Raw genomic sequence first — 144,179 nt, forward strand, 5'->3', positions numbered from 1 at the left:
TTGTGCCTCAAGTGCTTGAGCGTCATGGAGTTGTTGTGCTTGACATTGAGCCTCGGCATCGTGTGCATTTTGGTGGAGACGCGCGCATTCTTCCTCTTCATGTTGGCGTTGTTATTGTCGTTCGCGAGCCAGCACAAAGGCTTCTTCTGCTTGACGTCGTCGGGGCTCTTGAGAGTCAGTATCCCGAAGCGGATTGAGGTTTGCTTGACGGTCGGTGCGCACGGCTCGACGAAGAGTATTCGATGTCGGTGTACTTGAGTCGGCATGGCGACTTGAACGACTCCTTCTTGAAGTGGAAGAAGAGCGGTTGAGCAACAAAGCAGGAATCTCGTCCATCCTTGCGTCATTCTTTTGCTTGTGATCATCGAGCTTGTGGTCGAAGTAGTCCCTTGTATGTTGCTCAGAAAGTCGCAAGTCGGCGGCAAGGTTGTCGATACGTTCACTCATAGCTTGTTGCTCTTGATGCAAAGCACGTTGTGCACCAAAGAGGTGACTCTTGGTGACGAAAGAGTTCATGTCATCATCTTGCTCCATCAAGAGTGGGTTTGTAGAAATACTTGGCCTATCCATCATTCCAAGACAGATGTGAGTGGTAGAAAGAGAGGAGCGAGTACCAAATGTACCTTGACCGAAGTTGAAAGTGGATCGAGGATCACTCCAACATAGGACAAGGAAATAGCACAATTGTTACGAGTTCTTGTCGGTTTCTCACACCTACACAAGTAAAAGCTTTTCGTTGAGCTTGGTTAGGATGGTGGCACAAAATTTGATGCAATTGTAAGTGAGCTTCAATAATGTTGGAAAAGATTCGCAAGATGCAATGTAACAAGTAGACCAAGCATATAAGGTACACGGAAACACACATGCAAAAAGATAAGTGGGGTTGTGCAACCAAGGGTGAGCCAAAATGTGGAATCCACAAAAATGCTCTTGTTGCACAACACTAGAGAGACGCTAGCACGATTGTACGATAGGCGGATACAAGAACTTCTGCACAACCTACTTAGCAAAAATGCAACGACTTCTATCCCAAATATTTTGAATACAAGGTGTTGCTATGGTTCTTGCTTAAAAGCTTGGTTGGCTCTTTGATGTTTGAGCTCTTTTCTCATGCAATGCTTGAGGAACCAAGATAGCAAGTGAGTATGCGATGACAACTTTATGACACAATAGATGATACCAATATAGGCAACAATGATGTATGTATGCTATGGGAATATGATCACTAATGTGCACAAGTCTCGTTGCCGGCAATACTCAATGGCTAGTCTCGATGGGTAAGCAACACAAAGGAGTAAGGCTATGATGGCTATCAATGTAGTGGCAAGAGTGATATGTCCAATACCAAGATGAGGTTACCGGTCTTGCTTCCGGTATGGTGTCAAAATGGTGGCACGAATACCAAGTCGTAGTCAAGGTGGTCGTTGTTGATGACGCGTCCGTGGCGAAGATGAGCGGCGGTGATGTTGATGTCGAACCGTACCTAGATAGCCGAAACACAAAAGGATACGGTACCGCAACTCAAATTCTCAAACCTCAAAGTGGCAATTGTGTCGGATAGCAAAACGGTCCAAAGATGGTGAGTTATGCGGAAGTGGTGGAGGTATGCGGAAGTATATATGGCATATGGTGAGCACTGGAACAAAAGCTGGTGGAATTTGGGTGGAGTTGTGGAAGTAGTGTGAACTTTCTGTCGAAGCCGGAAGTTCCGGGAAAGACGGAGGGTCCGGGGTCCGGAGGTTCCGGGGAAGGCCGGAAGGTCCGGGGGCCGGAATGTCCGGGCTGGACCGGAAGTTCCGGTGGTCGGGATTCTGCCAAGAACAGAGACTTGGAGAACGTGGATTTGGGCGGAAAAACTTGGGGAAAAGCCCAAATCCGAAGGGGAAAAAGAAGAAATTGGAGGACAAGAAGGGTGGTGAGGCTAGATCTACGAGCCACACACAAAATTCACGGATCAAAACCAACAAAATCTCAACACACAAAAAAATCACAAAAAAAATTTGGGGCTATATTTGGTGGAGATTTTCGGATTAGGACGAAAAATAACAAAATTAGGCTAGAACCACAACGGGGAGGCTCCGAAATCGTGATCAACCTTGCTCTAGATACCAAGATGATGTAGGGTAGAACCCTAATCGCCCGATCTTTCATGAAAGGAGCAGATCCCGCAAAGAACACGAGGAACACGAGGGGGGAACGAGGGAAACACAAGGGGAAACACAAGAGAATCACTCAACCAACAAGAACAAGTTACACATGCGCTATATCCTTGAATACATAGAACGATACATGAATCCACAGACAACTAAGGACGATACAAAAGGGTAGCCGGTTCTTCTCCATGAGGAGGTCTTGAATCCACGGGGGGATCTTCTCCGCGAGGAGATCTTGAATCCAAGTGGATCTTCTCCGAAGAGGGGCCACGGTCTCTCTCGTGGAGTAGATCCGGATGGATGAGCAAAGCTCTATCTCTACGTATTAGCGAAACCAACGCTAACCCTAGAAAGTTTTACGGGATAGAGTATATATAGTATAGGAGACGAAAGGGTACACGGGCATCGGCCCAAGTGGCTGCGCGCAGGGAGGGCCGGAAGTTCCGGGCTAGGCCGGATGTTCCGGGCGCCGGAGGTTCCGGGGAGGGTCCGGCCTAACCAGAGAGTTGGCGCGGAGGAGATTTGCTGGCATCCGGGGGCTGGAAGGCCTGGGCTGGCTAGAGGTTCCGGGCGCCGGAAGGTCCGGGACGGGGTCCGGGCTAACCCGAGAGTTGGCACGCCTGGGCTGGTCGAAGTCATCGGCGGCCGGAAGCTCCGGGTCGGCCGGAAGGTCCTGGGGCCAGAAGTTCCGGGCTCTGGCCGGAAGTTCCGGGCTGTCCAGAGTGTTGACGCCTATCTCTTCTTCTACAGTCCTCGGCTCCGTGTCTTGAGCGTTGTACCTGATGACACATAGTATCTCGGACTTAGGCAGTAGCCATGTCTCACATGAAGAGGGAGAAAACTCAAGTAGGAGCGATGTCACCTCGAATTGAATAGCACGTGCCCTAGCCCTTGTCATTGGTCCACTTGGAGCTTGGATAGTTGAGGTGGCGTCCAAGGGGATGGTCGTGGGATGCTCCGCATCATCTCCCCTCCCTTGGGGAAGATCCGTCCTCGGATCGAGTTCTTCATCACCATGGAAGGGAGAGAGATCTTTGATGTTGAAGATGTCGCTCATGTTGTATTTGTCGCGCGGGAGGTCGATCTTGTAAGCATTGTCGTTGTATCGTGCGAGCACCTTGAAGGGTCCATCTGCTCGAGGTCGAAGCTTAGACTTGCGTTCTTGTGGAAAGCGCTCCTTGCGAAGGTGTAGCCACACGAGATCACCAATGTTGAAGACCATAGGTTGCTTGTTGACGTTGAGCTTGGTCACAAGGCGTTGTACTTGGCGCTCGATGGTGTTTCTTGTATCTTCATGCACCTTCTTGATATGGGTCGCTCTTGCACTTGCATCCAAATTGATTCGCTCTTGGAGTGGTAGAGGTAGAATATCCAATGGTGACAAAGGGTTGAATCCGTAGACGACCTCGAAAGGGACTTGCCGGTTGTTGACTGTCTTGCTCAATTGTAGGCGAACTCGGCGATGGGTACACACTCCTCCCACTCCTTGATGTTCTTCTTGATGAGTACTCGAAGTAGAGCGGACAGTGTGCGGTTTTTCACCTCCGTTTGGCCGTCGGTTTGAGGATGGTAAGCCGTGGAGAACAGTAGCTTGATTCCGAGCTTGGCGCATAGGGTCTTCCCAAAGTAGCTAAGGAACTTGACGTCGCGGTCCGAGACGATGGTTTTTGGCACACCATGGAGACGCAAAATTTCCCTACAAAAGAGATTAGCAACATGTGAAGCATCGTCTATCTTGTGGCAAGGAACAAAATATGCCATTTTTGAGAAACGGTCCACAATGACAAGTACAGAATCTTTCCCATTTCGAGTTCTCGGCAAACCAAGGACAAAGTCGATGCTAATGTCTTCCCAAGGTTGGTACGGAATAGGTAAAGGCATATAGAGACCATGAGATTGAGCTTTGGACTTAGCTTTGCGACATGTAGAACACCGGTTGGTGAAACGATTGACATCCCGAAACATCTTAGGCCAAAAGTAGCTCTTCGAGAGCGTGGAGAACGTCTTGTCTTGTCCGAAGTGTCCCATTAAGCCTCCTCCATGAGATTCCTGCAAAAGCAACAAACAAAGCGAGGACTCGGGAATGCAAAGTTTGTTAGCTCTCATAAGGTAGCCATTTTTCATGTAATAGCGTTCCCAAGACGTATTCAAAAAACACTTAGCATAAGGAATGGCAAAAGTTGTATCATGCTCATATAAGTCTTTGATATGCTCGAAGCGAATGACATCTAACTCAAGTTGCGTGACGAGCATGCAAATGCGGGAAAGAGCATTCGCTACTATGTTTTCTTTACCCTTGATGTACTTGATGACATAGGGAAAAGACTCAATAAATTCACTCCATTTAGCATGACGCTTGTTCAACTTAGTTTGTCCCTTAAGATACTTGAGAGTCTCATGATCGGTATGAATGATAAACTCATGGGGATGAAGGTAGTGTTCCCATTCATGCAAAACGCGGACTAAAGCATATAGCTCTTTGTCATAGATGGGATAATTGAGTTGCGCTCCGGAAAGTTTCTCACTAAAGTAAGCTATGGGGCGCTTCTCTTGCATTAACACACCTCCTATGCCATTACCACTAGCATCGCAATGAATTTCAAAAGGCTTGTCGAAGTTGGGTAAAGCAAGCACGGGAGCATGAGTAAGCAAATTCTTAAGCTCATTGAATGCGGTATCTTGGGATGGTCCCCAAATAAACGACACATTCTTCTTGCTCAAAGCATGCAAAGGCGAAGCAATGGTGCTGAAATCCTTCACAAAGCGACGATAGAAACCCGCAAGACCAAGAAAACTACGAACTTGATGCAAGTTGGTTGGTTGCGGCCAAGTCTTAATAGCATTGATCTTGGACTCATCTACATGAACACCCTTAGAAGAGACCACAAAACCCAAGAAAACGAGCTTATCAACACCAAAAAGGCATTTCTCCATATTAGCATAGAGACACTCTTTCCTAAGAGTTTCCAAAATGGTGCGGACATGGGTGACATGCTCTTGGATAGATTTTCTAAACACAAGAATGTCATCAAAGTAAACCACAAGAAATATACCAATGTAAGGGCGAAAGACATGATTCATAAGGCGCATAAAAGTGCCCGGTGCTTCCGAGAGACCCATAGGCATGACTAACCACTCATACAAACCAAACTTGGTTTTGAAGGCGGTTTTCCGTTCATCACCCTCTTGTATGCGGATTTGATAGTAACCACTTTTAAGATCAATTTTAGAAAATATAGTGGCACCGCTAAGCTCATCAAGCATATCATCTAGGCGCGGAATGGGATACCTATAACGAACGGTGAAAGCATTGATAGGTCTACAATCGGAGCACATGCGAAAGGTACCGTCACGTTTTGGCACAAGAATGACCGGTACGGCACAAGGGCTCAAACTTTCACGCACATGTCCATGGTCTATGAGATGCTTTACTTGCCTTTGAATTTCTTTGGTTTCTTCGGGGTTGATGCGGTAGGGAGCTGTGTTTGGAAGTGGCGCTCCGGGGATGAGGTCGATGCGGTGCTCAATGCCTCGAAGTGGAGGTGGTCCTGGAGGTAGCTCATCGGGGAAAACATCTTGAAATTCCTGCAAAAGAGAAGACAACACTAGAGGAAGAGTGTGAGAAGTGTTAGTTTGTGGTGCATTGTCCTTGCACACGAGGACATAGTGTGGCACACTAGATGGGTTCTCACACACTTCTCTCATCTCACGTTTGGTGGAAAATAGAACTAGGTTCTTGTTTTCGCTCATCGTGGAGGCACTCGAATTTGGCTTGTGGCGCTCACTCTCTTTTTGGTGGCTCGCTCTCTCACTATGATCTCCACGATGGGTGGTATGCTTGTCGGAGATCACTTGACTTGGCGACATTGGACGGAGGACGTACTCCTTGCCCTTCATCTTGAAGATGTAGTGGTTCGTTCGGTCGTTGTGGACGACTCCTCTATCGAATTGCCATGGCCGTCCGAGGATAAGATGGCAAAGTCATTGGGATGACGTCGCATTCCAAGGTGTCTTCGTAGGCGCCGATTTTGAAGGAGACTTGTACTCGGTGCTCGACTTGGATAGTGCCAGAGTCACTAAGCCATTGCACTTTGTATGGATGTGGATGCTTCGTCTTGGGCAAACGGAGCTTGGAGCAAAGTTCTTCACTTGCAAGATTGTGACAACTCCCTCCATCGAAGATGACCTTGACGAATCGTCCATTGATGCCGGCCTTGGTGTGGAATATGGTGCATCTTTGGTCTTCATCTTGGTGATGTTGGAGAGTCAAGACTTTGGAGACAACAAGTGCGGGGCTTGAGTCTTCATCACAAAAGACTTGTTCTTCTTCATTGTTCACTTGGCGGTGCATGGCGACTTGCTCAAGGGCTTCCATTTCTCCTCCGCTCATGGAATCATAAGTGCCATCGTCGTTGAAGATCATGGTGCGCTTGTTGGTGCACTCATAGGACTTGTGGCCTCGTCCTCCGGAAGTGAAACACTTGAGGGAGCTCGTCTTGACGGTCTCATCGGTAGGGGTTGATGATGATGAAGCTCTCGGCTTGAAGTTGCTTGTAGTAGGCATAGCTTTCTTGGAAGTCGACTTGTCGATGTTGGATGTAGACGGTCTTGTAGTCGGTGTTGGAGTCATTGAAGCTTTGTTATTGGAGAAGCCGTAGGACTTGGATGAGAACTTGGCATACTTGAAATCATCTTGCACTTGGCGTTCCGCTTTGGTAGCTTGGTGTACGAGCTCGATGAGATTTGAGTATGGTAGGAAGTCGGTGATCTTCTCGATAGGATGATTGAGTCCATTCAAGAAACGTGCCATAGTTTTGTCATCATCTTCCATCAAATTGGCGCTTATCATTGCAATCTCCATCTCTTTGTAGTATTCTTCAACGCTCTTGGTTCCTTGCTTGAGTTGTTGGAGTTTCTTGAAGAGGTCGCGGTTGTAGTAGTTAGGCACGAAGCGTGCTCTCATGACATCCTTCATTTGTGCCCAAGTAGTGATGGGTGGATCACCTCTTTCCTCGCGGCGCTCAATGACTTGTTCCCACCAAATGAGGACGTAGTCTTGGAACTCAAGGGATGCCATCGCGATCTTCTTCTCTTCTTCATAATTGTGCAAATGAAAGATCTTGTCAACTTTCAATGCCCATGAAAGGTATTCTTCGGGATCGTTGCTTCCGTTGAACTTGGGCATGGTGAACTTGAGCTTGCCGTAGCGTTGCTCTTCCTTGTGTTGGGGTCAGGGATGATGACGCCCATGTTGAAGATGATTGTCCAACTCGTGGTGCTCTTGATGCGTAGGGTAGTCAACCTCGTGTTGCTCTTGTCGCGGAGGATTCCCTTTGTTTTCATGCTCTTGATGAACTTGATGGTCTTGGCGAGCTTTTGGAGGAACGCGTCGAGCTCGAGGGGGCACTAGATGATGCATGCGAGCTTGAAATCGTCGCTCGTGAATTTCTTCGCGATATGCTTCCTCTTCTTCACGGGCTTGTCGGCCTTGGTCGGCAACGGCTCGAATCGCATCGCGTAGAGCTTGTTGCGCCTCAAGTTCTTGAGCATCACGGAGTTGTTGTGCTTGACGTTGAGCCTCGGCATCGTGTGCATTTTGGTGTAGATGCGCGCGTTCTTCCTCTTCATGTTGGCGTTGTTGTCGTTGCCAGCGCAAAGGCTTCTTGTTCTTGACGTCGTCGACGCTCTTGAGAGTCGGTATCCCGAAGCGGATTGAGGTTTGCTTGACGGTCGGTGCGCGTGGCTCGACGAAGAGTGTTCGATGTCGGTGTACTTGAGTCGGAATGGCGACTTGAAGGACTCCTTCTTGAAGTGGAAGAAGAGTGATTGAGCAACAAAGCGCGATTCTCGTCCATCCTTGTGTCATTCTCTTGCTTGTGATTGTCGAGCTTGTGGTCGAAGTAGTCCCTTGTACGTTTCTCGGAAAGTCGCAAGTCGGCGGCAAGGTTGTCGATGCGTTCACTCATAGCTTGTTGCTCTTGATGCAAAGCACGTTGTGCACCAAAGAGGTGACTCTTGGTAGAAGTACTTGGCCTATCCATAATTCAAAGACAAATGTGAGTGGTAGAAAGAGAGGAACGAGTACCAAATGTACCTTGACCGAAGTTGAAAGTGGATCGAGGATCACTCCAATGTAGGACAAGGAAATAGCACAATTGGTATGAGTTCTTGTCGGTTTCTCACACCTACACAAGTAAAAGCTTTTGGTGGAGCTTGGTTAGGATGGTGGCACGAAATTTGATGCAATTGTAAGTGAGATTCAATAATGTTGGAAAAGATTCACAAGATGCAATGTAACAAGTAGACCAAGCATATAAGGTACACGGAAACACACATGCAAAAAGATAAGTGGGGTTGTGCAACCAAGGGTGAGCCAAAATGTGGAATCCACAAAAATGCTCTTGTTGCACAACACTAGAGAGGCGCTAGCATGATTGCACGATAGGCGGATACAAGAACTTGTGCACAACCTACTTAGCAAAAATGCAACGACTTATATCCCAAATATTTTGAATGCAAGGTGTTGCTATGGTTCTTGCTTAAAAGCTCATTGCTTATCTTTCCTCATTGCTTAAAAGCTTGGTTGGCTCTTTGATGTTTGAGCTCTTTTCTCATGCAATGCTTGACGAACCAAGATAGCAAGTGAGTATGCGATGACAACTTTGTGACACAAGAGATGATACCAATATAGGCAACAATGATGTATGTATGCTATGGGAAGTATGATCACTAATGTGCACAAGTCTCGTTGCCGGCAATACTCAATGGCTAGACTCAATGTGTATTGAACGCAAAGGAGTAAGGCTATGATGGCTATCATTGTAGTGGCAAGAGTGATATGTCCAATACCAAGATGAGGTTACTGGTCTTGCTTCCGGTATGGTGTCAAAATGGTGGCATGAATACCAAGTCGTAGTTGAGGTGGTCATTGTTGATGACGCGTCCGTGGCGAAGATGAGCGGCGGTGATGTTGATGTCGAACCGTACCTAGATAGCCGAAACACAAAAGGATACGGTACTGCACCTCAAATTCTCAAACCTCAAAGTGGCAATTGTGTCGGAGAGCAAAACAGTCCAAAGATGGTGAGTTATGCGGAAGTGGTGGAGGTAGGCAGAAGTATATATGGTATATGGTGATTACCGGAACAAAAGTTGGTGGAATTTGGGCGGAGTTGTGGAAGTAGTGCGAACTTTCTGCCGAAGCCGGAAGTTCCGGGCAAGACGGAGGGTCCGGGCTCCGGAGGTTCCGAGGAAGGCCGGAAGGTCCGGGGGCCGGAATGTTCGGGCTGGACCGGAAGTTCCGGTGGTCGGGATTCTGCCAAGAATAGAGACTTGGAGAACGTGGATTTGGGCAGAAAAACTTGGGGAAAAGCCCAAATCCAAAGGGGAAAAAGAAGAGATTGGTGGACAAGAAGAGTGGGGAGGCTAGATCTACGAGCCACACACAAAATTCACGGATCAAAACCAACAAAATCTCAACACACGAACAAATCACAAAAAAAATTGGGGCTATTTTTGGTGGGGATTTTCGGATTAGGATGAAAAACAACAAAATTAGGCTAGAAACACAATGGGGAGGCTCTGAAATCATGATCAACCTTGCTCTAGATACCAAGATGATGTAGGGTAGAACCCTAATCGCCCGATCTTTCACGAAAGGAGCAGATCCCGCGAAGAACACGAGGAACACGAGTGGGGAACGAGGGAAACACAAGGGGAAACACAAGAGAATCACTCAACCAACAAGAACAAGTTACACATGCGCTAGATCCTCGAATACATAGAACGATACACGAATCCACGGAAAACTAAGGACGATACAAAAGGGTAGCTGGTTCTTCTCCCTGAGGAGGTCTTGAATCCACGGGGGGATCTTCTCCGCGAGGAGGTGATGGGGACATTGATACCATTGTTACATCCACATCCCCTACTGTTACATATACTGGACCAATTACTAGAGCTCGCGCACGCCAATTAAATTACCAGGTACTTTCATTTCTTGGTAATGATTCTAATGTTCATGAGAATATGATGCTGCCTAAATTGGATACATTTGTTTTGCTTACAAATGAAGGGCCTAGCTTGGAGAAGGATGAACATTGGAGCAAGAATACGCATGGAGTTGATGGCATGCGCAAGGGGATCAAGAACAGAGTTACAAGTGATGATTTCAGGACTTTGAAGCCACCAGAAGGATTGCATGAAGCCTTGGACGAAATATACAAGATGCCACTTCATAATATTCGTCCATAGGCTATTCTAGGTGCTGCGTCACCTTATTATTAGGCCAGGCCCATGTAATTTCGAAATACTTAATTATAGGCTATTTTTAGAGTCCGTATGTGTGGGGAAACAAGAGTTAGGGTTGGTTTCAGACCCCACCCTCAAGGGCCACGAAATTCCCCCCCCCTCTTCCTCCATATATACATCCCTTAGGGTGTCATTTAGACTTTGGGTTTTGTTTAGATTAAAAGTTCGCCATAGCTGCAACTTCTCATACTTTGTTTGTGTCCAACGACCAGACCAAGACATCACAGAACCTCACCTTGATCAATAAAGCTTTCATCTTATATTCTCAATATCCAGATTGCAATCTCAGTTTCTTGCTTGTTCTTCGTTTGCTTGCAGGAAACAGACCCTCGTGGTCAGGTTGATCGTGCTCCGGCGTGGTCAATAACCCCTTGGAAGTTGGTTTAGCGATTGTTAAGGCGCGACGTCTCGCATGTCCGTAGTCGGATCGTCAAGGTCGACTCCCCCAGAAACGATAGCCACCATCTCATCGAAACATCGGGACACCTTTGCCTCTATCAGGAGGTCTTGAATGCAAGTGGATCTTCTCCGAAGAGGGGCCGCGGTCTCTCTCGTGGAGTAGATCCGGATGGATGAGCGAAGCTCTATCTCTACGTATGAGCTAAACCAACGCTAACCCTAGAAAGTTGTACGGGATAGAGTATATATAGTCTAGGTGACGAAAGGGTACATGGGCCTCGGCCCAAGTGGCTGCGCGCAGGCAGGGCCGGAACTTCCGGGCTAGGCCGGAAGTTCCGGGCGCCGGAGGTTCCAGGGAGGGTCCGAGTTGGCGCGGAGGAGATGTGCTGGCATCCGGGGGCCGGAAGGTCCGGGCCGGCCAGAGGTTCCGGGCGCCGGAAGGTCCGGGACGTGGTCCGGGCTAACCCAAGAGTTGGCACGCCTGGGCTGGTCGAAGTCATCGGCGGCCGGAAGCTCCGGTCGGCCGGAAGCTCCAGGGGCTAGAACTTCCGGGCTCTGGTTGGAAGTTCCGGGCTGTCCAGAGTGTTGACGCCTGTGTCTTCTTCTACAGTCCTCGGCTCCGAGTCTTGAGCGTTGTACCTGATGACACATAGTATCTCGGACTTAGGCAATAGCCATATCTCACTTGAAGAAGGAGAAAACTCAAGTAGGAGTGATGTCACCTCGGATTGAATAGCACGTGCCCTAGCCCTTGTCATTGGTCCACTTGGAGCTTGGATAGTTGAGGTGGCGTCCATGGGGATGGTCGTGGGATGCTCCGCATCAGACATCCTCCATATAAAACCATTCCGAAGGCCAGTCTTCGGACGTCTTCTTCGGAGTATCGGATAGGTATCCGGTTTCGGCGATGTGCCATATTTTGGCTCCGCCCACGGCGATGTGCGAGGGACGAGGCAAAATAACCTTTTCCAGAGCTCGAAATGAGCCTCGCAGCCCAGGAATAACTCACAGAGGGCAACATAGCCGGCGATGTGTAAAATGGAAGCAGGGGTGAAATTATGCAGTTGGAGGCCGTAAAACTCCAGGAGCCCGTGGAGGAACGGATGAATCGGAAATCCGAGTCCCCTCAATAAATAAGGGACAAGGCATACCCGCTCCCCCATAGAGGGGCTTGGGAAGCTCTCCGCTTGCTCCCCGCCATTGTAGGTGGCGAGCCTGGCTTGGACGGGCACCATATACGCCGGAGGGAGAAATCCCTTGGTCTGCAGTTCGACTAATCGACTGTGTGGGACTGAACACCTCTCCCAATCACCGGGCTTAGGGCTACGGGGCGGGAGGAGGTGCTGCGGAGGTCGGCCATGCTGGAGTGGATTTTTCCAAAGCACACTCCGATGGATTCTCGCTGGGGGAGGATGGTATGGATTGGATCTAAGAATCCCCATCCCTTTAATAGACAATTTATTTATCTGGCTAGGGGGGCAAATGTAAAAACGCCCTGGCGCCTCGCATTCATTCAACGCGTGGGAGATAGCCCTTATTGGGCGCAGAAGCCAAGAGGTTCAACATTTATGGGACCGGACACTGCTTAACAAACGTTCAAAATTTGGAGAAGAACCTGCCTTGCAATGCCGAAGACAACACTGCGTGCAGGACTCATCGTCATTGAAGCCTGGTTCGGGGGCTACTGAGGGAGTCCTGGATTAGGGGGTATCCGGACAGCCGGATTATATCCTTTGGCCGGACTGTTGGATTATGAAGATACAAGATTGAAGACTTCGTCCCATGTCCAGATGGGACTCTACTTGGCGTGGAAGGCAAGCTAGGCAATACGGATATGTATATCTCCTTGATGTAGGGTGGAACCCTAGATGTCCGATCTTTCACGAAAGGAGCGGATCCCTACAAAGAACGTGATGAACACGAGGGGAAACACGAGGAGAACACGAGAGAACTCACTCAACCAACAAGAATAGATCACACCTGTGCTAGATCGATGAACACAAAGGTAAGATACAAGATCCAAAGTCAACAACGGACGATACAAGAGGTAACTGGTTCTTCTCCGTGAGGAGGTCTTGAATCCACAAAGGGATCTTCCCGTGAGGGGTCTTGAATCCAAGGTGATCTTCTCCGTAGAGGGGCCACGGTCTCTCTCGTGGAGTAGATCCGTAATGGATGAGCAAAGCTCTATCTCACATATGAGCTAATCCTTTGCTAACCCTAAAACATAGGTGGAGGGGAGTATATATATTCTAAGGGGTGAAGGGGTACATGGGCCATGGCCCAGATGCGCTGCACGCAGGCAGGGGGGCGGATGTCCGGGCCTTCCGGAGACGCCGGATGTCCGGGCGCTGGGGCCGGATGTCCGGGCTGGCGGGGTCCAACCTTGTTGCTCTCTGGAATGGCGGGGTCCGCATTTCCGGGAAGGAGGCCGGATGTCCGGGGGCTCGGGACACGCCGGATGTCCGGGCTGGTCGCCGGATGTCCGGGGGCTCGGGAACGGCCGGATGTCCGGGCTGGCGAGGCTGGATGTCCGGGGCCTGGGAGCTTTTCTCCGTCTTCTTCCGTCATCGCTTCCATGCTTCCCTCGCGGATGGTGTAGTTGTTCCTTAGCGCTTGCACTCCTCCTCAACATCCGTGAAGCTCCGACAATACCTATGCATGCACACGGGAGAAGTGTCAAGTAGTATACCATCCTCGAAGGGGTCAAGTGAGCACGTGTAAAGGAGATGATTCACCTTTGCGTATGTGAAGTAGATGTCGCATGTGTTACTTGCCAAACGAACTCTTGACATGGTGATGTCCATAGGATGCTCCCCATCATCTCCCCTCCCTTGGGAAAGATCCGACCTCGGATCGAGAACCAAATCACCATGGGAAAGAGATGGCTTCGCCGTGAAGAAGTGGACGTTCACCAAGTACTTGTCATCTTGAAGCTCGAAATGGGCACTCTCGAATGTCGCACCGTCTTGTGATTCCTTCAAAAGGACTAAGGACAACAAACACTTGGAAAAACAAATGTGGTTAGCGTTAGTGCAAAACCAAGCATTCAAGAGGTTATTCACCAAACAAGTGTCGTCGTCATGCAAAGCATATGGTGTGACGAAGGATTGTGACATGGCATGTAAGTGTATCAATCGAGCACAAGCAAAGATATCATGGGGACAAGCATGTAAATGGGAGGTAGAGATGCAAATATGTGTGTCAAGAGAATAAGCATCTACCTCAAGTTCATAGCAAGCATTCACAAATTGCTCAATGAAAGGTCTATGGTAGGCATATGAATCATTCACAAGACCAAATAAAATGAAGTGTCTAAACACATGGGTCAAGTGCAAGACAATCCAAGCATAATGTGCATAGGGTGTAGTGAACATAGTGTGGCACTCAACACAAAGCAAGATCATAGTATCATCATAGGAATGGGGCACAAAGCAATCATGGCAATAACAAACAATATCTCCACCACGCTTGCAAATACACATACAAGTATGAGAATCAATCATCATGTGTAAAGCAAAGCATGGGTCACAAATGCATGGCAAAAGCATAGGAATAAGCATATCATGCAAAGTGAACATGGCAAGATGGGCATATGATATGTATTGGACAATAACCCATAACCATGTGAGAGACAAGTAGAAAAGATGCGCGTAGTCGTTGCGCGAAGAGAACGGTGGTAAGGATAGTCCACGGGATCCCAAATCGTCGTTGCTCTCAAGAGCTCGTTTCGTCAACTCGTGGGATTGAGAGGTTGACGAGTATACGTGAGTACCTACACAAAACAAAGACAAAGGGAAAATTGTGTGTGCGTTGTAGATGTACACATCATCCATCATGATGCATACGTGCTTGTGTTGGTTAGCACAAAATATCCAATGCTCAAATAAATGAGATGCGTGATATAGAAACATGTCATCCATCATGAGAGGTTTGTTATTATGTATAGCATAATGGAGACTCAAATTGTGTAATGCATCACAAGAAATATGTAGAGCATTGTTATTCATGGAATGCATATGGTGCAAGCAATTATGAGAATCATGCAATGTATGGAATGCATCAAAATCTCCTAATATGTATGAGGAAACTATGGGGGTCTCCTCATGAGCATTAATGGAAACATCACACGGAGAAGATTGACAACATCCCAAACAATGCATATTTGGAACAATGTGATCATGGCATGGCATAGTAGATGAATTGCGCAAATCATGTAAAGGAAGCATGGCAATGTCATCGCAAGAGAAACAAAAGCCAATGACCATCATCTCGTCATCTATGCCATAAGTGCAAATGGGATTTATTGTAACAGGGCATGCATAGTTACTGTGTTGAGATTGAAATGATGCAATATGGGATATCTCAGTCATAGCATATGACAAGGTTAATGGATTGTCAAACATGATGTGACCAAAAGAATTTTCACATGATATCCTATGGAGCATAACATCACAACTAGGCAACTCGACATGCTCGTCATCATATTCATCATAAATAGGTAAGTCATGACATGAAGAAGTCGCACTAGCATGAAGCATGGGTATAGGTGTGTCAACATCATGCAAGCAATCATTCGTAAAATAGTCCACTAGTGGGATAAGAGAAGCACCATCACCTATGTTACCTTGGGAGCATCGCTCATGTGTTGTAGGTGAGGTGTCGAAGACCAAGTCGTGGTCAACTTCATCTTGATGGAACCATGTGGGGGGTGCATCATCGTCCACCATGGCCATCGTCATCCCCATTGGAGGTATGGAATCGTCGAGGATAGGTGTGTCATCATGTAGGAGACCTGGCACCAAAGAAGAAAACACACTAGGAGTAGAGGTTAAGTCCTTAGATAGCAAAGTGGCCTCACATGCCGTGTCAACTACCTCACTCACTAAGTGTTGTGGCTCACTCACTCCCTCTCGGATGCTCTCACTCATATGGTTGGTGGAGTCACTCAAATGGCTCTCAACCTCACATAGGATGTGTGGCATGCTCTCAAGTGTGGGGCTAGTGGTGGTCACACTCATCCTCTCATAGGAAATGCTCTCAATGTCACGTATGGTGGAGTCACTCATGTCAGTCATGTGGTGGTGGCTCTCCTCGCATGGCAATCGGGGCATCTCGTCACATGTCGTTGTCAGAGAGATGTTGGTGCAAATGTCTCCATGCTCAATCATGTTGTGGTCGTAATCGTGGATGAAGGCCGAAGATGGCACATCATCACTCTCGCCTCCTAAGATGGAAGCATCATCCTTGCTCGCCACCTTGTCGCTCGCCTCCAAAGCTTGGTCCTGGAAGGTCTCCGTAGTCGTACTCGTCGCCGCACCATCTTGAAAAAGAGTCAAAGTAGACTCGGCATCATCAATGCCACAAAGAGGGATGGCGGTGAAGTCGAACTTGGGAGCATCGCCTTGGAGCTCGTCGGGCTTGGACATCTTGGTGGTACTATCCTCATGCTCGTTCTTATGGAGCTTGGTCGTCGCGAAGTGAGCTTGGGGTGGAGAAGCTTTGGCCTTCATGAGCTCTTGTTCCACCTTGAGAGCACCAATGTAGTTGTCGTCGAGGGACTTGTAGTTCTTTAGGAAGATTGTCTTGGAGATGTCGTTGTGTAATCCCATCATGAAGTGGAACTTCATCGAAATGGGGTCGTCCACGCCGGCTCGTCGCAAGGCTTTCTTCATCTCCTTGAAGTACTCGTCGATGGACTTGGATCCTTGGATGATGTTCTCCAATTGGCGTTGAAGTTGTTCCGTGTAGGTTGGGGGCACAAACTCTCGCCGCAAAGCTCTCTTCGTCTTGGGCCAACTCATGTCGTAGGTCTCCGAAGGTGCGTGAAGCCACCATGTGGACGCGTAGTCGTGGAAGTTCCTTGTGGTGCACTTCACTTGATCTTCGGGAGGAACTTGATGTAGCTTGAGGTAGTCGTCCATCAAACGTTCGCACTCGAGATACTCCTCGGGTTCTAGAGTCCCATAGAAAGGAATCTCCTGGTCGGTGTCGAGGTCGTAGTAGCTCGTGGAAGTCGCGGACTTGAGCTTGGGGAGCTTCTCTTGAGCGTAGTCTTGGGGTGCTTGTTGGCGAAGATGCCATATATCCGAAGGCGAAGATGCCTTGAAGTCGCTTGGCGAAGATGCCAAGGGAGATGGTGAAGTCGTTGAGCGGTTGTTGGTGTTGAGCTCTTGACCTTCACGTTCATGGTGGTGATGGTGTCGATGCTGATGTGACCTTGCCGAAGATGGTAGCTCGGAGGCTTGTGCTCCTGAGCGTCTTCTCGAAGATGAGGAAGACCGCTTGTAGGACTTGATGAGGGCTTTGATCTCCTCCATTTGAGCTTGCATCTTGGCGTTGTTGGAGTTGTGCGTGGCATCGAACTTGTCGTTGTTGTTGTAGACCGAAGATGAAATTCCTTGCCTATCCATCACTCCAAGAGAAAAATGTGAGTGGTAGAAAGAGAAGAACGAATACCAAATGTACCTTGACCGAAGTTGAAAGTGGATCAATGATCACTCCAATGTGGACAAGGAAATAGCACAATTGGTACCAATTCTTGTCGGTTTCTCACACCTACACAAGTAAGGCTTATGGTGGAGCTCGGTGAGGATAGTGGCACAAAAATTTAATGCAAAATGTTAGCAAGAGTCAATAATGTTGAAAGATATTCACAAATTCGCAAGTGAAACAAGTAGACCAAAAGCAATATGTGGCACACGGAAACAAACACACGGATAGATAAATGGGGTCGTGCAACCAAGGATGAGCACAAAATGTGGAATCCACGGAAAACGCTCGTGTTGCACAACTCAAGAGAGACGCTAGCATGATTGCTCTATAGGCGGATACGACACTTGTGCACAACCTATAAGATGCAAAATGGATAACTTTCTATCCCAAGTATGCTATGTGTATGATGTTCTGGTGGTATGATCATGATACAGAGATGATATAGAGGTTACCGTCCTTGGTGATGATGAGTGGCGGTGATCTTGATGGAGATACCAAGATGATGGAGACTCGTCCCTAAGTAGCCGAAACACCTTAGGAAACGGAAAAACCGTGAACTCAAAATCTCAAACATCAAATGTCAAAATGGTGGAAGCAGGAGCTCAATGGAATTGCGGAATGGCAATGATGTGTTGTGGAGTACGCAATTGCGGAGAAGGAGGGTAAGTTGGTGTACTATACACGGTGTCGGAGTTGGAAGCACGGTCCCTAAGTAGCCGAAACACCTTAGGAGACACAACTCACAACACAACAAAATTGGGTTAAGTTGGGGTGGTGGAAGTTTATGGTGGGCAAGCCTATGTGGGAGTTATGGTGGTGGTTCATGAAGAAGCAAACCGTCCCTAAGTAGCCTAGACACCTTAGGAGACTCAAATCACTCCTCAAGCAACCACTAATGCAATGGGGCATAAAATTGGTTAGGTTGCGGAAGTCGGTGGTGATTATGCGGAGGTTGTGGTGGAAGCCCTAGGCAAAGATGCCAAAGTTCCAAAAATTTGATGGAGTCAAATGGTAGTGTTAGTATTTTATTGGAAGGGGGATGTCAATAGCTTTTCAATGAGCTAAAGAACGCGAAAATCGGACTCCAGATGAATTAGTTATGCACAAAACGGTGAAATGGGAAAAGCTGAAATCCCAGGGGTCGGACATCCGGGGCTCGGGCCGGATATCCGGGACCTGATGTCCAGAACCGCGCGCAAAATGCGCTCTAGGAGCCCGATGTCCGGGCTAATGGCCGGATTTCCGGGGCGGCCGGATGTCCGGGGCTCGGGCCGGATGTCCGGGCTCCAAATCCGAGGATGAACTCGAGGAGCTCGATTTGGGGGCGGAAATTGATGATTTCAAGGTCAAAATTGGAGAGATTTCGTGGATGGAAAGTGGGAAAACTTGGGGAAATGCTAGATCCACTTGAAACCAAGCAAATCCATGGATCAAAATCAACAAAACATCATCAAACCAACAAATCACAAAAAAATTGGGGGCTATATTTGGTCGGGATTTTCGAAATTGGGGAAGAACACAACAAAATTAGGCTAGAAAACACAACGGGGAGGCTCCAAAATCGTGATCAATCTAAGCTCTGATACCAAGATGATGTAGGGTGGAACCCTAGATGGCCGATCTTTCACGAAAGGAGCGGATCCCTACGAAGAACGTGATGAACACGAGAGGAAACACGAGGGAAACACGAGGAGAACATGAGAGAACTCACTCAACCAACAAGAATAGATCACACATGCACTAGATCGATGAACACAAAGGTAAGATACAAGATCCAAAGTCAACAACGGACGATACAAGAGGTAACCGGTTCTTCTCCGTGAGGAGGTCTTGAATCCACAAAGGGATCTTCCCATGAGGGGTTTTGAATCCAAGGTGATCTTCTCCGTAGAGTGGCCGCGGTCTCTCTCGTGGAGTAGATCCGTAATGGATGAGTAAAGCTCTATCTCACATATGAGCTAATCCTTTGCTAACCCTAAAACATAGGTGGAGGGGGAGTATATATAGTCTAAGGGGTGAAGGGGTACATGGGCCACGGCCCAGATGCGCTGCACGCAGGTAGGGGGGCCGGATATCCGGCCATCGGGCCAGATGTCCGGGCCTTCCGGAGACGCCGGATGTCCGGGCACTTGGGCCGGATGTCCGGGCTGGCGGGGTCCAACCTTGTTGCTCTCTGGAATGGCGGGGTCCGGATTTCCAGGAAGGAGGCCGGATGTCCGGGGGCTCGGGACACGCCGGATGTCTGGGGTGGTCACCGGATGTCCGGGGGCTCAGGAACGGCCGGATGTCCGGGCTGGCGAGGCCGGATGTCCAGGGCCTGGTAACTTTTCTCCGTCTTCTTCCGTCGTCGCTTCCATGCTTCCCTCGCGGATGGTGTAGTTGTTCCTTGGCGCTTGCACTCCTCCTCAACATCCGTGAAGCTCCGACAATACCTATGCAAGCGCACGGGAGAAGTGTCAAGTAGTATACCATCCTCGAAGGGGTCAAGTGAGCACGTGTAAAGGAGATGATTCACCTTTGCGTATGTGAAGTAGATGTCACACGTATCACTTGCCGAACGAACTCTTGACATGGTGATGTCCATAGGATGCTCCGCATCACTCCTCCTTTGTAACCGACCTTGTGTAACCCTAGCCCCCTCCGGTGTCTATATAAACCAGAGGGTTTAGGTCCGTAGGACAACAGACAATCATACCATAGGCTAGCTTCTAGGGTTTAGCCTCTCCGATCTCGTGGTAGATCAACTCTTGTACTACTCATAATATCAAGAATAATTATGCAGGACGTAGGGTTTTACCTCCATCAAGAGGGCCCGAACCTGGGTAAAACATCGTGTCCCTTGCCTCCTGTTACCATCCTCCTTAGACGCACAGTTCGGGACCCCCTACCCAAGATCCGCCGGTTTTGACACCGACAATGATGATCCTTGGCAAGATTCTTGCCTAGGAAATCCACGAGACCCCCGACAAGATCCTTGCCGGGGACGACCGCGGTGCCACGGCAAGACCCTTGCCGGGCCCCTGGCAAGACCCTTGCCGAGGACATCTGCGGGGCCGCAGCCAGGCCCACGTTTGCAAAGACTCCACCGCCGCTCCCATGCAGTAGCTAGCTCAACCAGCTGGGTAGGCATCTGCGTGGCAGCGTGCGACCTCCACACCGACTCAGCAAGCACCTGCGTGGTGCCATGCAGATCTTCGTGAAGGCTCCCCAACCATGTCAGCCCAGCAGCCAGCCAACTTGGCGCTACAACACCTCGTCAGCTCGGACGCGCGTCGGAGCCAGGCGAGGCAGCGATAAGTAGGACGAGCTTCCTTGCCGTCCCCGATAAATCAAGAGGGGCACATCGGCAGCGCATTAAATGTGTTTGTCCGACGGTGCCAGAGGATAGACTCAGCCACTATACACCTTAACACCTCCTGTGTGCCACTGTGGCAACCCCTTTTGTCTATAAAAGGAGGCCCGAGGCGTACTAGAGGGGGATTCAGATCTTTGGAACTATACACACAAAGTAGCTAGTTCAAGAACTAAAGAACACTCAAATATACATCAAAGTAGGACTAGGGTATTACGCGTCTCCGTGGCCCGAACCTAGGTAAACGATCCTTGTGCTGACCGCCAGACCCGCTCTTTGCACAACCCTACGCCCACCAACCGTAGAAGGGATCCCAGTGATTCTATAGGTGTCGTTTCCACCATCATCTTTGGCATGCCAGGTAGGGGGCGCAGTTGTGAAAATCCGGTCTAGCAATTAGTTTTGCAGTTCTACATCGCCATGGCTCCCAAGAAGAAGACAATCACAGTGATCGGTTTGTCGGGGGCCGAACGGCCCGTACCAGTGCGGGCGAGTGGTGGGGCGGTCACGGACGGAAGCCGAGGCATGGCCCATCAACACTCGCATCGCTTTGGCAGCCAAAGCCTAGCGAGCGGCATCGTTCGTGCGCGAGACGACGGGCCGCACGCCACCAAATCCAAAGATGGGGTCGGGCCCCCCGCAGGCGTCGTGGGGCCCTCCAGGGGCGATGTCATGCCACCCACGGGCGGCGTGGAGACATCCGAGGCGCCTACACTGGCGCCCATGACGCACTCTTCCCAGGTTGTGCGCGACGAGCAGTGTCACCACGCTGGTGACCCTGGGCGCCGCCGTGTGAAGAGTCATGTGCGTCATTCGCGGGACGTAGAAGGCCAGCATGCCCACCGAGGCGCCGGCGAAAACGGCGCACAGCCACCGGGCCGTGATAGAGCTCCTTCTAACGTGGTTAGGAGTCGGAGCGCGTCACGGTCCATGCAGCTTTCGCCGCCACCCACGCCAGCAGAAGCTTTGGCACGCACGCAGTTGCGCCTCGACTTTCCCCTGTTGCGGAAAAGCTCGACGAGTGGAGAGCCACCATCTGAAGCCTCGTCGGTGTTGCCAACAAATATGAGCCACCACTGGCGGGGCCCTCAGGCCGACGCTCCGTCGAGCCGCCACATGCCAGTGGTGGAATGATCGGAGGTGCTGCGGCCACAGTGCACTGTCCTCCTCCACGCCAGCCACCGCGGTTGTCAATCCGTCGTGACGACGCTTGTGATAACATTTCCATAGCATCGTCCAACCCACGGATTCACCGCGATAAGCGCCAAGTTCTTCGGGAGCGAGCCCATGAAGACGCTCGAACCACCATCGAGCACCTGTGCGACGCACGCCACCAGTCATATAGGCGGGCGGGGCCTACTATGGACCAACCAGCACCGAGAGGCTCTGGCGGCCTACACTACGAGGTGGGTTGCCCAGCCTTCGCCCATGAGATGCGGTGGTTCCAATGGCCCTCCCACCGCACTTTCAATCCCGACGTTGGTGAGAAGTACAAAGGCAAGACCCACCCGTCAGAGTTCCTCAGCATCTACACCATCGTGATACAACCTGCTGGTGCCCGCGATGACAAAGTGCTTGCCAATTACTTCCCGTTGGCACTTAAACCCAATGTTACGTCATGGTTGATACACTTGCCGGCGGATTCCATTTCTTCTTGGTCGGACTTGTGCCATGAGTTCATTGGCGCCTTCACTGAAGGCCACCAAGCTCATGGCTAGGCAAGCGATTTGCATATCATCCCCCAGAAGGAAGGTGAAACCATGCGCAAGTACATACAGAGGTTCAGCCGGATGCAGTACAGCATCCCAGACGTTCATCCCGCCGCCGTGATCAGTGCATTTCATCAGAATGTGCGCAACCGCAAGATGCGTGAAGAGCTGGCGATGAACAAGGTCAAAGCTGTGGTCAAACTTTACATTCTGGCCGATAGGTGCGCTCGAGCTGAAGAGGGGAGGAAGTACCCCGGCGAGGACGCCGGCGGAGGAAACCGACTCCACACACGAAGGCACAGCCACCCCGACGAATAAGGGCCGGCGCGGCAACAGGAAGCACAAGGGCAAGACCTTGCTTGCCATCGAGGGATCCGAGGACACCGGCGCTGCCAAGAAGGCCAAGGCAGACGACCCTGACAAGGAAATTGCCGGGTGCGCCGCTTTCCAGGACTTGGCGGCTGCCCACAAGACAGGAGGCTCTGACAAGAAATACTGCAAGATCCACCGCACCAAGGGCCACGACTTCCAGAACAGCCGGCAAGTCGAGCTGCTTGCTAAGAAGCAAAAAAACTGAGTATGAGAGCCGGGACAACGAGAAGTGATGCGGAGCATCCCAAGGTCATCCCCATGGACCTACCATCGTCTCATCAAGTGCCTAGTGGACCCATGACTCAATCATGTACAAGAGCTCTTGAAACCGAGGTGAAATTTCTCCTCTCGCAATTCCACTTCGATGCACATGAAGCATGGCTACTACCTCATATGGACACTTTGTGCATACTCAGGTACCATGGAGAGGCTAAGGAGCAAGGACAAGAGGAAGAGGAAGATGGACGAGAAGACGGAGAAGAAGGAGGGCTGAAGGAAAAGTCCCAGCCACCGGACGACCAGCCGGGACCGGACGTCCAGCGCCTGAAGCATCAGCCGAGCCCCAGCGAGCGGACATTCGGTCCAGACTGGACGACCGGTGCCCCTGCACCCGAAGCAAACAAGCGGACATCCGGTCCGGACCGGACGACCGGTGCACCTGCATCCGAACCAACATCAGCGGAAGTCCGACGTTTCCGGACGTCTGGCACCCCCATCATAGAGCAGAACCAGCGGACGTCCGGAGGACACCAGACGACCGGCCGCTCCTGAGACACCGGACGACCGGCCACCAGCGGACATCCGGTACCTGGCTGCATCCAGATTCGGGCCCGAGGCCCATGTACCCCTACTTTCACCCCCATTTGCACTTAGACTATATATAGACCTCCTATTCCTTCTAGCTAGGGTTAGCAAATGTTAGCTCATATTTGTGAAAGAGCTTTGCTCATCCACTTGGTTACCTTCTCCTCGGAGATTCGAGCCTCCACTGGAGAAGATCCCCCAAGCGGATACAAGACCTCCTTGCGGATGATAGAGGCAAAGGTGTCCCGATGTTTAGATGAGATGGTGGCTATCGATTCTGTGGGAGTCGACCTTGATGATCCGACTACGAACGTGCAAGACGTCGCGCCTTAGCAATCGCTAAACCAACTTCCGAGGGGTTATTGACCACGCCAGAGCACGATCAACCTGACCACGGGGGTATGTTTCCTGCAAGCAAACGAAGAACAAGCAAGAAACTGAGATTGCAATCTGGATATTGCGAATATGGGATGAAAGCTTTATTGATCAAGGTGGGGTTCTGTGACGTCTTGGTCTGGTCTTTGTACACAAACGAAGTACGAGAAGATGCAGCTATGACGAACTTTTAATCTAAACAAAACCCAAAGTCAAAACGACACCCTAAGGGTTGTATATATGGAGGAAGAGGGGTGGAATTTCGTGGCCCTTGAGGGTGGGGTCCGAAACCAACCCTAACTCTTGTTTCTGCACACATACGGACTCTAAAAATAGCCTATACTTAAGTATTTCGAAATTACATGGGCCTGGCCCAATAATAAGGTGATGCAGCACCAAGAATAGCCTATGGAGGAATATTGTGAAGTGGCATCTTGTATATTTCGTCCAAGGCTTCATGCACTCCTTATGGTGTCTTCAAAGTCCTGAAATCATCACTTGTAACTCCGTTCTTGATCCCCTTGCGCATGTCATCAACTCCATGCGTGTTCTTGCTCCAATGTTCATCCTTCTCCAAGCTAGGCCCTTCATTTGTAAGCAAAACAAATGTATCTAATTTAGGCAGCATCATATTCTCATGAACATTAGAATCATTACCAAGAAACGAAAGTACCTGGTAATTTAATTGGGGTGCACGAGCTCTAGTAATTGGTCCAGTATATGTAACAGTAGGGGATGTGGATGTAACAATGGTATTGATGTCCTCATCAGCGGAGAAGAACATCAAGACCCCCTCTTGGGCGGCCCCATCAAGACCTCCTCACGAAGAAGACCTGTTACCGTGTATCGTCCATAGTTGTCCGTGGATTCGTGTATCTCTACCTATGTACTTGAGGATCTAGCCCATGTGTGACTTATTCATGTCGGTTTAGTGTTTCCCCTCGTGTTTCTTGTTGTGGTTTCTCTCCGTTCTTCCCCGTGTTCTTCGTGATTTCCACGGGATCCGCTCCTTTCATGAAAGATCGGGCGATTGGGGTCTCTACCCTACATCATCTTGGTATCTAGAGCAAGGTTGATCACGATTTCGGAGTACCCCTCTTCATTTTCTAGCTTGATTTTGTTGTTTTTCGTCCTAATCCGAAAAATCCCACAAAAATAGCCACAAAAATTTTTCTTGTGATTTGTGAGTTTTGATGATGTTTTGTTGGTTTTGATCCATGAATTTGTTGTGTTGCAAGTGGATCTAGCCTTCCCCCACCATCTCCACCTCAAAATCCATCCAAAATCCATGCAATACTATCAACTTTAACCTCGACCCACCGGACGACCAGAACTTACCGGACGTCCGGCGCCGCAGGAACCACCGGACATCCGACCTTACCGGACGGCCGGAACCTATAATTCGAGCTGAAATTAGCGGATTTCTGAACCGACCGGACGTCCAGCGACCGGACTTCTGTCTTTTGCCGGACGACCGCTACTCTAAAAACTAATTTCGCTCAAATTTTGTTTAAGCTTCCACCACATCATCCGCTACACCACCACCGACTTCCGCAAACCTTTCCAATACCCCAACCCACACCACCATTTACCCGATACCTAATCCAACGCTTTTTGTCGCACTTGGTTTCGAGAATTTGAGTTGCGGTACCGTATCCTTTTGTGTTTCGGCTATCTAGCTACGGTACATCATCGACATCACCGCCACTCATTTTCGCCACGGACGCGTCATCAACAACGACCACCTCGACTACGACTTGGTATTCGTGCCACCATTTTGACACCATACCGGAAGCAAGACTGGTACCCTCATCTTGGTATTGGACATATCACTCTTGCCATTACATTGATAGCCATCATAGCCTTACTCCTTTGGGTTGCTTACCCATCGAGACTAGCCATTGAGTATTGCCGGCAACGAAACTTGTGCACATTAGTGATCATACTTCCCATATCATACATACATCATTGTTTCCCATATTGGTATCATCTCTTGTGTCACAAAGTTGTTATCGCATACTCACTTACTATCTTGGTTCGTCATGCATTGCATGAGAAAAGAGCTCAAACATCAAACAACCAAACAAGCTTTTAAGCAAAGAGGAAAGATAAGCAAAGAACTTTCAAGCAAGAACCATAGCATCATACAACATTAAGATTGTCATACTCGATCATCTTGGATTATATCATAGCAACACCTTGCATAGAATATATTTGGGATAGAAGTCGTTCCATTTTTGCTAAGTAGGTTGTGCACAAGTTCTTGTATCCGCCTATTGTGCAATCGTGCTAGCGTCCCTCTAGTGTTGTGCAACACGATCATTTTTTGTGGATTTCACATTTTGGCTCACCCTTGGTTGCACAACCCCACTTATCTTTTTGCGTGTGTGTTTCCGTGTACCGTATATGCTTGGTCTACTTGTTACATTGCATCTTGCCAAACTTCTCCAACATTATTGAATCTTGCTTACATTCACATCGAAAATTGTGCCACCTTCCTAACCAAGCTCCACCATAAGCTTTTACTTGTGTAGGTGTGAGAAACCGGCGAGAATTCGTACCAATTGGGCTATTTCCTTGTCCTACATTGGAGTGATCATCGATTCACTTTCAACTTCGGTCAAGGTACATTTGGTACTCGTTCTTCTCTTTCTACCACTCACATTTGTCTTGGAATGATGGATAGGCCAAGTACTTCTACCAACCCACTATTCATGGAGCAAGACGACGACATGAACTCCTTCGTCACCAAGAGTCACCTCTTTGGTGCACAACGTGCTTTGCTTCAAGAGCAACAAGCTATGAGTGAACGCATCGACAACCTTGCCGCCGACTTACGACTTTCCGAGAAACGTACAAAGGACTACTTCGACCACAAGCTCGATGATCACAAGCAAGAGAATGACGCAAGGATGGATGAGATTCGCGCTTTGTTGCTCAACCGCTCTTCTTCCACTTCAAGAAGGAGCCGTTCAAGTCGCCATTCTGACTTTACCCTCTCCGGCTCAAGTACACCGTCTTCAAACACTCTTCGACATGCCGCGCGCAACGAGCGTCAAGCAAACCTCAATCCACTTCGAGACACCGACTCGCAAGAACATCAACGATGTCAAACCGAAGAAGCCTTTGCACTAGCTCGAGAACGGCAACAACAACGCCAACAGGAAGAGGAAGAACGTGCGTGTCTCCAGCAACTTGCACAAGATGCCGAGACACAACGTCAAGAACAATAACTCCGTGATGCTCAAGCTCTTGAGGCGCAACAAGATCTACGCGATTCAAGTCGAGCCATTGCCGACCGAGGCCGACAAGCCCATAACCAAGAGGAAGCACTTCGCGAAGAAATTCAAGAATGACGATTTCAAGCTCGTGTGCATCGTCAATTTCCGCCTCGAGCTCGCGAAGCTCCTCCACAAGCTCGCCAAGACCATCAAGTTCATCAAAGCATGAAGACAATGGGAATCCTCCGTGACAAGCGCAACACGAGGTTGACAACCCTCCGCGTCAAGAGCACCACGAATTGAATAATCATCTACAACATGGGTGTCATCATCCCCGACCCCAACACAATGAAGAGCAACGCTACGGCAAGCTCAAGTTCACCATTCCCAAGTTCAACAGAAGCAACGATCCCGAAGAATACCTTTCATGGGCATTGAAAGTTGACAAGATCTTCCGTTTGCACAATTATGAAGAAGATAAGAAGATCGCGATGGCGTCCCTTGAGTTCCATGACTATGTCCTCATTTGGTGGGAACAAATCATAGAGCGCCACGAGGCAAGAGGTGAACCACCCATCACTACTTGGCCACAAATGAAGGATGTCATGAGAGCACGCTTCGTGCCTAACTACTACAACCGCGACCTCTTCAAGAAACTCCAACAACTCAAACAAGGAACCAAGAGCGTTGAAGAATACTACAAGGAGATGGAGATTGCAATGATAAGAGCCAATGTGACGGAAGATGATGAGTAAACAATGGCACGTTTCTTGAATGGACTCAATCATCCTATCAAGAAGATCGCCGACTTCCAACCATACTCAAATCTCATCGAGCTAGTGCACCAAGCTACCAAAGCGGAACGCCAAGTGCAAGATGACTTCAAGTATGCCAAGTTCTCATCCAAGTCCTGTGGTTTCTCCAATAACCAAGCTTCAATGACTCCAACACCGACTACAAGACCCTCTACTTCCAACATCGACAAGTCGACTTCCAAGAAAGCTTCGCCAACTACAAGCAATCCTAATACAACCAACTTCAAGCCGAGAGCTTCATCATCATCAACCCCTACCGATGAGACCGTCAAGACGGGTTCCTTCAAGTGTTTCACTTGCGGAGGCCGAGGCCACAAGTCCTATGAGTGCACCAACAAGCGCACCATGATCTTCAACGACGATGGTACTTATGATTCCATGAGCGAAGGAGAAATGGAAGCCCTTGAGCAAGTCGCCATGCACCGCCAAGTGAACAATGAAGAAGAACAAGTCTCTTGTGATGAAGACTCAAGTCCCGTTATTGTTGTCTCCAAAGTCTTGACTCTCCAACATCACCAAGAAGAAGACCAACGATGCCACATATTCTACACCAAGGCCGGCATCAATGGATGATCCGTCAAGGTCATCATCGATGGAGGGAGTCGTCACAATCTTGCAAGTGAAGAACTTTGCTCCAAGCTCCAATTACCCAAGACGAAGCACCCACATCCGTACAAAGTGCAATGGCTTAGTGACTCCGGCACTATCCAAGTGGAGCATCGAGTGCAAGTCTCCTTCAAAATCGGCGCCTACCAAGACACCTTGGAGTGCGACATCATCCCAATGACCGTTTTTCATCTTCTCCTTGGACGGCCATGGAAATTCGATAGAGGAGTCATCCACAATGGGCGTACAAACCACTATAGCTTCAAGATGCAAGGAAAGGAGTTTGTGTTACACCCTATGTCTCCAAGCCAAGTGATCGCCGATAAGCAAGCCACCCATCCTGGAGAGAATGGTGAGAGAGTGAGCCACCAAAAAGAGAGTGAGCGCCACAAGCCCAAATTGAGTGCCTCCATGATGAGCGAGAACAAGAACCTAGTTCTATTTTCCACCAAACGTGAGATGAGAGAAGTGTGTGAGAACCCATCTAGTGTCCTACACTACGTCCTCATGTGCAAGGACAATGCACCACAAACTAACAATTCTCACACTCTTCCTCTAGTGTTGTCTTCTCTCTTGTAGGAATTTCAAGATGTTTTCCCCGATGAGCTACCTCCGAGACTACCTCCACTACGAGGCATTGAGCACCGCATCGACCTCATCCTCGGAGCACCACTTCCGAACAAAGCTCCCTACCGCGTCAACCCCGAAGAAACCAAAGAAATTCAAAGGCAAGTAAAGCATCTCATAGACCATGGACATGTGCGTGAAAGTTTGAGCCCTTGTGCCGTACCGGTCATTCTTGTGCCAAAACGTGACGGTAGTTTTCGCATGTGCTCCAATTGTAGACTTATCAATGCTATCACCGTTCATTATAGGTATCCCATTCCACGCCTAGATGATATGCTAGATGAGCTTAGTGGTGCCACTATATTTTCCAAAATTGATCTTAAGAGTGGTTACTATCAAATCCGCATACAAGAGGGCGATGAATGGAAAACCGCCTTCAAAAGCAAGTTTGGTTTGTATGAGTGGTTAGTCATGCCTATGGGTTTCTCGGAAGCACCTGGCACTTTTATGCGCCTTATGAATCATGTCTTTCGCCCTTACATTGGTATATTTGTTGTGGTTTACTTCGATGACATTGTTGTGTTTAGCAAACCTATCAAAGAGCATGTCACCCATGTCCGCACTGTTTTGCAAACTCTTAGGAAAGAGCGTCTCTATGCTAATATGGTGAAATGTCTTTTTGGGGTTGATAAGCTCATTTTCTTGGGTTTTGTTGTCTCCTCTATGGGTGTTCATGTAGATGAGTCCAAGATCAATGCTATTAAGACTTGGCCGCAACCAACCAACTTGCATCAAGTGTGTAGTTTCCTTGGTCTTGCGGGTTTCTATCGTCGCTTTGTGAAGGATTTTAGCACCATTGCTTCGCCTTTGCATGATTTGAGCAAGAAGAATGCACCGTTTGTTTGGGGACCATCCCAAGATACCGCATTCAATGAGCTTAAGAATTTGCTTACTCATGCTCCCGAGCTTGCTTTACCCAACTTCGACAAGCCTTTTGAGATCCATTGCGATGCTGGCGGTAATGGCATAGGAGGTGTGTTAACGCAAGAGAAGCGCCCCATAGCTTACTTTAGTGAGAAACTTTCCGGAGCGCAACTCAACTATCCCATCTATGACAAAGAGCTATATGCTTTAGTCGACGTTCTACATGAATGGGAACATTACCTTCGTCCCCATGAGTTTATCATTCATACCGATCATGAGACCCTCAAGTATCTTAAAGGGTCAAACTAAGTTCAACAAGCTTCATGCTAAATGGAGTGAATTCATTGAGTCTTTTCCCTATGTCATCAAGTACATTAAGGGTAAAGAAACACATCGTAGCGGATGCCCTTTCCCGCATTTGCATGCTTGTCACGCAACTTGAGTTAGATGTCATTGGCTTCGAGCATATCAAAGACATGTATGAGCATGATGAAACTTTTGCCACTCCTTATGCCAAGTGTTTGTCGAATACATCTTGGGAACGCTATTACATCAAAGACGGCTATCTTATGAGAGCTAACAAACTTTGCATCCCCAAGTTGTCCCTTCATTTGTTGCCTTTGCAGGTATCACATGGAGGAGGCTTAATGGGACATTTCGGACGTGACAAGACGTTCGCCACGCTCTCGAAGAGCTACTTTTGGCCAAAGATGTTTCGGGACGTCAATCGCTTCACCAACCGATGTTCGACATGCCGCAAAGCTAAGTCCAAAGCTCAATATCATGGCCTCTATATGCCTCTACCGATTCCATACCAACCATGGGAAGACATTAGCATGGACTTCATACTTGGTTTGCCTAGGACTCGCAATGGGAAAGATTCTATATTTGTCGTTGTGGACCGTTTCTCAAAAATGGCACATTTTATTCCTTGTAACAAGATAGACGATGCTTCACATGTTGCTAATCTATTTTGTAGGGAAATATTGCATCTACATGGTGTGCCAAAGACTATCATCTCGGACCGCGACGTCATGTTCTCGAGTTACTTCTGGAAGAACTTATGCGCCAAGCTCGGAATCAAGCTTCTATTCTCCACGGCCTATCATCCACAAACCGACGGCCAAATGGAGGTGACAAACCGCACGCCCTCCACCCTTCCTCGCGTGCTAACCAAGAAGAATATCAAGGAGTGGGAGGAGTGCTTACCCATCGCCGAGTACGCCTACAACCGCGCAAGACATACTTCTACCAACCCGCTCTTCATGGAGCAAGACGACGACATGAACTCCTTCGTCACCAAGAGTCACCTCTTTGATGCACAACGTGCTTTGCATCAAGAGCAACAAGCTATGAGTGAACGCATCGACATCCTTGCCGCCGACTTACGACTTTCTGAGCAACGTACAAGGGACTACTTTGACAACAAGCTCGACGATCACAAACAAGAGAATGACGCAAGGATGGATGAGATTCGCGCTTTGTTGCTCAACCGCTTGTCTTCCACTTCAAGAAGGAGCCGTTCAAGTCGACACTCCGACGACACCATCTCCGGTTCAAGTACACCGACATCGAACACTCTTCGACGAGCCGCGCGCAACGAGCGTCAAGCAAACCTCAATCCACTTCGAGACGCCGACTCACAAGAACATCGATGACGTCAAGCCGAACAAGCCTTTGCACTAGCTTGAGAGCGGCAACGCCAAGGTCACCACGAACAAGAGGAGCGAGCGCGACAACATCAAGATGCACAAGACGCCGAGGCGGAACGCCAAGAACAACAACTACATGAAGCTCGAGCAGTTGAAGCCCAACGTGCCCTTCATGAATCAAGTCGTGTCGTAGCCGAACGAGGCCGACAAGCTCGACTACATCAAGAAGCACTTCGCGATGAAGCTCAAGACAGAATTTATCAAAGACGTGGGCGTCAACAAGCTCCTCGTCCAGATAGACAAGCGCCTCGTCAAGATAGACAGGCTCCACCTCAAGCGAGACAAGAACATCAAGTCCATCGAGAACAAGAAGACAATGGACCCAATCCTCGCCAAGAGAAACATGAGGAAGACTTCCAACTTCGTCAAGAGCACCACGAGTTGGACAATCATCTAGAACATGGGCGTCATCATCCTCGACCCCAACACAATGAAGAGCAACGCTACGGCAAACTTAAGTTCACCATGCCCAAGTTCAACGGAAGCAACGATCCCGAAGAATACCTTTCATGGGCATTGAAAGTTGACAAGATCTTCCATTTGCACAATTTGAAGAAGAGAAGAAGATCGCGATGGCATCCCTTGAGTTCCAAGACTATGTCCTCATTTGGTGGGAACAAGTCATTGAGTGCCGCGAGGAAAGAGGTGAACCACCCATCACTACTTGGACAAAAATGAAGGATGTCATGAGAGCACGATTCGTGCCAAACTACTACAACCGCGACCTCTTCAAGAAACTTCAACAACTCAAGCAAGGCACCATGAGCGTTGAAGAGTACTACAAGGAAATTGAGATTTCCATGATACGAGCCAATGTCAAAGAAGATGATGAGCAAACTATGGCAAGGTTCTTGAATGGACTCAATCATCCTATCAAGAAGATCGCCGACTTCCAACCATACTCGAACCTCATCGAGCTAGTGCATCAAGCTACCAAAGCGGAATGGCAAGTACAAGACGACTTCAAGTATGCCAAGTTCTCGTCCAAGACCTACGGCTCCTCTTATCAAGATCCCGCAACTTCGGCAACTCCTACCTCAACTAGAGAATCACCAAGTATCGGCGACAAGTCAAGTTCCAAGAAAGCTTCGTCAACTACAAGCCATCCTCCTACGAGCAACTTCAAGCCGAGAGCTTCATCATCGTCTACCCCAACCGATGAGACCGTCAAAGCAAGTTCCTTTGAGTGTTTCACTTGCGGAGGCCGAGGCCACAAGTCCTACGAGTGCACCAACAAGCGAACCATGGTCTTCAACGACGATGGCACTTATGACTCCATGAGCGAAGGCGAAATGGAAGCCCTCGAGCAAGTCTCCATGCAACGCCAAGTGAACAATAAAGAAAAACAAGTCTTTTGTGATGAAGACTCAAGTCTCGCACTTGTTGTATCCAAAGTCTTGACCCCCCAACATCACCAAGAAGATGACCAAAGATGCAACATATTCCACACCAAGGCCGTCATCAATGGACGATCCATCAAGGTCATCATTGATGGAGGAAGTTGTCACAATCTCGCAAGTGAAGAACTTTGCTCCAAGCTCCAATTGCCCAAGACGAAGCATCCACATCCATACAAAGCGCAATGGCTTAGTGACTCCGGCACTATCCAAGTCGAGCAACCAGTACAAGTCTCCTTCAAGATCGGCGCCTACGAAGACACCTTGGAGTGCGATGTCGTTCCAATGACCGTTTGTCATCTTCTCCTTGGACGGCCATGGCAATTCGATAGAGGAGTCATACACAACAGCCTAATGAACCACTAGATCCTCAAGATGAAGGGCAAGGATTACGTTCTCCGTCCAATGTCGCCAAGTCAAGTGATCACCGACAAGCACGCCATCCATCATGGAGATCATAGTGAGAGAGCGAGCCACCAAAAAGAGAGTGAGCACCACAAGCCAAAATCGAGTGCCTCCACGATGAGAGAAAACAAGAACCTAGTTCTATTTGCCACCAAACGTGAGATGAGAGAAGTGTGTGAGAACCCGTCTAGTGTCCTACACTACGCCCTCGTGTGCAAGGACAATGCACAACAAAATAACACTTCTCACACTCTTGCTCTAGTATTGTCTTCTCTTTTGCAGGAATTTCAAGATGATTTCCCGGATGAGCTCCCTCCGGGACTACCTCCACTACGAGGCATTGAGCACCACATCGACCTCATCCCCGGAGCACCACTTCCGAACAACGCTCCCTACCGCGTCAAGTTCTTGCGTTTCTTTTGGAAGACCTTATGCGCCAAGCTCGGACTCAAGTTACTCTTCTCTAGGGCGTACCACCCTCAAACCGACGGCAAAACGGAGGTGACGAACAATACACTCTCCACTCTACTACGAGTCTTAATCAAGAAGAACATCAAGGAGTGGGAGGAGTGCTTACCCATCGCCAAGTACGCCTACAACCGGGCAAAACATTCGACTACCGGCAAGTCCCCCTTCGAGATTGTCTACGGTTTCAACCCATTGCCCCCATTGGACATCCTACCTCTACCACTCCACGAGCGCACAAACATGGATGCGAGTGACCGAGCCAACCACCTCAAGAAGATGCATGAAGATACAAGGCACACCATTGAGCTCCAAGTACAACGACTCGCGACCAAGCTCAACGTCAACAAGAATCACATGATATTCAACATTGGAGATCTTGTGTGGCTACACCTTCGCAAGGAACGTTTCCCCAACGAACACAAGTCCAAGCTACTACCACGAGCCGATGGACCATTCGAGGTGCTTGCCCGCTACAACAACAACGCATACAAGATCGACATCCCATGTGACAAGTACTCCGTGAGCGACATTGATGTAGGGTGGAACCCTAGATGGCCGATCTTTCACGAAAGGAGTGAATCCCAATGGTGAACACGAAGAACACTAGGGGGAAAACTAGGGGAAACACAAGAGAAACACTCAACCAACAAGAAATAGATCACACATGCGCTAGATCGATGAACACGAAGGAAGATACACGATGATCCAAGGTCAACAAAGGACGATACAAAGTAACCAGTTCTTCTCCTAGAAGGAGGTCTTGATGGGGCCACCCAAGAGGGGGCCTTGAATCCAAGAGGATCTTCTCCGTAGAGGAGCCACGGTCACTCTCGAAGAGACGATCCAGTATGGATGAGCGAAGCTCTATCTCACAAATGAGCTAAACCAACACTAACCCTAACTAGGAGGAGGGGTAGGAGTATATATAGTGCTAGTACAAGTTGGGGGCGAGTTGGAGGGGTACATGGGCCCTTTGCCCGTTCACTGTGCGCAGACAGGCGCCGGATGTCCGGGGCTTCGCGAGGTGCCGGATGTCCGGGGCTCGGGCCGGATGTCCGGGCTGAAGTGCAAAACTTCTGTTGTCTCTGGTTAGGCGAGGCCGGATTTCCGGGCGCAGGGGCCGGATGTCCGAGGCTTCGTGGGAGGCCGGATGTCCAGGCTTGGGGGCCGGATGTCCGGGCCCTGTAACTTTTTTGTGGCTGGTCTGCTGCTGTGTTGGCATGACTCCAGCGGCCGGATGTCCGGGGCTGGGGGCCGGATGTCCGGGCCCTGGAGCTGTCTTCGTCTCCTTCCGGTGGTTCTCTTCACCCATGGGCTTGGCGGCTTGTCCGTGTTCACGTGCATCTTCGGGAGGCTCCTCTTGACACCTGATCAGACATAGCATATCGGACTTAGGTAGTAGCCATGTCTTGAGTGGATCATATGTGATATCACTAAGGAAGGAAGCCACCTCGTTCTCGAGAGCTCTAGCTCTAGTTCGTGTCATGGGTCCTCTTGGCTCTTGATGCGACGATGGTAGGTCCATGGGGATGATCATGGGATGCTCCGCATCATCTCCCCTCCCTTGGGAAAGATCCGACCTCAGATCAAAATCCTCATCACCATGGTACGGGGAGAGATCTTTGATGTTGAAGATGTCGCTCACGGAGTACTTGTCGCGTGGGATGTCGATCTTGCATGCATTGTTGTTGTAGCGTGCAAGCACCTTGAAGGGTCGATCCGCTCGGGGTAGTAGCTTGGACTTGCGTTCATTGGGGAAGCGATCCTTGCGAAGGTGTAGCCACACAAGATCTCCAACATGGAACATCATGGGTTGCTTGTTGATGTTGAGCTTGGTCGCGAGTCGTTATACTTGGTGCTCGATGGTGTTCCTTGTATCTTCATGCATCTTCTTGAGGAAGTTGGCTTGGGCACTCGCGTCCAAGTTTGTGCGCTCTTGAAGCAGTAGAGGTAGAATGTCTAATGGGGACAATGGGTTGAAGCCATAGACGACCTCGAAGGGGGACTTGCCGGTAGTCGAATGTCTTTCTCGGTTGTAGGCGTACTCGGCGATGGGTAGGCACTCTTCCCACTCCTTGATGTTCTTCTTTATCAACACTCATAGGAGGGTGGAAAGTGTACGGTTGGTCACCTCCGTTTGGCCGTCGGTTTGTGGATGGTATGCCGAAGAGAACAAGAGCTAGATTCCGAGCTTGGCGCACAAGGTCTTCCAAAAGTAACTCAAGAACTTGACGTCGTGGTCCGAGACAATCGTCTTTGGCACTCCATGACGGCGCAAAATTTCCCCACAAAACAAATTTTCAATATGTGAAGCATCGTCTATCTTGTTGCAAGGAATGAAATGAGCCATTTTGGAGAAATGGTCCACAACAACAAAAACGGAATCCTTGCCATTTCGAGTTCTAGGCAAACCAAGCACAAAGTCCATGCTAATATCTTCCCATGGTTGATATGGAATTGGAAGTGGCATATAGAGGCCATGAGATTGGGCTTTGGACTTAGCTTTGCGACATGTAGAACACCGGTTGGTGAAGTGATTGACGTCGCGATGCATCTTGGGCCAAAAGTAATTCTTGGAGATTGTAGCAAATGTCTTGTCGCGTCCAAAGTGTCCCATGATTCCGCCACCATGAGATTCCTTCAAAAGTAACAAACACAAAGAGGACTCAGGGATGCAAAGTTTGTTAGCTCTCATAAGGTATCCATCTGTGATATAGTATCGATTCCAGGAAGTATGCATCAAACACTTGGCATAGGGTGTAGCAAATGTAGGATCATGTTCATGCAATTCTTTGATATGCTCAAAACCAATGACATTCAACTCAAGAGTAGTGACAAGCATGCATATACGGGAAAGCGCATCCGACACAACATTTTCTTTACCCTTAATGTACTTGATGACATAAGGAAAAGATTCAATAAATTCACTCCATTTAGCATGACGCTTGTTCAACTTAGTTTGACCCTTAAGGTATTTAAGTGTTTCATGGTCGGTATGGATGATGAACTCATGTGGACAAAGGTAATGTTCCCATTCATGCAAAACTCACACTAAAGCATATAGCTCTTTGTCATAGATGGGGTAATTGAGTTGCGCTCCGGATAGTTTCTCACTAAAATATGCAATGGGGCGCTTCTCTTGCGTTAACACGCCTCCTATTCCATTACCACTAGCATCGCAATGAATTTCGAAAGGTTTGTCAAAGTTGGGTAATGCAAGCATGGGGGCATGAGTAAGCAAATTCTTAAGCTTAGTGAAAGCAATATCTTGAGATGGTCCCCAAACAAAAGGTGCATTTTTCTTACTCAAAGCATGCAAAGGTGAAGCAATAGTGCTAAAATCCTTCACAAATCTACGGTAGAAACCGGCTAAACCAAGAAAACTATGCACTTGTTGCAAATTGGTTGGTTGGGGCCAAGTTTTAATAGTATTGATCTTAGTTTCATCAACATGAACACCCTTAGAAGAAACTACGAAACCCAAGAAAACAAGCTTATCAACACCAAATAGGCATTTTTCCATATTAGCGTAAAGTTGCTCTTTTCGAAGAGTTTCTAGCACGGTGCGAAGGTGGGTGACATGCTCTTTGAGAGATTTGCTAAACACAAGGATATCATCGAAGTAGACAACAACAAATTCACCAATGTAAGGGCGAAACACGTAATGCATAAGACGCATGGAAGTACCAGGTGCTTCCGATAAACCCATAGGCATGACTAACCACTCATATAGACCAAACTTTGTTTTGAAAGCGGTTTTCCATTCATCATCCTCTTGTATGCGGATTTGATAGTAACCACTTTTAAGATCAATTTTGGAAAACATAGTGGCACCACTAAGTTCATCAAGCATATCATCAAGGCGTGGAATGGGGTACCTATATCTAACAGTGATAGCATTGATAGGTCTACAATCGGAGCACATGCAAAAGCTACCGTCACGTTTTGGCACAAGAATGACCGGTACGGCACAAGGACTCAAACTTTCACGCACATGTCCATGGTCTATGAGATTTTTTACTTGCCTTTGTATTTCTTTGGTTTCGTCGGGGTTGACGCGGTATGTAGCTTTGTTGGGAAGCGGCGCTCCGGGGATGAGATCAATTCGGTGCTCAATGCCTCGTAGTGGAGGTAGACCCGGAGGTAGCTCATCGGGGAAAACATCTTGGAATTCCTGTAATAGAGAAGATAACACCAAAGGTAGATCGTGAGAGTTGTTAGTTCTTGTGACCTCGTCCTTGCACAATAGGACATAGTGTAGGACACTTGATGGGTTCTCACACACTTCTCTCATCTCACGTTTGCTGGCAAAGAGAACTAAGTTTTTCTTGTCACTCATCGTGGAGGCACTCAATTTGGGCTTGTGGCGCTCACTCTCTTTTTGGTGGTTCACTCTCTCACTATTTTCTCCATGATGGGTGGCTTGCTTGTCGGCGAGCACTTGGCTTGGAGACATAGGTTGTAGCACGAACTCTTTCCCTATCATCTTGAAGCTATAGTGATTTGTACGCCCATTGTGAATGACACCTCGGTCAAATTGCCATGGCCGTCCAAGGAGGAGGTGGCAAACGGTCATCGGAAGGACATCACATTCCAATGTGTCTTCATAGGCACCTATCTTGAAAGAGACTTGTACTCTATGCTCGACTTGTATGGTGCCGGTATCGCTTAGCCATTGAACCTTGTAGGGGTGAGGGTGCTTCATCTTGACCAATTGGAGCTTGGAGCAAATTTCTTCACTTGCTAGGTTGTGGCAACTACCTCCATCGATGATCACCTTGACGGAACGTCCATTGATGCCCGCCTTTGTGTGGAAGATATGGCATCTTTGATCTTCGTCTTGGTGATGTTGAAGAGTCAAGACCTTGGAGACAACAAGAGCGGGACTTGAATCTTCATCGCAAAAGACTTGGTCATCTTCATCTTCCTTGTTCACTTGTCGGTGCATGGCTACTTGCTCAAGAGCTTCCATTTCTCCTTCACTCATGGAGTCATAGGTTCCGTCGTCGTTCAGGATCATGGTGCGCTTGTTTGTGCACTCGAAGGACTTGTGGCATCGGCCTCCGCATGTGAAGCATTTGATAGAACTTGTCTTGATGGTATCATCGGGTGGAGTAGATGATGATGGAGCTTTCTTGAAGTTGCTTGTAGTAGGAGGACGACTTGAGCTTGTCAAAGCTTTCTTGTAACTTGACTTGTCGCCGTTGCTTGTAGAAGGCTTGGTTGAGGTAGAAGGTGTTGGAGTCATCGAAGCTTGATTGTTGGAGAGGCCATAGGACTTGGATGAGAACTTGGCATACTTGAAATCGTCTTCTACTTGCCGTTCCGCTTTTGTAGCTTGATGCACTAGCTCGATGAGGTTCGAGTATGGTTGGAAGTCGGCGATCTTCTTGATAGGATGATTGAGTCCATTCAAGAACCTTGCCATAGTTTGCTCATCATCTTCTTTGACATTGGCTCGTATCATGGCAATCTACATTTCCTTGTAGTACTCTTTTCAACGCTCTTGGTGCCTTTCTTGAGTTGTTGAAGTTTCTTGAAGAGGTCGCGGTTGTAGTAGTTTGGCATGAATCGTGCTCTCATGACATCCTTCATTTGTGTCCAAGTGGTGATGGGTGGTTCACCTCTTCCCGCTCAGCGCTCAATGATTTGTTCCCACCAAATGAGGACGTAGTCTTGGAATTCAAGGGATGCCATTGCGATCTTCTTCTCTTCTTCGTAGTTGTGCAAGCGGAAGATTTTGTCAACCTTCAATGCCCATGAGATGTACTCTTCGGGGTCATTGGTGCCATTGAACATGGGCATGGTGAACTTTAGCTTGCCGTAAGTTGCTCTTCATTGTGCTGGGGTCGGGGTTGAGGACGCACATGTCATTGAGGATTGACATTGTTAGCGTGCTCTTGGCGAAGTTGGATGTCTTCCTCATGTTGCTCTTGGCGAGGATTGGGTCCATTTTCTTCTTGCGCTCGATGGACTTGATGTTCTTGTCGCTCTTGAGGGGGAGCTTGTCTATCTTGACGAGGAGCTTGTCGATGCACACGTCTTTGGTAAATTCTTTCTTGAGCTTCATCGTGAAGTGCTTCTTGATGTAGTCGAGCTTGTCGGCCTCGATCGGCTACGGCATGACTTGATTCATGAAGGGCACGTTGCGCCTCAAGTGCTTGAGCTTCACAGAGTTGTTGTTGTTGGCGTTCCGCCTCGGTGTCTTGTGCATCTTGATGTTGTCGCGCTCGTTCCTCTTGTTCTTGTTGTCGTTGGCGTTGCCGTTCTTGTGCTTGTGCGAAAGCGGCTTGGTTTTGGCAATGTCGATGCTCTTGAGAGTCGGTGTCGTGTAGAGGATTGCGATTTGCTTGAAGATCTTGACGCGCAGCACGACGAAGAGTGTTCGATGTCGGTGTACTTGAACCAAAGATGGTGTCGTCGGAGTGTCAACTTGAGCGGCTTCGTCTTGATGATGACGAAGTAGAAGAGCGGACCTTCATGGTTCGGATATCTTCTTTGAGGGAACTCATAGATGTGTCGAAGTAGTCCCTTGTACGTTGCTCGAATTGTCGTAAGTTAGTGGCGAGGCTGCTGATGCGGTCGCCCAAAGCAAGTTGTTCTTGATACAAAGCCCGTCGTGCACCAAATGGTGATTCTTAGTGACGAAGGAAGACATGTCGTCGTCTTGTTCCAAGAAGAGTGGATTGGTAGAAGTACTTGGCCTATCCATCATTCCAAACAAAGATATGTGAGTGGGAGAAAGGGAAGAACCAATATCCAATGTTCCTTGACCGATGTTGATAATGGATCAAAGATGACTCCAATGTGTAGCAAGGAAATAGCACAATTAGTACCAATTCTTGTCGGTTCTCACACCTACACAAGTAAAAGATTATGGTGGAGCTCGGTTAGGAATGGTGGCACAAAATTTGATGCAATTGTAAGTGAGACTCAATAATGTTGGAAAAGATTCACAAATTTGCAAATGCAACAAGTACACCAATAGCAAGATATGGTACACGGAAACACACACGCAAATAGATAAGATGGGGTTATGCAACCAAGGATGAGCCAAAAATTGTAATTCACCAAGATGCTCGTGTTGCACAACACTAGACAGACGCTAGCACGATTGCACAATAGGCGGATACGAACTTGTGCACAACCTACTAAGCAAAAATGCAACGACTTCTATCCCAAGTATTCTATATGTATGATGTTCCTATGCTTTGATCCAAGATGATTGTGTATGACAATCTTAATGTTGTATGATGCTATGGTTCTTGCTTGCTCTTTGCTTATCTTTCCTCATTTTCTTAAAAGCTTGTTTGGCTCTTTGATGTTGGAGCTCTTTTCTCATGCACTGCTTCACGAACCAAGATAGCAATTGTGTATGCGACAAAACTTTGTGACACAAGTGATGATGCCGAGATATGCAACACGGTGATAGTATGTATGCTATGGGAAATATGAACACTAATGTGCACAAGTCACGTTGCCGGCAATACTCAAGGGCTAGTCTCGATGGGTAAGTGACGCAAAAGTAAGGCCATGGGGTTATCAATGCAATTGCAAAAGAGTAGGATGATATCACGATACCAAGTTGATTTCCAAGGTTAAGGTGATACCAAAGTGATGGTGATGTAGCCGTTCGTAGTAGTCCTTGGCGAAGATGAGCGGTGGTGATGTTGATGTTGAACCATACCTAGATAGCCGAAACACAAAAGGACACGGAAACCACAACTCAAATTCTCAAAGCAAAATTTGGCAAAATTGTCGGGGTTGGTAGCGGGAAGGGTTATGGTGGTGCTATGCGGAAGTGGTGGATGTATGCGGGAATGTATGTGGCACCGGGACAAAATTTGGCGAAAGTTAGGCGGGAATGGGTAGTGTTGCTGCCAGGGGCCGGATGTCCGGGGATGATGGCCGGATGTCCGGGGTGCCGGATGTCCGGGCTGTTCGGGCCGGATGTCCGGGCTCAGGATCCATGGACGAATTCGAAGAACACCGCGTGGAGAGGTCAAATCCGGGGTAAAATTCGGGCGATTTTGTGGATGGAAATTGGGGAAAAGGTGGGGGAATGCTAGATCTACCTGCAACACATGAAATCCACGGATCAAATCCGACAAAACTTCATCACACCAACAAATCACAAAAAAAATTTGGGGCTATTTTTGTGGGGCAATTTTCGGATTAGGACGAAAAACAACAAAATCAAAGAGAGGGGGCTCCAAAATCGTGATCAACATGGCTCATGATATCAAGATGATGTAGGGTGGAACCCTAGATGGCCGATCTTTCACGAAAGGAGCGGATCCCAATGATAAACACGAAGAACACTAGGGGGAAAACTAGGGGAAACACAAGAGAAACACTCAACCAACAAGAAATAGATCACACATGCACTAGATCGATGAACACAAAGGAAGATACACGATGATCCAAGGTCAACAAAGGACGATACAAAGTAACCGGTTCTTCTCCTAGAAGGAGGTCTTGATGGGGCCACCAAAGAGGGGGTCTTGAATCCAAGAGGATCTTCTCCGTAGAGGGGCCGCGGTCACTCTCGAAGAGACGATCCGGTATGGATGAGCGAAGCTCTATCTCAGAAATGAGCTAAACCAACGCTAACCCTAACTAGGAGGAGGGGTAGGAGTATATATAGTGCTAGTTAAAGTTGGGGGCGAGTTGGATGGGTACATGGGCCCTTGGCCCGTTCACTGTGTGCAGATAGGCGCTAGATGTCCGGGCTGGGGGCCGGATGTCTGGGGCTTCGCGAGGCGCCGGATGTCCGGGGCTTGGGCCGGATGTCCGGGCTGAAGTGCATAACTTCTGTAGTCTCTGGTTAGGTGAGGCCGGATTTCCGGGCTGGGGGGCCGGATGTCCGGGGCTTCGTGGGAGGCCAGATGTCCGGGCTTGGGGGCCGAATGTCTGGGCCCTGTAGCTTTTCTATGGCTGGTCTGCTGCTGTGTTGGCATGACTCCAGCGGCCGGATGTCCGGGGTGGGGGCCGGATGTCCGGGCCCTAGAGCTGTCTTCGTCTCCTTCCGGTGGTTCTCTTCACCCATGGACTTGGCGGCTTGTCCGTCTTCACGTGCATCTTCGGGAGGCTCCTCTTGACACCTGATCAGACATAGCATATCGGACTTAGGTAGTAGCCATGTCTCGAGTGGATCATATGTGATATCACTAATCAAGGAAGCCACCTCATTCTCGAGAGCTCTAGCTCTAGCTCGTGTCATGGGTCCTCTTGGCTCTTGATGCGACGATGGTAGGTCCATGGGGATGATCATGGGATGCTCCGCATCAGACATCTTCAATGTCAAAGATCTCTCCCCGTACCATGGTGATGAGGATTTCGATCCGAGGTCGGATCTTCCCCAAGGGAGGGGAGATGATGCGGAGCATCCCAAGGTCATCCCCATGGACCTACCATCGTCTCATCAAGTGCCTAGTGGACCCATGACTCGATCACGTGCAAGAGCTCTTGAAATCGAGGTGACATCTCTGCTCTCACAATTCCACTTCGATGCACATGAAGCATGGCTACTACCTCATATGGACACTTTGTGCATACTCAGGTACCATGGAGAAGCTAAGGAGCAAGGACAAGAAGAAGAGGAAGATGGACGAGAAGACGGAGAAGAGGGAGGGCTGAAGGAAAAGTCCCAGCCACCGGACGACCGGCCGGGACCGGACGTCCGGCGCCTAAAGCATCAGCCGAGCCCCAGCCAGCGGAAGTCCGGTCCAGACCGGACGACTGGTGCCCCGACACCCGAAGCAAACGAGTGGACGTCCGGTCCGGACCGGACGACCGGCGCACCTGCACCCGAACCAAAGTCAGCAGAAGACCGACGCCTTCGGACGTCCGACACCCCCATCACAGAACAGAACCAGCGGACGATCGGAGGACACCGGACGTCCGGCAGCTCCTCAGACACCGGACGACCGGTCCCCAGCGGACGTCCGGTACCTGTCTGCGCATAGTGTTCGGGCCCGAGGCCCATGTACTCTTTCACTCCGCCCCCATTTGCACTTAGACTATAAATAGACCTCCCCCACCTCCTTTCTAGGGTTAGCATTGGTTTAGCTCATATTTCGAGATAGAGCTTCGCTCATCCATACCGATCTCCTCCTCGAGAGAGACTGTGGCCCCTCTTCGGAGAAGATCAACTTGGATTCAAGACCCCCTCTTGGGAGGCCCCATCAAGACCTCCTTCTAGGAGAAGAACCGGTTACTTGTATCGTCCTTTGTTGACCTTGGATCATCGTGTATCTCTTTGTGTTTCGAGGATCTAGCGCATGTGTAATTGAATCTTGTTGGTTTGAGTGATTCTCTCATGTTTTCCCTCGTGAATCCCCCTCGTGTTCTTTGTGTTCTCTTTGGGATCCGCTCCTTTCGTGAAAGATCGTCCATCTAGGGTTTCACCCTACATCAATCAATGCCATGTTTAACTTGTTATGCTCATATCTTCTAGGCCGTAGCTCCGAATTAAATGAACTTTATATGTAACTTGACTAGAAAGACACGTAGATCATCTTGATGCACTTTAGCTTGCTGTTTAACAAATTTAACTTAATGTTTTGATCAGATCTGGACCAATTTCGAAATTCGCATATGAGTACTTATCAGAGTTGTTGTATGTTGATTCCGGCCTCATTTAAACTTGCTTTGATGTGTTGTTATTGCATGCATCATCTCTGTCCATGAGTAGCATCATGTAGCCTTGTCATGCATCATACTTGGATGAGCATCACGCCATGTTATGTGATGTGTGTTTACCGTATTGTTTTGTTCTTTCCGGTTGTGCTTCTCTCGATAGTTCATGTTTCGTTGCGATCGTGAGAATTCATTCGGCTATGTTGGTTCATCTTCTTCATGGACTCGTTTTTCTTCCTAGCGGGATTTCAGGCAAGATGACCATCACTCTTGATCTCACTACTATCTTTGCCATGCTAGTTGTCTCGATGCTATCGCTATGTCGCGCTACCTACCACCTGTTTCTCAAGCCTCCCAAATTGCCATGAAATCCTCTAACCTTTTCGCCATTCTAGCATATTGTTGTTTGGCTATGTTACCGCTTTGCTCAGCCCCTCTTATAGCGTTGCTAGTTTCAGATGTAGTTGTAGGTTGTTCCATGTTGGGACATGGATATCATGGGATATCAAAATATCTCTTATTTAATTAATGCATCTATATACTTGGTAAATGGTGGAAGGCTCGACCTTTTGCCTGGTGTTTTGTTCCACTCTTGGCGCCCTAGTTTTCGTCATACCGGTGTTATGTTCCTTGATTTTGCGTCCCGACCACAATGAGAGTTTATGGGCCCTTCTTGACAGTTCTCTTTGAATAAAACTCTTCCAGCAAGGCCCAACATTAGTTTTACCATTTTCCTAATAACAACTAAAACTTGCATAGGGGCACGCCGGCACCAGAGTTCTCTTAATCAACCCCCCGGGCCAGTGCTCCTCATGAGTGTTGGTCCACCTACCTAGCAGTCGGCGGTGCCACCTGGGGGCAACTCGAGGTATTTGGCTATCATCCACTTAGCATAGACGGTGTTGTCCCGAGAATGAGATACGCGCTGCTCCTATCGAGGTATCGACGCACCAGGTGGCCTTGCTGGTTTTGTTTTACCATTGTCAAAATGTTTTGTGCACCGAGATTCCGAGTCTGATCGGAGGGTCCCGAGATGGAGGATTGTCTTCATGGATCGTGAGCTTGTCATGGGCATAGTTTCTCATCTTATTCTTGTACTCGTAAGTTAGCCACCATACAATTCTTGGTGCTACTGCAACCCTCACCACTTATCCATTCCATACCCATTAAGCTTTGCTAGTCTTGATACCCATGGTAAGGGGATTGCTGAGTCCTTGTGGCTCACAGATTCCTACAACAACAGTTGCATGTACAGGTAATGCGATGATCATGACGCACGTGCGATGTTTACTTGTTTTAGAGTTCTTCTTCTACTGTTTCTTTGATTGAGGGTTAGGTTCCTGGTCGGCAGCCTGGGCTAGCAGGGTGGATATCATTTGAGCTTTTGTTTGTGTTTCATCCGTAGCTGGATCTTGTTCTTATGTATGCTATTTGATGTATTCATGTGGCATTTGTATGCCCTTTGTATGTATCCCCAGATATTATGTAATGGTATGATGCAATGATATCCACCTTGCCAAAGCGTTTCAATATGCGGTTCTATCCCTGGTAGGACCTTCGAGTTCCTCTCGGATAGGATCGCATATTGGGCGTGACAACAACACTCATGCTTCATGCGATTGCTACTTGTGAGTTACGGTCAGATTTCCCCAAAGAGGAGAGGATGATGTAGTACAGTAGAGATTAGTATTTCTGTCAATTAAGAACCAACGTTATCAATCCACTAGGAGAACCAAGCAACACCTTGTTAGCAGTACCTACACACAAAATAAAAAATACTTGCACCCAACACGAACAAGGGTTGTCAATCCCTTGGCTGTTAATTGCAAGGATCAAATCTCATAGCGATAGATAGATAAAACAAAATACGAAATAAAATAAAGTAAATCAAAATTGCAGCAATGTATTTTTGGATTTCAATATGTGATAAATATAGACCCGGGGGCCATAGTTTTCACTAGAGGCTTCTCTCTTGAAGATAGCGTGCAATGGGTAAACAAATTACTATTAGGAGATTGATATAAAATTGAATAATTGTGACGATGTCCAAGGCAATGATCATGTATATAGGCATCATGTCCAGGACAAGTAGACCGACTCCTGATTGCATCTACTACTATTACTCGACACATCGACTGCTATCCAGCATGCATCTAGAGAATTAAGTTAATAAAGAATAGAGTAACGCCTTAAGCAAGATGACATGATGTAGACAAAGTAAATCCAATCAATATGAATAAACCCTGTCATTTCACACTTAATGGAAACGGTACAAATATGTGTCATTTCCCCTTCTGTCACTGGGATTGAGAACCGCAAGATCGAACCCATCACAAAGCACCTCTCCCATTGCAAGATAAATCAATCTAGTTGGCCAAACCAAATCAATTGGTCAGAGAGAAATACAAAGCTATAACAATCATGCATAAAAGAGTTCAGAGAAGACTCAAATAATATTCATGGATAATCTGATCATAAACTCACAATTCATCGGATCCCAACAAACACACCGCCAAAATAATTACATCGAATAGATCTCCAAGAACATCGAGGAGAACATTGTATTCAAGATCAGAGAGAGAGAGAAGAAGAAGAAGCGTTCTAGCTACTAGCTATGGACCCGTAGGTCTGTGGTAAACTACTCACACGTCATCGGAGGGGCAGTAAGGTTGATGTAGAAGCCCTCCGTGATCGATTCCCCCTCTGGTAGAGTGCCGGAAAAGGCTTCCAGATGGGATCTCGCGAGAACATAAACTTGCGGTGGCGGAAAAACTGTTTTGGGTGTGATAGAGGCAAAGGTGTCCCGTCTTTCGATGAGATAGTGGCTATCGTTTTAGAGGAAGTTGACTTTGACAATCCGACTATGAACGTGCGAGGACGTCACGCCTTAGCAATTGCTAAACCAATTCCGAGGGGTCATTGACCACGCCGGAGCACGATCAACCTGACAACGAGGGCCTGTTTCCTGCGAGCAAACGAAGAACAAGCAAGAAACTGAGATTGCAATCTGGATATTGCGAATATAAGATGAAAGCTTTATTGATCAAGGTGGGGTTCTATGACGTCTTGGTTTGGTCGTTGGATACAAACAAAGTACACGAAGTTGCAGCTATGGCGAACTTCTAATCTAACCAAACCCAAAGTCTAAACGATGCCCTAAGGGCTGTATATATGGAGGAGAGAGGGGGAATTTCACGGCCCCTTGTGTTTAGACATTGGGTTTAATCCACCAAGGGCCACGAAATTCCCCCTCTCTCCTCCATATATACAGCCCTTAGGGCATCATTTAGACTTTGGGTTTTGTTTAGATTAAATGTTCGCCATAGCTGCAACTTCGCGTACTTCGTTTGTGTCGAACGACCAGACCAAGACGTCATAGAACTCCACCTTGATCAATAAAGCTTTCATCTTATATTCACAATATCTAGATTGCAATCTCAGGTTCTTGCTTGTTCTTCGTTTGCTCACAGGAAACAGGCCCTCGTGGTCAGGTTGATTGTGCTCTGGCATGGTCAGTAACCCCTCGGAGTTGGTTTAGCGATTGCTAAGGCACGACGTCCTCGCACGTTCGTAGTCGGATCGTAAAAGTCGACTTCCTCTAAAACGATAGCCACTATCTCATCGAAAGTCGGGACACCTTTGCCTCTATCAAGTGGTATCAGATTTCCAGGTTGCTCGGTGAGATTTTACAGTTTTTCGTAGTTTAGATCGAGTCTGTTCTTCGTACCTACAGTCCACGAAAAAGCCTAAAAAAAATTAGGGTTAGTTCATCATATCTGAACCAATCTGAGCCTTTGCATAATCTTTTTAGGGTTTTTGCTTTGTTGAATTTGCGGTTGCATCGTCGTGTCTAGTTGCTGGTCTTAGAGTCTAGTCTTTTAGAGTTTCGAGTTCTGGTCATAAATTTCGTCCAACGGCTATTCTAGGTGCTGCGTCACCTTATTATTGGGCCAGGCCTATGTATTTTCGAAGTACTTAAGTATAGGCTGTTTTAGAGTCCGTATGTGTGGGGAAACAAGAGTTAGGGTTGGTTTCGGACCCCTCCACCAAGGGCCACGAAATTCCCCCTCTCTCCTCCATATATACAGCCCTTAGGGCATCGTTTAGACTTTGGGTTTTGTTTAGATTAAAAGTTCGCCATAGCTACAACTTCGCGTACTTCGTTTGTGTTCAACGACCAGACCAAGGCGTCACAGAACCCCACCTTGATCAATAAAGCTTTCATCTTATATTCGCAATATCTAGATTGCAATCTCAGTTTCTTGCTTGTTCTTCGTTTGCTTGCAGGAAACAGACCCTCGTGGTCAGGTTGATCGTGCTCCGGCGTGGTCAGTAACCCCTCGGAGTTGGTTTAGCGATTGCTAAGGCACGACGTCCTCGCACGTTCGTAGTCGGATTGTCAAAGTCGACTTCCTCTAAAACGATAGCCACTATCTCATCGAAGGACGGGACACCTTTGCCTCTATCAAGTGGTATCAGATTTCCAGGTTACTCGGTGAGATTTTACAGTTTTTCGTAGTTTAGATCGAGTCTGTTCTTCGTACCTATAGTCCACGAAAAAGCCAAAAAAAATTACGGTTAGTTCATCCTATCCGAACCAATCTGAGCCTTTGCATAATCTTTTCTGTATTTGCTTTGTTGAATTTGCGGTTGCATCGTCGTGTCAAGTTGCTGGTCTTAGCGTCTAGTCCTTTAGAGTTTCGAGTTCTGTTCACAGGTTGTCACGTCGCCGATGCCATATATCACCACCGCATCATCATCATCGTTGCTGCCATATACCACCACCATACCAACTTCATTATCGCTGCCATATGCACCACCACATATTCACCATCAATCCAAGTCCATATACGCCACCACATATCCGCCGCCATCACGCCAATCCGAGTCCACCTACAACATATATCCGCCACCAGTCCGATTTCCACCAGATTCATCGCCGCCACCAGTCCGAGATTCCACCAGATTCATCTCCGCCACCAGTCCTAGTCCGAGTCCAGTAATTGTTGCATTGTTTTCGATTTCCGGATCACGCAATACTTTGAGTCGTGACAGAATAGGACTCCAGAGTTTCCCGCAGAAGAAAAATAGTTCCAAACTCAAAAAAAACTAAGTCTGTAAAATTCTGGCTAGGCAGTTTTTAGACCATTTGTAGACTTTCGAAAAAAAAATTGTTGCGGAGCAAAAAAAAGAGAGGAAAAAGTGCAAAAAAGTGAAAAAAAAGAAAAAAAATTCAGAGAGTGCTCCGCCCTTGTTTACATGTAGCGCCGTGATTTTGTTAGTGTTCTAGGCTCGTGTCTCTAGCACGGTCTAGCCTAGGACCAGCACATTACCATTGTTGAACGTTTATTCAACATTGCATCTCTGAATTGATTATTGCTGACCCTTTTTGCTACCATATTATAAGCCTTCCTAGCTACACATACATCTACGTCGTGCGTTTGACTCTCCCTGGTAATCGCTCTATCCAAGCTTTGAGAGTTTTGACTACGACGGTTGCTGGTCACCGCCTGCTGCTGGGTAAGAACTGGGAAGAATCTGAGATTTGCTTGACGGATTTGTGACATCCACCACCACCTCTTGTCTTGTGTGTTTCTATTGCTGCTAACCATGGCAGGATCACAAGCCGACGAGACTGACTGGGAGAACCTGACGAATAAGGAGTTGCATGATCAATGAATTCAACCCATTTAGCATGTCTACGCTTCAGTTTTGCTTGACTTTTAAAGTGTTTCAAAGATTCATGATCAGAATGTATAACAAATTCCTTGGGCCACAAATAATGTTGCCATGTTTCTAAGCTCCGAACAAGAGCATATAATTCTTTGTCATAAGTAGAATAGTTCAGACTAGGCCCACTCAATTTTTCAGAAAAGTATGCAACAGGTTTGCCATCTTGTAATAACACACCTCCTAATCCAATTCCACTAGCATCACATTCAAGCTCAAAAGTCTTATTAAAATCAGGAAGTTGGAGTAAAGGAGCATGTGTCAACTTATCTTTCAATACCATGAAGGCTTATTCCTATGTGGTACCCCAAACAAAAGGCACATCCTTCTTTGTAAGCTCGTTGAGAGGTGCAGCAATGGTGCTGAAATCTCTCACAAAACGCCTATAGAAACCAGCGAGGCCAAGGAAACTCCTCACTTGTGTGACCGTTTTGGGCTGCGGCCAACTCTCAATAGCTTCAATCTTGGTTTTATCAACTTCAATTCCCTTTGGAGTAACAACATAGCCAAGAAAAGATACTCGGTCGGTGAAAAAGGTGCACTTTCCAAGGTTACCAAACAAACGTGCATCACATAGAGCAGTAAAAACAGCACGTAAATGTTCCAAATGTTCCTCCAAAGATTTGCTATAAATTAATATGTCATCAAAGTAAACTACCACAAATCGTCCAATGAAAGCACGTAAAACTTCGTTCATTAACCTCATGAAAGTACTAGGTGCATTAGTTAACCCAAAAGGCATGACTAACCACTCATATAAACCAAACTTAGTTTTAAATGTTGTTTTCCATTCATCTCCCAATTTCATACGAATTTGATGGTATCCACTACGCAAATCAACTTTGGAGAATATTGTAGAGCCACTCAATTCATCAAGCATATCATCTAGCCTAGGAATAGGATGACGATAACGAATAGTAATATTATTAATGCCTCTACAATCAACGCACATACGCGACGTACCATCCTTTTTCGGCACTAAAATGATAGGAACAGCATAAGGACTAAGGGATTCACGTATATAACCTTTGTCGAGCAGTTCTTGTACTTAACGCATAATCTCCTTCGTCTCCACTGGATTGGTACGGTATGGTGCACGGTTGGGTAATGATGCACCGAGAATTAAGTCAATTTGATGCTCAATCCCTCGAATAGGTGGTAATCCCGGTGGCACGTCTTCTGGAAAGACGTCAGCGAACTCCTGCAAAATGTTAGTGACAGCAGGAGGCAAAGAGGAAGGCACGTCCTCGAATGAAAATAATGCCTCCTTGCACACAAAAGCATAGCAAACAAATTTGCTGAAATCCAGATCATCAATATCAGATTTTGTGGCAAGTAAACATGCACTTTTCAATTTAATTTCAGAAGCAACACTAGATGATTTATTATTAGGTTTCATTTGTTGCTCAAATTCTTTTGCCACAATCTGATTTTTGCTCTTATTTTTCTCCTGTTTTGCTTTATTAGATGATGAAGGGTGCAACCCTAGATGGCCGATCTTTCATGAAAGGAGTGGATCCCAAAGAGAAACACGAAGAACATGAGGGGTATTCACGAGGGAAAACACGAGAGAATCACTCAAACCAACAAGATTCGATTACACATGTGCTAGATCCTCGAAACACAAAGAGATACACGATGATCCAAGGTCAATAAAGGACGATACAAGTAACCGGTTCTTCTCCTAGAAGGAGGTCTTGATGGGGCCGCCCAAGAGGGGGTCTTGAATCCAAGTTGATCTTCTCCGAAGAGGGGCTGCAGTCTCTCTCGAGGAGGAGATCGGTATGGATGAGCGAAGCTCTATGTCGAAATATGAGCTAAACCAACGCTACCCTAACTAGGATGAATGGGGGGTCTATTTATAGTCTAAGTGAAAAAAGGGGGGCGAAGTGAAAGGGTACATGGGCCTCGGGCCCGAATCTGGACACAGCCAGGTACCGGACGTCCGCTGGGGACCGGTCGTCCGGTGTCTTAGGAGCTGCCGGACGTCCGGTGTCCTCCGGTCATCCGCTGGTTCTGCTCTGTGATGGGGGTGCCGGACGTCCGGTAGCTCCGAACTTTCGCTGATGTTGGCTCGGTCGTCCGGTCTGGGCCAGACGTCCGCTCGCTGGGGTTCGGCTGAGGCTTCAGGCGCCGGACGTCCGGTCCCGGCCGGTCATCCAGTGGCTGGGACTTTTCCTGCATCCCTTCTTCTTCTCCGTCTTCTCATCCATCTTCCTCTTCTTCTTGTCCTTGCTCCTTAGCTTCTCCATTGTACCTGAGTATGCACAAAGTATCCATATGAGGTCGTAGCCATGCTTCATGTGCCTCGAAGTGGAATTGTGAGAGGAGAGATGTCACCTCGGTTTCAAGGGCTCTTGCACGTGATCGATTCATGTGTCCGGTAGGCACTTGATGAGACGATGGTAGGTCCATGGGGATGACCTTCGGATGCTCCGCATCATCTCCCCTCCCTTGGGGAAGATCCGTCCTCGGATCAAAATCTTCATCACCATGGAAAGGAGAGAGATCTTTGACGTTGAAGATGTCGCTCATGTTGTACTTGTCGCGCGGGAGGTCGATCTTGTAAGCGTTGTCGTTGTAGCATGCAAGCACCTTGAAGGGTCCATCCGCTCGTGGACGAAGCTTGGATTTGCGTTCTTGTGGGAAGCGGTCCTTGCGAAGGTGTAGCCCCACTTGATCACCAATGTTGAAGACCATAGGTTGCTTGTTGAAGTTGAGCTTGGTCGCAAGGCGTTCAACTTGGTGCTCGATGGTGTTTCTTGTATCTTCATGCATCTTCTTGAGATGTGTCACATGCGCACTTGCGTCCAAATCGATGCGCTCTTGGAGTGGTAGAGGAAGAATATCCAATGGTGACAAAGGGTTGAATCCGTAGACGACCTCGAAAGGGGACTTGCCGGTTGTTGAGTGTCTTGCTCAGTTGTATGCGAACTCGGCGATGGGTAGAGACTCCTCCCACTCCTTGATGTTCTTCTTGATGAGTACTCGAAGTAGAGCAGAGAGTGTGCGGTTTGTCACCTCCGTTTGGCCGTCGGTTTGAGGATGGTATGCCGTGGAGAAGAGTAGCTTGATTCCGAGCTTGGCGCATAGAGTCTTCCAAAAGTAGCTAAGGAACTTGACGTCGCGGTCCGAGACGATAGTCCTTGGCACTCCATGAAGGCACAAGATTTCCCTACAAAACAAATTTGCAATATGTGAAGCATCGTCTATCTTGTTGCAAGGAATGAAATGAGCCATTTTGGAGAAATGGTCCATGACAACAAAAATAGAATCCTTGCCATTTTGAGTTCTAGGCAAACCAAGCACAAAGTCCATGCTAATATCTTCCCATGGTTGGTATGGAATCGGTAGAGGCATATAGAGGCCATGAGATTGAGCTTTAGACTTAGCTTTGCGGCATGTCGAACATCGGTTGGTGAAGCGATTGACTTCCCGAAACATGTTTGGCCAAAAGTAGCTCTTTGAGAGCGTGGCGAACATCTTATCGCGTCCAAAGTGTCCCATTAATCCTCCTCCCTGCGATTCCTGCAAAAGCAATAAATGAAGGGACGACTTGGGGACGCAAAGTTTGTTAGCTCGCATAAGGTAGCCGTCTTTGATGTAATAGCGTTCCCATGATATATGTGACAAACACTTGGCATAAGGATTGGCAAAAGTCTCATCATGCGCATACAATTCTTTGATATGCTTGAAGCCAATGACATCTAACTCAAGTTGCGTGACTAGCATGCATATGCGGGAAAGAGCATCCGCGACGATGTTTTCTTTACCCTTGATGTACTTGATGACATAGGGAAAAGACTCAATGAATTCACTCCATTTAGCATGACGCTTGTTCAACTTAGTTTGACCCTTGAGATACTTGAGGGTCTCATGATCGGCATGAATGATAAACTCGTGGGGACGAAGGTAATGTTCCCATTCATGTAAAACACGGACTAAAGCATATAGCTCTTTGTCATAGATGGGATAGTTGAGTTGCGCTCCGGAATGTTTCTCACTAAAGTAAGCTATGGGGCGCTTCTCTTGCGTTAACACACCTCCTATGCCATTACCGCTAGCATCTCAATGAATCTCAAAAGGCTTGTCGAAGTTGGGTAAAGCAAGCACGGGAGCATGAGTAAGCAAATTCTTAAGCTCATTGAATGCGATATTGATGCGGAGCATCCCACGTTCATCCCCATGTACACTCCGACTACTCTCCAAACCCCAAGTGGACATATGACGAGACCTCGAACATACGCCATTGGACACAAGGTGCACTCGCTCCTCTCCGAACCATCACTTTATACATGTGAGATATGGCTACTACCTCCAACGTGTGTTCTATGCATGATCAGGTACTTGGAGGAAAGCCACGAAGTCACCACATCCAACGGAACAGCTAGCGAGGATGCCAAGTACAAGGACCAAGAGAAGAAGCCGTGCGAAGCTATGGCCACCGGACGACCAGCCCAGCTCGGACGTCCGGCCCCTGAGGACCCGAGCCGAATCTACGGACGACCGGAGCCACCGGACGTCCGACGACTCCCAGCGCCCGGACGACCGCCAGACACCAGACGTCCGACACTCTCCAGCGCCCGGATGACCGACGCCGACCGGACGGCCGACACCACCTGTCCAGAACCAAAATGCCGGACGTCCGACATGAACTGGACGACCGGACCTTCGCGAGCCACCGGACGTCCGGTACCTGTTGGACATCCGACGCTTGTGCGCCTGCCCGTGTGTTGGGCCGAAGCCACTTACCCTTTCATTCGCCTAGACTATATATACTCCTCCACCTCCTCCTAGTTAGGGTTAGCGTTGTGATAGCTCATTTCAGAGATAGAGCTACGCTCATCCATTACGAATCTACTCCACGAGAGAGACCGCGGCCCCTCTACGGAGAAGATCCCCTTGGATTCAAGACCCCCTCTTGGGTGGTCCCATCAAGACCTCCTCACGGAGAAGAACCGGTTACCGTGTATCATCCGTTGTTGACCTTGGATCATCGTGTACCTATTTGTGTTTCGAGGATCTAGCACATGTGTGATCTATTTCTTGTTCGTTGAGTGTTTCTCTTATGTTTCCCCTCGTTTTCCCCCTCGTGTTCATCGTGTTCCTCGTAGGGATCCGCTCCTTTCGTGAAAGATCGGCCATCTAGGGTTCCACCCTACATCATCTTGGTATCATGAGCCACGTTGATCACGATTTCAGAGCCTCCCCCACCATTTTCTAGCCTTCTTTTGCTTGATTTCGTCCTAAATTCGAAAATCCCCACCAAAAATAGCCCCAATTTTTTTTGTGATTTGTTGGAATGATGAAGTTTTGTTGATTTTGATCCATGGATTTCCTTGGTTTCGAGTGGATCTAGCATTTCCCCAATTTTCCCCACTTTCCATCCACGAAACCTCATCAATTTTGACCCCAAATTCCCCAAATTCCGCCCAAAATCGCGTCCCGGATCTGAAATCTCGCCTTGACCCCGACCACCGGACGACCGTCACTTTATCGGACGTTCGGAGCCCCTGGAACGACCGGACATCCGTCATCCACCGGACGACCGGAACCCCTAACCCGGATGGAAATTAGCGGATTTCCGAGCTCACCGGACGTCCGGCCACCGGACATCCGTCCATTAGCGGACGTCCGCTACCTGTAAAAACTGACTTCGGCTGATTTTTGTTTCGGCCATAAGTAATTTATCCGAACTCCGATTTTGACGTTCTTTAGCTCGTTTTGAAGCTCTTGACATCCTCCTTCCCACAAAAATACCAACAACATCTTTTGACTCCGTCAAATTTTGACAATTTTGGCATCTTTGCCTAGGGCTTCCACCACATCATCCGCTATACCATCTTCGACTTCCGCAACCTAACCAATTTTGTTCCCCATCGCATTAGTGGTTGCTTGAGGAGTGATTTGAGTCTCCTAAGGTGTCTAGGCTAGTTAGGGATGGTTGCTTCTTCTTCAACCACCACCACCATTTCCGCATAGGCTTGACCACTATACACTTCCGCCACCCAACTTAACCCAATTTTGTTTGTGTTGTGAGTTGTGTCTCCAACGGTGTTTCGGCTACTTAGGGACCGTGCTTCCAACTCCGACACCGTGTATAGTACACCACCTTACCCTTCATTTCCGCATTGCCTACTCGCAAAACCCATCATTGCATTTCCTCAACCACCACCACATCCCGCTACCACCATTTGATGTTTGAGATTTTGAGTTCGCGTTTTTTCCATTTCCTAAGGTGTTTCGGCTACTTAGGGACGAGTCTCTATCATCTTGGTATCTCCATCAAGATCACCGCCACTCATCACCGCGGACGGTAACCTCCATATCATCTTGGTATCGTGGTATCCCTCCATTGTATATTCCCTTGCCATTGCATTGATAACCCCTATCCCATTTTGCGTTACTTGCCTATCGAGACTAGCCATTTGAGTATTGCCGGCAACATTACTTGTGCACATTAGTGATCTACACCATACATTGCATACATACCATATCATATTGGCATCATACCATCTCGTGTGCCTCAAGTTTGTTCCTGCATATACACAATAGCTATCTTGGTTTGTGCATTGTGCAAAAGTGGGCATACAAAAAAAAGAGAATAAAGCTTTTAAGCAAAGAAAAAGAGTGAACAAAGAGCTTGTAAGCAAGTGCCATAGCATCATACCACATTGTCATATCCGATCATCTTGGATCAAGCCCCGGGAACCATATATACATAGCATACTTGGCATAGAAGTCGTTGCATTTTTGTCCCCTATAGGTTGTCCACAAGTGTCTTATCCGCCTATTGAGCAATCGTGCCAGCGTCTCTCTAGAGTTGTGCAACAAGAGCATTTTCCATGGATTCCACATTTTGAGCTCATCCTTGGTTGCACGACCCCATTTATCTATCCGTGTGTGCGTTTCCGTGTGCCACCCATATTGCTATTGGTCTACTTGTTTCACTTGTGAATTTGTGAATCTCTTTCAACATTATTGACTCTTGCTAACATTTTGCATCAAATTTTTGTGCCACTATCCTCACCAAGCTCCACCATAAGCCTTACTTGTGTAGGTGTGAGAAACCGACAAGAATTGGTACCAATTGTGCTATTTCCTTGTCCACATTGGAGTGATCATTGATCCACTTTCAACTTGGTCAAGGTACATTTGGTATTCGTTCTTCTCTTTCTACCACTCACACTTTTCTCTTGGAGTGATGGATCGGCAAGGCATTTCATCTCCCGTCTTCCACAACAACGACGGCGTGAACAACTACATCACCAATGCGTCTATCTTCGATCTACAACCACAAATGCAAGGCACATAATCAAGATTGCGAGAGCGCATCGAGAACCTCTCCATTGACATTCGCCACTCCGAAGCGAGGAAAAGGGACTACATCGACAACAAGCTTTCCGCACAAAAGGATGAGCAAGATGCAAGGATGGAGGAGATTCGGGCCTTGATCAAGTCTACTTCCCCGTCTTCATCTTCAAGGCGGCGGCAAGCACATCGATCCTCTTCGGAGTTCCCAAGCGACACAAGCGCAAGTCGTCCACGTCCACAACTCCATGGCGACCACCATCACGTTTGTGATCCATCTCGTCATGAAGGGCATGTCACCTCCAAGCAACATGTGCACGACGACGATGAACGACATCTACTACGAGCTCAAGTGCGACAACGCCACCATCAACATGAAGATGCTCGAGATGCGCCTACCTACAAGTCCCAACAAGCCCTACTTCACGCCAAGTCCAAACTTCATGACCACAAGAGAAGACCGCGAGACAAGCACCACCACGAGCACGCTACGGCTACAACAACCACTTCGGCATCTTCTCCAAGTGCTATCAAGGCATCTTCGCCTTTGGATGTACGGCATCTTTGCCTACTTCCCACGAGTACGCCTACATTGACTTCATCAAGTCCAAGGCGACCACCTACAAGTGAGGGCGACACTTCCATCTTCGGAAGCCCCTCAAGGAAGATGGCCGAGCATGGGAATTTCCCTTCGGTCATGGAGACGAGCTATGAGGTGCCACATCATATGGACCTCCTACAACAAGACGGCGACAAGAAGGTCGACCTAGGGCCACCCCCTTCGACCACGGCAACGAGCACGAACCTCTTCAACAACATGAAGACGGCGCCCATATTGGACTCATACTCCGAGTCAAGCTACAAGACCGCTCATGAGACCTTATCTTTGGTCTTCGAGGAGAGTGATGATGTGCCATCTTCGTCCTTCATCCATGGCTACGACCACGACATGATTGAGCATGGAGACATTTGCACCAACATCTCTCCGACAACGACATGTGACGAGATGCCCCAATTGCCATGTGAGAAGAGCCACCACCACATGAGTGACATGAGTGACTCCAGCACACGTGACATTGAGAGCATTTCCTATGAGAGGATGAGTGTGACCACCACTAGCCCCACACTTGAGAGCATGCCACACATCCTATGTGAGGTTGACAGCCATTTGAGTGACTCCACCAACCATATGAGTGAGAGCATCCGAGAGGGAGTGAGTGAGCCACAACACTTAGTGAGCGAGGTAGTTGACACGGCATGTGAGGCCACTTTGATTTCTAACGACTTAACCTCTACTCCTAGTGTGTTTTCTTCTTTGGTGCTAGGTCTCCTACTTGACGACATGCCTACCCTCGACGACTCCATACCTACAATGGAGACAATGATGGCCATGGTGGACGATGATGCACCCCCCACATGGTTCCATCAAGATGAAGATGACAACGAGACGATTTTCGACACCTCACCTCCAACACATGAGCGATGCTCCAAAGGTAACATAGGTGATGGTGCTTCTCTTGTCTCACTAGTGGACTATTTTGCGAATGATTGCTTGCATGATGTTGACACACCTATTCACATGCTTCATGCTACTGCGACTTCTTCATGTCATGACTCACCTATTTATGATAAATATGATGATGAGCATGTTGATTTGCCTAGTTGTGATGCTATGCTCCATAGGATAACATGTGAAAAATCTTTTGGTCACATCATGTTTGACAATCCATTAACCTTGTCATATGCTATGAGTGAGATATCCCATATTGCATTATTTCAATCTCAACATAGTGACTATGCATGCCACGTTACAATAAATCCCATTTGCACTTATGGCATAGATGACGAGATGATGGTCATTGGATTTTGTTTTTCTTGTGATGATATTGACATGCTTCCTTTACATGATTTGCGCAATTCATCTACTATGCCATGCCATGATCACATTGTTCCAAATATGCATTGTTTTGGATGTTGTCAATATTCTCCGTGTGATGTTTCCACTAATGATCATGAGGAGACCCTCATAGTTTCCTCATGCGTATTAGGAGATTTTGATGCATTCCATACATTGCATGATTACCATAATTTCTTGCACCATATGCATTCCATGAACAACAATGCTCTACATATTTCTTGTGATGCATTACACAATTTGAGTCTCCATTATGCTATACATAATAACAAACCTCTCATGATGGATGACATGTTTCTATATCACGCATCTCATTTATTTGAGCATTGGATATTTTGTGCTAACCAACACAAGCACGTGCGCATCATGATGAATGATGTGTACATCAACCACGCACAAACAATTTTCCCTTTGTCTTGGTTTTGTGTAGGTACTCCCGTATACTCGTCAACCTCTCAATCCCAAGAGTTGACGAAACGAGCTCTTGAGAGCAAAGATGACTTGGGATCCCGTGAACTATCCTTCCCACCGTTCTCTTCGCGCAACGCCTATGCGCATCTCTCTCACTTGATGTAGGGTAGGAACCCTATGGGCCGATCTTTCACGAAAGGAGCGGATCCCAAAGAGAAACACGAAGAACACGAGGGGATTCACGAGGGAAAACACAAGAGAAAACACTCAAACCTCCAAGAACAAGTCACACATATGCTAGATCCTCGAATGCATAGAACGATACACGAATCCACGGACAACTAAGGACGATACAAAAGGGTAGCCGGTTCTTCTCCGTGATGAGGTCTTGAATCCACAAAGGGATCTTCCCGTAAAGGGGTCTTGAATCCAAAGTGGATCTTCTCCATAGAGGGGCCGCGGTCTCTCTCGTGGAGTAGATCCGATATGGATGAGCAATGCTCTATCTCTCAAATGAGCTAAAACCAATGCTAACCCTAGTACGGAGCTAAGGGACAAGTATATATAGTCCAAGGGGTAAGTTGGGGGATACAAGGGGTGAAACCCCTTTCACTGTGCACAAGCAGGGCGGTAGTACCGGTCATGGGGGCGGTTGTACCGCTGGACGCTCAGGTACGGGTTCCTGGAGGTGCTTCCGGATGTGCTCAGCGGTTGTACCAGTGCTTGGGGCGGTTGTACCGGTCAGGTGGTTGTTACGGGGATAAACCGGTGCTGCACCAGCCTTGCGCCGCTCGATCACAGAAACTTGGCCGGTTTTTGGGCGGTGGTCGAGCGGTTGCACCGCTTGTGGGCCTTCAGCGGTAGTACCGCTTGGTGTGGGCGGTAGTACCGCTCGGGCTATAGCAGTTGGCTCTCCTTCCCATGCTCCCGCGCACACTTGGCCTTGGTCCTTAGGCTCTCCATGGTCTCCTCGGATGGACCTGAGTATGCATAAGGTCCGCTCTTGAGGTAGCATCCATGTCTTACATGCGGAAATGGAAGATGCAGAAAGGAGCGAGTTCACCTTGTGTCCAATGGCGTATGCTTGAGGTCTCAACATGTGGGCACTAGGGGCCTTGGGGAGAAGTCGTAGTGTACATGGGGATGATCATAGGATGCTCCGCATCATCTCCCCTCCCTTGGGAAAGATCCGACCTCGGATTGAAATCCTCATCACCATGGGAACGGTTGTTGTGGACGGACTTGTAGTTGGATGGAGTGGAAGTCGTTGCGCAATCCAAGTACTCCAAGGTGTCGCCGGAGTGGTATACATGAAAAAAGAGAAAACACAAACAACACTAGGAAATACAATGGTTAGAGCACACAAAGTGTCCATCGTGTAAGAATGAGTCTGTGCAACAAGATTGAGCATGACAAGGTGCATGAAGCTTATCCACAAGAGATGGAATGGTATGCAAAGCATTCATGGGAGCAAAAGCATTCATTGCGCACACAAAGGTGTTGTGAATATGATCAATGCAACCACGGTGCAAAATGATGTCATAGAGGGACGATTTATCAATAGCATGAATAAGGCAATGGATGCTCAAGATGAGTATGTGATCATGCAATTGATGATGGGCAATATGATCATGATGTATGAATATGCCATCAAGAAAGATCACAAAAAAATTTCTAAGGAAATGCACAAGCTCATATATCATGGGTGACATGGGAATACAAGATGCAACAAGGCAATCGTAGTATGAGTCAACCCATGCATAAGATGCAAGTTTGTCATGTGTATGATATGTCCATCGAGCATGACATGTGTGGGTACAATCAACAAGTATGGAGGTGTTGGTGTACCAATGCTCAATGTCGTGGCATGAGTGGAGGTTCGAAGGTGCATCCAATAAGTTCGAGCACTCCTCAACTTGAAGGTCCATAGAGCCAATCTCCCATGTAGCTCCTCCATAAGCGAGATGTAACATGTACACAACAAGAAGGAGACAACAATGAAAGAGTGACCCATCCAATATGCGTAATTGAGGATGGCTCAAAGGTAATGAGTTCACCTTTATGATGACGTCAAAAATGTTGGTGTTGTGCATCATGTACGCCTTCACATGACCAAGGTGTTTCATGATGTTGCCACCTTGTGAATCCTTCAAAATTAAAGAACATGACAAACACTCGGAAAAACAAATGAGGTTAGTGCAAATGCAACACCTATCATTCGAATGGTGAGATACCCAACAAGTGTATGCATCATGCGCATCATAAGAAAGGACAAGGGAGCATTTCATAGTATGGAGGCATATGATGCGAGAACAACCAAATACAATAGGCTCAATCAAACAAGCATGCATCACAAGTAAGGTGTCCAAGTCTCCAAGATCAATAAGCACATATGCAACAATTGGAGGCAAGCGACAATGAACAAGAAGTATCATGTGAGAGGCATGAGCATATATGTCATCAACCTAAGAAAGCGAGCAAGAGTAGAAGATGGGTGATGCGACAAAGAAAGCAATCATGGTGATCAAGTCAAGCAAGCTAGTAGTGCGAGGATGCAACATACTAGAAGGAATCATGGCAAGCATGTCATGGGTGAAAATAGTGTGCATGAATAACTCACATGACATAGCACAAGCATGAAAGGAGGATATGAGCAAAATAGCATCAATAGCATGAGGCACATGATAAACATGGCAATAGCAACAAGGATCTCCACCAAGCATGCAAATACACATAGGAGTAGCATAATGGTGAATCATGGGTAGATGCAAGCAAGGGTTACAATTGCATGGCAAAGGCATAGAAGCAAGCATAGCATGCAAAGTGAACACGGTAAAATGAGCAAGAAGCGAGAAGCGGTATATAGCCCATAGCCGAGTGAGATCCAAGTAGAGAGATGCGCGTAGTTGTTGCGCAAAGAGAGCGGTGGGAAGGGTAGTTCATGGGATCCCAAGTCATCTATGCTCTCTAGAGCTCGTTTCATCAACTCTTGGGATTGAGAGGTTGACGAGTATACGTGAGTACCTACACAAAACAAAGACAAAGGGAAAATTGTGTGTGCGTGGTAGATGTACACATCATCCATCATGATGTGCACATGCTTGTGTTGGTTAGCACAAAATATCCAAAGCTCAAATAAATGAGATGTGTGATATAAAAACATGTCATCCATCATGATAGGGTTTATGTTATGTATAGCATAATGGAGACTCAAATTGTGTAATGCATCACAATAAATATGTATAGAATTGTTATTCATGGAATGCATATGGTGCACACAAGGGATGTAATCATGCGATACACAATAATTTTCATGGCATGGCATAGTAGATGAATTGTGCAAATCATGTAAAGGAAGCATAGCAATATCATCACATGAAAAACAAAAGCCAATGACCATCATCTCGCGATCTATGCCATAAGTGCAAATGGGATTTATGTGAATGGGGCATGCATAGTCACTATGTTGAGATTGAAATGATGCCATATGGGATATCTCACTCATAGCATATGACAAGGTTAATGGATTGTCAAACATGATGTGACCAAAAGAATTTTCACATGGTATCCTATGGAGCATAGCATCACAACCAGGAAAATCAACATGCTCGTCATCATATTTATCATAAATAGGTAAGTCATGACATGAAGAAGAGGCACTAGCATGAAGCATGGGTATAGGTGTGTCAACATCATGCAAGAAATCATTCGAAAAATAGTCCATTAGTGGGACAAGAGAAGCACCATCACCTATGTTACCTTTGGAGCATCGCCCATGTGTTGTAGGTGAGGTGTCGAGGACCAAGTCATGGTCATCTTCATCGTGATGGAACCATGTGGGGGTGTAGCATCGTCCACCATAGCCATCATCATCTCCATTGGATGTATGGGCTCGTCGAGGATAGGCGTGTCGTCATGTAGGAGACCTAGCACCAAAGAAGAAAACACACTAGGAGTAGAGGTTAAGTCGTTAGAAATCAAAGTGGCCTCACATGCCGTGTCAACTACCTCACTCACTAAGTGTTGTGGCTCACTCACTCCCTCTCGGATGCTCTCACTCATATGGTTGGTGGAGTCACTCAAATGGCTCTCAACCTCACATAGGATGTGTGGCATGCTCTCAAGTGTGGGGCTAGTGGTGGTCACACTCATCCTCTCATAGGAAATGCTCTCAATGTCACGTGTGGTGGAGTCACTCATGTCACTCATGTGGTGGTGGCTCTCCTCACATGGAAATTGGGGCATCTAGTCACATGTCGTTGTCGGAGGGATGTTGGTGCAAATGTCTCCATGCTTAATCATGTCGTGGTCGTAGCCATGGATGAAGACCGAAGATGGCACACCATCACTCTCCTCAAAGACCAAAGATAAGGTCTCATGAGCGGTCTCGTAGCTTGACTCAGAGTATGAGTACAATATGGGCGCCGTCTTCATGTCGTTGACGCGGTTCGTGCGCGTCGTCGTGGTCGAAGGGGATGGCCCTTGATCGACCTTCTTGTCACCGCCTTGTTGTAGGTGGCCCATATGATGTGGCACCTTGTAACTCGTCTCCATGACCGAAGGGAAATTCCCATGCTCGGCCATCTTCCTTGAGGGGCTTCCGAAGATGGAAGTGTCGCCCTCGCTCATAGGTGGTCGCTGTGTACTTGATGATGTCGATGTAGGCGAACTCACGGGAAGTAGGCGAAGATGCCATACGTCCAAAGGCGAAGATGCCTTGATAGCACTTGGCGAAGATGCCGAAGTGGTTGGTGTAGCCATAGCTCTGTCTTGGTGGTTCTTGTCTCGCGGTCTTCTCTTATGCTCATGAAGTTTGGACTTGGCGTGAAGTAGGTCTTGTTGGGACTTGTGCATTTGCGCTTGGTGAGCATCGTCATGATGATGTTGGCGTTGTCGCACTTGAGCTCGTAGTAGATGTCGTTCGTCGTCGTCGTGCCCATGTTGCTTGAAGGTGACTTGCCCTTCATGACGAGGTGGATCACGAATGTGATGTTGGTCGCCATGGAGATGTGGACGTGGACGACTTGCGCTTGTATCGCTTGGGCGCTCCGAAGAGGATCGATGTGATTGCCGCCGTCGTGAAGATGATGAAGGGGAAGTAGACTCGATCAAGGCCCGAATCTCCTCCATTCTTGCATCTTGCTCCTTCTTTTGTGCGGAAAGCTTGTTGTCAATGTAGTCCCTTTTCCTCGCTTCGGAGTGGCGAATGTCGATGGAGAGGTTCTCGATGAACTCTCACAATCTTGATTGTGCGCCTTGCATTTGTCGTTGTAGATCGAAGATTGACGCTTTGGTGATGTAGTTGTTCACGTCGTCGTTGTTGTCGAAGACCAGAGATGAAATGCCTTGCCTATCCATCACTCCAAGAGGAAAATGTGAGTGGTAGAAAGAGAAGAACGAATACCAAATGTATCTTGACCAAAGTTGAAAGTGGATCAATGATCACTCCAATGTGGACAAGGAAATAGCACAATTGGTACCAATTCTTGTCGGTTTCTCACACCTACACAAATAAGGCTTATGGTGGAGCTCGGTGAGGATAGTGGCACAAAATTTTGATGTAAAATGTTAGCAAGAGTCAATAATGTTGAAAGAGATTCACAAATTCGCAAGTGTAACAAGTAGACCAATAGCAATATGGGTGGCTCACGAAAACACACACACGGATAGATAAATGGGGTCGTGTAACCAAGGATGAGCACAAAATGTGGAATCCATGGAAAACACTCTTGTTGCACAACTCAAGAGAGACACTAGCACGATTGCTCAATAGGAGGATACGACACTTGTGCACAACCTATAACATGCAAAATGTATGAACTTCTATTCCAAGTATGCTATATATGTATGGCTCCCGGTGTTATGATCCAAGATGATCTTATATGACAATGTGGTATGATGCTATGGCACCTTCTTACAAGCTCTTTGTTCACTCTTTTGCTTAAAAGCTTATTCTCTTTTTTTTATATGTATGTCCACTTTGCGAAATGCACAAACCAAGATAGCTATTGTGTATATATGCGGGAACAAACTTGTGGCACAAAGGATGATATGATACCAAGATGATACCGATATGGTATGGTATGGTATGTATGTAATGGAAGGTGTAGACCACTAATGTGCACAAGTAACATTGCCGGCAATACTCAAAGGCTAGTCTCGATAGGCAAGTAACGCAAAATGGGCTAGGGGTTATCAATGCAATGGCAAGAGAATATACAATGGAGGGGTACCACAATACCAAGATGATATTCAGGTTACCGTCCGCGGTGATGTTGAGTGGCAGTGATCTTGATGACGATACCAAGATGATGGAGACTCGTCCCTAAGTAGCCGAAACACCTTAGGAAACAGAAAAACCGCGAACTCAAAATCTCAAAAATGGTGGCAGCGGGAATTCGGTGGTGATTTTGTGGAAGCTCAATGGAATTGCGGAATGGCAATGATGGGTTGTGGAGTACGCAATGCGGAAGTCGAGGGTAAGGTGGTGGACTATACATGGTGTCGGAGTTGGAAGCACGGTCCCTAAGTAGCCGAAACACCTTAGGAGACACAACTCACAACACAAGCAAAATTGGGTTAAGTTGGGTGGTCGGAGTGTATAGTGGTCAAGCCTATGCGGAAGTGGTGGTGGTTTTTGATGAAGAAGCGACCATCCCTAAGTAGCCTAGACACCTTAGGAGACTCAAATCACTCCTCAAGCAACCACTAATGCGATGGGGAACAAAATTGATTAGGTTGCGGAAGGCTATGGTGGTGTAGCGGATGATGTGGTGGAAGCCCTAGGCAAAGATGCCAAAGTTCCAAAAATTTGATGGAGTCAAATTGTGTTAAAACCTATGTATCTGGATGGGGGATGTCAATAGCTACTCAATGAGCTAAAGAACGCGAAAATTGGACTCCGGATGTGAAAGTTATGGCAAAAACTGTCAATCAGCCGAGGCTGAAACTGGGAGGGGCGGTTGTACCGCTTGGGTGGGCGGTTGTACCGCTCCTGGAGCGTCCTGGGGTTCCAGTTTTAGCTGGCAGAAGTATCAGCTTATGGGGGAGCGGTTGTACTGCCTCGGGGGCCGGTTGCACCGCTGGTGTTGGGAAAAATTCTCAGATATGGATCGGGGATGAACTTGGGGCGGAAATGGATGATCTTGGCGGCAAAAATTTGATGGATTTCGTGGATGGAAGGTGGGGAAACTTGGGGAGATGCTAGATCCACTTGAAACCAAGCAAATCCATGGATCAAAATCAACAAAACATCATCAAACCAACAAATCACAAAAAAATTTGGGGCTATTTTTGGTGGGGATTTTCGAAATAGGGAAAGAACACAACAAAATTAGGCTAGAAAACAACGAGGGGAGGCTCCGAAATCGTGATCAACGTGGCTCTAGATACCAAGATGATGTAGGGTAGGAACCCTATGGGCCGATCTTTCACGAAAGGAGCGGATCCCAAAGAGAAACACGAAGAACACGAGGGGATTCACGAGGGAAAACATGAGAGAAAACACTCAAACCTCCAAGAACAAGTCACACATATGCTAGATCCTCGAATGCATAGAACGATACACGAATCCACGGACAACAAAGGACGATACAAAAGGCTAGCCGGTTCTTCTCCGTGAGGAGGTCTTCAATCCACAAAGGGATCTTCCCGTAAAGGGGTCTCGAATCCAAAGTGGATCTTCTCCGTAGAGGGGCCGCGGTCTCTCTCGTGGAGTAGATCCGATATGGATGAGCAATGCTCTATCTCTCAAATGAGCTAAAACCCATGCTAACCCTAGTACGGAGCTATGGGACAAGTATATATAGTCCAAGGGGTAAGTTGGGGGATACATGGGGTGAAACCCCTTTCACTGCGCACAGGCAGGGTGGCAGTACCGGTCATGGGGGCGGTTGTACCGCTGGACGCTCAGGTACGGGTTCCTGGAGGTGCTTCCGGATGTGCTCAGCGATTGTACCGGTGCTTGGGGCGGTTGTACCGGTCAGGTGGCTGTTACGGGGATAAACCGGTGCTGCACCGGCCTTGCACCGCTCGATCACAGAAGCTTGGCCGGTTGTTGGGCGGTGGTCGAGCGGTTGCAGCGCTTGTGGGCCTTCAGCGGTAGTACCGCTTGGTGTGGGTGGTAGTACCGCTCGGGCTATAGCAGTTGGCTCTCCTTCCCTTGGTCCCGCGCACACTTGGCCTTGGTCCTTAGGCTCTCCATGGTCTCCTCTGATGGACCTAAGTATGCATAAGGTCCCGCGCTTGAGGTAGCATCCATGTCTTACATGCGGAAAGGGAAGATTCGGAAAGGAGCGAGTTCACCTTGTGTCCAATGGCGTATGCTTGAGGTCTCAACATGTGGGCACTAGGGGCTTGGGGAGAAGTCGTAGTGTACATGGGGATGATCATAGGATGCTTCGCATCATCACTTGGCTCTCACACGGCTATGTGCTATATACCGCTTGTCGCTTCATGCTCATTTTCCCGTGTTCACTTTGCATGCTATGCTTGCTTCTATGCCTTTGCCATGCAATTGTGACCCTTGCTTGCATCTACCCATGATTCACAATTATGTTACTCCTATGTGTATTTGCATGCTTGGTGGAGATCCTTGTTTCTATTGCCATGTTTATCATGTGCCCCATGCTATTGATGCTATTTTCCTCATATCTTGCCTTCGTGCTTGTGATATGTCTTGTGCATTATTCATGACCACTATTCGCACACATGACATACTTGACATGATTCCTTCTAGTACGTTGCATCTTCGCAATACTAGCTTGCTTGCCTTGATTCACATGATTTCTTGCTTTGTCGCATCACCCATGTTCCATTCTTACTTGCTTTCTTGGGTTGATGACGTATATGTTCATGCCTCTCAGATGATATATTTTGTTCATTGTCGCTTGCCTCCAATTGTTGCATCTATGCTTATTGATCGTGGAGACTTGGACACCTTACTTGTGATGCATGCTTGCTTGATTACGCCTATTGTATTTGGTTGTTCTCGCGTCATATGCCACCATACTATGAAATGCTCCCTTGTCCTTTCTTATGATGAGCATGATGTGTCCGCTTGTTGGGTATTTTACCGCACGAATGATAGGTTTTCCGCTAACCTCATTTATTTTTCTGAGTGTTTGTCATGTTCTTTCATGTTGAAGGATTCACAAGGCGATACTGTCATGACACAATTTGGTCATGTGAAGGCATACATGATGTGCAACACCAACATTTGCAAGAATCTCCTAAAGGTGAACTCCTTCCCTTTGAGCCATCCTCAATTATGCATATTGGATGGGTCACTCTTTCATTGTTGTTTCCTTCTTCTTGTCTACATGTTACATCTATTGGACGGAGGACCGACATTGGAGATGGAACCCATGGACCTTCAAGTTGAGGAGCGCTCGGACTTATTGGATGCACCTTCGAACCTCCACTCATGCCACGAGATCGAGCATTGGTACACCAACACCTCCATATTTGTTGATTGTGCTCACACTTGTCATGCTCATTGGACATCTTACACACATGACAAATTTGCATCTCATGCATGGTTTGACTCCCATTACGATTGCCTTGTTGCATCTTGTATTCCCATGTCATCCATGATATATGAGCTTCTGCATTCCCTTAGCAAATTTGTTGTGATCTTTCTTGATGGCATATTCATACATCATGATCATATTGCCCATCATCAATTGCATGATCACATACTCATCTTGAGCATCCATTTCCATATACATGCTATTGATAAACCGTCTCACTATGACATCATTTTGCACCGTGGTTGCATTCATCATATTCTTGCTTTTGCTACCATGAATGTTGTGCATACATTTCCATATCTTTTGGATAAGCTTCATGCACCTTGTCATGATCAATCTTGTTGCACGGACTCATTCTTACATGATGGACACTTTGTGTGCTCTAACCATTGTGTTTCCGAGTGTCGTTTGTGTTTGCTCTTTTTGCATGTATACCACTCCGGCGACACCTTGGAGTACTTGGATTGCGCAACGTCTTCCACTCCGTCCAACTACAAGTCCATCCACGACTACCATTTCCATGGTGATGAGGATCACGATCCGAGGTCGGATCTTTCCCAAGGGGGGGGGAGATGATGCGGAGCATCCCACGTTCATCCCCATGTACACTCTGACTACTCTCCAAACCCCAAGTGGACATATGATGAGACCTTGAACATACGCCATTGGACACAAGGTGAACTCGCTCCTCTCTGAACCATCACTTTCTACATGTGAGATATGGCTACTACCTCTAACGTGTGTTCTATGCATGATCAGGTACTTGGAGGAAAGCCACGAAGTCACCACATCCAACAGAACAGCTAGCGAGGACACCAAGTACAAGTACCAAGAGAAGAAGCTGTGCGAAGCTACGGCCACCGGATGACCAGCCCAGCCCAGACGTCCGGCCCCTGAGGACCCGAGTCGAATCTACGGACGACCGGAGCCACCGGACGTCCGACGACTCCCAGCGCCCGGACGACTGCCAGACACCGGACGTCCAACATTCTCCAACGCCCGGACGACCGACGCCGACCGGACGTCCGACACCACCTGTCCAGAGCCAAAACGCCGGACGTCCGACATGAACCGGACGACCGGACCCTCGCGAGCCACAGGACGTCCGGTACCTGTCGGACGTCCGACGCCTGTGCGCCCGCCCGTGTGTTGGGCCGAAGGCACTTACCCTTTCATTCGCCTAGACTATATATACTCCTCCAGCTCCTCCTAGTTAGGGTTAGCGTTGTGATAGCTCATTTGAGAGATAGAGCTACGCTCATCCATTACGGATCTACTCCACGAGAGAGACCGCGGCCCCTCTACGGAGAAGATCCCCTTGGATTCAAGACCCCCTCTTGGGTGGCCCCATCAAGACCTCCTCATGGAGAAGAACCGGTTACCGTGTATTGTTCATTGTTAACCCTTGATCATCATGTATCTCTTTGTGTTTCGAGGATCTAGCACATGTGTGATCTATTTCTTGTTGGTTGAGTGTTTCTCTTGTGATTCCCCTCATTTTCCCCCTCGTGTTCTTCGTGTTCCTCGTAGGGATCTGCTCCTTACATGAAAGATCGTCCATCTAGGGTTCCACCCTACATCAGATATCTTGGGATGGTCCCCAAACAAAAGGCGCATTCTTCTTGCTCAAAGCATGTAAAGGCGAAGCAATGGTCCTAAAATCCTTTACAAAGTGACGATAGAAGCCCGCAAGACCAAGGAAACTACGCACTTGATGCAAGTTGGTTGGTTGCGGCCAAGTCTTAATAGCATTGATCTTGGACTCATCTACATGAACACCCTTAGAAGAGACCACAAAACCCAAGAAAATGAGCTTATCAACACCAAATAGGCATTTCTCCATATTAGCATAGAGACGCTCTTTTCTAAGAGTTTGCAAAACGGTGCGGACATGGGTGACATGTTCTTGGATAGATTTGCTAAACACAAGAATGTCATCGAATTAAACCACAACAAATATACCAATGTAAGGGCGAAAGACATGATTCATAAGGCGCATAAAAGTGCCCGGTGCTTCCAAGAGACCCATAGGCATGACTAACCACTCATACAAACCAAACTTGGTTTTGAATGCGGTTTTCCATTCATCACCCTCTTGTATGCGGATTTGATAGTAACCACTCTTAAGATCAATTTTGGAAAATATAGTGGCACCGCTAAGTTCATCAAGCATATCATCAAGGCGTGGAGTGGGGTACCTATATCTAACGGTGATAGCATTGATAGGTCTACAATCGGAGCACATGCGGAAACTACCGTCACGTTTTGGCACAAGAATGACCGGTACGGCACACAAGGACTCAAACTTTCACGCACATGTCCATGGTCTATGAGATGCTTTACTTGCCTTTGTATTTCTTTGGTTTCTTCGAGGTTGACGGGGTATGGAGCTTTGTTGGGAAGCGGCGCTCCGGGGAGGAGATCAATTTGGTGCTCAATGCCTCGTAGTGGAGGTAGACCCGGAGGTAGCTCATCAGGAAAAACATCTTGGAATTCCTGCAAGAGAGAAGATAACACCAAAGGTAGATCGTGAGAGTTGTTAGTTTTTGTGACCTCGTCCTTGCACAATAGGACATAGTGTAGGACACTTAATGGGTTCTCACACACTTCTCTCATCTCACGTTTGGTGGCAAAGAGAACTAAGTTTTTCTTGTCGCTCATCATGGAGTCACTCAATTTGGGCTTGTGGCGCTCACTCTCTTTTTGGTGGATCGCTCTCTCACTATTTTCTCCACGATGGGTGGCTTGCTTGTCGGCAAGCACTTGGCTTGGAGACATAGGATGTAGCACGAACTCTTTCCCTTTCATCTTGAAGCTATAGTGATTTGTACGCCCATTGTGAATGACACCTCGGTCAAATTGCCATGGCCGTCCAAGGAGGAGGTGGCAAACGGTCATCGGAAGGACATCACATTCTAATGTGTCTTCATAGGCGGCGATCTTGAAAGAGACTTGTACTCTATGCTCGACTTGTATGGTGCCGGTGTCGCTTAGCCATTGAACCTTGTAGGGGTGAGGGTGCTTCATCTTGACCAATTGGAGCTTGGAGCATAGTTCTTCACTTGCTAAGTTGTGGCAACTCCCTCCATCGATGATGACCTTGACGGATTGTCCATTGATGTCGGCCTTGGTGTGAAAGATATGGCATCTTTGATCTTCGTCATGTTGATGTTGAAGAGTCAAGACCTTGGAGACAACAAGAGTGGGGCTTGAATCTTCATCGCAAAAGACTTGGTCATCTTCATCTTCATTGTTCACTTGTCGGTGCATGGCCACTTGCTCAAGAGCTTCCATTTCTCCTTCACTCATCGAGTCATAGGTTCCATCATCGTTGAGGATCATGGTGCGCTTGTTTGTGCAATCGAAGGACTTGTGGCCTCGGCCCCCACATGTGAAGCATTTGATAGAACTTGTCTTGATGGTCTCATCGGGTGGAGTAGATGATGATGGAGCTTTCTTGAAGTTGCTTGTAGTAGGAGGATGACTTGAGCTTGTCGAAGCTTTCTTGTAACTTGACTTGTCGCCGTTGCTTGTAGAAGGCTTGGTTGAGGTAGAAGGTGTTGGAGTTGTCGAAGCTTGGTTATTGGAGAAGCCGTAGGACTTGGATGAGAACTTGGTGTACTTGAAGTCATCTTGCACTTGGCGTTCCGCTTTGGTAGCTTGGTGCACGAGCTCGATGAGGTTCGAGTATGGTTGGAAGTCGGCGATCTTCTTGATAGGATGATTGAGTCCATTCAAGAACCTTGCCATAGTTTGCTCATCATCTTCTTTGACATTGGCTCGTATCATGGCAATCTCCATTTCCTTGCAGTACTCTTCAACGCTCTTGGTTACTTGCTTGAGTTGTTGAAGTTTCTTGAAGAGGTCGCGGTTGTAGTAGTTTGGCACGAATCGTGCTCTCATGACATCCTTCATTTGTGCCCAAGTAGTGATGGGTGGTTCTCCTCTTGCCTCGCGGCGCTCAATGACTTGTTCCCACCAAATGAGGACATAGTCTTGGAACTCAAGGGATGCCATCGCGATCTTCTTCTCTTCTTCATAATTGTGCAAACGGAAGATCTTGTCAACTTTCAATGCCCATGAAAGGTATTCTTCAGGATCGTTTCTTCCGTTGAACTTGAGCTTGCCGTAGCGTTGCTCTTCATTGTGTTGGGGTCGGGGAAAATGACGCCCGTGTTGTAGATGATTGTTCAACTCGTGATTCTCTTGACGCGGAGGGTTGTCAACCTCGTGTCTCTCTTGTCGTGGAGGATTCCCATTATCATCATTCTCTTGATGAACTTGATGTTCTTGTCTCGCTTGAGGGGGAGCTTGTCTATCTTGACGAGGCGCTTGTCTATCTTGACGAGGAGCTTGTTGACCCACACGTCTTTGGAAAATTCTTTCTTGAGCTTCATTGCGAAATGCTTCTTGATGTAGTCGAGCTTGTCGGCCTCGGTCGGCTACGGCATGACTTGATTCATGAAGGGCACGTTGCTCTTCAAGTGCTTGAGCTTCACGTAGTTGTTCTTCTTGGCGTTCCTCCTCGGCGTCTTGTGCATCTTGATGTTGTCGCGCTCGCTCCTCTTGTTCGTGTTGACGTTGGCGTTGCCGTTCCCGAGCTAGCACAAAGCCTTGTTCGGCTTGACGTCGTCGATGTTCTTGCGAGTCAGTGTCTTGAAGTGGATTGAGGTTTGCTTGATGCTCGTTGCACGCGACTCGTCGAAGAGTGTTCGATGTCGGTGTACTTGAACCAGAGATGGTGTCGTCGGAGTGTCCACTTGAACGGCTCCTTCTTGAAGTGGAAGAAGAGCGGTTGAGCAACAAAGCGCGAATCTCATCCATCCTTGCGTCATTCTCTTGCTTGTGATCGTCGAGCTTGTTGTCAAAGTAGTCCCTTGTCGTTGCTTGGAAAGTCGCAAGTCGGCGGCAAGGTTTTCGATGCGTTCACTCATATCTTGTTGCTCTTGATGCAAAGCACGTTGTGCACCAAAGAGGTGACTCTTGGTGACGAAGGAGTTCATGTCATCGTCTTGCTCCATGAAGAGGGGGTTGGTAGAAGTACTTGGCCTATCCATCATTCCAAGACAAGTGTGAGTGGAAGAAAGGGAAGAACCAATATCAAATGTACCTTGACCGATGTTGACAATGGATCAAAGATGACTCCAATGTGTAACAAGGAAATAGCAAAATTGGTACCAATTCTTGTCGGTTCTCACACCTACACAAGTAAAAGCTTTTGGTGGAGCTTGGTTAGGATGGTGGCACAATTTTTAATGTGAATGTAATCAAGATTCAATAATGTTGGGAAAGATTCGCAAGATGCATTGTAACAAGTAGACCAAGCATATACGGTACACGGAAACACACATGCAAAAACATAAGTGGGGTTGAGCAACCAAGGGTGAGCCAAAATGTGGAATCCACAAAAATTCTCTTGTTGCACAACACTAGAGAGACGCTAGCACGATTGCACGATAGGCGGATACAAGAACTTGTGCACAACCTACTTAGCAAAAATGTAACAACTTCTATCCCAAATACTTTGTATGCAAGGTGTTGTTATGATATGATCCAAGATGATCGAGTATGACAATCTTAATGTTGTATGATGCTATGGTTCTTGCTTAAAAGCTCTTTGCTTATCTTTCCTCTTTGCTTAAAAGCTTGGTTGGCTCTTTGATGTTTGAGCTCTTTTCTTATGCGATGCTTGACGAACCAAGATAGCAAGTGAGTATGCAATGACAACTTAGTGACACAAGAGATGATACCAAAATAGGCAACAATGATGTATGTATGTGTGCTATGGGAAGTATGATCACTAATGTGCACAAGTCTCGTTGCCGGCAACACTCAATGGCTAGTCTCGATGGGTAAGCAACGCAAAGGAGTAAGCCGATGATGGCTAACAATGTGATGGCAAGAGTGATATGTCCAATACCAAGATGAGGTTACCGGTCTTGCTTCCGGTATGGTGTCAAAATGGTGGCACGAATACCAAGTCGTAGTCGAGGTGGTCGTTGTTGATGACCGGTGTTGATGACGCGTCCATGGCGAAAATGAGCGGCGGTGGTGTCGATGTCGAACCATACCTAGATAGCCGAAACACAAAAGGATACGGTATCGCAACTCAAATTATCAAAACCAAAGGCGACCAAAATCGTCGGAGTAGGTAGCGGGTAGGTGGTGGTGTGGGTAGGGATATTGGAACGGTTTTGCGAAAGTTGGAGGTGGTGTAGCGGATGATGTTGTGGAAGTAGCGGTCGTCCGGGCATGGACGGATGTCCGGTCACCAGTCGTCCGGTAACGTCAGACGTCTGGTGCTTCCTGGGTTGCCGGACGTCCGGTGATGTGACGGTCGTCCGGTGGTCGGGGTCAACGTGAGATTTTAGATCCGGGAGGTGATTTTGGGGGGAATATGGGGAATTTGGGAAGGATTTTGAGGTGGAGATGGTGGGGGAAGGCTAGATCTACTTGCAACACAACAAATTCATGGATCAAAAGCAACAAAACATCACCAAAACTCACAAAACACAAGAAAAACTTTTGGGGCTATTTTTGTGGGGATTTTCGGATTAGGACGAAAAACAACAAAATCAAGCTAGAAAAACGAAGAGGGGGCTCCGAAATCGTGATCAACCTTGCTCATGATACCAAGATGATGGTATCAAGAGACAAGCTGGCTCTGATCCAAGATGATGTAGGGTGAAACCCTAGATGGCCGATCTTTCACGAAAGGAGCGGATCCCAAAGAGAAACACGAAGAACACGAGGGGGATTCACGAGGGAAAACATGAGAGAATCACTCAAACCAACAAGATTCAATTACACATGTGCTAGATCCTCGAAACACAAAGAGATACACGATGATCCAAGGTCAACAAAGGATGATACAAGTAACCGGTTCTTCTCCTAGAAGGAGGTCATGATGGGGCCGCCCAAGAGGGGGTCTTGAATCCAAGTTGATCTTCTCCGAAGAGGGGCCGCAGTCTCTCTCGAGGAGGAGATCGGTATGGATGAGTGAAGCTCTATCTTGAAATATGAGCTAAACCAACGCTACCCTAGCTAGGATGAATGGGGGGTCTATTTATAGTCTAAGTGCAAAAAGGGGGGCGAAGTGAAAGGGTACATGGGCCTCGGGCCCGAATCTGTACACAGCCAGGTACCGGACGTCCGCTCGGGACCGGTCGTCCAGTGTCTCAGGAGCTGCCGGACATCCGGTGTCCTTCGGTCATCCGCTGGTTCTGCTCTGTGATGGGGGTGTCGGACGTCCGGTAGCTCCGGACTTCCGCTGATGTTGGCTCGGATGCTGGTGCGCCGGTCGTGCGCTGATGTTCCTGATATATATCTTACTTGGGAGTTAGAAACTGAACAACGATTTACATGTTTACAATATCCCGAGGAGAGACGTGTTCCTGCTGCTGTTTTTGCATTCACTAGTTTTGCATGTGTTTGGTGGTCTGAGCATTGTAGATTATATCCTATTCCTGCTACTTGGGCTGCTTTGAAAACTGCTATGCGTACTCATTGCTTTCCACCATATTATCAACGTGAATTACTTCAAAAATTGCAGCATTTAAGACAAGGAAAAAATTTTGTAGAAGAATATTATCAGGAATTACAAACTGGCATGATTAGATGTGGTATTGTTGAGGAGAATGAAGCTATGCTTGTACGTTTTATGGGTGGATTAAATAGAGAGATTCAGACCATCCTAGAGTATAAGGAGTATAATAATATCACTCGTTTATTCCATCTTGCTTGTAAAGCTGAACGTGAAGTGCAGGATCGACAGGCATTGGCTCAAACTAAATTTTCTGCAGGTCGATCTTCATCATGGACACCACGTGCATCCTCTACTTCCACTCCACCAGCACCTCCATCAGGTGCCACCTCCAGCCGTGATACAAGAAAGCAGGCACAACCACCACTATCTGCCAAGAGAACACCTGCCGGGCCTTCGCAGAGCTCTTCTTCTTCCATGGCATCAACAGGGCACACAAGTGTTATTATTTGTCGTCGTTGTAAGGGAAGAGGACATTTTGCGAGAGAATGCCAATCTCAGCGTGTGATGATTGCTACTGAGGATGGTGGGTATGAGTCTTCTAGTGACTATGATGAGGAGACTTTGGCTCTTATTACACGTGAAGAACACGGTGGAGATGATTCTGATCATGAGACGCAATACATGGCTGCTGAAGATGCTGACAGGTATGAATGTTTAGTTGCTCAACGTGTTTTGAGTGTGCAGGTTACACAAGTTGAGCAAAATCAGAGGCATAATTTGTTCCATACAAAGGGAGTTGTGAAGGAACGTTTTGTTCGCGTCATCATAGATGGAGGGATCTGCAATAACTTGGCTAGCATGGAGATGGTGGAGAAGCTATCTCTCACCACAAGACCACATCCACATCCTTACTACATCCAATGGTTCAACAACAGCGGCAAGGTTAAGGTAACACATACTGTTCGTGTGCATTTTAGTATCTCTACATATGCTGATTATGTTGATTGTGATGTGGTACCTATGCAAGCATGTTCCTTATTACTTGGTAGACCATGGCAATTTGATAAAACTTCTGTACACCATGGTAGAAACAATCGGTATACTCTTGTTCATAAGGATAAAAATATTACTTTGCTTCCTATGACTCTTGATTCCATTTTGAAAGATGATATTAATAGAGCTAATAAAGAAAAACAAGAGAAAAATAAGAGTGAAAATCAGATTGTGGCAAAATAATTTGAGCAAAAAATGCAGCCTAATAATAATAAACAATCTAGTGTTGCTTCTGAAATTAAATTGAAAAGTGCATGTTTACTTACCACCAAATCTGATATTGATGATCTAGATTTTAGCAAATCTGTTTGCTATGCTTTTGTGTGCAAAGAGGCATTATTTTCATTTGAGGACGTGCCTTCCTCTTTGCCTCCTGCTGTCACTAACATTTTGCAGGAGTTCGCTGACGTCTTTCCACAAGACGTGCCACCGGGATTACCATCTATTCGAGGGATTGAGCATCAAATTGACTTAATTCCCGGTGCATCATTACCCAACCGTGCACCATACCGTACCAATCCAGAGGAGACAAAGGAGATTATGCGTCAAGTACAAGAACTGCTCAACAAAGGTTATATACGCAAATCCCTTAGTCCTTGTGCTATTCCTATCATTTTAGTGCCGAAATAGGATCGTATGTCGCGTCTGTGCGTTGATTGTAGAGGCATTAATAATATTACTATTCGTTGTCGTCATCCTATTCCTAGGCTAGATGATATGCTTGATGAATTGAGTGGCTCTACAATATTCTCCAAAGTTGATTTGCGTAGTGGATACCATCAAATTCGTATGAAATTGGGAGATGAATGGAAAACAACATTTAAAACTAAGTTTGGATTATATGAGTGGTTAGTCATGCTTTTTGGGTTAACTAATGCACCTAGTACTTTCATGAGGTTAATGAACGAAGTTTTACATGCTTTCATTGGACGATTTGTGGTAGTTTACTTTGATGACATATTGATTTATAGCAAATCTTTGGAGGAACATTTGGAACATTTACGTGCTGTTTTTATTGATCTACGTCATGCACGTTTGTTTGGTAACCTTGGAAAGTGCACCTTTTGCACCGACCGAGTATCTTTTCTTGGCTATGTTGTTACTCCACAGGGAATTGAAGTTGCTAAAGCCAAGATTGAAGCTATTGAGAGTTGGTCGCAGCCCAAAACGGTCACACAAGTGAGGAGTTTCCTTGGCCTCGCTGATTTCTGTAGGCATTTTGTGAGAGATTTCAGCACCATTACTGCACCTCTCAATGAGCTTACAAAGAAGGATGTGCCTTTTGTTTGGGGTACCGCACAGGAAGAAGCCTTCACGGTATTGAAAGATAAGTTGACACATGCTCCTTTACTCCAACTTCCTAATTTCAATAAGACTTTTGAGCTTGAATGTGATGCTAGTGGAATTGGATTAGGAGGTCTGTTATTCCAAGATGGCAAACCTGTTTCATACTTTTCTAAAAAATTGAGTGGGCCTAGTCTGAACTATTCTACTTATGATAAAGAATTATATACTCTTGTTCGGACCTTAGAAACATGGCAACATTATTTATGGCCCAAGGAATTTGTTATACATTCTAATCATGAATCTTTGAAACACATTAAAAGTCAAGAAAAACTGAACCGTAGACATGCTAAATGGGTTGAATTCATTGAGACTTTCCCTTATGTCATTAAACACAAGAAGGGTAAAGAAAATGTTATTGCTGATGCATTATCTCATCGTTATACTATGCTTTCACAACTTGACTTTAAAATATTTGGTTTGGAGACCATCAAAGATCAATATGTTCATGATGCTGAATTTAAAGATGTATTGCAGAATTGTAAGGAAGGGAGAACTTGGAACAAGTTCCTTCTTAACGATGGATTTGTGTTTCGTGCTAACAAGCTATGCATTCCAGCTAGCTTCGTTCGTCTTTTGTTGTTGCAGGAGGCGCATGGAGGACGATTAATGGGACACTTTGGCGTCAAGAAGACGGAGGATATACTTGCTACACATTTCTTTTGTTGCTCGCTGCACTACATGTCAAAAAGCTAAGTCACGACTCAATCCTCATGCTTTATATATGCCTTTGCCTGTACCTAGTGTTCCTTGGGAGGATATATCTATGGACTTTGTTTTAGGTTTACCTCGAACAAAGAAGGGGAGGGATAGCATATTTGTTGTCATGGATAGGTTCTCTAAAATGGCACACTTTATACCATGTCATAAAAGCGATGATGCTGTTAATGTTTCTGATTTGTTCTTTCGTGAAATTATTCGCTTGCATGGTGTGCCAAATACTATTGTTTCAGGTCGTGATACTAAATTTCTAAGCCACTTTTGGAGCTGTTTATGGGCTAAGATGGGGACTAAGCTGCTTTTTAGTACTACTTGTCACCCCCAAACTGATGGACAAACTGAAGTAGTCAATAGAACATTGTCTACTATACTTAGGGCTGTTTTGAAGAATAACAAGAAAATGTGGGAAGAATGCTTGCCGCATATTGAATTTGCTTATAATCGTTCATTGCATTCTACTACTAAGATGTGCCCTTTTAAAATTGTGTATGGTTTCCTACCTCGTGCACCTATTGATTTGTTGCCTCTTACATCTTCGGAGAAGGTTAATTTTGATGCTAAAGAACGTGCTGAATTGATTTTAAAAATGCATGAGTTAACTAAGGAAAACATTGACCGTATGAATGCTAAATATAAACTTGGTGGAGATAAGGGTAGAAAACATGTTGTGTTTGCACCTGGAGATCTTGTTTGGTTACATTTGCATAAGGATAGATTTCCTAATTTGCGCAAATCAAAGCTAATGCCACGTGCTGATGGTCCTTTTAAGGTGTTAGAGAAAATAAATGATAATGCATGTAATCTTGAGCTGCCTATAGATTTTGGGGTTAGTCCCACTTTTAACATTGCAGATTTGAAGCCTTATTTGGGTGAGGATGATGAACTTTCGTCGAGGACGACTTCATTTCAAGAAGGGGAGGATGATGAGGACATCAATACCATTGTTACACCCACAGCCCCTGCTGCTATACATACTGGACCGATTACTAGAGCTCGCGCATGCCAATTGAATTATCAGGTACTTTCGTTTGTTGGTAACGATTCTAATGTTCATGAGAATATGATGCTGCCTAAATTGGATACATTTGTTTTGCTTACAAATGAAGGGCCTAGCTTGGACAAGAAAGATGAACCTTGGAGCAAGTTCAAGCATGGAGATGATGGCATGCGCAAGGGGAACAAGATCGGAGTTACAAGTGATGATTCCAGGACTTTGAAGCCACCATAATGAGTGCATGAAGCATGGGACTAAATATACAAGATGCCACTTCATAAATTTCATCCAGGGGCTATTTTAGGTGTTGCGTCACCTTATTATTGGGCCAGGCCCATGTATTTTCGAAGTATTTAAGTATAGGCTGTTTTTAGAGTCCGTATGTGTGGGGAAACAAGAGTTAGGGTTGGTTTCGGACCCCTCCACCAAGGGCCACAAAATTCCCCCTCTCTCCTCCATATATACAGCCCTTAGGGCATCGTTTAGACTTTGGGTTTTGTTTAGATTAAAAGTTCGCCATAGCTACAACTTCGCGTACTTCGTTTGTGTTCAACGACCAGACCAAGGCGTCACAGAACCCCACCTTGATCAATAAAGCTTTCATCTTATATTCGCAATATCTAGATTGCAATCTCAGTTTCTTGCTTGTTCTTCGTTTGCTTGCAGGAAACAGACCCTCGTGGTCAGGTTGATCGTGCTCCGGCTAGGTCAATAACCCTCGGAAGTTGGTTTAGCGAATGCTAAGGCGCGACGTCTCGCACGTTCGTAGTCGGATCATCAAGGTCAACTCCCACAGAAAACGATAGCCACCATCTCATCGAAACATCGGGACACCTTTGACTCTATCAACCCATCTAGTGTCCTACACTACGTCCTCGTGTGCAAGGACAATACAACACAAACTAACACTTCTCACACTCTTCCTCTAGTGTTGTCCTCTCTTTTGCAGGAATTTCAAGATGTTTTCCCCGATGAGCTACCTCCGGGAATACCTCCACTACGAGGCATTGAGCACCGCATCGACCTCATCCACGGAGCACTGCTTCCGAACAAAGCTCCCTACCGCGTCAACCCCGAAGAAACCAAAGAAATCTAAAGGCAAGTAAAGCATCTCATAGACCATGGACATGTGCGTGAAAGTTTGAGCCCTAATGCCGTACCGGTCATTCTTGTGCCAAAACATGACGGTAGTTTTCGCATGTGCTCCGATTGTAGACCTATCAATGCTAGCACCGTTTGTTATAGGTATCCCATTCCATGCCTAGATGATATGCTAGATGAGCTTAGTGGTGCCACAATATTTTCCAAAATTGATCTTAAGAGTGGTTACTATCAAATCCGCATACAAGAGGGTGATGAATGGAAAACCACATTCAAAACCAAGTTTGGTTTGTATGAGTGGTTAGTCATGCCTATGGGTCTCTCGGAAGCACCGGACACTTTTATGCGCCTTATGAATCATGTCTTTCGCCCTTACATTGGTATATATGTTGTGGTTTACTTCGATGACATTCTTGTGCTTAGCAAATCTATCCAAGAGCTTGTCACCCATGTCCGCACCGTTTTGCAAACTCTTAGGAAAGAGCGTCTCTATGCTAATATGGAGAAATGCCTTTTTGGTGTTGATAAGCTCGTTTTCTTGGGTTTTGTGATCTCTTCTAAGGGTGTTCATGTAGATGAGTCCAAGATCAATGCTATTAATACTTGGCCTCAACCAACCAACTTGCATCAAGTGCGTAGTTTTCTTGGTCTTGCGGGTTTCTATCATCGCTTTGTGAAGGATTTTAGCACCATTGCTTCGCCTTTGCATGCTTTGAGCAAGAAGAATGCGCCGTTTATTCGGGGACCATCCCAAGATACCGCATTCAATGAGCTTAAGAATTTTCTTACTCATGCTCCCGTGCTTGCTTTACCCAACTTCGATAAGCCTTTTGAGATTCATTGCGATGCTAGCGGTAATGGCATAGGAGGTGTGTCAACGCAAGAGAAGCGCCCCATAGCTTACTTTAGTGAGAAACTTTCCGGAGCGCAACTCAACTATCCCATCTATGACAAAGAGCTATATGCTTTAGTGCGCATTTTACATGAATGGGAACATTACCTTCGTCCCCATGAGTTTATCATTCATATCGATCATTAGACCCTCAAGTATCTCAAGGGTCAAACTAAGTTGAACAAGCGTCATGCTAAATGGAGTGAATTCATTGAGTCCTTTCCCTATGTCATCAAGTACATCAAGGGTAAAGAAAACATCGTAGTGGATGCTCTTTCCCGCATATGCATGCTAGTCATGCAACTTGAGTTAGATGTCATTGGCTTCGAGCATATCAAAGAATTGTATGTGCATGATGAAACTTTTGCCACTCCTTATGCCAAGTGTTTGTCGCATACATCGTGGGAACGCTATTACATCAAAGACGGCTACCTTATGAGAGCTAACAAACTTTGCATCCCCATGTAGTCCCTTCGTTTATTGCTTTTGCAGGAATCGCATGGAGGAGGATTAATGGGACACTTTGGACGCTATAAGACGTTCGCCACGTTCTCGAAGATCTACTTTTGGCCAAAGATGTTTCGGGACGTCAATCGTTTCACCAACCGGTGTTCTACATGCCGCAAAGCTAAGTGCAAAGCTCAATCTCATGGTCTATATATGCCTTTACCAATTCCATACCAACCTTGGGAGGACATAAGCATGGACTTTGTACTTGGTTTGCCAAAAACTCGCAATGGGAAAGATTCTATATTTGTCATTGTGGACCGTTTCTCCAAAATGGCACATTTTATTCCTTGTCACAAGATAGACGATGCTTCACATGTTGCTAATCTCTTTTGTAGGGAAATATGGCGTCTCCATGGTGTGCCAAAGACAATTGTCTCGGACCACGACGTCCGGTACCTGTCTGCGCATAGTGTTCGGGCCCGAGGCCCATGTACCCCTTCACTTCGCCCCATTTGCACTTAGACTATAAATAGACCCTCCATTCATCCTAGCTAGGGTTAGCATTGGTTTAGTTCATTTGAGAGATAGAGCGTTGGTCATCCATATCAGATCTACTCCACGAGAGAGACCGCGGCCCCTCTTCGGAGACCCCGTTACGGGAAGATCCCCTTGTGGATTCAAGACCTCCTCATGGAGAAGAACCGGTTACCATGTATCGTCCCTAGTTGTCCGTGGATTCGTGTGTCGTTCTATGTACTCGAGGATCTAGCCCATGTGTGACTTATTCATGTGAGTTTAGTGATTTCCTCTTGTGTTTCCCTTCCGTTCATCCTCGTGTTCTTCGTGTTTTTCCCACGATCCGCTCCTTTCGTGATAGATCGGGCGATTAGGGTCTCCACACTACATCATATCCCGTACGACTTTCTAGGGTTAGCGTTGGTTTAGCTCATACTCAGAGATAGAGCTTCGCTCATCCATATCGGATCTACTCCTTGAGAGAGACCGCGGCCCCTCTTTGGAGAAGATCCACCGTGGATTCAAGACCCCTTTACGGGAAGATCCCCTTGTGGATTCAAGACCTCCTCACGGAGAAGAACCGGCTACCCTTGTATCGTCCTTAGTTGTCTGTGGATTCGTGTATCGTTCTATGTACCCGAGGATCTAGCACATGTGTGACTTGTTCTTGTTAGTTTGAGTGTTCCTCTTGTGTTTTCCCTTGTGTTTTCCCTCGTTTCCCTCCTCGTGTTCTTCGCGTTCTTCGCGGGATCCGCTCCTTTCGTGAAAGATCGGGCCACTAGGGTTCTACCCTACATCAATTTTGCAGGAGTTCACTGACGTCTTTCCACAAGACGTGCCACCGGGATTACCACCTATTCGAGGGATTGAGCATCAAATTGACTTAATTCCCGGTGCATCATTACCCAACCGTGCACCATACCGTACCAATCTAGAGGAGACGAAAGAGATTATGCGTCAAGTACAAGAACTGCTCAACAAAGGTTGATAAAGGCAAAGGTGTCCCGATTGTTCGATGAGATGGTGGCTATCGTTTTCTGTGGGAGTCGACCTTGACGATCCGACTATGAACGTGCGAGACGTCGCGCCTTAGCAATCGCTAAACCAACTTCCGAGGGTTATTGACCTCGCCGGAGCACGATCAACCTGACCACGAGGGTCTGTTTCCTGCAAGCAAACGAAGAACAAGCAAGAAACTAAGATTCCAATCTGGATATTGCAAATATAAGATGAAAGCTTTATTGATCAAGGTGGGGTTCTGTGACGCCTTGGTCTGGTCGTTGAACACAAACAAAGTATGCGAAGTTGCGGCTTTGGCGAACTTTTAATCTAAACAATAACCCAAAGCCTAAACAATGCCCTAAGGGCTGTATATATGGAGGAGAGAGGGGGAATTTCATGGCCCTTGGTGGAGAGGTCCGAAACCATCCCTAACTCTTGTTTCCCCACACATACGGACTCTAAAAACAGCCTATACTTAAGTACTTCGAAAATACATGGGCCTGGCCCAATAATAAGGTGACGCAGCACCTAAAATAGCCTCTGGACAAAATTTATGAAGTGGCATCTTGTATATTTCGTCCCATGCTTCATGCACTCATTATGGTGGCTTTAGACTCCTGGAATCATCACTTGTAACTCCGTTCTTGTGCCCCTTGCGCATGCCATCATCTCCATGCTTGAACTTGCTCCAAGGTTCATCTTTCTTGTCCAAGCTAGGCCCTTCATTTGTAAGCAAAACAAATGTATCCAATTTAGGCATCATAATATTCTCATGAACATTAGAATCGTTACCATGAAACGAAAGTACCTGATAATTCAATTGGCATGCACGAGCTCTAGTAATCGGTCCAGTATGTATAGCAGCAAGGGCTGTGGGTGTAACAATGGTATTGATGTCCTCATCATCCTCCCCTTCTTGAAATGAAGTCGTCCTCGACGAAAGTTCACCGTCCTCACCCAAATAAGGCTTCGAATCTGCAATGTTAAAAGTGGGACTAACCCCAAAATCTACAGGCAGCTCAAGTTTATATGCAATATCATTTATTTTCTCTAACAACTTAAAAGGACCATCAGCACGTGGCATTAGCTTTGATTTGTGCAAATTAGGAAATCTATCCTTACGCAAATGTAACCAAACAAGATCTCCAGGTGCAAACACAACATGTTTTCTACCCTTATCTCCAACAAGTTTATGTTTAGCATTCATATGCTCAATGTTTTCCTTAGTTAACTCATGCATTTTTAAATCAATTCAGCAGGTTCTTTAGCATCAAAATTAACCTTCTCCGAAGATGGAGGAGGCTACAAATCAATAGGTGCACGAGATAGGAAACCATACACAATTTCAAAAGGGCACATCTTAGTAGTAGAATGCAATGAACGATTATAAGAAAATTCAATATGAGGCAAGCATTCTTCCCACATTTTCTTGTTATTCTTCAAAACAGCCCTAAGCATAGTAGGCAATGTTCTATTGACTACTTCAGTTTGTCCATCAGTTTGGGGGTGACAAGTAGTACTAAAAAGCAGCTTAGTCCCCAACTTAGCCCATAAACATCTCCAAAAGTGGCTAAAAAATTTAGTATCACGATCTGAAACAATAATATTTGGCACACCATGCAAGCAAATAATTTCACGAAAGAACAAATGAGCAACATTAACAGCATCATCGCTTTTATGACATGGTATAAAGTGTGCCATTTTCGAGAACCTATCCACGACAACAAATATGCTATCCCTCCCCTTCTTTGTTTGAGGTAAACCTAAAACAAATTCCATAGATATATCCTCCCAAGGAACACTAGGTACAACCAAAGCATATATAAGCCATGAGGATTGAGTCGTGACTTAGCTTTTTGACATGTAGTGCAGCGAGAAACAAAATGCTCAACATCCCATCTCATCTTTGGCCAAAAGAAATGTGTAGCAAGTATATTGATGCGGAGCATCCCACATTCATCCCCATGTACACTCCCACTACTCTCCAAGCCCCAAGTGGACATATGACGAGACCTCGAACAAACTCCATTGGACACAAGGTGAACTCGCTCCTCTCCAAACCTTCACTTCCCACATGTGAGACATGGTTACTACCTCAAATATATGTGCTATGCATGACCAGGAACAAGGAGGAAGACCATGGACAAGACGGCGAGGACACCAAGTACAAGGACCAAGAGAAGAAGTTGCCCAAAGCTACAGCCACCGGACGACCAGCCCAGCCCGGACGTCCGGCCCCTGAAGGTCACAACAGCCCAAGGAAACCAGGCCAGCAAATGCTACAGCGGTCGGACGTCCGACCAGGACCGGACGTTCGACGAACTCCAGGCACCGGACGACCGGCCCCCTCCAGACGTCCGACCAAAGCGCACCCGAGCCGAATCTACGGAAGTCCGAAGAGCACCGGACGTCCGGACCTTCCCGAGCCTCCGGACGACCGGAACCCTCCGAACGTCCGACACCTATCTGCGCACAGTGTATTGGACCGAGTCCATGTATCCCCCACTTACCCCTTCGTGGCCCATGACTATATATACTCCTCCACCTCCTCCTAGTTAGGGTTAGTGTTGTGATAGCTCATTTGAGAGATAGAGCAACGCTCATCCATTACGGATCTACTCCACGAGAGAGACCGTGGCCCCTCTACGGAGAAGATCCCCTTGGATTCAAGACCCCCTCTTGGGTGGCCCCATCAAGACATCCTCACGGAGAAGAACCGGTTACCGTGTATCGTCCGTTGTTGACCTTGGATCATCGTGTATCTCTTTGTGTTTCGAGGATCTAGCACATGTGTAATCGAATCTTGTTGGTTTGAGTGATTCTATCGTGTTTTCCCTCGTGAACCCCCCTCGTGTTCTTCGTGTTTCTCTTTGGGATCCGCTCCTTTCGTGAAAGATCGGCCATCTATGGTTTCACCCGACATCATCTTGGTATCATGAACCACGTTGATCACGATTTCGGAGCCTCCCCCACCGTTTTCTAGCCTTCTTTTGCTTGATTTCGTCCTAAATTCGAAAATCCCCTCCAAAAATAGCCCCAAATTTTTTTTTGTGATTTGTTGGTTTGATGATGTTTTGTTGATTTTGATCCATGGATTTGCTTGGTTTCGAGTGGATCTAGCATTTCCCCAATTTTTCCCACTTTCCATCCACAAAATCCTCAAATTCCGCCCAAAATCGCGTCCCGGATCTGAAATCTCGTGTTGACCCCGACCACCGGACGACCGTCACTTTACCGGACGTCCGGAGCGCCTGGAATGACCGGACGTCCGGAGCGCCTGGAATGACCGGACGTCCGGAGCGCCTGGAATGACCGGACGTCCGTCATCCATCGGACGACCAGAACCCCTAACCCGGATTTAAATTAGCGAATTTCCGAGCTTACCGGACGTCCGGCCACCGGACATCCGTCCATTAGCGGACGTCCGCTACCTGTAAAAACTGACTTCGGCTGATTTTGGTTTCGGCCATAACTAATTCATCCGAACTCCGATTTTGACGTTCTTTAGCTCTTTTTGAAGCTCTTGACATCCTCCTTCCCACAAAAATACCACCAACATCTTTTGACTCCAGCAAATTTTGACAATTTTGGCATCTTTGCCTAGGGCTTCCACCACATCATCCGCTACACCACCACCCACTTCCGCAACCTAACCAATTTTGTTTCCCATCGCATTAGTGGTTGCTTGAGGAGTGATTTGACTCTCCTAAGGTGTCTAGGCTACTTACGGACAGTTGCTTCTTCATCAACCACCACCACCACTTCCGCATAGGCTTGACCACTATACACTTCCGCCACCCTAACTTAACCCAATTTTGTTTGTGTTGTGAGTTGTGTCTCCTAAGGTGTTTCGGCTACTTAGGGACCATGCCTTCAACTCTGACACCGTGTATAGTCCTCCACCATAACCTCCACTTCCGCATTGCCTAGGGTAACACCACCGCATTCCGCTACCACCATTTGACGTTTGAGATTTTGAGTTCGCGGTTTTTCCATTTCCTAAGGTGTTTCGGCTACTTAGGGACGAGTCTCCATCATCTTGGTATCTCCATCAAGATCACCGCCACTCCTCATCGCCTCGGACGGTAACCTCCATATCATCTTGGTATCGTGGTATCCATTCATTGTATATTCCCTTGCAATTGCATTGATAACCCCTAGCCCATTTTGCGTCACTTGCCTATCGAGACTAGCCATTTGAGTATTGCCGGCAACGTTACTTGTGCACATTAGTGATCATCGAGCTACACCTCCCATTGCATACATACCATACCATAGGTATCATCTTGTTATCATATCATCTCATGTGCCTCAAGTTTGTTCCCGCATATACACAATAGCTATCCTGGTTTGTGCATTGTGCAAAAGTGGCCATACAAAAAAAAGAATAAAGCTTTTAAGCAAAGAAAAAGAGTGAACAAAGAGCTTGTAAGAAAGTGCCATAGCATCATACCACATTGTCATATCCGATCATCTTGGATCAAGCCCCGAGAACCATATATACATAGCATACTTGGGATAGAAGTCGTTGCATTTTAGTCTCCTATAGGTTGTGCACAAGTGTCATATCCGCCTATTGCGCAATCGTTCTAGCGTCTCTCTAGAGTTGTGCAACAAGAGCATTTTCCATGGATTCCACATTTTGAGCTCATCCTTGGTTGCACGACCCCATTTATCTATCCGTATGTGTGTTTCCGTGTGCCACCCATATTGCTATTGGTCTACTTGTATCACTTGCGAATTTGTGAATCTCTTTCAACATTATTGACTCTTGCTAACATTTTACATCAAATTTTTGTGCCACTATCCTCACCGAGCTCCACCATAAGCCTTACTTGTGTAGGTGTGAGAAACCGACAAGAATTGGTACCAATTGTGCTATTTCCTTGTCCACATTGGAGTGATCATTGATCCACATTCAACTTCGGTCAAGGTACATTTGGTATTCGTTCTTCTCTTTCTACCACTCACACTTCTCTCTTGGAGTGATGGATCGGCAAGGCATTTCATCTCCGGTCTTCGACAACAACGACGGCGTGAACAACTACATCACCAATGCGTCAATCTTCGATATACAACGACAAATGCAAGGCACACAATCAACATTGCGAGAGCGCATCGAGAACCTCTCCATTGACATTCGCCACTCCGAAGCGAGGAAAAGGGACTACATCGACAACAAGCTTTCCGCACAAAAGGAGGAGCAATATGCAAGGATGGAGGAGATTCGGGCCTTGATCAAGTCTACTTCATCTTCGTCATCTTCAAGGCGGCGCCAAGCACATCGATCCTCTTCGGAGCGCCCAAGCGACAGAAGTGCAAGACGTCCACGTCCACATCTCCATGGCGACCACCATAACGTTCATGATCCACCTCGTCATGAAGGGCAAGTCACCTCCAAGCAACATGTGCACGACGACGACGAACGACATCTACTACGAGCTCAAGTGCGACAACGACACCATCATCATGAAGATGCTCCACAAGCGCATGTGCACAAGTCCCAACAAGCACTACCTCATGCCAAGTCGAAGCTTCAAGAGCACAAAAGAAGACCGCGAGATGACCACCACAAAGACGATGCTACGGCTACAACAACCACTTCGGCATCTTCGCCAAGTGCTATCAAGGCATCTTCGCCTTTGGACGTATAGCATCTTCGCCTACTTCCCGTGAGTTCGCCTACATCGACATCTTCAACTACAAGGCGACCAACTACGCGCGAGGGAGACACTTCCATCTTCGGAAGCCCCTCAAGGAAGATGGCCGAGCATGGGAATTTCCCTTCGGTCATGGAGACGAGCTATGAGGTGCCACATCATATGGACCTCCTACAACAAGATGGCGACAAGAAGGTCGACCTAGGGCCATCCCCTTCGACCATGGCGACGAGCACGAACCTCTTCAAAAACATGAAGACGGCGCCCATATTGGACTCATACTCCGAGTCAAGCTACGAGACCGCTCATGAGACCTTATCTTTGGTCTTCGAGGAGAGTGATGATGTGCCATCTTCGGCCTTCATCCACGGCTACGACCACGACCACGACATGATTGAGCATGGAGACATTTGCACCAACATCTCTATGACAAAGACATGTGACGAGATGCCCCAATTGCCATGTGAGGAGAGCCACCACCACATGAGTGACATGAGTGACTCCAGCACACGTGACATTGAGAGCATTTCCTATGAAAGGATGAGTGTGACCACCACTAGCCCCACACTTGAGAGCATGCCACACATCCTATGTGAGGTTGAGAGCCATTTGAGTGACTCCACCAACCATATGAGTGAGAGCATCCGAGAGGGAGTGAGTGAGCCACAACACTTAGTGAGTGAGGTAGTTGACACGGCATGTGAGGCCACTTTGATTTCTAACGACTTAACCTCTACTCCTAGTGTGTTTTCTTCTTGGGTGCTAGGTCTCCTACATGACGACACGCCTATCCTCAACGAGTCCATACCTCCAATGGAGACAATGATGGCCATGGTGGGAGAAGATGCACCACCCACATGGTTCCATCACGATGAAGATGACCACGAATTGGTCTTCAACACCTCACCTACAACACATGAGCGATGCTCCATAGGTAACATAGGTGATGGTGTTTCTCTTGTCCCACTAGTGGACTATCTCACCAATCATTACTTGCATGATGTTGATCCACCTATTCCCATGCTTCATGCTAGTGCGACTTCTTCATGTCATGACTCACCTATTTATGATAAATATGATGATGAGCATGTTGATTTTCCTAGTTGTGATGCTATGCTCCATAGGATATCATGTGAAAATTCTATTGGTCACATCATGTTTGAAAATCCATTAACCTTGTCATATGCTATGAGTGAGATATCCCATATTGCATTATTCCAATCTCAACATAGTGACTATGCATGCCCCATTCAAATACATCCCATTTGCACTTATGGCATAGATGACGAGATGATGGTCATTGGCTTTTGTTTTTCTTGTGATGATATTGACATGCTTCCTTTACATGATTTGCGCAATTCATCTACTATGCCATGCCATGATCACATTGTTCCAAATATGCATTGTTTTGGATGTTGTCAATATTCTCCATGTGATGTTTCCACTAATGATCATGAGGAGACCCCCATAGTTTCCTCATGCGTATTAGGAGATTTTGATGCATTCCGTACATTGCATGATTCCCATAATTGCTTGCACCATATGCATTCCATGAACAACAATGCTCTACATATTTCTTGTGATGCATTACACAATTTGAGTCTCCATTATGCTATACATAATAACAAACCTATCATGATGGATGACATGTTTCTATATCACGCATCTCATTTATTTGAGCATTGGCTATTTTGTGCTAACCAACACAAGCACGTGCGCATCATGATGGATGATGTGTACATCTACCACGCACACACAATTTTCCCTTTGTCTTTGTTTTGTGTAGGTACTCATGTATACTCGTCAACCTCTCAATACCAAGAGTTGAAGAAACAAGCTCTTGAGAGCATAGATGACTTGGGATCCCGTGAACTACCCTCCCCACCGCTCTCTTCGCACAATGTTTACGCACATCTCTCTCACTTGGATCTCACATGGCTATGGGCTATATACCGCTTCTCACTTCTTTCTCATTTTACCGTGTTCACTTTGCATGCTATGCTTGCTTCTATGCCTTTGCCATGCAATTGTGACCCTTGCTTGCATCTACCCATGATTCACCATTATGCTACTTCTATGTGTATTTGCATGCTTGGTAGAGATCCTTGTTGCTATTGCCATGTTTATCATGTGCCTCATGCTATTGATGCTATTTTGCTCATATCTTGCCTTCATGCTTGTGATGTGTCTTGTGCATTATTCATGACTACCATTTGCACACATGACATACTTAACATGATTCCTTCTAGTACGTTCCATCTTTGCACTACTAGCTTGCTTGCCTTAATTCATATGATTGCTTGCTTTGTTGGATCACCCATGTTCCATTATTACTTGCTTTCTTGGGTTGATGACGTATATGTTCATGCCTCTCACATGATACATCTTGTGATGCATGCTTGCTTGCTTGCGCCTATTCTATTTGGTTGTTCTCACATCATATGCCTCCGTACTATGAAATGCTCCCTTGTCCTTCATTATGATGAGCATGATGCATCCACTTGTTGGGTATTTTACCGCACGAATGATAGGTTTTCCGCTAACCTCATTTGTTTTTCCGAGTGTTTTTCATGTTCTTTCATGTTGAAGGATTGACAAGGCGATACCGTCATGACACAATTTGGTCATGTGAAGGCATACACGATGTGCAACACCAACATTTGCGAAAATCTCCTAAAGGTGAACTCGTTCCCTTTGAGCCATCCTCAAATATGCATATTGGATGGGTCACTCTTTCATTCTTGTTTCCTTCCTCTTGTCTACATGTTACATCTATTGGATGGAGGACCGACAATGGAGATGGAACCCATGGGCCTTCAAGTTGAGGAGCGCTCGGATTTATTGGATGCACCTTCGAACCTCCACTCATGCGACAACTTCGAGCATTGGTATACCAACACCTCCATATTTGTTGATTGTGTTCACACATGTCATGCTTGATGGACATATCATACACATGACAAATTTTCATCTTATGCATGGATTGACTCAAATCATGATTGCCTTGTTGCATCTTGTATTCCCATGTCATCCATGATATATGATCTTGTGCATTTCATTAACAAATTTGTTGTGATATAACTTGATGGCATATTCATACATCATGATCTTATTGCCTACCATCAATTGCATGATCACATCACATTGAGCATCCATTACCATATACATGCTATTGATAAACCGTCTCACTATGACATCATTTTTCACCGTGGTTGCATTGATCACATCCACAATACATTTGTGTGCACAATGATTACATTTCCTCCCATGAATGCTTTGCATCTCATTCTAGATACTCTCGATAAGCTTCATGCGCTTTGTCACGACCAATCTTGCCGCACGGACTCATTCTTACATGATGGACACTTTGTGTGCGCTAACCATTGTATTTCCGAGTGTTGCTTGAGTTTGCTCTTTTTGCATGTCTATCACTCCGGCGACACCTTGGACTACTTGGATTGCGCCATGTCTTCAACTTCGTCCAACTATAAGTTCGTCTCCGACAACCGTTTCCATGGTGATGAGGATCATGATCCGAGGTCGGATCTTTCCCAAGGGGGGGGGATATGATGCAGAGCATCCCACGTTCATGCCCATGTACACTCCCACTACTCTCCAAGCCCCAAGTGGACATATGACAAGACCTCGAACAACCGCCATTAGACACAAGGTGAACTCGCTCCTCTCCAAACCTTCACTTCCCACATGTGAGACATGGTTACTACCTCAAATATACGTGCTATGCATGACTAGGAACAAGGAGGAAGACCATGGACAAGATGGCGAGGACACCAAGTACAAGGACCAAGAGAAGAAGTGGCCCGAAGCTACAGCCACCAGACGACCGGCCTAGCCCGGACGTCCAGCCCCTTAAGGTCACAACAGCCCAAGGAAACCAGGCCAGCAAATGCTACAGCGGCCGGACGTCCGACCAGGACCGGACGTCCGACGAACTCCAGGCACCGGACGACCGGCCCCCTCCAGACATCCGACCAAAGCGCACCCGAGCCGAATCTACGGAAGTCCGAAGAGCACCGGACGTCCGGACCTTCCCGAGCCTCCGGACGACCGGAACCCTTCGGACGTCCGACGCCTGTCTGCGCACAGTGTATTGGACCGAGTCCATGTATCCCCCACTTACCCCTTCGTGGCCCATGACTATATATACTCCTCCACCTCCTCCTAGTTAGGGTTAGCGTTGTGATAGCTCATTTGAGAGATAGAGCTACGCTCATCCATTACAGATCTACTCCACGAGAGAGACCGCGGCCCCTCTACGGAGAAGATCCCATTTGGATTCAAGACCCCCTCTTGGGTGGCCCCATCAAGACCTCCTCACGGAGAAGAACTGGTTACCATGTATCGTCCATTGTTGACCTTGGATCATTGTGTATCTCTTTGTGTTTCGAGGATCTAGCACATGTGTAATCGAATCTTGTTGGTTTGAGTGCTTCTCTCGTGTTTTCCCTCGTGAATCCCCCTCGTGTTCTTCGTGTTTCTCTTTGGGATCCGCTCCTTTCGTGAAAGATCGGCCATCTAGGGTTTCACCATACATCATATATCCTCCGTCTTCTTGACGCCAAAGTGTCCCATTAATCCTCCTCCATGCGCCTCCTGCAACAACAAAAGACGAACGGAACTAGCTGGAATGCATAGCTTGTTAGCACAAAACACAAATCCATCGTTAAGAATGAACTTGTTCCAAGTTCTCCCTTCCTTACAATTCTGCAATACATCTTTAAATTCAGCATCATGAACATATTGATCTTTGATGGTCTCCAAACCAAATATTTTAAAGTCAAGTTGTGAAAGCATAGTATAACGACGAGACAATGCATCAGCAATAACATTTTCTTTACCCTTCTTGTGTTTAATGACATAAGGGAAAGTCTCAATGAATTCAACCCATTTAGCATGTCTACGGTTCAATTTTTCTTGACTTTTAATGTGTTTCAAAGATTCATGATCATAATGTATAACAAATTCCTTGGGCCATAAATAATGTTGCCATGTTTCTAAGGTTCGAACAAGAGCATATAATTCTTTATCATAAGTAGAATAGTTCAGACTAGGCCCACTCAATTTTTCAGAAAAGTATGCAACAGGTTTGCCATCTTGTAATAACACACCTCCTAATCCAATTCCACTAGCATCACATTCAAGCTCAAAAGTCTTATTGAAATTAGGAAGTTGGAGTAAAGGAGCATGTGTCAACTTATCTTTCAATACCGTGAAGGCTTCTTCCTGTGCGGTACCCCAAACAAAAGGCACATCCTTCTTTGTAAGCTCGTTGGAACAAGGACGACAGGTGCTGAAATCTCTCACAAAACGCCTATAGAAACCAGCGAGGCCAAGGAAACACCTCACTTGTGTGACCGTTTTGGGCTGCGGCCAACTCTCAATAGCTTCAATCTTGGCTTTATCAACTTCAATTCCCTGTGGAGGAACAACATAGCCAAGAAAAGATACTCGATCGGTGCAAAAGGTGCACTTTCCAAGGCTACCAAACAAACGCGCATCACGTAGAGCAATAAAAACAGCACATAAATGTTCCAAATGTTCCTCCAAAGATTTGCTATAAATCAATATGTCATCAAAGTAAACTACCACAAATCGTCCAATGAAAGCACGTAAAACTTCGTTCATTAACCTCATGAAAGTACTAGGTGCATTAGTTAACCCAAAAGGCATGACTAACCACTCATATAATCCAAACTTAGTTTTAAATGCCGTTTCCATTCATCTCTCAATTTCATACGAATTTGATGGTATCCACTATGCAAATCAACTTGGAGAATATTGTCGAGCCACTCAATTCATCAAGCATATCATCTAGCCTAGGAATAGGATGACGATAACGAATAGTAATATTATTAATGCCTCTACAATCAACGCACATACGCGACGTACCATCCTTTTTTGGCACTAAAATGATAGGAACTGCACAAGGACTAAGGGATTCACGTATATAACCTTTGTCGAGCAGTTCTTGTACTTGACGCATAATCTCCTTTGTCTCCTCTGGATTGGTACGGTATGGTGCACGGTTGGGTAATGATGCACCGGGAATTAAGTCAATTTGATGCTCAATCCCTCGAATAGGTGGTAATCCCGGTGGCACGTCTTGTGGAAAGACGTCAGCGAACTCCTGCAAAATGTTAGTGACAGCAGGAGGCAAAGAGGAAGGCACGTCCTTGAATGAAAATAATGCCTCTTTGCACACAAAAGCATAGCAAATAGATTTGCTAAAATCTAGATCATCAATATCAGAATTGGTGTCAAGTAAACATGCACTTTTCAATTTAATTTCAGAAGCAACACCAGATTGTTTATTATTAGGCTGCATTTGTTGCTCAAATTCTTTTGCCACAATTTGATTTTCACTCTTATTTTTCCCCTGTTTTGCTTTATTAGCTCTATTAATATCATATTTCAAAATGGAATCAGGAGTCATAGGAAGCAAAGTAATATTTTTATCCTTATGAACAAGAGTATACTTATTGTTTCTACCATGGTGTACAAAATTTTTAAGAAATTGCCATGGTCTACCAAGTAATAAGGAACATGCTTGCATAGGTACCACATCACAATCAACATAATCAGCATATGTAGAGATACTAAAATGCACACGTACAGTACGTGTTACCTTAACCTTGCCGCTGTTGTTGAACCATTGGATGTAGTAAGGATGTGGATGTGGTCTTGTGGTGAGAGATAGCTTCTCCACCATCTCCATGCTAGCCAAGTTATTGCAGCTCCCTCCATCTATGATGACACGAACAGAACGTTCCTTCACAACTCCCTTTGTATGGAACAAATTATGCCTCTGATTTTGCTCAGCTTGTGTAACCTGCACACTCAAAACACGTTGAGCAACTAAACATTCATACCTGTCAGCATCTTTAGCAGCCATGTATTGCGTCTCATGATCAGAATCATCTCCACCGTGTTCTTCACGTGTAATAAAAGCCAAAGTCTCCTCATCATAGTCACTAGCGGACTCATAGCCACCATCCTCAGTAGCAATCATCACACGCTGAGATTGGCATTCTCTCGCAAAATGTCCTCTTCCCTTACAACGATGACAAATAATATCACTTGTGTGCCCTGTTTATCCCATGGAAGAAGAACAGCTCTGCGCAGGTCCAGCAGGTGTGCTCTTGGCAGATAGTGGTGGTTGTGCCTGCTTTCTTGTATCACGGCTGGAGGTGGCACCTGATGGAGGTGCTGGTGGAGTGGAAGTAGAGGATGCATGTGGTGTCCATGATGAAGATCGACCTGCAGAAAAGTTAGTTCGCGCCAATGCCTGTCGATCCTGCACTTCACGTTCAGCTTTACAAGCAAGATGGAATAAACGAGTGATATTATTATACTCCTTATACTCTAGGATGGTCTGAATCTCTCTATTTAATCCACCCATAAAACGTGCAAGCATAGCTTCATTCTCCTCAACAATACCACGTCTAATCATGCCAGTTTGTAATTCCTGATAATATTCTTCTACAAAAAAAATTCCTTGTCTTAAACGCTGCAATTTTTGAAGTAATTCATGTTGATAATATGGTAGAACCCAACGAGTACGCATAGCAGTTTTCAAAGCAGCCCAAATAGCTGGAATAGGATATAATCTACAATGCTCAGACCACCAAACACATGCAAAACTAGTGAATGCACAAACAGCAGCAGGAACACGTCTCTCCTCGGGATATTGTAAACATGTAAATCGTTGTTCAGTTTCTAACTCCCAAGTAAGATATATATGAGGAACATATCTACCCTCAAATGGTGGAATATTCAATTTGAGTTTAGGGAGATGGTCATGATCTCGTACCTGAGGGTGAGCCCTACCATTGCCATTATTTGCCTGTCGATGACCTAGTGGTTGCTGTGTTGGTGGTGGCACGTAGTTCTGATTTTGTTCAACCTCATCCTCGTAATCTCTAGCAAAATCATCCTCCTCCGCATTAGCAGCAGGAGCCATAGAAGTATCAACAGCAACACCAACAGTTTGGCTTGGTGCAAGAGGGAGACGACTCGCTCGGAGGAGGGCTGTTTCACGATGTGTAGGTAGTCATTGTTGTTGTTGCTGTAGAGGTGCGTTAGGTGCAGCCGGTGGTGGTGGTGGTGGAAGACGTGCGAGCAATTAATTAAACATGTTATCGATCTTTGTTTCGAACATCTTCTCCATGCCATCTATCTTCTCCATGGCCTCTTCAAATCTGTTTAGCACATCTTGCACCTGTCCACTCATCATTTGCTGAAATTTATCATGCAACTCCTTATTTGTCATCTTCTCCTAGTCAGTCTCATCGGCTTGTGATCCTGCCATGGTTAGCAACAATAGAAACACACAAGAATATGATCCTACAGACTACTAACAAGAGGTGGTGGTGGTGTCACAAATCCGTCAAGCAAATCTCAAATTCTTACCAGTTCTTACCCAACAGCAGGCGGTGATCGGCAACCGTCGTAGTCAAAACTCTCAAAGCTTGGATAGAGCGATTACCAGGGAGAGTCAAACGCACGACGTAGATGTATGTGGAGCTGGGAAGGCTTATAATATGGTAGCAGAAAGGGTCAGCAATAATCAATTCAGAGATGCAAAGTTGAATAAACGCTCAATGATGGTATTGTGCTGGTCCTAGGCTAGACCGTGCTACAGACGCGAGCCTAGAACACTAACAAAATCACGACGCTGCACGTAATCAATGGAGGAGCACACTCTGAATTTTTTTCCTTTTTTTCACTTTTTTTGCACTTTTTTTTCTCTTTTTTTTGCTCCGCAACAATTTTTTTTGAAAAAGTCTACAAATGGTATAAAAACTGCCTAGCCAGATATATGTTGCAGGTGAACTCGGATTTTCGTGATGGCGGTGGATATGTGGTGGCGTATATGGTAGCAGCGATGATGATGATGCGGTGGTGATATATGGCAGCGGCGACGTGACAACCTGTGAACAGAACTCGAAACTCTAAAGGACTAGACGCTAAGACCAGCAACTTGACACGACGATGCAACCGCAAATTCAACAAAGCAAATACAGAAAAGATTATGCAAAGGCTCAGATTGGTTCGGATAGGATGAACTAAGCCTATTTTTTTGGCTTTTTCATGGACTATAGATACAAAGAATACACTCGATCTAAACTACGAAAAACTGTAAAATCTCACTGAGCAACCTAAAAATCTGATACCACTTGATAGAGGCAAAGGTGTCCCGATGTTTCGATGAGATGGTGGCTATCGTTTTTTGTGGGAGTCGACCTTGACGATCCGACTACGAACGTGCGAGACGTCGCGCCTTAGCAATCGCTAAACCAACTTCCGAGGGTTATTGACCACGCCGGAGCACGATCAACCTGACCACGAGGGTCTGTTTCCTGCAAGCAAACAAAGAACAATCAAGAAACTGAGATTGCAATCTGGATATTGCGAATATAAGATGAAAGCTTTATTGATCAAGGTGGGGTTCTGTGACGCCTTGGTCTGGTCGTTGAACATAAACGAAGTATGCGAAGTTGCAGCTATGGCGAACTTTTAATCTAAACAAAACCCAAAGCCTAAATGATGCCCTAAGGGCTGTATATATGGAGGAGAGAGGGGGAATTTCGTGGCCCTTGGTGGAGGGGTCCGAAACCATCCCTAACTCTTGTTTCCCCACACATACGGACTCTAAAAACAGCCTATACTTAAGTACTTCGAAAATACATGGGCCTGGCCCAATAATAAGGTGACGCAGCACCTAAAATAGCCTCTAGACGAAATTTATGAAGTGGCATCTTGTATATTTCGTCCCATGCTTCATGCACTCATTATGGTGGCTTTATAGTCCTGGAATCATCAATTGTAACTCTGTTCTTGTGCCCCTTGCGCATGCCATCATCTCCATGCTTGAACTTGCTCCAAGGTTCATCTTTCTTGTCCAAGCTAGGCCCTTCATTTGTAAGCAAAACAAATGTATCCAATTTAGGCAGCATCATATTCTCATGAACATTAGAATCATTGCCAAGAAACGAAAGTACCTGATAATTCAATTGGCGTGCGCGAGCTCTAGTAATCGGTCCAGTATGTATAGCAGCAGGGGCTGTGGGTGTAACAATGGTATTGATGTCGTCATCAAAGGTTATATTCGCGAATCCCTTAGTCCTTGTGTTGTTCCTATCATTTTAGTGCCGAAAAAGGATGGTATGTCACGTATATGCGTTGATTGTAGAGGCATTAATAATATTACTATTCATTATCGTCATCCTATTCCTAGGCTGGATGATATGCTTGATGAATTGAGTGGCTCTACAATATTCTCCAAAGTTGATTTGTGTAGTGGATACCATCAAATTTGTATGAAATTGGGAGATGAATGGAAAACAACATTTAAAACTAAGTTTGGATTATATGAGTGGTTAGTCATGCCTTTTGGGTTAACTAATGCACCTAGTACTTTCATGAGGTTATTCAACGAAGGTTTACGTCCTTTCATTGGATGATTTGTGGTAGTTTGCTTTCACGACATATTGATTAATAGCAAATCTTTGGAGGAACATTTGGAACATTTATGTGCTATTTTTATTGCTCTATGTGATGCACATTTGTTTGGTAACCTTGGAAAGTAAACCTTTTGCACTGACCGAGCACCAGCCCGGATATCCGGCCCCCATAGCCCGGACATCCGGCCCTCCATGAATGCCCAGACATCCGGCCCGGCGCCCAGACGTCTAGCCTCCCTGTCTGCGAACAGTAAAGGGCCGAGGCCCGTGTACCCCTTCTACCCCCCTAGACTATATATACTCTATCCCATAGAACTTTCTAGGGTTAGCAAATGTTTAGCTCATATTTGTGAGAGAGCTTTGCTCATCCACTTGATTAGCTTCTCCTCGGAGATTCGAGCCTCCACCGGAGAAGATCCCCCAAGCGGATTCAAGACCCCTCTTTAGGGAAGAACATCAAGACCTCCTCACGAAGAAGAACCGGTTACCCTTTTGTATCGTCCCTAGTTGCCCGTGGACCGTGAATCATTCTATGTATCCGAGGTTCTAGCATATGTGTGACTTGTTCTTGTTAGTTTGAGTGTTCCTCTTGTGTTTCCCCTTGTGTTTTCCCTCGTTTTCCTCTGTTTCCCTCTTTGTGTTCCTCGTGTTCTTCGTGGGATCCGCTCCTTCCATGAAAGATCGGGCGATTAGGGTTCCACCCTACATCATCTTGGTATCTAAAGGCACGTTGATCACGATTTCGGAGCCTCCCCGTTGTGTTTCTAGCCTTGTTTTGTTGTTTTTCGTCCTAATTCGAAAATTCCACACCAAAAATAGCCCCAATTTTTTTGGTGATTTGTTGGTGTGTTGAGCTTTTGTTGGTTTGGATTCGTGGATTTGCTTTGTTTTCAGTGGATCTAGCTTCCCATCCTTTTCCCCCTTTTCCCATCCACAAATTCCTCTGAATTTCGCCCGGATTTAACCTCCCCACGCGGTGTTCATCCCGTTCGTCCCCAGATCTAGAGCCCAGACATCCAGCCCGTAGAGCCCGGACATCCGGCCCCGCCCAGACATCCGGCCTCCCACCCGGACATCCGGCCCCGCCCAGACATCCGGCCTCCCACCCGGACATCCGGCCCCTGGCAGCAACATCTCCATCCACCGCCCCATCTTCCTCCCAATTTCCACCAAATTTTGTTCCGGTGCCCACCATATACCATATATACTTCGGCATACCTCCACCACTTCCACATAACCCAACCATTTTTGGAAAGTTTCGCTCTCCGACACAATTGCTACTTCGAGGTTTGAGAATTTGAGTTCCGGTACCGTATCCTTTTGTGTTTCGGCTATCTAGGTACGGTTCGACATCAACATCACCGCCGCTCATCTTCGCCACGAACGCGTCATCAACAACGACCACCTCGACTATGACTTGGTATTCGTGCCACCATTTTGACACCATACTAGAAGCAAGACCGGTAACATCATCTTGGTAATGGACATATCATTCTTGCCATTACATTGATAGCCAGCATAGCCTTACTCCTTTGCGTTGCTTACCATCGAGACTAGCCATTGAGTATTGCCGGCAACAAGACTTGTGCACATTAGTGATCATACTTCCCATAGCATACATAAATCATTGTTGCATATCTTGGTATCCTCTCTTGTGTCACAAAGTTCTCATCGCATACTCATTTGCTATCTTGGTTCGTCAAGCATTGCATGCAAAAAGAGCTCAAACGCCAAAGAGCCAAACAAGCTTTTAAGTAGAGAGAAAAGATAAGCAAAGAGCTTTTAAGCAAGAACAGTAGCATCTTACAACATTAAGATTGTCATACTCGATCATCTTGGATTATATCATAGCAACACCTTGCATAGAACATATTTGGGATAGAAGTCGTTATATTTTCTACGTAGGCTGTGCACAAGTTCTTGTATCCGCCTATTGTGCAATCGTGCTAGCGTCTCTCTAGTGTTGTGCCACAAGAGCATTTTTGTGGATTCCACATTTTGGCTCACCCTTGGTTGCACAACCCCACTTATCTTTTTGCGTGTGTGTTTCCGTGTACCTTATATGCTTGGTCTACTTGTTACATTGCATCTTGCGAATCTTTTCCAACATTATTGAAGCTCAGTTACAATTGCATCAAATTTTGTGCCACCATCCTAACCAAGCTCCACCAAAAGCTTTTACTTGTGTAGGTGTGAGAAACCGACAAGAACTCGTACCAATTGTGCTATTTCCTTGTCCTACATTGGAGTGATCCTCGATCCACTTTCAACTTCTGATGTAGGGTAGAGACCCTAATCGCTCGATCTTTCATGAAAGGAGTGGATCCCGGGGAAAACGAAGAACACGAGGAAGAAAGGAAGGAAAACACAAGAGGAAATCACTAAAGCGACATGAATAAGTCACACATGGGCTAGATCCTCGAGTACATAGAACGATACACGAATCCAGGGACAACTAGGGACGATACACGGTAACCGGTTCTTCTCCGTGAGGAGGTCTTGAATCCACAAGGGGATCTTCCCGTAAAGGGGTCTTGAATCCAAGGTGGATCTTCTCCGTAGAGGGGCCGCGGTCTCTCTCGTGGAGTAGATCCGATATGGATGAGCAATGCTCTATCTCTAAAATGAGCTAAACCAATGCTAACCCTAGCTAGGATGAATGGGGGGTCTATTTATAGTCTAAGTGCAAATGGGGGCGAAGTGAAGGGGTACCTGGGCCTCGGGCCCGAACACTGTGCGCAGACAGGTACCGGAAGTCCGCTGGGGACCGGTCGTCCGGTGTCTCAGGAGAGGCCGGACGTCCGGTGTCCTCCGGTCGTCCACTGGTTCCGTTCTGTGATGGGGGTACCGGACGTCCGGAGGCTCCGGACTTCCGCTGTTGTTGGCTCGGGTGCAGTCGCACCGGTCGTCCGGTCGGGGCCGGACGTCCGCTCATTGGCCTCGGGTGCAGGAGCACCGGTCGTCCGGTTTGGACCGGACGTCCGCTCGCTGTGGCTCGGCTGACGCTTCAGGCGCCGGACGTCCGGTCCCGGCCGGTCGTCCGGTGGTTGGGACTTTTCCTTCAGCCCTCCTTCTTCTCCGTCTTCTCGACCATCTTCCTCTTCTTCTTGTCCTTGCTCCTTAGCTTCTCCATTGTACCTGAGTATGCACAAAGTATCCATATGAGGTAGTAGCCATGCTTCATGTGCATCGAAGTGGAATTGTGAGAGGAGAGATGTCACCTCGGTTTCAAGAGCTCTTGCACGTGATCGAGTCATGGGTCCACTAGGCACTTGATGAGACGATGGTAAGTCCTTGGGGATGACCTTGGGATGCTCCGCATCATCTCCCCTCCCTTGGGGAAGATCCGTCCTCGGATCAAATTCTTCATCACCATGGAAGGGAGAGAGATCTTTGACGTTGAAGATGTCGCTCACGTTGTCCTTGTCACGCGGGAGGTCGATCTTGTAAGCGTTGTCGTTGTAGCGTTCAAGCACCTTGAAGGGTCCATCTGCTCGTGGTCGAAGCTTGGATTTGCGTTCTTGTGGGAAGCGGTCCTTGCGAAGGTGTAGCCACACTCGATCACCAATGTTGAAGACAGGTTGCTTGTTGAATTTGAGCTTGGTCGCAAGGAGTTGAACTTGGCGCTCGATGGTGTTTCTTGTATCTTCATGCACGTTCTTGAGATGTGTCACGCGCGCACTTGCATCCAAATTAGTGCGCTCTTGGAGTGGTAGGGGAAGGATGTCCAATGGGGACAAAGGGTTGAAACCGTAGACAACCTCGAAGGGGGACTTGCCGGTAGTCGAATGTCTTGCGCGGTTGTAGGCGTACTCGGCGATGGGTAAACACTCCTCCCACTCCTTGATGTTCTTCTTGATTAGTACGCGAAGAAGGGTGGAGAGCGTCTGGTTTGTCACCTCCGTTTGGCCATCGGTTTGTGGATGATAGGCCATGGAGAATAGAAGCTTGATTCCGAGCGTGGCGCATAAGGTCTTCCAAAAGTAACTCAAGAACTTGACGTCGCGGTCCGAGACGATAGTCGTTGGCACACCATGTAGACGCAATATTTCCCTACAAAAGAGAGTAGCAACATGTGAAGCATCGTCTATCTTGTTACAAGGAATAAAATGTGCCATTTTTGAGAAACGGTCCACAACGACAAATATAGAATCTTTCCCATTGCGAGTCCTAGGCAAACCAAGTACGAAGTCCATGCTAATGTCTTCCCATGGTTGGTATGGAATCGGTAGAGGCATATAGAGACCGTGAGATTGAGCTTTGGACTTAGCTTTGCGGCATGTCGAACATCGGTTGGTGAAGCGATTGACGTCCCGAAACATCTTTGGCCAAAAGTAGCTCTTCGAGAGCGTGGGGAACGTCTTGTCTCGTCCGAAATGTCCCATTAAGCCTACTCCATGCGATTCCTGCAAAAGCAACAAATGAAGGGACGACTTGGGGATGCAAAGTTTGTTAGCTCTCATAAGATAGCCGTCTTTGATGTATTAGCTTTTGCCAGATGTATTCGACAAACACTTGGCATAAGGAGTGGAAAAAGTTTCATCATGCTCATACAATTCTTTGATATGCTCGAAGCCAATGACATCTAACTCAAGTTGCGCGACTAGCATGCAAATGCGGGAAAGAGCATCCGCGACGATGTTTTCTTTACCCTTGATGTACTTGATGACATAGGGAAAAGACTCAATGAATTCACTCCATTTAGCATGATGCTTGTTCAACTTAGTTTGACCCTTGAGATACTTGAGGGTCTCATGATCGGTATGAATGATAAACTCATGGGGACGAAGGTAATGTTCCCCTTCATGTAAAACACGGACGAAAGCATATAGCTCTTTGTCATAGATGGGATAGTTGAGTTGCGCTCCGGAAAGTTTCTCACTAAAATAAGCTATGGGGCGCTTCTCTTGCATTAACACACCTCCTATGCCATTACCGCTAGCATCGCAATGAATCTCAAAAGGCCTGTCGAAGTTGGGTAAAGCAAGCACGGGAGCATGTGTAAGCAAATTCTTAAGCTCATTGAATGCGGTATCTTGGGATGGTTCCCAAATAAACGGCGCATTCTTCTTGCTCAAAGCATGCAAAGGCGAAGCAATGGTGCTAAAATCCTTCACAAAGCGACGATAGAAACCCGCAAGACCAAGAAAACTACGCACTTGATGGAAGTTGGTTGGTTGCGGCCAAGTCTTAATAGCATCGATCTTGGACTCATCTACATGAACACCCTTAGAAGAGACCACAAAACCCAAGAAAATGAGCTTATCAACGCCAAAAAGGCATTTCTCCATATTAGCATAGAGACGCTCTTTCCTAAGAGCTTGCAAAACGGTGCGAACATGGGTGACATGCTCTTGGATAGATTTGCTAAACACAAGAATGTCATCGAAGTAAACCACAACAAATATACCAATGTAAGGGCGAAAGACATGATTCATAAGGCGCATAAAAGTGCCCGGTGCTTCTGAGAGAGCCATAGGCATGACTAACCACTCATACAAACGAAACTTGGTTTTGAATGCGGTTTTCCATTCATCACCCTCTTGTATGGGGATTTGATAGTAACCGCTCTTAAGATCAATTTTGGAAAATATAGTGGCACCACTAAGCTCATCTAGCATATCATCTAGGCGTGGAATGGGATACCTATAACGAACGGTGATAGCATTGATAGGTCTACAATCGGAGCACATGCGAAAACTACCGTCGCATTTTGGCACAAGAATGACCGGTACGGCACAAGGGCTCAAACTTTCACGCACATGTCCATGGTCTATGAGATGCTTTACTTGCCTTTGGATTTCTTTGGTTTCTTCGGGGCTGACGCGGTAGGGAGCTTTTTTGGAAGCGATGCTCCGGGATGAGGTCAATGCGGTGCTCAATGCCTCGTAGTGGAGGTAGTCCCGGAGGTAGCTCATCGGGGAAAACATCTTGAAATTCCTGCAAAAGAGAAGACAACACTAGAGGAAGAGTGTGAGAAGTGTTAGTTTGTGTTGCATTGTCCTTGCACACGAGGACGTAGTGTAGCACACTAGATGGGTTCTCACACACTTCTCTCATCTCATGTTTGGTGGCAAATAGAACTAGGTTCTTGTTTTCGCTCATCGTGGAGGCACTCAATTTGGGCTTGTGGCGCTCACTCTATTTTTGGTGGCTCACTCTCTCACCATTCTCTCCATGATAGGTGGCTTGTTTATCGACGATCACTTGGCTTGGAGACATAGGTCGTAACACAAACTCCTTTCCTTGCATCTTGAAGCTATAGTGGTTTGTACGCCCATTGTGGACGACTCCTCTATCCAATTGCCATGGCCATCCAAGGAGAAGATGGCAAACGGTCATTGGGATGACGTCGCACTCCAAGATGTCTTCGTAGGCACCGATTTTGAAGGAGACTTGTACTCGGTGCTCGACTTGGATAGTGCCAGAGTCACTAAGCCATTGTACTTTGTATGGATGTGGATTCTTCGTCTTGGGCAATTGGAGCTTGGAGCAAAGTTCTTAACTTGCGAGATTGTGACAAATCCCTCCATTGATGATGACCTTGATGGATCGTCCATTGATGCCAGCCTTGGTGTGGAATATGTGGCATCGTTGGTCTTCTTCTTGGTGATGTTGTAGAGTCAAGACTTTGGAGACAACAAGTGCGGTCCTTGAGTCTTCATCACAAAAGACTTGTTCTTTTTCATTGTTCACTTGGCGGTGCATGGCGACTTGCTCAAGGGCTTCCATTTCTCCTTCACTCATGGAATCATAAGTGCCATCGTCATTGAAGATCATGGTGCGCTTGTTGGTGCACTCATAGGACATGTGGCCTCGGCCACCGCAAGTGAAACACTTGAGGGAACACGTCTTGACGGTCTCATCGGTAGGGGTTGATGATGATGAAGCCCTCGGCTTGAAGTTGCTTGTATTAGGATTGCTTGTAGTTGGCGAAACTTTCTTGGAAGTCAAGTTGTCGATGTTGGAAGTAGAGGGTCTTGTAGTCGGTGTTGGGGTCGTTGAAGCTTGGTTATTGGAGAAACCGTAGGACTTGGATGAGAACTTGGCATACTTGAAATCATCTTGCACTTGGTGTTCCGCTTTGGTAGCTTGGTGCACGAGCTCGATGAGATTTGAGTATGGTTGGAAGTCGACGATCTTCTTGATAGGATGATTGAGTCCATTCAAGAAGCGTGCCATAGTTTGCTCATCATCTTCCGTCACATTGGCTCTTATCATTGCAATCTCCATCTCCTTGTAGTATTCTTCAATGCTCTTGGTTCCTTGCTTGAGTTGTTGGAGTTTCTTGAAGAGGTCGCGGTTGTAGTAGGTAGGCACGAAGCGTGATCTCATGACATCCTTCATTTGTGCCCAAGTAGTGATGGGTGGATCACCTCTTGCCTCGCGGCGCTCAATGACTTGTTCCCACCAAATGAGGACATAGTCTTGGAACTCAAGGGATTCCATCACGATCTTCTTCTCTTCTTCATAATTGTGCAAATGGAAGATCTTGTCAACTTTCAATGCCCATGAAAGGTATTCTTCGGGATCGTTGCTTCCGCTGAGCTTGGGCATGGTGAACTTGAGCTTGCCGTAGCGTTGCTCTTCATTGTGTTGGGGTCGGGGATGATGACGCCCATGTTGTTGATTATTGTCCAACTCGTGGTGCTCTTGACGCGGAGGGTTGTCAACCTCGTGTTTCTCTTGTCAAGGAGGATTCCCATTGTTTTCATGCTCTTGATGAACTTGATGGTCTTGGCGAGCTTGTGGAGGAACGCGTCGAGCTCGAGGGGGAACTTGACAATGCAGGCGAGCTTGAAATCGTCGTTCATGAAGTTCTTCGCGAAGTGCTTCCTCTTCTTCATGGGCTTGTCGGCCTCGGTCGACAACGTCTCGACTCGCATCGCATAGAGCTTGTTGCGCCTCAAGTGCTTGAGCGTCACGGAGTTGTTGTTCTTCACGTTGAGCCTCGGCATCTTGTGCATTTTGGTGTAGACCCACGCGTTCTTCCTCTTCATGTTGGCGTTGTTGTTGCCGTTCTCGAGCTAGCGCAAAGGCTTCTTCGGCTTGACGTCATCGGCGCTCTTGAGAGTCGGTGTCCCGAAGCAGATTGAGGTTTGCTTGACGGTCTGTGCGCGCGGCTCGTCGAAGAGTGTTCGATGTCGGTGTACTTGAGTCGGAATGTCGACTTGAACGGCTCCTTCTTGAAGTGGAAGAAGAGCGATTGAGCAACAAAGCACGAATCTCGTCCATCCTTGCGTCATTCTTGCTGCTTGTGATCGTCGAGCTTATGGTCGAAGTAGTCCCTTGTACGTTGCTCGGAAAGTCGCAAGTCGGCGACAAGGTTGTCGATGCGTTCACTCATAGCTTGTTGCTCTTGATGCAAAGCACGTTGTGCACCAAAGAGGTGACTCTTCGTGACGAAGGAGTTCATGTCATCGTCTTTGATGAGGACATCAATACCATTGTTACATCCACATCCCCTACTCTTACATATACTGGACAAATTACTAGAGCTCGCGCACGCCAATTAAATTACCAGGTACATTCGTTTCTTGGTAATGATTCTAATGTTCATGAGAATATGATGCTGCCTAAATTTTGATACATTTGTTTTGCTTACAAATGAAGGGCCTAGCTTGGAGAAGGATGAACATTGGAGCAAGAACACGCATGGAGTTGATGGCATGCGCAAGAGGATCAAGAACGGAGTTACAAGTGATGATTTCAGGACTTTAAAGCCACCATAAGGAGTGCATGAAGCCTTGGACGAAATATACAAGATGCCACTTCATAATATTCGTCCATAGGCTATTCTAGGTGCCGCATCACCTTATTATTGGGCCAGGCCCATGTAATTTCGAAATACTTAAGTATAGGCTATTTTTAGAGTCCGTATGTGTGGGGATACAAGAGTTAGGGTTGGTTTCGGACCCCACCCTCAAGGGCCACGAAATTCTCCCCTCTTCCTCCATATATACAGCCCTTAGGGCGTCGTCTAGACTTTGGTTTTGTTTAGATTAAAAGTTCTCCATAGCTGCAACTTCTCGTACTTTGTTTGTGTCCAACGACCAGACCAAGACGTCACAGAACCCCACCTTGATCAATAAAGCTTTCATCTTATATTCGCAATATCCAGTTTGCAATCTCAGTTTCCTGCTTGTTCTTCATTTGCTTGCAGGAAACAGACCCTCATGGTCAGGTTGATCGTGCTCCGGCATGGTCAATAACCCTCGGAAGTTGGTTTAGCGATTGCTAAGGTGCGACGTCTCGCACGTTCGTAGTCGGATCGTCAAGGCCGACTCCCACAGAAAACGATAGCCACCATCTCATCGAAACATCGGGACACTTTTGCCTCTATCAGTCTTGCTCCATGAAGAGTGGGTTGGTAGAGGTACTTTCCCTATCCATCATTCCAAGACAAGTGTTAGTGCTAGAAAGAGAAGAACGAATACCAAATGTACCTTGACCAAAGTTGAAAGTGAATCGATGATCACTCCAATGTAGGACAAGGAAATAGCCCAATTGGTATGAATTCTCGTCGGTTTCTCACACCTACACAAGTAAAAGCTTATGGTGGAGCTTGGTTAGGATGGTGGCACAATTTTTAATGTGAATGTAAGAAAGATTCAATAATGTTGGAGAAGATTCGCAAGATGCAATGTAACAAGTAGACCAAGCATATACGGTACACGGAAACACACGCGCAAAAAGATAAGTGGGGTTGTGCAACCAAGGATGAGCCAAAATGTGGAATCCACAAAAATGCTCTTGTTGCACAACACTAGAGAGACGCTAGCACGATTGCCCGATAGGCGGATACAAGAACTTGTGCACAACCTACATAGCAAAAATGCAACGACTTCTATCCCAAATATGTTTTATGCAAGGTGTTGCTATGATATGCTCCAAGATGATCGAGTATGACAATCTTAATGTTGTATGAATGCTATGGTTCTTGCTTAAAATCTCTTTGCTTATCTTTCCTCCTTGCTTAAAAGCTTGGTTGGCTCTTTGATGTTTGAGCTCTTTTGTCATGCAATGCTTGACGAACCAAGATAGCAAGTGAGTATGCGATGAAAACTTTGTGACGCGTCCATGGCACGAAGACCAAGTAGTAGTCGAGGTGGTCGTTGTTGATGACGCGTCCATGGTGAAGATGAGCGGCGGTGATGTCGATGTCGAACCGTACCTAGATAGCCGAAACACAAAAGGATATGGTACCGCAACTCAAATTCTAAAAACTAAAGGCGACCAAAGTCGTCGGAGTAGGTAGCGGTTAAGTGGTGGTGTGGGTTGGGATATTGGAACGGTATGCAGAAGCTGGAGTTGGTGTAGTGGATGATGTGGTGAAAGTAGCGGTCGTCCGGAAGTGGACGGATGTCCGGTCGCCGGTCGTCCGGTGAGGTTGGACGTCCGGTGCTTCCTGGGTCGCCGGACGTCCGGTGAAGTGACGGTCGTCCGGTGGTCGGGGTCAACGCGAAAATTTCAGATCCGGGAGGTGATTTTGGGGATTTTGGGAGGGATTTCGAGGTGGAAAATGGTGGGGGAAGGCGAGATCCACTTGCAACACAATAAATTCATGAATCAAATCCAACAAAACATCATCAAAACTCACAAAACACGACAAAAATTTTGTGCTATTTTTGTGGGGATTTTTGGGTTGGGACGAAAAAAACAAAATCAAGCTAGAAAAACGAAGAGGGGGGCTCCGAAATCGTGATCAACCTTGCTCATGATACCAAGATGATGTAGGGTGGAGACCCTAATCGCCCAATCTTTCACGAAAGGAGCGGATCCCGGGGAAAACACGAAGAACACGAGGATGAACGGAAGGAAAACACAAGAGGAAATCACTAAACCGACACGAATAAGTCACACATGGGCTAGATCCTCGAGTACATAGAACGATACACGAATCCACGGACAACTAGGGACGATACACGGTAACTGGTTCTTATCCGTGAGGAGGTATTGAATCCATAAGGGGATCTTCCCTTAGAAAGGGGTCTTGAATCCAAGATGGATCTTCTCCGAAGAGGGGCTGCGATCTCTCTCGTGGAGTAGATCCGATATGGATGAGCAATGCTCTATCTCTCAAATGAGCTAAACCAATGCTAACCCTAGCTAGGATGAATGGGGGGTACATGGGCCTCGGGCCCGAACTATGTGCGCAGACAGGTATCGGACGTCCGCTGGGGACCAGTCGTCCGGTGTATCAGGAGCTGCCGGACGTCTGGTGTCCTTCGGTCGTCCACTGGTTACGCTCTGTGATGGGGGTGCCGGACGACCAGAAACGTCGGTCTTCCGCTGACTTTGGTTCTGGTGCAGGTGCGCCGGTCGTCCGGTCCGGACCGGATGTCCGCTCGTTTGCTTCGGGTGTCGGGGCACCGGTCGTCTGGTCTGGACCGGACGTCCGCTGGCTGGGACTTGGCTGATGCTTCAGGCGCCGGACGTCCGGTCCCGGCCGGTCATCCGGTGGCTGGGACTTTTCCGGCAGCCCTTCTTCTTCTCCATCTTCTCGTCCATCTTCCTCTTCTTCTTGTCCTTGCTCCTTAGCTTTTCTATTGTACCTGAGTATGCACAAAGTATCCATATGAGGTAGTAGCCATGCTTCATGTGCATCGAAGTGGAATTGTGAGAGGAGAGATGTCACCTCGGTTTCAAGGGCTCTTTCACGTGATCGAGTCATGGGTCCGGTAGGCACTTGATGAGACGATGGTAGGTCTATGGGGATGACCTTGGGATGCTCCTCATCATCGGCGCTCTATGCTTTGTTCCCACCAAATGAGGACATAGTCTTGGAACTCAAGGGATGCCATCACGATCTTCTTCTCTTCTTCATAATTGTGCAAACGGAAGATCTTGTAAACTTTCAATGCCCATGAATGGTATTCTTCGGGATCGTTGCTTCCGTTGAACTTGGGCATGCTGAACTTGAGCTTGCCATTGTGTTGTTCTTCATTGTGTTGGGGTCGGGGATGATGACGCCCATGTTGTAGATGATTGTCCAACTCGTGGTGCTCTTGTTGCGTAGGGTTGTCAACCTCGTGTTGCTCTTGTCGTGGAGGGTTCCCATTGTTTTCATGCTCTTGATGAACTTGATGGTCTTGGCGAGCTTGTGGAGGAACGCGTCAAGCTCAAGGGGGAACTAGATGATGCAGGCGATCTTCTTGATGGGATGATTGAGTCCATTCAAGAAGCATGCCATAGTTTGCTCATCATCTTCCGTCACATTGGCTCCTATCATTGCAATCTCCATCTCCTTGTAGTATTCTTCAATGCTCTTGGTTCCTTGCTTGAGTTGTTGGAGTTTCTTGAAGAGGTCGCGGTTGTAGTAGGTAGGCACGAAGCGTGCTCTCATGACATCCTTCATTTGTGCCCAAGTAGTGATGGGTGGATCACCTCTTGCCTCGCGGTGCTCAATGACTTGTTCCCACCAAATGAGGACATAGTCTTGGAACTCAAGGGATGCCATCGCGATCTTATTCTGTTCTTAATAATTGTGCAAACGGAAGATCTTGTCAACTTTCAATGCCCATGAAAGGTATTCTTCGGGATCGTTTCTTCCGTTGAACTTGGGCATGGTGAACTTGAGCTTGTCGTAGCGTTGTTCTTCATTGTGTTGGCGTCGGGGATGATGACGCCCATGTTGTAGATGATTGTTCAACTCGTGGTGTTCTTGACGTGGAGGGTTGTCAACCTCATGTTACTCTTGTCGCGGAGGATTCCCATTGTGTTCATGATCTTGAGGAACTTGATGGTCTTGGCGAGCTTGTAGTGGAGTACGTCGAGCTCGAGGAGGAACGAGACTATGCATGCGAGCTTGATATCGTCGTTCGTGAATTTCTTTGCGAAGTGCTTCCTCTTCTTCATGGGCTTGTCGGCCTCGGTCGGCAACGGCTCGACTCGTATCACATAGAGCTTGTTGCGCCTCAAGTGCTTGAGCATCACGGAGTTGTTGTTCTTGACGTTGAGCCTCGGCATCTTGTCCATTTTGGTGTAGACGCGCGCGTTCTTCCTCTTCATGTTGGCGTTATTGTTGTCGTTCTCGAGCTAGCGCAAAGGCTTCTTCGGCTTGACATCGTCGGCGCTCTTGAGAGTCAGTGTCTCGAAGTGGGTTAAGGTTTTCTTGACGGTCGATGCGCGCGGCTCGACGAAGAGTGTTCGATGTCGGTGTACTTGAGCCAGAGAGAGTAAAGTCGGAATGGCGACTTGAACGGCTCCTTCTTGAAGTGGAAGAAGAGCGGTTGAGCAACAAAGCGCGAATCTCGTCCATCCTTGCGTCATTCTCTTGCTTGTGATCGTCGAGCTTATGGTCGAAGTATTCCCTTGTACATTGCTCGGAAAGTCGCAAGTCGGTGGCAAGGTTGTCGATGCGTTCACTCATAGCTTGTTGCTCTTGATGCAAAGCACGTTGTGCACCAAAGAGGTGACTCTTGGTGACGAAGGAGTTCATGTCGTCCTCTTGCTCCATGAAGAGTGGGTTGGTAGAAGTACTTGGCCTATCCATCATTCCAAGACGAATGTGAGTGGTAGAAAGAGAAGAACGAATACCAAATGTACCTTGACCGAAGTTGAAAGTGAATCGATGATCACTCCAATGAAGGACCAGGAAATAGCCCAATTGGTACGAATTCTCGTCGGTTTTTCACACCTACACAAGTAAAAGCTTATGGTGGAGCTTGGTTAGGATGGTGGCACAATTTTTAATGTGAATATAAGCAAGATTCAATGATGTTGGGAAATATTCGCAAGATGCAATGTAACAAGTAGACCAAGCATATACGGTACAGGGAAACACACGCGCAAATAGATAAGTGGGGTTGTGCAACCAAGGGTGAGCCAAAATGTGGAATCCACAATAATGCTCTTGTTGCACAACACTAGAGAGACGCTAGCACGATTGCACGATAGGCGGATACAAGAACTTGTGCACAACCTACTTAGCAAAAATGCAACGACTTCTATCCCAAATAAGTTCTATGCAAGGTGTTGCTATGATATGATCCAAGATGATCGAGTATGACAATCTTAATGTTGTATGATGCTATGGTTCTTGCTTAAAAGCTCTTTGCTTATATTTCCTCTTTGCCTAATAGCTTGGTTGGCTCTTTGATGTTTGAGCTCTTATCTCATGCAATGCTTGACGAACCAAGATAGCAAGTGAGTGTGCGATGAAAACTTTGTGACACAACAGATGATACCAATATAGGCAACAATGATGTATGTATGTATGCTATGGGAAGTATGATCACTAATGTGCACAAGTCTCGTTGCCGGGAATACTCAATGGCTAGTCTCGATGGGTAGGCAACACAAAGGAGTAAGGCTATGATGGTTATCAATGTAATGGCAAGAGTGATATGTCCAATACCAAGATGAGCTTACCGGTCTTGCTTCCGGTATGGTGTCAAAATGGTGACACGAATACCAAGTCATAGTCAAGGTGGTCGTTGTTGATGACGCGGTCGTGGCGAAGATGAGCGGCGGTGATGTCGATGTCGAACCGTACCTAGATAGTCGAAACACAAAAGGATACGGTACCGCAACTCAAATTCTCAAAATCAAGTGCGAGCAAAATCGTCGGAGTAGGTAGCGGGTAAGTGGTGGTGTGGGTTGGGATAATGACAATGTTTGCGGAAAGTCGGTGGTGGTGTAGCGGATGATGTGATGGAAGGAGCGGTCGTCCGGAAGTGGACGGATGTCCGGTCGCCGGACATTCGGTAGGGTCGGAAATCCGCTAGTTTCAGCTCGGTGTAGAGGTTCCGGTCGTCGAGTAACAGTCGGACGTCCGGTAAGCTGTGGTCGTCCGGTGGGTCGGGGTCAATGCGAAATTGATAAGATTTCATGGATTTTGGATGGATTTCGAGGTGGGGGAAGGCTAATTCCACTTGCAACACAACAGATTCACGGATCAAAACCAACAAAACATCATCAAAACTCACAAAACACAAGAAAAATTTTTGGGGCTATTTTTGTGGGGATTTTCGGATTAGGACGAAAAACAACAAAATTAAGCAAGAAAAAGAAAAGGGGGCTCCAAAATCGTGATCAACGTTGCTCTAGATACCAAGATGATGTAGGGTACATACCCTAATCGCCCGATCTTTCACGAAAGGAGCGGATCCCGGGGAAAACAAAGAACACGAGGAAGAACGGAAGGAAAACACAAGAGGAAATCACTAAACTGACATGATTAAGTCACACATGGGCTAGATCCTCGAGTACATAGAACGATACATGAATCCACGGACAACTAGGGATGATACACGGTAACCGGTTCTTCTCCGTGAGGAGGTCTTGAATCCACAAGGGGATCTTCCCGTAAAGGGGTCTTGAATCCAAGGTGGATCTTCTCCCTAGAGGGGCCGCGGTCTCTCTCGTGGAGTATGTCCGATATGGATGAGCAATGCTCTATCTCTAAAATGAGCTAAACCAATGCTAACCCTAGCTAGGATGAATGGGGGGTCTATTTATAGTGTAAGTGCAAATGGGGGCGAAGTGAAGGGGTACATGGGCCTCGGGCCCGAACACTGTGCGCAGACAGGTACCGGACGTCCGCTGGGGACCGGTCGTCCCGTGTCTCAGGAGCTGTCGGACGTCCGATGTCCTCCGGTCGTCCGCTGGTTCCGTTTTGTGATGGGGGTGCCGGACGTCCGGAGGCTCCGGACTTCCGCTTATGTTGGCTCGGGTGCGGTCGCGCCGGTCGAGCGGTCGGGGCCGGACGTCCGCTCATTGGCCTCGGGTGTAGGGGCACCGGTCGTACGGTTTGGACCGGACGTCCGCTCGCTGGTGCTCGGCTGATGCTTCAGGCGCCGGACGTCCGGTCCCGGCCGGTCGTCCAGTGGCTGGGACTTTTCCTTCAGCCCTCCTTCTTCTCCGTCTTCTCGTCCATCTTCCTCTTCTTCTTGTCCTTGCTCCTTAGCTTCTCCATTGTACCTGAGTATGCACAAAGTATCCATATGAGGTAGTAGCCATGCTTCATGTGCATCGAAGTGGAATTGTGAGAGGAGAGATGTCACCTCGGTTTCAAGAGCTCTTGCACGTGATCGAGTCATGGGTCCACTAGGCACTTGATGAGACGATGGTAGGTCCATGGGGATGACCTTGGGATGCTCCGCATCAACTTCGGTCAAGGTACATTTGGTACTCATTCTTCTCTTTCTACGACTCACATTTGTCTTAGAATGATGGATAGTGATAGGGGCTAAGGTGTCCCGTCTTTCGATGAGATAGTGGCTATCGTTTTAGAGGAAGTCGACTTTGACGATCCGACTACGAACGTGCGAGGACGTCGCGCCTTAGCAATCACTAAACCAACTCTGAGGGGTTATTGACCACGGCGGAGCACGATCAACCTGACCATGAGGGCCTGTTTCTTGTGAGTAAACGAAGAACAAGCAAGAAACTGAGATTGCAATCTGGATATTGCAAATATAAGATGAAAGCTTTATTGATCAAGGTGGGGTTCTGTGACGTCTTGGTCTGGTCCTTGGACACAAACGAAGTATGCGAAGTTGTAGCTACGGAGAACTTTTAATCTAAACAAAACCCAAAGTCTAAACGATGCCCTAAGGGCTGTATATATGGAGGAAGAGGGGGGAATTTCGTGGCCCTTGGAGGAGGGGTCCGAAACCAACCCTAACTTTTGTTTCCCCACACATACGGACTATAAAAACAACCTATACTTAAGTATTTCGAAAATACATGGGCCTGGCCCAATAATAAGGTGACGCAGCACCTAAAATAGCCTCTGGACGAAATTTATGAAGTGGCATCTTGTGTATTTCGTCCAAGGCTTCATGCACTCCTTATGGTGGCTTCAAAGTCCTGAAATCATCACTTGTAACTCCGTTCTGGATCCCCTTGCGCATGCCATCATCTCCATGCTTGAACTTGTTCAAAGGTTCATCTTTATTGTCCAATCTAGGCCCTTCATTTGTAAGCAAAACAAATGTATCCAACTTAGGCAGCATCATATTCACATGAACATTAGAATCGTTACCTAGAAACGAAAGTACCTGATAATTCAATTGGCGTGCGCGAGCTCTAGTAATTGGTCCAGTATGTATAGCAGCAGGGGCTGTGGGTGTAACAATGGTATTGATGTCCTCATCATCCTTCCCTTCTTGAAATGAAGTCGTCCTCGACGAAAGTTCATCATCCTCACCCAAATAAGGCTTCAAATCTGCAATGTTAAAAGTGGTACTAACCTGAAAATCTGCAGGCAGCTCAAGTTTATATGCATTATCATTTATTTTCTCTAACACCTTAAAAGGACCATCAACACGTGGCATTAGCTTTGATTTGTGCAGATTAGGAAATCTATCCTTACGCAAACGTAACCAAACAAGATCTCCAGGTGCAAACACAACATATTTTCTACCCTTATCTCCAGCAAGTTTATATTTAGCATTCATACGCTAAATGTTTTCCTTACTTAACTCATGCATTTTTAAAATCAATTTAGCACGTTCTTTAGAATCAAAATTAACCTTCTCCGAAGATGTAAGAGGCAACAAATCAATAGGTGCACGAGGTAGGAAACCATACACAATTTCAAAAGGGCACATCTTAGTAGTAGAATGCAATGAACGATTATAAGCAAATTCAATATGAGGAAAGCATTCTTCCCACCTTTTCTTGTTATTCTTCAAAACAGCCCTAAGCATAGTAGACAATTTTCTATTGACTACTTCAGTTTATCCTTCAGTTTGGGGGTGACAAGTAGTACTAAAAAGCAGCTTAGTCCCCAAGTTAGCCCATAAACATCTCCAAAAGTGGCTAAGAAATTTAGTATCACGATCTGAAACAATAGTATTTGGCACACCATGCAAGCGAATAATTTCACGAAAGAACAAATCAGCAACATTAACAACATCATCGCTTTTATGACATGGTATAAAGTGTGCCATTTTCGAGAACCTATCCATGACAACAAATATGCTATCCCTCCCCTTCTTTGTTCGAGGTAAACCTAAAACAAAGTCCATAGATATATCATCCCAAGGAACACTAGGTACAGGCAAAGGCATATATAAACCATGAGGATTGAGTCGTGACTTAGCTTTTTGACATGTACTGCAGCGAGCAAAAAAACGCTCAACATCCCGTCTTATCTTTGGCCAAAAGAAATGTGTAGCAAGTATATCCTCTGTCTTCTTGACACCAAAGTGTCCCATTAATCCTCCTCCATGCGCCTCTTGCAACATCAAAAGACGAACAGAGCTAGCTGGAATGCATAGCTTGTTAGCACGAAACACAAAACCATCGTTAAGAATGAACTTGTTCCAAGTTCTACCTTCCTTACAATTCTGCAATACATCTTTAAATTCAGCATCATGCACATATTGATCTTTGATGGTCTCCAAACCAAATATTTTAAAGTCAAGTCGTGAAAGCATAGTATAACGACGAGACAATGCATCAGCAATAACATTTTCTTTACCCTTCTTGTGTTTAATGACATAAGGAAAAGTCTCAATGAATTCAACCCATTTAGAATGTCTACGGTTCAGTTTTGCTTGACTTTTAATGTGTTTCAAAGATTCATGATCAGAATGTATACCAAATTCCTTGGGCCATAAATAATGTTGCCATGTTTCTAAGGTCCGAACAAGAGCATATAATTCTTTGTCATAAGTAGAATAGTTCAGACTAGGCCCACTCAATTTTTCAGAAAAGTATGCAACAGGTTTGCCATCTTGTAATAACACACCTCCTAATCCAATTACACTAGCATCATATTCAAGCTCAAAAGTCTTATTAAAATCAGGAAGTTGGAGTAAAGGAGCATGTGTCAACTTATCTTTCAATACCGTGAAGGCTTCTTCCTGTGCGGTACCCCAAACAAAAGGCACATCCTTCTTTGTAAGCTCGTTGAGAGGTGCAGCAATGGTGCTGAAATCTCTCACAAAACGCCTATAGAAACCAGCGAGGTCAAGGAAACTCCTCACTTGTGTGACCGTTTGGGCTGCGGCCAACTCTCAATAGCTTCAATCTTGGCTTTAGCAACTTCAATTCCCTGTGGAGTAACAACATAGCCAAGAAAAGATACTCGGTCGGTGCAAAAGGTGCACTTTCCAAGGTTACCAAACAAACGTGCATCACGTAGAGCAATAAAAACATCACGTAAATGTTCCAAATGTTCCTCCAAAGATTTGCTATAAATCAATATGTCATCAAAGTAAACTACCACAAATCGTCCAATGAAAGCACGTAAAACTTCGTTCATTAACCTCATGAAAGTACTAGGTGCATTAGTTAACCCAAAAGGCATGACTAACCACTCATATAATCCAAACTTAGTTTTAAATGCTGTTTTCCATTCATCTCCCAATTTCAAACGAATTTGATGGAATCCACTACGCAAATCAACTTTGGAGAATATTATAGAACCACTCAATTCATCAGGCATATCATCTAGCCTAGGAATAGGATGACGATAACGAATAGTAATATTATTAATGCCTCTACAATCAACGCACATACGTGACGTACCATCCTTTTTCGGCACTAAAATGATAGGAACAGCAAAAGGACTAAGGGATTCGCGTATATAACCTTTGTCGAGCAGTTCTTGTACTTGACGCATAATCTCCTTCGTCTCCTCTAGATTGGTACGGTATGGTGCACGGTTGGGTAATGATGCACCGGGAATTAAGTCAATTTGATGCTCAATCCCTCGAATAGGTGGTAACCCCGGTGGCACGTCTTGTGGAAAGACATCAGCTAACTCCTGCAAAGACAGCAAGTGGCAAAGAGGAAGGAACGTCCTCGAATGAAAATAATGCCTCTTTGCACACAAAAGCATAGCAAACAGTTTGCTAAAATCTAGATCATCAATATCTGATTTGGTGGCAAGGAAAAATGCACTTTTCAATTTAATTTCAGAAGCAACACTAGATTGTTTATTATTAGGCTGCATTTGTTGCTCAAATTCTTTTGCCACAATCTGATTTTCACTCTTTTTTTTCTCCTGTTTTGCTTTATTAGCTCTATTAATATCATCTTTCAAAATGGAATCAAGAGTCATAGGAAGCAAAGTAATATTTTTATCCTTATGAACAAGAGTATACCGATTGTTTCTACCACGGTGTACAGAATTTTTATCAAATTGCCATGGTCTACCAAGTAATAAGGAACATGCTTGCATAGGTACCACATCACAATCAACATAATCAGCATATGTAGAGATACTAAAATGCACACGAACAGTATGTGTTACCTTATCCTTGCCGCTGTTGTTGAACCATTGGATGTAGTAAGGATGTGGATGTGGTCTTGTGGTGAGAGATAGCTTCTCCACCATCTCCATGCTAGCCAAGTTATTGTAGCTCCCTCCATCTATGATGACGCGAGCAGAACGTTCCTTCACAACTCCCTTTGTATGGAACAAATTATGCCTCTGATTTTGCTCAGCTTGTGTAACCTGCACACTCAAAACACATTGAGCAACTAAACATTCATACCTATCAGCATCTTCAGCAGCCATGTATTGCGTCTCATGATCAGAATCATCTCCACCGTGTTCTTCACATGTAATAAGAGCCAAAGTCTCCTCATCATAGTCACTAGAAGACTCATACCCACCATCCTCAGTAGAATCATCACACGCTGAGATTGGCATTCTCTCGCAAAATGTCCTCTTCCCTTACAACGACGACAAATAATAACACTTGTGTGCCCTGTTGATGCCATGGAAGAAGAAGAGCTCTGCGCAGGCCCGGTAGGTGTGCTCTTGGCAGATAGTGGTGGTTGTGCCTGCTTTCTTGTATCACGGCTAGAGGTGGCACCTGATGGAGGTGCTGGTGGAGTGGAAGTAGAGGATGCACATGGTGTCCATGATGAAGATCGACCTGCAGAAAAGTTAGTTTGCGCCAATGCCTGTCGATCCTGCACTTCACGTTCAGCTTTACAAGCAAGATGGAATAAACGAGTGATATTATTATACTCCTTATACTCTAGGATGGTCTGAATCTCTCTATTTAATCCACCCATAAAACGTACAAGCATAGCTTCATTCTCCTCAACAATACCACATCTAATCATGCCAGTTTGTAATTCCTGATAATATTCTTCTACAAAAAAATTTCCTTGTCTTAAACGCTGCAATTTTTGAAGTAATTCACGTTGATAATATGGTGGAACCCAACGAGTATGCATAGCAGTTTTCAAAGCAGCCCAAGTAGCAGGAATAGGATATAATCTACAATGCTCAGACCACCAAACACATGCAAAACTAGTGAATGCACAAACAGCAGCAGGAACACGTCTCTCCTCGGGATATTGTCAACATGTAAATCGTTATTCAGTTTCTAACTCCCAAGTAAGATATATATCAGGAACATATCTACCCTCAAATGGTGGAATATTCAATTTTAGTTTAGGGAGATGGTCGTGATCTCGTACCTGAGGGTGAGCCCTACCATTGCCATTATTTGCATGTGGACGATCTGGTGGTTGCTGTGCTGGTGGTGGCACGTAGTTTTGATTTTGATCAACCTCATCCTCGTAATCGCCGGCAAAATCATCCTCCTCCGCATCAGCAGCAGGAGCCAAAGAAGTATCAACGGCAGCACCAACAGTTTGGCCAGGTGCAAGAGGGAGACGGCTCGCTCGGCGGAGGGCTGTTTCACGATGTGTAGGTAGTCGTCGTTGTTGTTGTTGTAGAGGTGCGTTAGGTGCAGCCGTTGGTGGTGGTGGAAGACGCGCGAGCAATTCATTAAACCTGTTATCGAGCTTTGTTTCGAACATCTTCTCCATGTCATCTATCTTCTCCATGGCCTCTTCAAATATGTTTAGCACATCTTGCACCTGTCCACTCATCATTTGCTGAAATTTATCATTCCACTCCTTATTCGTCATGTTCTCCCAGTCAGTCTCGTCGGCTTGTGATCCTGCCATGGTTAGCAACAATAGAAACACACAAGAATATGATCCTACAGAATACTAACAAGAGGTGGTGGTGGTGTCACAAATCCGTCAAGCCAATCTCAAATTCTTACCAGTTCTTACACAGCAGCAGGCGGTGATCGGCAACCGTCGTAGTCAAAACTCTCAAAGCTTGGATAGAGCGATTACCAGGGAGAGTCAAACGCACGACGTAGATGTATGTGGAGCTGGGAAGGCTTATAATATGCTAGCAAAAAGGGTCGGCAATAATCAATTCAGAGATGCAAAGTTGAATAAACGCTCAACGACAGTACTGTGCTGGTCCTAGGCTAGACCATGCTAGAGACGCGAGCCTAGAACACTAACAAAATCACGGCACTGCACATAAAACTATGGAGGAGCACACTCTGAATTTTTTTTTCACTCTTTTACCTCTTTTTTTTGCTCCGCAACAAATTTTTTTCGAAAAAGTCTACAAATGGTCTACAAACTGCCTAGCCAGAATTTTCCAGACTTAGTTTTTTTTAGTTTGAGTTTTTTTTTAGTTTGGAACTATTTTTCTTCTGCGGGTAGCACGTAATCTCGGGAGTCCTAGTGTGTCACGACTTAGAGTATGGCGTGATCTGGAACTCGAAAACAAAGCAACAAATACTGGACTCGGACTAGGACTGGTGGCGAAGATGAATCTGGTGGAACTCGGACTGTGGTGGTATATCTGGACTCGGATTGGTGGTGGTATATGGCGATGGTATATCTGGACTCGGATTGGTGGTGGTATATGGCGATGGTATATGTGGAATCGGATTGGTAGTTGTATATGGCAGCTGCGGTGTATATGGTGGGGTGGTGGTATATGGTAATGATGATGACGATGGTGCGGCGGCGGCGTGACAACCTGTGAACAGAACTGGAAGCTCTAAGGGACTAGACGCTAAGACCAGCAACTCAACACGACGATGCAAACGCAAATTCAACAAAGCAAAACTCTAAAAAGACTATGCAAAGGCTCAGATTGGTTCGGATATGAGGACATAACCCTAATTTTTTTGGCTTTTTCGTGGACTATAGGTATGAAGAACAGACTCAACCTAAACTACGAAAAACTGTAAAATCTCACCGAGCAACCTGGAAATCTGATACCACTTGATAGGGGCTAAGGTGTCCCATCTTTCGATGAGATAGTGGTTATCGTTTTAGAGGAAGTCGACTTTGACGATCCGACTATGAACGTGCGAGGATGTCGCGCCTTAGCAATCGCTAAACCAACTCCGAGGGGTTATTGACCACGCCGGAGCATGATCAACCTGACCATGAGGGCCTGTTTCCTGCGAGCAAACGAAGAACAAGCAAAAAACTGAGATTGCAATCTGGATATTGTGTATATAAGATGAAAGCTTTATTGATCAAGGTGGGGTTCTGTGACGTCTTGGTCTGGTCGTTGGACACAAACGAAGTACGCGAAGTTGCAGCTACGGTGAACTTTTAATCTAAACAAAACCCAAAGTCTAAACGATGCCCTAAGGGCTGTATATATAGAAGAAGAGGGGGGAATTTCGTGGCCCTTGGAGGAGGGGTCCGAAACCAACCCTAACACTTTTTCCCCCACACATACGGACTCTAAAACAGCCTATACTTAAGTATTTCGAAAATACATGGGCATGGCCCAATAATAAGGTGACGCAGCACCTAAAGTAGCCTCTGGATGAAATTTATGAAGTGGCATCTTGTATATTTCGTCCAAGGCTTCATGCACTCCTTATGGTGGCTTCAAAGTCCTGAAATCATCACTTGTAACTCCGTTCTGGATCCCCTTGCGCATGCCATCATCTCCACGCTTGAACTTGTTCCAAGGTTCATCTTTCTTGTCCAAGCTAGGCCCTTCATTTGTAAGCAAGACAAATGTATCCAATTTAGGCAGCATCATATTCTCATTAACATTAGAATCGTTACCAAGAAACGAAAGTACCTGATAATTCAATTGGCGTGCGCGAGCTCTAGTAATTGGTCCAATATGTATAGAAGCAGGGGCTGTGGGTGTAACAATGGTATTGATGTACTCATCAGATAGGCCAAGTACTTCTACCAACCCACTCTTCATGGTGGAAGACGATTACATGAACTCCTTCGTCACCAGGAGTCACCTCTTTGGTGCACAACGTGCTTTGCATCAAGAGCAACAAGCTATGAGTGAACGCATCGACAACCTTGCCGCCGACTTGTGACTTTCCGAGCAACATACAAGGGACTACTTCGACCACAAGCTCGACGATCACAAGCAAGAAAATGACGCAAGGATGGATGAAATTCGTGCTTTGTTGCTCAACCTCTCGTCTTCCACTTCAAGAAGGAGCCGTTCAAGCCGCCACTCCGACTTCACCCTCTCTGGCTCAAGTACACCGACATCGAACACTCTTCGTCGACCCGCGCGCACCGACCGTCAAGCAAGCCTCAATCCTCTACGAGACACCGACTCTCAAGAGCACCGACAACATCAAACTCAAGAAGCCTTTGCGCTAGCATGAGAACGAGAACGACAACGCCAACATGAAGAGGGAGAGCGAGCACGTCTACACCAAAATGCTCAAGATGCCGAGGCACAACGTTAATAACAACAACTCCATGACGCTCAGGCACTTGCGGCGCAACAAGCTTTACGCGATACGAGTAGAGCCATTGCCGACTGAAGCCGACAAGCCCATCAACAAGAGGAAGCATTTTGCGAAGAAATTCAAGAACAAAGATTTCAAGCTCGCGTGCATCGGCAAGTTCCTCCTCGAGCTCGACATGCTCCTCCACAAGCTCGCCAAGAACAACAACAAGAGGAAGCATTTCGCGAAGAAATTCAAGAACAAAGATATCAAGCTCCCATGCATCGGCAATTTCCTCCTCGTGCTCGACATGCTCCTCCACAAGCTCGCCAAGAACAACAAGTCAATCAAGAGCATGACGACATTGGAGACCCTCCACGACAAGAGCAACATGACGATAACAATCCTCCGCGCCAAGAGCACCACGAGTTGCACAATCATCAACAACATGGGCGTCATCATCCCCGACCCCAACACAATGAAGAGCAACGCTACGGCAAGCTCAAGTTCACCATGCCCAAGTTCAACGGATGCAACGATCCGAAGAATACCTTTCATGGGCATTGAAGGTTGACAAGATCTTCCGTTTGCACAATTTTGAAGAAGAGAAGAAGATCGCGATGGCATCCCTTGAGTTCCAAGATTATGTCCTCATTTGGTGGGAACAAATCATAGAGCGCCGAGAGGCAAGAGGTGAACCACCCATCACTACTTGGGCGCAAATGAAGGATGTCATGAGAGCACGCTTCGTACCTACCTACTACAACCGCGACCTCTTCAAGAAACTCCAACAACTCAAGCAAGGAACAAAGAGCGTTGAAGAATACTACAAGGAGATGGAGATTGCAATGATACGAGCCAATGTCACGGAAGATGACGAGCAAACAATGGCATGTTTCTTGAACGGACTCAATCACCCTATCAAGAAGATCGCCGACTTCCAACCATACTCAAACCTCATCGAGCTAGTGCAGCAAGCTACCAAAGCGGAACGCCAAGTGCAAGATGATTTCAAGTACGCCAAGTTCTCATCCAAGTCTTACGGCTTCTCCAATAACCAAGCTTCAACGACTCCAACACCGAATACAAGACCTTCTACTTCCAACATCAACAAGTCGACTTCCAAGAAAGCTTCATCAACTACAAGCCATCCTCCTACGAGCAACTTCAAGCCGAGAGCTTCATCATCATCTACTCCACCCGATGAGACCATCAAGACAAGTTCTATCAAATGCTTCACATGTGGCGGCCGAGGCCACAAGTCCTTCGATTGCACAAACAAGCGCACCATGATCCTCAACGAAGATGGCACTTATGACTCCATGAGCGAAGGCGAAATGGAAGCCCTTGAGCAAGTTGCCATGCACCGCCAAGTGAACAATGAAGAAGAATAAGACTTTTGTGATGAAGATTCAAGCCCCGCACTTGTTGTCTCCAAAGTCTTGACCCTCCAACATCACCAAGAAGAAGACCAACGATGCCACATATTCCACACCAAGGCCGGCATCAATGGACGATCCGTCAAGGTCATCATCGATGGAGGGACTTGTCATAATCTCGCAAGTGAAGAACTTTGCTCCAAGCTCCAATTGTCCAAGACGAAGCATCCACATCCATACAAAGTGCAATGGCTTAGTGACTCCGGCACTATCCAAGTCGAGCACCGAGTACAAGTCTCCTTCAAGATCGGCGCCTACGAAGACACCTTGGAGTGCGATGTCGTTCTAATGACCGTTTGTCATCTTCTCCTTGGACGGCCATGGCAATTCGATAGAGGAGTCGTACAGAAAGGCCGAACGAACCACTACATCTTCAATATGAAGGGCAAGGATTACGTCCTCCGTCCAATGTCGCCAAGTCAATTGATCGCCGACAAGCAAGCCACCCATCGTGGAGATAATAGTGAGAGGGCGAGCCACCAAAACGAGAGTGAGCGCCACAAGCCAAAATTGAGTGCCTCCACGATGAGCGAAAACAAGAACCTAGTTCTATTTGCCACCAAACGTGAAATGAGAGAAGTGTGTGAGAACCCATCTAGTGTCCTACACTACGTCCTCGTGTGCAAGGACAATGCATCACAAACTAACACTTCTCACACTCTTCCTCTAGTGTTGTCTTCTCTTTTGCAGGAATTTCAAGATGTTTTTCCCGATGAGCTACCTCCGGGTCTACCTCCTCTATGAGGCATTGAGCACCGAATCGACCTCATCCCCGGAGCACCTCTTTCGAACAAAGCTCCATACCATGTCAACCCCGATGAAACAAAAGAAATACAAAGGCAAGTAAAGCATCTCATAGACTATGGACATGTGCGTGAAAGTTTGAGCCCTTGTGCCGTTCTGGTCATTCTTGTGCCAAAACGTGATGGTAGTTTTCGCATGTGCTCCGATTGTAGACCTATCAATGCTATCACCATTCGCTATAGGTATCCCATTCCACGCCTAGATGATATGCTTGATGAGCTTAGCGGTGCCACTATGTTTTCCAAAATTGATCTTAAGAGTGGTTACTATCAAATCTGCATACAAGAGGGTGATGAATGGAAAACCGCCTTCAAAACCAAGTTTGGTTTGTATGAGTGGTTACTCATGCCTATGGGTCTTTCGGAAGCACCGGGCACTTTTATGCGCCTCATGAATCATGTCTTTCGCCCTTACATCGGTATATTTGTTGTGGTCTACTTTGATGATATCCTTGTGTTTAGCAAATCTATCAAAGAGCATGTCACCCATGTCCTCACCGTTTTGCAAACTCTTAGAAAAGAGCGCCTCTATGCTAATATGGAGAAATTCCTTTTTGGTGTTGACAAGCACGTTTTCTTGGGTTTTGTTGTCTCTTCTAAGGGTGTTCATGTTGATGAGTCCGAGATTAATGCTATGAAGACTTGGCCACAACCAACCAACTTGCATCAAGTGTGTAGTTTTCTTGGCCTTGCGGGTTTCTATCGTCGCTTTGTGAAGGATTTTAGCACCATTGCTTCGCCCTTGCATGCCTTGAGCAAGAAGAATGCACCTTTTGTTTGGGGACCGTCCCAAGATACCGCATTCAATGAGCTTAAGAATTTTCTTACTCATGCTCCCGTGCTTGCTTTACCAAACTTCGACGAGCCTTTTGAAATTCATTGCGATGCTAGTGGTAATGACATAGGAGGTGTGTTAACGCAAGAGAAGCGCCCCATAGCTTACTTTAGTGAGAAACTTTCTGGAGCGCCACTCAATTATCCCATCTATGACAAAGAGCTATATGCTTTAGTCTGCGTTTTACATGAATGGGAACATTACCTTCGTCCCCATGAGTTTATCATTCATACCGATCATGAGACTCTCAAGTATCTTAAGGGACAAACTAAGTTGAAAAAGCGTCATGCTAAATGGAGTGAATTTATTGAGTCTTTTCCCTACGTCATCCAGTACATCAAGGGTAAAGAAAACATCGTAGCGGATGCTCTTTCCCGCATATGCATGTTTTTCACGCAACTTGAGTTAGATGTCATTGGTTTCGACCATATCAAATACTTGTATGCGCATGATGCAACTTTTGCTACCCCTTATGCCAAGTGTTTGTCGAATACATCTTTGGAACGCTATTACATCACAGACGGCTATCTTATGAAAGCTAACAAACTTTGCATCCCCGAGTCGTCTCTTTGTTTTTGTTGCTTTTGCAGGAATCGCATGGAGGAGGCTTAATGGGACACTTCGGACGCGACAAGACATTCGCCACGCTCTCGAAGAGCTACTTTTGGCCAAAGATGTTTCGGGACGTCAATCGCTTCTCCAACCAGTTTTCTACATGTCGCAAAGCTAAGTCCAAAGCTCAATCTCATGGTCTCTATATGCCTTTACCAATTCCATACCAACCATGGGAAGTCATTAGCATGCACTTTGTACTTGATTTGCCTAGAACTCAAAATGGAAAAGATTCCATATTTGTCATTGTGGACTGTTTCTCAAAAATGGCACATTTTATTCCTTGCCACAAGATAGACGATGCTTCACATGTTGCCAATCTCTTTTGTAGGGAAATTTTGCATCTCCATGGTGTGCCAAAATCCATCGTCTCGGACCGTGACGTCAAGTTTCTTAGCTACTTTTGGAAGACCCTATGCGCCAAGCTCGGAATCAAGCTACTCTTCTCCATGGCGTACCATCCTCAAACCGACGGCCAAACGGAGGTGACAAACCGCACACTCTCCGCTCTACTTCGAGTAATCATCAAGAAGAACATCAAGGAGTGGGAGGAGTGTCTACCCATCGCCGAGTTTGCCTACAACCGAGCAAGACACTCAACAACCGGCAAGTCCCCTTTCGAGGTAGTCTACGGATTCAACCCTTTGTCCCCATTGGATATTCTACCTCTACCTCTCCAAGAGCGAATCAATTTGGAAGCAAAGTGCAAGAGCGACCCATATCAAGAAGGTGCATGAAGATACAAGAAACACCATCGAGCGCCATGTACAACACCTTGCGACCAAGCTCAACGTCAACAAGCACCCTATGATCTTCAACATTGGAGACCTCGTGTGGCTACACCTTCGCAAGGACCGTTTTCCCCAAGAACGCAAGTCCAAACTTCGACCACGCGCGGATGGTCCATTCAAGGTGCTTGCACGCTACAACAATAACGCTTACAAGATCGACATTCCTCCTGACAAGTACTCCGTGAGCGACATCTTCAACATCAAAGATCTCTCGCCCTACCAGGGTGATGAGGATTTCGATCCGAGGACGGATCTTCCCAAGGGAGGGGAGATGATGCGGAGCATCCCAATATCATCCCCATGGACGCACCCACACCTCCAACGTCACCACTTGGACCAATGACACGAGCCCGAGCCAAGGCTATCGAAGATAAGGTGAACTCACTCCTCTCCAAACTTCCACTTTCTATGCATGAGATATGGCTACTACCTAAGTCCGAGCTGTTGTGCATGATTAGGTACCAAGAGGGTCCTCCCGAAGATGCGCATGAAGACAGACAAGTCCCCAAGTCCACGGATGAGGAGAACCATCGGAAGGAGCCAAGAGCATCTCCCAAGACCCGGACATCCGGCCAAGGTCCCGGACATCCGGCTCCTGGAGCTGCCTCCCCTTCAGCTGCTCAGCCTCCAAGTGCATACAGGCCCCGGACATTCGGCCCGCAAGCCTGGACATCCGGCCCTTCCCGAGGCCCCGGATATTAGGCCCCCCTGCCTGGAAATCCGGACCCCCCGAATCCGAGAGCAACATGGCCAGCTTCACTTGCCCGGACATCCGGCCCTCTGTGAACGCCCGGACGTCCGGCCTCCCTGTCTGCGAACAGTAACGGGTCGAGGCCCGTGTACCCCTTCTACCCCCCTAGACTATATATACTCTATCCCGTACAACTTTCTAGGGTTAGCAAATGTTTAGCTCATATTTGTGAGAGAGCTTTGCACATCCACTTGGTTAGCTTCTCCTCAGAGATTCGAGCCTCCACCGGAGAAGATCCCCCAAGCGGATTCATGACCCCTCTTTAGGGAAGAACATCAAGACCTCCTCATGGAGAAGAACCAGTTACCCTTTTGTATCGTCCCTAGTTGTCCGTGGACCGTGAATCGTTCTATGTATCCGAGGATCTAGCACATGTGTGACTTGTTCTTGTTAGTTTGAGTGTTCCTCTTGTTTATCCCCTTGTGCTTTCCCTCGTTTTCCTCCGTTTCCCTCTTTGCGTTCCTCGTGTTCTTCGCGGGATCTGCTCCATTCGTGAAAGATCGGGCGATTAGGGTTCTACCCTACATCAAAGATAAGTTGACACATGCTCCTTTACTCCAATTTCTTGATTTTAATATGACTTTTGAGATTGAATGTGATGCTAGTGGAATTGGATTAGGAGGTGTGTTATTACAAGATGGCAAACCTGTTGCATACTTTTCTAAAAAATTGAGTGGGCCTAGTCTGAACTATTCTACTTATGATAAAGAATTATATGCTCTTTTTCGGACCTTAGAAACATGGCAACATTATTTATGGCCCAAGGAATTTGTTATACATTCTGATCATGAATCTTTGAAACACATTAAAAGTCAAGCAAAACGGAACCGTAGACATGCTAAATGGGTTGAATTCATTAAGACTTTCCCTTATGTCATTAAACACAAGAAGGGTAAAGAAAATGTTATTGCTGATGCATTGTCTCATTGTTATACTATGCTTTCACAACTTGACTTTAAAAGATTTGGTTTGGAGACCATCAAAGATCAATATGTGCATGATGCTGAATTTAAAGATGTATTGCGGAATTGTAAGGAAGGGAGAACTTGGAACAAGTTCATTTTTAACAATGGATTTGTGTTTCGTGCTAACAAGCTATGCATTCCAGCTAGCTCCGTTCATCGTTTGTTGTTGCAGGAGGCGCATGGAGGAGGATTAATGGGACACTTTGGCGTCAAGAAGACGGAGGATATACTTGCTACACATTTCTTTTTGCCAATGATGAGATGGGATGTTGAGCATTTTGTTGCTCGCTGCACTACATGTCAAAAAGCTAAGTCACGACTCAATCCTCATGGTTTATATATGCCTTTGCCTATACCTAGTGTTCCTTGGGAGGATATATCTATGGACTTTGTTTTAGGTTTACCTCGAACAAAGAAGGGGAGGGATAGCATATTTGTTGTCGTGGATAGGTTCTCGAAAATGGCACACTTTATACCATGTCATAAAAGCGATGATGTTGTTAATGTTGCTGATTTGTTCTTTCGTGAAATTATTCGCTTGCATGGTGTGCCAAATATTATTGTTTCAGATCGTGATACTAAATTTCTTAGCCACTTTTGGAGATGTTTATGGGCTAAGTTGGGGACTAAACTGCTTTCTAGTACTACTTGTCACCCCCAAACTGATGGACAAACTGAAGTAGTCAATAGAACATTGTCTACGATGCTTAGGGCTGTTTTGAAGAATAACAAGAAACTGTGGGAAGAATGCTTGCCTCATATTGAATTTTCTTATAATCGTTCATTGCATTCTACTACTAAGATGTGCCCTTTTGAAATTGTGTATGGTTTCCTACCTCGTGCACCTATTGATTTGTTGCCTCTTCCATCTTCGGAGAAGGGATAATTTTGATGCTAAAGAACGTCATGAATTGATTTTAAAAATGCATGAGTTAACTAAGGAAAACATTGAGCGTATGAATGCTAAATATAAACTTGCTGGAGATAAGGGTAGAAAACATGTTGTGTTTGCACTTGGAGATCTTTTTTGGTTACATTTGCGTAAGGATATATTTCCTAATTTGCGCAAATCAAAGCTAATTCCACGTGCTGATGGTCCTTTTAAGGTGTTAGAGAAAATAAATGATAATGCATATAAACTTGAGCTGCCTACAGATTTGGGGGTTAGTCCCACTTTTAACATTGCAGATTTGAAGCCTTATTTGGGTGAGGACGATGAACTTTCGTCGAGGATGACTTCATTTCAAGAAGGGGAGGATGATGAGGACATTAATAGCATTGTTACACCCACATCCCCTGCTGCTATACATACTGGACCAATTACTAGAGCGCGCGCACGCCAATTGAATAATCAGGTACTTTCGTTTCTTGGTAACGATTCTAATGTTCATGAGAATATGATGCTGCCTAAATTGGATACATTTGTTTTGCTTAGAAATGAAGGGCCTAGCTTGGACAAGAAATATGAAACTTGGAACAACTTCAAGCATGGAGATGATGGCATGCGCAAGGGGATCAAGAACGGAGTTACAAGTGATGATTTAAGGACTTTGAAGCCACCATAAGGAGTGCATGAAGCCTTGAACGAAATATACAAGATGCCACTTCATAAATTTCGTCCAGAGGCTATTTTAGGTGCTGCATCACCTTATAATTGGGCCAGGCCCTTGTATTTTCGAAATACTTAAGCATAGGCTGTTTTTAGAGTCCGTATGTGTGGGGAAACAAGAGTTAGGGTTGGTTTCGGACCCCTCCTCCAAGGGCCACGAAATCCCCCCCTCTTCCTCCATATATACAGCCCTTAGGGCATCGTTTAGACTTTTGGTTTTGTTTAGACTAAAAGTTTGCCATAGCTGCAACTTCGCGTCCTTCGTTTGTGTCCAACGACCAGACCAAGACGTCATAGAACCCCACCTTCATTAATAAAGCTTTCCTCTTTTATTCGCAATATCCAGATTGCAATCTCAGTTTCTTACTTGTTCTTCGTTTGCTCGCAGGAAATAGACCCTCGTGGTCAAGTTGATCGTGCTCCGGCGTGGTCAATAACCCTCGGAAGTTGGTTTAGCGATTGCTAATGCGTGACGTCTTCGCACGTTCGTAGTCGGATCATCAAAGTCGACTCCCACAGAAAACGATATCTATCTCATCGAAACATCGGGACACCTTTGCCTCTATCAGGGCATCGTTTAGAATTTGGGTTTTGTTTAGATTAAAGTTCGCCATAGCCGCAACTTCGCGTACTTCATTTGTGTTCAACGACTAGACAAAGGCATCACAGAGCCCCACATTGATCAATAAATATTTCCTCTTATATTCGCAATATCCAGATTGCAATCTTAGTATCTTGTTTGTTTGTCGTTTGCCTACAGAAAACAGACCTCGTAGTCAGGTTGATCGTGCTCCGGCGTGCTCAATAACCTCTCGGAGTTGGTTTAGCGATTGCTAAGGTGCAACATCCTCACCGAGCCACCATCTCATCGAAAGATGGGACAACTTTGCCTCTATCAAGTGGTATCAGATTTGCAGGTTGCTCAGTGAGATTTTACAGTTTTTTGTAGTTTAGATCGAGTCTGTTCTTCGTACCTATAGTCCACGAAAGAGCCAAAAAAATTAGGGTGAGTTCATCATATCCGAATAGTCTAAGCCTTTGCATAGTCTTTTCAGTATTTTGCTTTGTTGAATTTACGGTTCCATCGTCGTGTCTAGTTGCTGGTCTTAGAGTCTAGTCTTTTAGAGTTTCGATTCTGGTCATAAGTTGTCCCGCCGCCGCCCCACCATCATCATCGCCCCTGCCATCTACCACCACCGCTTATCCGCCACCGATCCATCTCCATATACCATCACCAATCCGTATCCATATACCATGATAGAGGCTAAGGTGTCTCGATGTTTCGATGAGATGGTGGCTATTGTTTTCTGTGGGAGTCGACCTTGACGATCCGACTACGAACGTGCGAGACGTCGCGCCTTAGCAATCGCTAAACCAACTTCCGAGGGTTATTGACCACGCCGGAGCACGATCAACCTGACCATGAGGGTCTGTTTCCTGCGAGCAAACGAAGAACAAGCAAGAAACTGAGATTGCAATTGGGATATTGCGAATATAAGATGAAAGCTTTATTGATCAAGGTGGGATTCTGTGACGTCTTGGTCTGGTCGTTGGACACAAACGAAGTACGCGAAGTTGCAGCTATGGCGAACTTTTAATCTAAACAAAACCCAAAGTCTAAACGACGCCCTAAGGGCTGTATATATTGGGAAGAGGGGGAAATTTCGTGGCCCTTGAGGGTGGGGTCCGAAACCAACCCTAACTCTTGTTTCCCCACACATACGGACTCTAAAAATAGCCTATACTTAAGTATTTCGAAATTACATGTGCCTGGCCCATTAATAAGGTGACACAGCACCTAGAATAGCCTATGGACGAATATTATGAAGTGGCATCTCGTATATTTCGTCAAAGGCTTCATGCACTCCTTATGGCGGCTTCAAAGTCCTGAAATCATCACTTGTAACTCCGTTCTTGATCCCCTTGCGCAGCCATCAACTCCATGCGTGTTCTTGCTCCAATGTTCATCCTTCTCCAAGCTAGGCCCTTCATTTGTAAGCAAAACGAATGTATCCAATTTAGGCAGCATCATAATCTCATGAACATTAGAATCATTACCAAGAAACGAAAGTACCTGGTAATTTAATTGGCATGCGCGAGCTCTAGTAATTGGTCCAGTATATGTAACAGTAGGGGCTGTGGGTGTAACAATGGTATTGATGTCCTCATCATACCACCACCGCTGCCATATCTTACCATCATATATCCACCACCAATCCGAGTTCTTATCATATTAGGTATGTTTTTGAGATCCATCTAATTTCCGATTCGTGTTTCCTTGCCTGAGTAGGTTTAGGAAAAAGAGTCAAGAGACCCAGGGCAGTTTTTAGGCCAAAATTTCGGCGACCGACAATATTTTGTCCCGATCCTATTTTAAGGATTTTTTGAGTCTTTTGAGACACTCGCCATCGTAGTGATTTTTTGTCACACTTTTTCGTCGTCGCTGCCCTGATTTCCGTAAAATAAATTGTCAAAAAAAATTCATGCCCATCCTGTCATTTTGACCTGGGAAGAGTTTTGAGACACTCACCATTATAGTGAATTTTCACAAAAAAAAGAGGAGCGCAAAAAAAGAGAGCAAAAAAAATTCCAGAGTGTTCTTTTCCCCTGTTTACGTGTAGCGCCGGGATTTTGTTAGTGTTCTAGGCTCGCGTCTCTAGCACGGTCTAGCCTAGGACCAGCACAGTACCGTCATTGAGCGTTTATTCAACTTTGCATCTCTGAATTGATTATTGCTAATCTTTTTGGTACCATATCATAAGCTTTCCTAGCTCCACATAAATCTACATCGTGCGTTTGACTCTCCCTGGTAATCGCTCTATCCAAGGTTTGAGAGTTTTGACTACATCGGTTGACGATCACTACCTGTTGCTGGGTAAGAACTAGTAAGAATTTGAGATTTGCTTAACGGATTTGTGACACCCACCACCACCATTTTCTATTAGTTTGTAGAATCATATTCTTATGTGTTTCTATTACTGCTAACAATGGCAGGATCACAAGTCGATGTGACTGACTGGGAGAACATGACGAGTAAGGAGTTGCATGATAAATTTCAGGAAATGATGGCTGAACAGGTGCAAGATGTGCTGAACAATTTTGAAGAGGCCATGGATAAGATAACTGGCTTTGAGAAGAAGTTCTGGTGCGGAGCATCCTACAATCATCCCCATGTACACTCAAGCATACGCCTTTGGACCTAAGGTGAACTCGCTCCTTTCTAAATCTTCCCTTTCCGCATGTAAGACATGGATTCTACTTCAAGCGCGGACCTTGTGCATACTCAGGTACACCCGAGGAGACCATGGAGAGCCCAAGGACCAAGGCCAAGTGATGTAGGGTAGAACCCTAGTGGCCTGATCTTTCACGAAAGGAGCGGATCCCACGAAGAACGTGAAGAACACGAGGAGGGAAACGAGGGGAAAATTACGAGGGGAACACAAGAGAACACTCAAACCAACAAGTATGATCACACATGTGCTAGATCCTCGAAACACAAAGAGAGATACAAGATCCAAAGTCAACAACGGACGATACAAGAGGTAACCGGTTCTTCTCCGTGAGGAGGTCTTGAATCCATAAGGGGATCTTCCCGTGAGGGGTCTTGAATCCAAGGTGGATATTCTCCGTAGAGGGGCCGCAGTCTCTCGTGGAGTAGATCCGATATGGATGAGCGAAGCTCTATCTCTCAAATGAGGTATCACAACGCTAACCCTAAAACGTAGGTGGAGGGGGAGTATTTATAGTCTAAGGGGCGAAGGGGTACAAGGGCCTTGGCCCAGATGCACTGCACGCAGGCAGGGGAAGCCGGACGTCCGAGCGACGGGCCGGATGTCCGGGGCTTCACGGAGAGCCGGATGTCCGGGCTGGCAGGCCAGATGTCCGGGCTGGAGGACTGACTTTGTTTCTCTCTGTTTGTAGGGTGCCGGGTTTCCGGAGGTGAGGCCGGATGTCCGAGACTTGGCGAGGCGCTGGATGTCCGGGACATGGCGAGGCGTCGGACGTCCGGGACTTGGCGAGGCGCCGGATGTCCGGGGTTGACGCCGGATGTCCGGGGTTGACGTCGGATGTCGGGGGCCTGTAGCACTTGGCAGCTATTGTTGTAGTTGTCGTCTCCAGCGGCCGGATGTCCGGGCCTGGGGCCGGATGTCCGGGCCTAGGGCCGGATGTCTGGGTTCTGGAGCTGTCTCCGTCTTCTTTCGTCGTCGCTTCTGCGCACGCTTGGCCTTGGTCCTTGGGTTCCCCATGGTCTCCTCGGGTGTACCTGGGTATGCACAAGGTCTGCGCTTGAAGTAGCATCCATGTCTAACATGCGGAAAGGGAAGATTCGGAAAGGAGCGAGTTCACCTTGTGTCCAATGGCGTATGCTCGAGTGTATCGTGATCCTCATCACCATGGAAATGGTTTTTGTGGACAGACTTGTAGTTGGACAGAGTTGAAGACATTGCGCCATCCATGTACTCCAAGTTGTCGCCGGAGTGGTATATATGCAAGAAAAGCAAACGCAAACGACACTCGAAAAGACAATGGTTAGCACACACAAAGTGTCCATCATGTAAGAAAGAGTCCGTGCAACAAGATTGATCATGACAAGGTGCATGAAGCTTATCGAAAAGAGATGGAATGGTATGCAAAGCATTCATAGGTGAAAAAGCATTCATTATGCACACAAATGTGTTGGGAATATGATCAATGCAACCACGGTGCAAAATGATGTCATAGTGAGACGGTTTATCAATAGCATTAATATGGCAATGGAAGCTCAAGATGAGTATGTGATCATGCAATTGATGATGGGCAATATGATCATGATGTATGAATATGCCATCAAGGAAGATCACAACAAATTTGCTAAGAAAGTGCACAAGCTCATATATCATGGATGACATGGGAATACAAGATGCAACAAGGCAATCATGATGTGAGTCAATCCATGCATAAGATGCAAATCTTTCATGTGTATGATATGTCCATCGAGCATGACATGTGTGAGCACAATCGCCAAATATGGAGGTGTTGGAGTACCAATGCTCGATGTCGTGGCATGAGTGGAGGTTCGAAGGTGCATCCAATAAGTCCGAGCGCTCCTCAACTTGAAGGTCCATGGGTTCCATCTCCAATGTCGGTCCTCCATCCAATAGATGTAACATGTAGACAAGAAGAAGGAAACAACAATGAAAGAGTGACCGATCCGATATGCATATTTGAGGATGGCTCAAAGGGAAGGATTTCACCTTTAGGAGATTCTCGCAAACGTTGGTGTTGCACATCGTGTATGCCTTCACATGACCAAATTGTGTCATGACGGTATCGCCTTGTGAATCCTTCAACATGAAAGAACATGACAAACACTTGGAAAAACAAATGAGGTTAGCGGAGATGCAAAACCTATCATTCGTGTGGTAAAATACCCAACAAGTGTATGCATCATGCTCATTATAAGAAAGGACAAGGGAGCATTTCGTAGTATGGAGGCATATGATGATGCGAGAACAACCAAATACAATAGGCTCAATCAAGCAAGCATGAATTGTAAGTAAAGTGTTCAAGTCTCCACGATCAATAAGCATAGATGCAACAATTGGCGGCAAGCGACAAAGAACAAAATATATCATGTGAGAGGCATGAACATATATGTCATCAACCCAGGAAAGCGAGTAAGAGTTGAACATGGGTGATGAGACAAAGCAAGCTATCACGGGAATCAAGGCAATCAAGCTAGTAGTGCGAAGATGCAACATACTAGAAGGAATCATGTCAAGTATGTCATGTGTGCAAATGGTGGGCATGAATAATGCACAAGACATATCACAAGTATGAAAGGAGGATATGAGCAAAATAGCATCAATAGCATGAGGCACATGATAAACATGGCAATAGCAACAAGGATCTCCACCAAGCATGCAAATACACATAGGAGTGGCATAATGGTGAATCATGGGTAGATGCAAACAAGGGTCGCAATTGCATGGCAAAGGCATAGAAGCAAGCATAGCATGCAAAGTGAACACGGTAAAATGAGCATGAAGCGACAAGGAGTATATAGCCCATAGTCATGTGAGAGCCAAGTGAGAGAGATGCGCGTAGTCGTTGCACGAAAGGAATGGTTGTAAGGATAGTCCACGGGATCCCAAGTCATCTTTGCTCTCAAGAGCTCGTTTCGTGAACTCTTGGGATTGAGAGGTTGACGAGTATACATGAGTAACTACACAAAACAAAGACAAAGGGAAAATTGTGTGTGCGTGGTAGATGTACACATCATCCATCATGTTGCGCATGTGCTTGTGTTGGGTAGCACAAAATATCCAGTGCTCGAATAAATGAGATGCGTGATATAGAAACATGTCATCCATCATGGTAGGTTTTGATGTAGGGTAGAACCCTAATCGCCCGATCTTTCACGAAAGGAGCGGATCCCGCGAAGAACACGAGGAACACAAAGAGGGAAACGAGGGAAATCACCAGGGGAAATACAGGAGGAACACTCAAACTAAGAAGAACAAGTCACACATGTGCTAGATTCTTGAATACATAAGAGAAGATACATGATCCACGGACAACTAGGGACGATACACGGTAACCGGTCTTCTCCGTGAGCAGGTCTTGAAGTTCTTCCCTAAAGATGGGTCTTGAATCCGCTTGGGGGATCTTCTCCAGTGGAGGCTCGAATCTCCGAGGAGCAGGTAACCAAGTGGATGAGCAAAGCTCTCACACAAAATATGAGCTAATCCTTTGCTAACCCTAGAAAGTTGTAAGGGATAGAGTATATATAGCCTAGGGGGAGAAGGGATACACGGGCCTCGGCCCTTCACTATGCGCAGACAGGGGAGGCCGGATGTCCAGGCTGGTCGGGCCGGATGTCCGGGCTTTCAGGCGACGCCGGATGTCCGGGCTAGGGGGGCCGGATGTCCGGGCTGGAGTGGTGGCATTTGTTGCTCTCAGGTTCGGAGGGGCCGGATTTCCGGGCTGGTGGCCGGATGTCCGGGGGCTCGAGAGGGGCCGGATGTCCGGGCTGCCGGGGCCGGTTGTCCGGGGCCTGTAGCCTTCTGCGGCTGGGCTGCTGTAGTGGAAGATGCTCCAGGGGCCGGACGTCCGGGGCCTTGGCCGGATGTCCGAGGCCTGGGAGATGCTCTTGGCTCCTTCCGTTGGTTCTCCTCTTCCGTGGACTTGGGGACTTGTACATCTTCATGCATATCTTCGGGAGGACCTTCTTGGTACCTAATCATGCACAACACCTCGGACTTAGGTAGTAGCCATGTCTCATGCATAGAAAGTGGAAGCTCGGAGAGGAGTGAGTTCACCTTATCTTCGGTAGCTTTGGCTCGGGCTCGTGTCATTGGTCCAAGTGGTGTCGTTGGAGGTGTGGGAGCGTCCATGTGGATGATCTTGGGATGCTCCGCATCATCTCCCCTCCCTTGGGGAAGATTCGTCCTCGGATCGAAATCCTTATCACCATGGTAGGGCGAGAGATCTTTGATGTTGAAGATGTCGCTCACGGAGTACTTGTCACGAGGGATGTCGATCTTGTATGCGTTGTTGTTGTAGCGTGCAAGCACCTTGAATGGTCCATCCGCGCGTGGTCGAACTTTGGACTTGCGTTCTTGGGGAAAGTGGTTGATGTGGGGTAGAACCCTAGTGGCCCTATCTTTCATGAAAGGAGCGGATCCCGCGAAGAACACGAGGAGGGAAACGAGGGGAAAATCACGAGGGGAACACAAGAGAACACTCAAACCAACAAGTATGATCACACATGTGCTAGATCCTCGAAACACAAAGAGAGATACAAGATCCAAAGTCAACAACGAACGATACAAGAGGTAACCGTGAGGAGGTCTTGAATCCACATGGGGATCTTCCCTTAGAAAGGGGGCTTGAATCCGAAGGGATCTTCTCCGCAAGGAGGTATTGAATCCAAGGTGGATCTTCTCCATTGATGAGGACATCAATACCATTGTTACACCCACAGCCCCTGTGGCTATAAATACTAGACCGATTACTAGAGCTCGCGCACGCTAGTTGAATTATCAGGTACTTTCGTTTCTTGGTAATGATTCTAATGTTCATGAGAATATGATGCTGCCTAAATTGGATACATTTGTTTTGCTTACAAATGAAGGGCCTAGCTTGGACAAGAAAGATGAACCTCGGAGCAAGTTCAAGCATGGAGATGATGGCATGCACAAGGGGAACAAGAACGGAGTTACAAGTGATGATTCCAGGACTCTGAAGCCACCATAATGAGTGCATGAAGCATGGGACGAAATATACAAGATGCCACTTCATAAATTTCGTCCAGAGGCTATTTTAGGTGCTGCGTCACCTTATTATTGGGCCAGGCCCATGTATTTTCGAAGTAGTTAAGTATAGGCTTTTTTTAAAGTCCGTATGTGTAGGGAAACAAGAGTTAGGGTTGGTTTCGGACCCCTCCACCAAGGGCCACGAAATTCCCCCTCTCTCCATATATACAGCCCTTAGGGCATCGTTTAGGCTTTGGGTTTTGTTTAGATTAAAAGTTTGCCATAGCTGCAACTTCACATACTTCGTTTGTGTTCAACGACCAGACCAAGGCGTCACAGAACCCCACCTTGATCAATAAAGCTTTCATCTTATATTCGCAATATCCAGATTCCAATCTCAGTTTCTTGCTTGTTCTTCGTTTGCTTGCAAGAAACAGACCCTCGTGGTCAAGTTGGTCGTGCTCTGGCGTGGTTAATAACCCTCGGTAGTTGGTTTAGCGATTGCTAAGGCGCGATGTCTCGCACGTTCGTAGTAGAATCGTCAAGGTCGACTCCCACAGAAAATGATAGCCACCATCTCATCGAAACATCGGGACACCTTTTCTTCTATCAAGTGGTATCAGATTTTTAGGTTACTCGGTGAGATTTTACAGTTTTTCTTAGTTTAGATCGAGTCTATTCTTCGTACCTATAGTCCACGAAAAAGCCAAAAAAAATTAGGGTTAGTTCATCCTATCCGAACCAATCTGAGCCTTTGCATAATCTTTTCTGTATTTGCTTTGTTGAATTTGCGGTTGCATCATCGTGTCAAGTTGCTGGTCTTAGCGTCTAGTCCTTTAGAGTTTCGAGTTCTGTTCACAGGTTGTCACATCACCACTGCCATATATCACCACCACATCATCATCATCGCTGCTGCCATATACCACCACCACACCAACTTCATCGTCGCTACCATATTCACCACCAATCCGAGTCCATATACGCCACCACATATCCGCCGCCATCACACCAATCCGAGTTCACCTGCAACATATATCCGCCACCAGTCTGATTTCCACCAGATTCATCGCCGCCACCAGTCCGAGATTCCACCAGATTCATCTCCGCCACCAGTCCTAGTCCGAGTCCAGTAATTGTTGCATTGTTTTCGAGTTCCAGATCATGCCATACTCCGAGTCATGACAGAGTAGGACTCCCGAGATTCCGTGCTACCCGCAGAAGAAAAATAGTTCCAAACTCAAAAAAAAAATTTCTGGCTAGGCAGTTTTTAGACCATTTGTAGACTTTTTCGAAAAAAATTTGTTGCGGAGCAAAAAAAAGAGGAAAAAAGTGCAAAAAAGTGAAAAAGGTAAAAAACTTCAGAGTGTGCTCCTCCATTGTTTACGTGCGGCGCCATGATTTTGTTAGTGTTCTAGGCTCGCGTCTCTAGCACGTCTAGCCTAGGACCAGCACAGTAGCGTCGTTGAGCGTTTATTCAACTTTGCATATCTGAATTGATTATTGCTGACCCTTTTTGCTACCATATTATAAGCCTTCCCAGCTCCACATACATCACGTCGTGCGTTTGACTCTCCCTGGTAATTGCTCTATCCAAGCTTTGAGAGTTTTGACTACGACGGTTGCTGATCACCGCCTGCTGCTGGGTAAGAACTGGTAAGAATTTGAGATTTGCTTGACGGATTTGTGACACCACCACCACCTCTTGTTAGTAGTCTGTAGGATCATATTCTCGTGTGTTTATATTGTTGCTAACCATGGCAGGATCATCAGGAGTATAATAATATCACTCGTTTATTCTATCTTGCTTGTAAAGCTGAACGAGAAGTGCATGATCGACAGGCATTGGCGCGAACTAACTTTTCTGCAGGTCGATCTTCATCATGGACACCACATGCATCCTCTACTTCCACTCCACCAGCACCTCCATCAGGTGCCACCTCCAGCCGTGATACAAGAAAGCAGGCACAACCACCACTATCTGCCAAGGGCACACCTGCTAGACCTCTGCAGAGCTCTTCTTCTTCCATGGCATCAACAGGGCACACAAGTGATATTGTTTATCATCGTTGTAAGGGAAGAGGAAATTTTGCGAGAGAATGCCAATCTCAGCGTGTGATGATTGCTACTGAGGATGGTGGGTATGAGTCCGCTAGTGACTATGATGAGGAGACTTTGGCTCTTATTACATGTGAAGAACACGGTGGAGATGATTCTGATCATGAGACGCAATACATGGCTGCTAAAGATGCTGACAGGTATGAATGTTTAGTTGCTCAACGTGTTTTGAGTGTGCAGGTTACACAAGCTGAGCGAAATCAGAGGCATAATTTGTTCCATACAGAGGGA

At 46.5% G+C, this 144,179-nt stretch overlaps 2 protein-coding genes across 2 annotated transcripts; one reads left to right on the top strand and one right to left on the bottom strand.

Moving 5' to 3' along the window:
* Window positions 1–2,601: 2,601 nt before the first annotated feature.
* Window positions 2,602–64,946, bottom strand: LOC147990596 (uncharacterized). Its single transcript, XM_087538309.1, has 4 exons — window positions 64,547–64,946; window positions 20,507–20,517; window positions 15,267–16,024; window positions 2,602–2,932 (listed from the first exon to the last, which is right to left on the bottom strand). The coding sequence occupies exons 1-4, from the start codon at window positions 64,944–64,946 to the stop codon at window positions 2,602–2,604; spliced, it is 1,500 nt and encodes a 499-aa protein (XP_087394435.1).
* Window positions 58,015–60,262, top strand: LOC147990597 (uncharacterized). The gene is made up of 4 exons (XM_087542844.1): window positions 58,015–58,057; window positions 58,147–58,567; window positions 58,718–59,517; window positions 60,258–60,262. The coding sequence occupies exons 1-4, from the start codon at window positions 58,015–58,017 to the stop codon at window positions 60,260–60,262; spliced, it is 1,269 nt and encodes a 422-aa protein (XP_087398970.1).
* Window positions 64,947–144,179: the final 79,233 nt, after the last annotated feature.

The sequence above is a fragment of the Triticum urartu genome, chromosome 1A, assembly GCF_056163025.1.
Source record: "Triticum urartu cultivar PI428250 chromosome 1A, HENAU_Tu73, whole genome shotgun sequence".
NCBI lineage: Eukaryota > Viridiplantae > Streptophyta > Magnoliopsida > Poales > Poaceae > Triticum > Triticum urartu.

Coding starts and splice junctions, on each gene's coding strand:
- LOC147990597 (XM_087542844.1), top strand. CDS start 58,015: ATGGCGACCACCATCACGTTTGTGATCCATCTCGTCATGAAGG. Junction 58,058..58,146: donor GATCCATCTCGTCATGAAGG/GCATGTCACCTC, acceptor ATCAACATGAAG/ATGCTCGAGATGCGCCTACC. Junction 58,568..58,717: donor TCGACCACGGCAACGAGCAC/GAACCTCTTCAA, acceptor CGACCACGACAT/GATTGAGCATGGAGACATTT.
- LOC147990596 (XM_087538309.1), bottom strand. CDS start 64,946: ATGCACAAGTCCCAACAAGACCTACTTCACGCCAAGTCCAAACTTCAT. Junction 2,933..15,266: donor AATTCTTTTGGTCACATCAT/GTTTGACAATCC, acceptor ATGTGTCATCAG/GTACAACGCTCAAGACACGG.